General features: G+C 31.6%; 3 protein-coding genes across 4 annotated transcripts; all 3 read left to right on the plus strand.

The window, feature by feature from the left end:
- Positions 1-28,642: 28,642 nt before the first annotated feature.
- Positions 28,643-120,252, plus strand: LOC136776047 (G-protein coupled receptor Mth2-like). Of its 2 annotated transcripts, XM_066731370.1 has the most exons (6): positions 28,643-28,777; positions 29,718-33,421; positions 43,383-43,461; positions 84,620-84,804; positions 113,636-113,801; positions 115,426-120,252. In XM_066731370.1, exons 2-6 carry the CDS (start codon positions 31,852-31,854, stop codon positions 115,784-115,786), a joined length of 2,361 nt encoding a protein of 786 aa, XP_066587467.1. In that variant the 5' UTR covers positions 28,643-28,777; positions 29,718-31,851; the 3' UTR covers positions 115,787-120,252. The 2 variants fall into 2 exon arrangements, with proteins under 2 accessions (XP_066587467.1, XP_066587466.1); XM_066731369.1 differs by lacking the exon at positions 28,643-28,777 and having other exon boundaries at positions 29,333-33,421.
- Positions 90,925-92,337, plus strand: LOC136776051 (uncharacterized). Its single transcript, XM_066731374.1, has 5 exons — positions 90,925-91,081; positions 91,164-91,313; positions 91,456-91,694; positions 91,773-91,941; positions 92,081-92,337. Exons 2-5 carry the CDS (start codon positions 91,262-91,264, stop codon positions 92,227-92,229), a joined length of 609 nt encoding a protein of 202 aa, XP_066587471.1. The 5' UTR covers positions 90,925-91,081; positions 91,164-91,261; the 3' UTR covers positions 92,230-92,337.
- LOC136776450 (uncharacterized) lies at positions 94,929-95,935 on the plus strand. The gene is made up of 2 exons (XM_066731982.1): positions 94,929-95,335; positions 95,455-95,935. The coding sequence occupies exons 1-2, from the start codon at positions 94,929-94,931 to the stop codon at positions 95,933-95,935; spliced, it is 888 nt and encodes a 295-aa protein (XP_066588079.1).
- Positions 120,253-144,179: the final 23,927 nt, after the last annotated feature.

Below are 144,179 nucleotides of genomic sequence, written 5' to 3' on the forward strand. Positions count from 1 at the left end.
ATTGGAGCAGCAAAGCATAATGTTAAATAAATAAGAAATTAAATGTGAAATAAAAATAAAAATGGAATTAAAAGATTAATAAAATATTAACTTTTTAATTCAATTACTAATGATATATTCAATAGTCATATATGAAATTAAACTACATGAAAAAATAAAAATCAGATAAGTAAATATTTTATTTTATGATTTCCATTGCATAAAAAACTAATATATAGAAAATTAATTAAAAGATAGGACGTACTTAAAATTAAAAACTTTCCAATATAATCACGTCGTAAATAATGGATAAAAAATTCTGAAAAAAATTAGAGAATCATTTTTCGATAAAGAGTACAAGATCTGAGAATATAAAAAAATCTGGAATGTGCGTCGGTTTAACCAGTTCCCGAATTGGTGGAATTGCTCATATTTATAATTACAGCTTATAATTTGTACATGACTGAATAGATCATTAAATCTAAAATGAATATCTGTTGTGACGAGGCATTGTACTCATCACAGAAAAATTCGAATATTGTTTGTTACACACTAGTCACGGTAAAGGGGAGGGTGAGGCGCCACCTGCCTGTACTCGCAATAATTGCTCGTATTACGCTAAATCGCGGGTCGATAGCTGATCTATTCGCGCATGCGCCGATCTGATCATCTTGCGTGCTGTGGTCGCCTGAGACATACCAAATTTGGGTCCCGTCTGGTTAAGACGTGTGTGCAATCTTTATTTTGTTTTTCCTAATGTTTTAATTTGTTTCCCGTTGCATATACGGTAAGGGTATTGCCCTGTAGTAAATTTCCTATTTTTATGAATTGGTGAGTGAATACAACTTGGTAGTAAAGAGGAAGTATAGCTAAAATGCAGTGGACAACCTAGTAGTGGACTTCTTGCATGGACGCATGCAGCAGCATCCCTCCATTGTCATTCGCAAGTAGCTTTTGCTCCCAGGTAAACTTGGTTTTCTCTTGAGAAGAAGCCAAGGCTCCTTACTACCTAATCTGTTGTCTTATCTCGAGTTTTATCCGACGTAATACGAGTCAGTTTCTTGTTTATGATTAAATAATTATTGCGTGTATTACTTTTTCGGGAACGGTTTTAGGAGCAATAGGTTAATGTTTAACGGGTCGCGAATCGCGTAGAGATCCTCTATATTCTAGGAATACGTTGTAGGACGGGGTGTAATCCCTCGTCGGAGAATAGCGATCCAGAGCCTTCTCGAAGTTTTCCCGACGCGAGCCCGTTTGAATCTCCTTGTCCTAGCCGCTTCCCCGTTATTTTAAGTAAAATTTACAAAGCGTCTTGGTCCACGCATGAGACGAGTGTCCAGCCGGCCAATCGCGGAGGTATACTCAGAGAATTTCCAGCGAACTGGCGCCCAGAAATAATATCCTCGGAACAACAAAATTAATTAAATTCAGAAAATGCAAAATAGAATTTATGTATAGCATCATTTTTGTTCGCGGAAATAAAGTTGTGATTTTTATATATTCAAAATTGTAACGAGACTTTATTTAATATTTCCTGGCCATAAAACCTCCGTGTGTCTTGTCGTCCGTTTCTGGTCCCTGCCCTCCCCTGGCAAACCAAGGCCGAATAGAGTTTCCTAAATATTCTTTTTAGGTAATCCCTGGAGTGAAAACACTATTCGAGGCCGAGCCGCGAAATGAGACGTTACACTGTTAAGTATTAAGAATACATTATAATAACGGTTTTTGTAATTTTAGTGTCCTTATTTGAAGACTCATTATAATGTATAATGAAACAATTAAATATATGTGACAATTTTGCAGCAGACTATATAAACCAACAATGCCTAAAGGGAAATATAAAGAGTTCTACCTTTAAAAATTTTTAAGTACTGAATAAAGAGTGATAAAAAAGAATTGAATATTGATGCAGAATTTACGAAATGGTCAAATAACGAAGAAAATATAAAAACTACATCTTTATTTAATTTATTCATGACTGTAAATGTGATCTCCATCATTTTCCAGGTATTTATTACTTATACCTATTCAAGTTTCCATTATTTTCTCAGATGATTATATGTATACACTACCGTTCATAAGAATTTGCCCATCATCAATTTTTGACTAAGGTGACCATATTGATGAAGCCAAAATTTGAATTTTTTAATTTCTTTATTGCAAAATTCATATTAAAATCACTAACATTTATGTAAAAATATTTAAACTTGTGATTAGATTTTATTTGTTTAAAAATAAGCATATTTTTGTAGGTGGGCAAATACTTATGAACGGTAGTGTACATGTCAATAAAATTTACTGCAATATTTGGGATCTCAGTAACTTTATCCTTCTGTTTTCTTTTACCCATGTTGACTAAACTATTTAAAATTCCACAAGGCGAATGTATAGTTACAGAAGTATCACATTACTGTTTCCACTGTTTACAAATAAAATTATAACTCCTGTAATTATTTTTTTGCCTCCTATTTATAATTAAAATTAATACTGCTATTCTTTCTAAATTTTTATATATGCTTCATAAAAATGATACTAGAACAAAGTGGTATTGTTATTGAACAATTAAAGAATGAAATATTGAAGCTACAGAAGAGAAAAAAAGAAACAATATTTTTGATGAAGAACAAGACTTGCAGATTTTAGCTTTAATGGAGAAATTTATTAACATTAATGAATTATTAATAAAAGAAAAACTGTTAATTTTAAATAGTTTAGTTAGCATAGGTAAAAAAACCGAAGGCTATAATTACTAAGAATCCAAACAATCCAGTAATTTATTTTGATAGGTATATAATTATGTGAAAAAATAATTGAAAATTGAATAGATATAACTAATAAATACCTGGAAAATGATGGAGAGATCACATTTACAGTCACGAATGAAGAAGATAAAAAAATTAAATAACGAGCTAGTTATTGTATTTTTTTAGTTGTTTCACCTTTTAGTAAATTCTTTGTCAATATACATTTCTTTTTATTTACTATTTATTCATTACTTAACAATTGTTAAAGGTGGAATTATGTATATTTCCTATTAGGCGTTGTTAGTTTATATAGTCTGCAATAAAATTATGATATATGTTTAATTGTTTCGTTACACATCAGTAATAACTCTCCAAACAAAGAGGCTAAAATTGCAAGAGCCGTTGGTATAAAGTATTCTTAAAACTTAACAGATATTATTCATTTTAAATTTAATGATCAATTCAGTCATGTGCAAATTATAAGCTGTAGTTATAAATATACAAGTAAATACAGAATTGAAGGTAGAAACATATAAAATCTGATACGTGTGAGAATATAAATGTTGGACTCACTTATGCATTAAACTGAATAAATTATATTATATGTTTTTCGCATTAACTTGAATAGATTATAACTATTCATTTACACATAGTAATGACATTCCTACTTACTTAATGTGTATTTAGCATATTAATTTTTACATTGACAGGGCTTATGTTACATAATTTCTTCTTAAACTGTCAACCTTTTCCATCTGTGCATCAACTGACGAAGGGATTACTGCAGTTTACTATATAATACACCACACCACACCACTGTGAATAATATAATAAATTCTTAAAGAATGTTTGCTTATACTTGTTTTTTATGCAGTAGAAATCATAATATAAAATATTTACTTATCTGATTATTATTTTTTCATGTAGTTTAATTTCATGTATGACTATCGAATATATCATTTGTAAATAAATTAAAAAATTCATTTTTTTATTTTAATCTACTAATTCCTTTTTTATTTTTAACTTACATTTAATATCTTATTTATTTCACATTATGCTTTGCTGCTCCAATTCTCATTTGCGGTATCTCACAGTTAATTGTACACACACACACATATGCAGCTTTTGCATTATTGGTACATAAAATTTGCTATGTGATCGCATCTTTAACGGGAATCCGTATGCCGACATTAAAGGGAAAAAATTATTTCGCATGCAGCGTTCTCATATGTTGACGGATTGTAAAGTTATTGCATGTTTTCAGAAATGTAAGAGCATTATCTACTAAAGTACGTTGGGAAAACTACCAAAAAATGAAAAAAAATTTTTTTTTTTTAAATAAATATATTAACATTATTGAAACAACAAATAAATCGCAAAATCACCCAACATATTGTACTAGATAATGCTCTTACATTTCTGAAAACTCGAAAGAATTTTACAATCTGTCAACAAATGAGGACGCTGCATGCGAAATAGTTTATGCCCTGTAACATCGGTATACGGATTCCCGTTAATAAAACCCACAAAAAACAAGAGCTTCGCTTGTAAAGAAAGGACGGCAAGTACACAAGTCGTATCTAGCATAATTAATATAGTAATATAAAATATTTTAATTAAAAAAAATAGTGAAATCCAAATGCTAGGCAAGTATAAATTATTGTTACCATGATGAAAGTTAAAATTTGGAAAAAGGAAACTAGTAACACAAAAATTACTTGCCAGTGGCGCGTTGTATGCAATCGTATTAAAGAGCCACATTTTTAACTTATGAGAAGCAACGCTTAAATTGCAAGATAGCGACTTACACATGAATATTTGGGCCCGGCAAGTAATTTTTGCATTACTATTTACTTTTTTCCAAATTTCAATGTTCGCCATGGTAAAAATTTATACTTGCCTAACATTTGGATTTCACTATTTTTTTTTAATTAAAATATTTTGTATTACTATATATTAATCATGCTAGATACGACTTATGTACTTGCTCTCCTTTTTTTACAAGCGAAACTTGTTTTTTGTGGAATCGACATTACATAGCGAATTTCCTCCCACACATAGATGCATCATTTCTTAAATAATTTTGGTGTATAGGTACCTTTTTGAAAACACCAGAAGGACATCTAAGGACTCACGTTAATCGATTTTTCTAATTTTTCTCCTTTAAAATATTTTTCAGTTTTTTATTTTTTTACAAATTAACCAAAATGAGTTGCTAGATCTTCTTCTGGCGTTTTTATAAAGATACCTATACATAAAAATCGGTTAAGATATGATTGAGCTACATGCTGCAAGAATTTCGCTATGTAATGTGGATGTACGAAATCCCCTTAAATACGCCCACTGGTCCTTCTACATATTATTTTGCGTTAAAATGTGCTTTTAAGGTGCTTTTCAACTATTGATGACGTATTCAAATAGTTTTTAAAGTGTAGAGACTTCTCTGCGAGGGTCAGTATGTTTCTAACGACAAACGATGCAGCATGTGATCGGCATTTTATCCTGTTTTAGTGCATATTTGGTAACATTTACTTCATTTTTTGCAACGATTTTGTCAGGTTATATCCCAGTCAATAATCTCACTGGGTTATATTGTCCTATCTCTATTTACTCCCGAAATGTGAACTTTCAATTTTTCAAAAATATTTTACCACATTTATTGTTAAAAATCTATATTTGCCCTAAATAATATAAAAATACTAAAAAAATTGGGTTCTAAAGGGTTAACAGTACCAAAAGACTCTAGGGGTAACGGTATGACATGTGCCATGTTCCAATTCTATGCTCCTATACTACTTCCTATACTATGTTCTGTGTGCTATTGCCTAACACTATTCTCTGATACTATTTCCAAACCCAGAACCAATACTACTTCCTATACTATGAGAAGATAAATAAAAAACTACAAAACAATGTAGCAAATACATTTTACTTTTATAGTTATGTACCGCAACGTTCACAAATTTATTTTAGTGTATTTAATTTTTTTTCCGGTGATGGAACTTGAACCTACTATGGATGGCAGACTCACGTTAGCTATTTGACGTTTAGTCAACTCGGCTACCTAATCACTTGCTTTATATATATTGACTCTGTTTATTTATCTTAATTATACAACATATTTTTAGATTGTTCTTAAACTAGCTCAAATAATAGCCAATGAAGCAAGTCACAGATTAGCAGAGTGAATTAAACGTAAGACAATTGAGCGCGCATGCGCGTAAGATTGCCATCGTTCTTAAGTTCGAGTCTCAGCGCTGAAAAAAAAAAATAAATATAAGCTCTAAAATAAATTTGTGACTATATGACAAATAAATACAAAATATATTGATTATAATGTTTTTTACTTTTTTAATAATCTTCTCGTAGTGTGGGTTCCGGTTATGGCAACAGTATCGGAGAATGGCCTGGAAAATGATATAGTATCTAGTATAGGAAATAGTATAGGAATATAGGATTGGAACGTTGTACATGCCATGTCGTTACTTCCAGAGTCATTTGGTACTCTGTTAAGGAGGCTCCTGCGCCTAATGTCTCGAACTCGGACATATCATATTTTAAAGATTAGAACACGCTGAATCTAACGGTGCCCTTATTTGTACCGCTTATCGGTCAGAAACTCAAGATATTAGAGCTCAAAGTTGGCAATTTTAGCATGGACTCTTATGGCAGACAAAGTTGAATCAATTAATTACGAATGAAATCTTAGTTGTCCAGTAATTTCATTATAGCAGTTTTGTAGAAAAAAATCTTCTCTTTCAAATGACATTAACGAAAATATCAGTTATCGAACTAAAAAAAGAGATATTAGCGAAAGTTTGAATGAATTCGGGGTATTTCCGGCAGCTGTAGGGAAGTCAGCTGAGCGCCATCTTGGGTACGACGTTCGGGGTGAGCGCGCGCAATTTGAAATTCTAATTTCAAACAAAAACTTTCAATAAAGAATTAATCGTCACAATTGTATTTTTATTTTTATTAATTATGTTAAAGGATAAATAAAATACTCTGGAAATTATAGTTTTTTGCTATAGTAATATATATAGATATAGATATATACCATATATCGGCACGCATGCGCGGAAGGCGAATCTGTCCTCGCATAATTTTATTTCGCTGCCGAATCCAAAATAGTATTCGTATTAATATTTATTGAATTGTTAATGATTATATTATTAAAACTTTGCTGCATTTAAATACATTATAAATATATTTAAGATTTTTAAGTATAAATATATGCATAAAAGTTATCATTAAATTTTCGATTCAATTTGACTAGCATGGTAGACGCAGGAGCCTCCTTAAATAGGTTTGGATATAGATTATATTACGATATTATATTTGAAGTTATTAGAGTGTAACTTGTTTGTCACAAAATATTAATCACTCTTCTTATTAATCCGCCAAAAGGCATGTGTTTTTTTACGTAGATAGGCGCATAGGGTGCCACGGGCTCCTTATTTGTTTTTCGTTACTTGTCGTAAAATATGTACGAGTTTAAATTTATTTTTCAATAAATATCATCTATGCTATATTCCCTTTGGTATACAATAGCAGTTGCATTTCTTTAAGTTATTTCTATTAATTAAACGCTAATACTTATAAGTAACTGCATACATTTTTCGCTAAGTTATCGATAGATTTCTATTCTTGGGGTGCTCTGGACATCCTGCGTGCTTATTGATGGGTTAAGGTAAGTAAATATGGAACACGTTTCGTGTTTTATTGATTAGGATATGTTTCTAAAGCTTCAGTAAAATCCCATACAGTATACTTGATTAAAAACCGTTTTAAATGTAAACATCTTTTAGTCATCCAACTGATTAAACGATGGCTAAAAGATGTATTTCCGTTATTTAGTGCAGTATGAGATGTTTCTGTAAAACCGCAACAACACAAGATTTATTTTTTTTATTAACCTCTCTAGCCTGTGTATGACATCTATAGTGGCATGAAATTGTTGTAGCACCAGTGTGCATAATATCTATATACAAACATTAATGAAAAAAATAAAAAACCATTGCTGTCAATGCAAAAGTGTATTTTTATGTTTTTTAGGTCACTGAATGTAAATTTGACATAAGAATATGAAAATTCAAAATGGCATTCAAGATAAAGATAAAAATGTCAGAATGAGTAAAAAGAGCATGTAAAATGTTGAAGTAAGAAAATTTCATCAAGAGACACTGTAGTGTCTCGATGGCAAGTAATGTAAACAGTGACACAAATCTCTTTACGTGAAGATTGATCACCCTAACATCAATAATATCTTTCAATCGATTTTTATATTCAAATTGGCTTAGATTTTTTAAATTTCATTATGCATTACAAGATATTCATCTGTCCGTCGGACTTCCTAATTTTAATGTCAAATTTAGATCTAGCGACTCATAGAACCCCTTATTACAATATCGCAAATAAAATTTTTAATTTTGTTCTTCAACACAAAAATGGAATGTCTATTAATTTTTGTCGACACACATACACAGTCAAGTGGTTAAAATTTACACACTATATGTAGACCGATAAAAATCCAAAAGAATAAACAATTATATAAGTATAACAGCATGCTTAAAATACAGTAAAATTTTACATAAAACTTTGGTTGCATTTTGAACAATACTGTTTTTACCATATTTTAGAAGATATAATTTGTCTTGCAATGTAAATCTATAATGGATATACATACAGGGTGTAACGAAACGACCGCCTTTTCTCGTAACTGGAGGTTCGGGGTGACAAACTGAGTGTACGTGTAAAATTTCGTTCGAATCGTTCAAGAGGTTTAAAAGTTATTTCTATTTAAAAATCACCCTTTTTCAGTCCTTTTCGAACGACTTTAACTGCATAATGGAAAGTGGAGAAAGTGAAAAACAATTGATGAGCACCCAGCTAGAATGTAAAAATTATCGATCGCGTGCGTTAATACTTTTGCTATTTATTTCTTTAATCTGGCTATTAGATTAATTTTAAAAATAACAAAATCCTTTACATTACAATTTCAATTCAATTCAGTACAAGCATCATTGACTGATTTGATGGAAAGAGCGAGTTGACGCAATGTAAAGGAAAGTATCAAAAGCTAAGATATCGCGCGAGCGCAATGATAACTTAATAGACAATGCATGAGGGCATTCTCTTTCTACTAACGAAGCTAAAGGGAATGATTCAAAATCAATACATTGATGAAGGAGAAAACTAAACTCACCCATTAAATATTCTGCAAGTTCCTTTAAATCGAAGTTTTTGAAAAAGCTTCAAACTGGCTCCTCGATGATTTCCAGAAAGCACACTATCACTGATTTTGCATTTAAACACTTGTGAATTTAAACAAATTAGGTATTAACCTACGTTTCTTCAAAACACTGGTGAATTTGACACTTTTGAACTGTTTGAAGTAGGGTGATTAAGAGTGGTCGAAACGAATTATTGATTATTCTATCTCTCTGTGTCTCTCTTTTCAGCCTACTTCAAACAGTTCAAAAAGTGTCAAATTAACCGGTGTTTTGAAGAAACGTAGGTTAACACCTAATTTGCTTAAATTCGCGAGTTCTTAAATGCAAAATCAATGATAGTGTACATTCTGGAAATCATTGAGAAGCCAGTTTGAAGCTTTTTCAAAAACTTCGGTGTAAAGGAACTTGGAGAACGTTAAATGGGTAAGTTTAATTTTTTCTGTCATCAATGAATTGATTTTAAATCATTCTTTTTACCTTCGTTTGTAGAAAGAAAATGCCTTGATGTGTTTCCTATTAAATTATCAGTGCAGTCGCGTGACATCTTAGCTTTTGATACTTTCCTTTTCATTCTATCTTCTCCCTCTTTCCATCAATTCAGTCAATGATACTTGTATTGAATTGATTTGGAATTGTAATGAAAAGGATTTTGCTATTTTTAAAATTAATCTAATAGCCAAATTAATTAAATAAATAGCAAATGTATTATCGCGCGAGATCGATAATTTTTACATTCTAGTGGGGTGTTCGTCAATTGTTTTTTCACTTTCTCCACTTTATTATGCACAGTTAAAGTCGTTCGAAAAGGACAGAAAAAGGGTGAATTTTAAATGGAAATAACTTTTAAACCCCTTGAACGATTCGAACAAAATTTTACACGTGCATTTGGATGGTCACCCCGAACCTCCAGTTACGAGAAAAGGCGGTCGTTTCGTTACACCCTGTATACTCAAATTTTTATCGAGATTTATCCAATAGATCTTGTAACGAAGTTCCCCGTTACGTATACGAGATACCGAATAAAAAGTATAAAAGCTGCCGAACAGTGGATATTATTAATCCCTACGTTACCGATTGGTGAGATAGGCTCACAAGTGGATTATAGCTAACGTCAAGGATAGACCCCGTTGACAGGCAGAGGCCCGGATGAAAAGACCGGCGCTCCAGTAAACGATGTCCAGGTTGCCCTGAGAAGTAAGGCAGGGCCATGCCAAACAACCCAGGCAACCTGAGATAAGGAGAAGCGGCCTCGGGGAGTCCTAAAAAGAATGACCGTGTCCATAAGTCCCTACGAGGAGGGGAGATAGAACATCGAGTCTGGCTTGAACGCTGATTACGCGCTTCAAGCAGGCTGCGCGAATGTCGTGCGCAGACTGCCATAGCAGGAAGTCGGAACGCGACCTTAGGACTGTGCTCATGTGTCCGTGCGTGCTGGTGAGCGCGTGACACGGCACTCAGACAGCCATGGGTCCGTTCGCGCGTACGTGAGGCGTGTGCTATAGGCCAGCCTGCACGTACGTCACGACAGGATACCGGCCAATGCATAGTGGGTTGTGCAGGAGCGTAGTTAGCCCGTTGGAATGTGACCCGGTGCCCTCCGTAATTCCATAGGCTGCGTTATGGCTGGACGGGCCGCGAACATTGCCTCTGTGATGGTCCGCTCCTGGCAAACTCTATGCTTGGCAATGATAGCGCATGTTCCCGCACTCCTCACCACCACCTGAGTGTGGGTGGTGAGGGATAAATGTATGCCCCTCAGCAGATAGGTCTGCGAGGCTCGGACTTCCGCAAGGAACCCTCCCCTCTCTTCACGACCTAGCATACTGAGCGACCCTGGCTACCGCTACCGTCCAAATGCATAGCCGCAGGTCCGTATAAGATGCATAGAAAATGGAGTCGAAAGACTCAAATGATAACGTAGGGTTGTTGGCCACCCAACTGACCAACTGGCGCCCTGATACCGATAAATAAGGACGGGCGAAGGTAATGAGAAAACCCGTAGTGTGAGTGGACCCTCACACTGACGGGAATAACGTTACAATCTTGATTTTTTTCCGAAAGTTATATAAGAATGACTTAAATCAGCGCCCTATTTGAATTTACGTCCATAGGCTTTAACTTCAAAACGGCTTCGAATGTCATTTTAAGATTTTACTAGTATTATTTTAACATGTTTTACTAAATATAATTGAAAATGAAAACAAGAACCGACTAAATTTTTATATACACTTGTATTTCTAATCTGCATTTATACAGGGTTAGTCAATTCGTATTGAGAGGCGGGAGCTCTCTTGAAGCCTTGTAGAGGGGGTTAAGTGTGTAATCGGTCTTGAAAAGAAAGATGAAGGATGACTGATCGGAGAGGGGGGGGGGGGGGCACAATGTTACTGGCTGTGTTCCGTTATTGACTGCAAGTATTGGAAATATATATTTAATATCACTCAAGCTACAGATTTTCGGTACTCACAGTCATTAACGTAACATGGCCACTTACGTCGCTTCTCTGTCAATCCATGTAGTCTCTTTTTGTGAAACGGGAATTCGTAAAATTCATGGCTGATCGCTACTTCTTGCTCACTTCTGGTAGCCTCTCTCTCTAGCAACTAATGAAATTTTGTCAATGCACCTTTTATAAAGAGTGACTATCAGGATTGACAGAGAAGCAACGAGAGTAGCGTTGCGCTCTCTTTCCAATCATTAACGGTTTCTCTTTCTCTCCGCGGCCAATCACGCATTTAATCCCAAAAATATGGGGCTTCAAGAGAACTCCTACGTCTTTATACAAATTAATTAACTAATCTAATGTATATGTATATTCAACACGTTCGTTGCCAGCGCCACCCCGGGCTGTGCCACCTAAATTTTTCTTAGAAATAAATCGGATAACATGTTTGGATTTGTCTGTAATAAAATTGGATATAACACCAGAATTGCTTGTTTATCTGTATTTCATTGAACGCATTAGCGCATCACAAACAGTGAAAAATGAACTCCGATTTCAAACCATTCCCTTTATTCATTTTCTTCTGAACATTTGTTCATACCAAACGTGTAATATTGTGTATTTTGTGTGTGTTAATTGAAAACTTGAATGTCAGTTTACTGAACTTACTGAAAATTTAATATAATATCTGCTTATATTTTCAATTTATTTAATTGAAATAGAAAAATGTATTATTTTATTCGTGGTGACTATATACTTACCTGTATAACGTGGCGTATTTGAACTGGTAAATCTCAACCTAGTTCGCTTGTGTTGCACATTTCTCTCTATTATCAATCAATTCACTCAAATCTGCCACTCTTTAAATGTATACTTTTTACCTGAATCATATTTTATCCAGGTTTCATATTAATCAAACTTTATCAATTTTATAAATAGACTCATATATTTACCATTGCTAATACTCAATTGCTTAATTCCTGAATTTATTTCAACGAATCAAGAGCGAAGCTAATAGTTTTCTATTATATGGTTGGCAGAAAAAAAATATTTGGAGAACATAAAAGAAATTGATGATGATGAAATTAATTTAGGCAACTCGAACGAGTGTCAGTATTTATCGTCGGTATAGGGGCAGACCTGATCACAACGATGTTTAATCAGTTTAAGTGCTATTAATTTAGAAAGTCGGTTTGAACCATCTGTTTTATTTTTTTGCTGTTTCATTTAAAACCTAGTAGATATACGACGATAGGTAAGATAAAACATTGGGTTTAATGCAGCACATAATTAGCATGACTTAAATCTCAAACAAATTGAAGAAGGAATTAATCGAATTTATCGAATTATCAAAACCACAAGTTCCGTTTAAAGAAAACAATATTTCTGTTATAAGATCGATTTATACTCACTTGTGCGTTTTCATGTATATTTTTTACATAAAAATATCGACAGTATGAAATTATATCTGCATATATCGATTCATGAATATTAAAGTTTTAATATCTGCTCTCTATATGACAAGTGGAAACATTAAAATTAGGGCAAGTTTTATACAATATTCGTAGTTACTTGGTTAACATTATACAACAATATTGTTCGAATTATGTAAACGATAACGAAATAAAATTTTTTGATATTTTAAGTTGCACTCTTTCGGTGAAGATCAATCAATATTATAACAAGTGTAATAATGAGACGCCACACTTTTTTGAACTAATTAGAGTTAAAAATTTCTAATAATAACGTATCTCTAAAATCAGATCATATTACTCAAGAAAAATTATTCAATTGGGCCAAGCTTGAATTCAACATTGAACCCATGTTGCAGTTGATATAGGCAATATGCAAGAGATATTACAAATAAATAGAGACAATTAGTTTTACGCTTACTCGTTATGTACTTATACAAACGTACATAAATCTAAATTTATCACACATTTGCAACAACTTTTGTTATTACTACTGACATTGCACATCTTTATGTAACCACTCTCCCATTTTAGGCGAGGAAGAGTACCTGTTTTATATTTGCATACCTACAAATATTATACAGATATGTGTGAGTATGCCTAATAATAATAATCACGCAACTCTTTTAAGGGTTGCTCAATATACTAGCTGATTTAAATGCGCAAAGCCAGAAAACTTCAGCAGGAGAGCTATTTCCGAGAACAAAATCTTATAAAATATTTTAATATTGGTAATATTCTTCGAGTAACATGAAAATATTTTTGGCTAAGAATCTACATAAATTGTTATGCAGCTCGAAAAAATGTTAATATCATAAAAAACATTTTTATAAGAGTTTCTCGAATACATATTATAATAATGATAGAAAAAGTTTAACAGCTATGTTTCACATATTGCCAATATTTGTCAAGTTACATTAAAATCCGTTTAGGAGTAAATTCGTTATGTCAATAGTCTATAACATTATTGCATAACACTTCTTAAAAATGAACAGTATTAAAACTTGTATCTATAGTAAATTTTTATGGATATGGTAATAGGTGCTAAAAAAGGAAAGAGCTCCAATCTTTCTCTTCTCACTGATATAATTATCGAGTTGCGTAACAATATATTAAGGAAATGAACACTGTTATACGGCCCTCGAAAGATATCAACAATGCGTCGAGAATTCTTTAAAGTTATATTTTATCGTTTATTTCCATTTTGTTAAAAAACTATTAACGTTTTTTATCATTATTATAAAATCTAATAAAAACTCTCTTCAATTTTTTTTCTTCATATTAGTAATATTTATCGAGTTGCTTAACAATTTATATAGATCCTGGGCCTACAAATTTTTATATGCAACTCGGAAAATATTGACAATATTAAGAAATTGTAAAAGACTGCTTCTATATAAGAATTGGCCCTTTTAACCATATGGATTTTGACTAGGCACGCTTACGCTTAAATAGGTCACCCTCTGTGTGTGGTCTTTATACAAACTACATTAAATTCGAGTACCAACGACAATATGTACATATACGATGTTATTTAGGAAAGCATACAATAACTAACGATTGAAGCTTGGTTCAAAATTGGCCAGGAAATACATCAAATATTAAATTTGTCAATCTTTAATCGAGGCTAGACCAAAGTTTTATTGCAGGAGTTGGATATTAATTGTGATAGAACAAGCATACACACACACAAATAGGAACATATCAAATTTTAAATTTGAAAAATGATTTGTTTTGCACTCGATCTAACGTTGAGATAATCATAGATGAAAACTTGGAAAAAGAAATTTTGAAGTTTGGGTTAAAAGGTAATAATAAATAACTATTATTTTTTATAAAATAAATTAATTTATCAGGCTTGTGTGTGAAAAGAGAATGCACCAAGAGTCTGTTCGACAAAAGATTTGGTTATCCGAATCATTGGTAACATATGAAAGCTCGATATTATAATTTTACTTATTTTATCATTTTCGGTCGAAGAATTTTCGTCGATATAATTGCTAATGAATCATTACATAAGCTTGCTTAATGTTAAACATTATAGGTAATCACTCGAGTGTCCTTGCTGGATGCATTCGTCTAATTCTATTTATGGAGTTTTTGTACGGCCAGTGATAAAAACGTTAAAGATCACGAAAGCGAAGATATTATATCCCCGTTAATTAATGAGTATGTACGCGTGCGCGACAGCCCATATCCTTTTTCACAAAACAAAAGGCTGCCCCAGACTTCCGCGACGCCGAACCGATAAAGAGCGTGGAGGGTGTAGATAAAATTTTCTTTCTCACAAATCTGCCTCTTTCTCTCTACGGAGAAACCTCGAACCAAAGCAGTGGATCAGTGAAACAGTTGCGTGCGCGACACAAGCGAAAATGTTCTTTCTAACTCTCGTCGTCATTCCGCGAATTATATTGCAGCGCGTCGTTCGATCCGACGCAAATTTCCCTATCGACCACAGAAATCAATCAACAGCCAGTTACGATTTCAATAACCGCCAAATCAACACCCTCGCTGCTGTTTTACCTGCCGAATCTGCTCTCTGGGACAGAAAGGTTGCGGTCGATAAAAATCAGGATTCGCAAGGTTTTTTTGGAAAAACTCCAGCGAAGGAGGAAGATTACAAAGATACAGGAGTAATGGATGAAATGGTTGGAAAGGATCGCGTGGATTTTCGGATAAAATATACAACGGATGAGAGGGATTATGGGGATACGAGTGGAAGAATAAAACTGGCTACAATGTGTACGGATGGATCTCTAAATAAGAATTCTCAAAATAAGCCTACAGCTAGGGATTTAGAAATTAGCATTAGTAAAAGCAATGTCCAATTTAATTCCAACTTAAATCGTGTTGAGAGGAAGACAAGAAAAGATTTATATTTTAATAGGAAACAATATTTTTTCAATAAAAATTCTCGTGAAAAACTACTATATCGAATGAAGAATTTCTTTTTTCGGAATATTTCAAAGAATTCTAATGAAAATCCCAGGAACGATCGGAATTGGTTGGAAATATCTGAAAATTCTACCTTTTCCGGTCAACATATTCCTAATGAAAGTGTTTCGAGAGATTCCTGCTTTAGGAATTCGTCCAATTCGAGCAAAAAATTTATTAACGTAAATTGGTTTGAGAAACGTACGTTTGGAAAGATAGATGTCCCGACTAAAAATAAATCTTGCGTAGTTTCATGTTCGCTTCGCTTTATCAAACGTTTTGCCAAAAATCAGAGGAATATCCAGGATATTTTTCACCCTAGCCAACAATTTTCATCAAACGACCCATTGACCAAAGAAACCATAGAATTTGTATCAAATAACAGTGATGAAACTCCACCTACTCGATCGAACAAGGTTTTCGTTAAACTTTCGTCAGTATCAGATTCCGAAAGATTGGTGAAAAATTCAACGAAAAACGGGAACCAGCGAGTAATCTCGAGAAATTCGGGTCGATCGGAGCAAAATGAAGCTTGTATCCTTGAAAAGGACTCGACAAATTCTCCTGATGGTTCGTACGAGAGCAGTAAGAATGTTCCCGTGGAGATAAAAAATTCGGAAATTACAAAACTTACAATTACTAATGACAAGAAACTTGGGAAACCAGCTCTTTCGTTTTGTTGTCCGAAAAATTTTTATTTAAAGCAGAGAAGCTGTAGCGCGAATGAAAATTCAACCTTGATATTTCCTAAATTGCCAAAAATTTACTCGACGGACCTCGAAGAGACAAATGCAACGATTGACGAGGTTTTTCGATCCATAAGTTGGAATTTTTGCAAGGACGGTCTGAGGGTACCGCTTAATCCCAGAATGTACGAGGACGAGAAATTTCTTGTTTTGCGAAACGGTACCATTTATCTACCTTTCCAACCTTTCAAACTTCTGAACTTTGAGAATTACTGCTTGGCAGCGTTAATGGGCCACGAGGAGTTCCACCTTATGTACTGCGATATTTCGAATATGATAGTAAAGGACCACAACACTCGGATAGCAGGGGCAATTTATTCTTATGGCATGATGACGTCAGTGCCCTTTTTACTGGCCACCCTCTTCGTCTACATATGCATACCCGTATTAAGGAATATTCATGGGAAAACTCTCTCCGCTTACATCGCCAGCTTGAGCATGGCTTATTCATTTCTGATCTCTGTTCAAGTCACGCCGAAACGATTCGTCTCCGATGCACTCTGCGCCACTCTAGGTATTCTCCTCTAATTGTTCTAATTTTCTTTTATCTCGATAGAAGCATGAAAACAAAAAAATTTCGTTTATTTCATTGTGCAAATGTCAACGTTTTACGAATCATATCGATAGTTATTTCGAGCGATAATTTTACGGTTGTATAAAAATACTAAGGTAACATGTAAATAATTTATCTTATCACATTTCTAACAAACGATTAATTAAAACAATATCCTACCATTTTCAGTCCTTATGTTAAGATTTTAGTCCTCTAGCCTTACATGACTATTCAACTTGATGAACTATTTACGAAAAATTGGAAGATTCTAAAAGGACTAGCAGAATCATTTAGGTAAATCTACTGATGATATTGATCTTTTTATCTTTACCGCGCGCTCTATAGTCCTTGACTAGCTGCGCTGATCCAATAGTTCTATTATATTTTTTTAAATTGATAATAGCTTTAAAGAAAAATACATATAGGAAGATGTTTTCTTAAAGGAGAGAGAGATATATTGATCAAATTTTACAAAAATATGGATTAATAATATGAAAACGACGAAAATTTGAATAAGAAATTATTTCGTAATTCTCAATAATATTTTTTAATAAATCGATTGCCTTTCCTAATTTAATTTTACTTTCATTCAGAATGAAGCAAATAATTGAAGTATGTAACTGTGTGTTTTAATTCGAATCAATCCAATTCCTACGATTTGGCAGCTATGATAAGAAAGTGACATATGTTAAACTGAGCCCACCTGATATACCTTGTGTTTCGCTCACATAAAGACAAAAAATTATTTGATAAATCTGGAAGAATAATTTTCACTTTAATAAAAGTTTATATTTTATTTTTAATAAAATTTATTTAGAGGATTTTTAGAACTATTCCTCTTGCAATTAGTTAGTCCATTTAGAATGATATCATTCATGATATTGATTAACAGCGGTTACGAAGTACATTTTATCGTCCTGATAATTTTGTTAATCAAGAGGCACGATAGTGTCTTGACAACAAATACATATACACAGGGTGTATCAGTAGTAATACGTATAGTTGGAATCGCGTATTTTTGAAGATAAATTGAGACGAAAAGTCCTGTAGCATTTTCTCCACAAAAGCATCGTTGTTGAGCTAATTCATTTTCAAACCGATAAATCAGGGCTTTGATTTAACAGAAGCATTACTTTACTTTCATCATCGTTGACGCTTCCCTTTCCAATAACAAATGAAGCTCGTACTTCTCACCGTTCTGTCCGCCATACACGCACATGTAAAACTATGCCGATTATAAATATTACCTTCTGACGTTTCACATGCCTGATCCTGGCAATGTATAAAATCTATTTTCTGAGTATTTTTAACAAGATCCTCAAAAGCGTATATTAATCTGAAAATTTTTGGATAACGATACGGTGTTATTTGTAAATGAATTTTGAAGTCCTTTATATTTTCGGTGACGTGACGTATGAACTGCTGTAAGGTAGTCACAAAATAAGTATTATATTAAAATAGCGATGATAAGAAATTTTATTTTTATCTGCTTTTGACAATCTTACTCTTTTATTACAAAGAACAGTTTGCTGTGTACATCAATAGAGGAACAAAATGACTCGAAAATTGGTTTTCAAGTAAAACCACAGTCTTCTCTGGAAGTTTTGACCTACGTGGAGAGCTTATGAGATCCCTTTAAAAATACCTAAGCCTTCTCTCATTTTAATATAAAAAGACAAGTCGGAAAATAAAGAATAATTTATTGTTAATGCCGTAGGTTATTATTCATAGTCTTTGAACGCTCTTAGGTACGAGAAGATTCCGGATAAGTTAGTAATTACTTATTTTCTCCTCTTCATTTTATTACGATTTGTTTCGTTAATTGGTAAATATTTTAGTGACCATATCACATTCTAGTCACAATAAACTATAGAATCCGGTCTAGAAATTGGCTAGTTTTACTGGTAAGTTCATTTAGGCAGACTATGTAAAAAGTAGTAGGCGAAAACTATGGACAATTAACAGCGTAAAGAACAAGTTATTCTTAATTTTGTGGCTTGTCTTTTCATAAAATGAAAAAAGGCTTATTCATTCTTATAAAAATCGCTCAAGCTCGCCAAGCTCTCCACTTACGTCGATATTTCTATAGAAGACTATGGCCTCACTTGAAAATCTATTTTCCAGTCATTTCGCTTTTTCAATGGTACACAAAAAACTGCTCTATCTAATGAAACAGTAAGATTTTCAGAAACCGAAAAAAATACAATTACTTATAATCGCTTTTTTAATAAAGTATCTATTTTTTTACTGTCTTAGAGCAGTTCGTTTGTCACGTCACCGAAAAGGAAAAACGGTATCATATAATTAATCTACAAATAACTCCGTATCGTTACCCAGAATGTTCAACTTAATAGGCACTTTCGAGAATACTTTTAAAAATAGACAAAACAAAAATTCATACAACGCCTGTGGATCAGGAATTTAGGATGTCAGGAGGTAATATTTATAATTGGTATAGTTTCACATGTGTGCATGTGACAACAATACGGAACGGTGAAGTGCAAACTCTTTTTGTTTATCGAAAGGGAGTGTCAACGTAAGTGAGATTAAAGTAATTTTTCCGTTGAATCGAAGCTCTGAGTTATCGGTTCAAAATAGATTTATCTCAGCAATGATGTTTTTACAGATGTAATGGTACATGAATTTTAAGTTTAGTTTATGCTCAAGAATATGCAGTTAAAAATAAAAACATCATTGCTAATATATACTGTATATTTTTAATTATACTTGAAAATATATACAAAAAACTCTTGCAAATCCATTTTTTATCCAATACATTCATTTTAAGTAAAAAAAGTAGTAAACTTAAGATTAATTTTTTTAGTCTCAGAGATGGGGTTCCCCTTAAATATGTTTTAAAAAGGCTATTTAATGAAATCACACGAACATGAAATATGTTTCAGGCAATCGCGTGTTTCATTTACGCCTCCTATTTCCTGATTTTGTGACATTCTTCTCTTCTTCTCCAGATGTCTATATAGCGTGGGCTAAAGTTGGTCCTACACACACACAAAGAGTTTAACGTAGCTTAGTAGCCGTATACGCAGATATAGCTAATACGAAAAGTAAGCATCACATGTATATATGTATGTTATTGTAGTAATGGAAGACGTAATAATAATTTTGTCTCGAAAGTCGGAGTGTTTTTCGTCGTTGTTCGCTGCATGATAAAACCTTGACTGGCGCAGGTTATTAAACTAAATCGATATAAATGATCTGACGTTTATCGTGTGTATTATTTATATCTAAAGTAGTGAAATTATATATATATATATATATATATTAGGGTGTCCGTTAAAAAGCCATTATTTTTGTTTGTTTGTTAACTATATCTAACTTAGTGTAGAATCAGATAAAAATGAGGTTTGCAAGAGTCTAGCCGATTTAGGTAGTAAAAACTCGTGCAACCGTAGGATTGAAGTTAAAAACGGAATTTCGCATAGAAAAATGATATTTTGTGACTATTTTGCATGTCATTTCTTCATTCTTCAAACATTGCACACGATGATGTAGCTTTAGTTAGTTTAAAGGTCTCTGAATATGGATCCATTCTGAAATTTATTTTTTGACTTATTACAACCTTTATTACTCGTGTTAATATTTCTTAAAATAACGATTTGCAAAAAAAAAATCATTACAGCCGTATCTTAAATAATTTCTCCCTCTTTGCCTCGGTATCCCCGCCCCTCTTCATTCTGACATTTCTGAATATGATAAGATTATATAAATATTTTTTTGAATTTTTTGTAACATGCGTTTCATGGGTTAATGCTGTTAAAAAACATTGATTTATCATGACAAATCCTTTTATTCCTTTATCTTCTAGAGTCTCTATCAGTTTCTCTCTTTTTCTTTCTATTACTTCGAAATGATTAGTTTTAAATTAAAAGTAGAGGGTTTAACCTCTACTTTAAGAATATATTGAATGAATTTTTAATTTCTCAAAATTTAAATATTTTTGTCAATGAACTCTTATGTATATTTAGATAGAATTTTTGGTAATATTAATGTATCTTCTTGTATAATATATTAATATTACCAAAAATTCTATCTAAATATACATAAGAGTTCATTGACAAAAATATTTAAATTTTGAGAAATTAAAAATTCATTCAATATATTCTTAAAGTAGAGGTTAAACCCTCTACTTTTAATTTAAAACTAATCATTTCGAAGTAATAGAAAGAAAAAGAGAGAAACTGATAGAGACTCTAGAAGATAAAGGAATAAAAGGATTTGTCATGATAAATCAATGTTTTTTAAAAGCATTAACCCATGAAACGCATGTTACAAAAAATTCAAAAAAATATTTAGACAATCTTATCATATTCAGAAATTTCAGAACGAAGAGGGGCGGGGATACCGATGCAAAGAGCGAAAAATTATTTAAGATACGGCTGTAATGATTTTTTTTGCAAATCGTTATTTTAAGAAATATTAACACGAGTAATAAAGGTTGTAATAAGTCAAAAAATAAATTTCACTATGGATCCATATTCAGAGACCTTTAAACTAACTAAAGCTACATCATCGTGTGCAATGTTTGAAGAATGAAGAAATGACATGCAAAATAGTCACAAAATATCATTTTTCTATGCGAAATTCCGTTTTTAACTTCAATCCTACGGTGGCACGAGTTTTTACTACCTAAATCGGCTAGACTCTTGCAAACCTCATTTTTATCTGATTCTACACCAAGTTAGATATAGTTAGCAAACAAACAAAAATAATGCCTTTTTATCGGACACCCTAATATATATATAATGGTGTAATTGTGTGTGTATGTGTGCGTGTAAGTTTGTAAATTTCCCACACTAGTACACAAGAAAACAGTAAGGCTGTATATCATGCTGAGATTGTGATTTTACCAATTTTCAATATTTATAAATAATAAGTTCAATTTAAACAACAAAAAGAGAAGGCAGAATTATATAAGTATAATAATTATTTGTACAATACTAGATCACACACAAGTATACTTTTGGTAATTTGAGGGATTTCTTTTAAAAATTAAGTTAAACTAAAATCTTGTTTGTTGATTGCTAGGAATTGTACTGACTGGATGAAATGCCATTGATATTAAGGTAGTTGTTTCGCTGGATTCAGACTGAAATAGCCAGACATTTTAAATTTAAAATACACAAAATCCTACTTTATAATTTAATTAATAATGATGAAATATCAAATAATAGGTGGACCATAATATAGAAGAAAAGTTTGTACTTTTATAATTGCATATAATGCCATTTTATTAACTATCATCTTTTGATTCTTTTTTTTTTATAAAAAATTTTTATTATTCGCTTGATTTTAATTTTTGAGGTGCTATATTAATTATGAAATTAAACTCCGCAACTTCACCGAATTAATTTTTTAATTTATATACAGAAACAATAATATTTTTTCTCATATTATTAAGAACCTTTTTATTAAAAAAAAGAGACTTCCATGCGCGTTAATCATTATTTTAAAAAGCCAACTCGGTGAAGTTGCAGAGTATAATTTCATAATTATATGGCACCTCAAAAATTAAATTTGAGCGAAAAATAAAAATTTTTTATCAAAAAAATCAAGTAAAAAAAATAATTAAAAGATGATAGTTAATAAAATGGCATTATAGACGCAAATATAAAAGTACAAACTTGTCTTCTACATTATGTTCCACCTAGTATTTGATATTTCATCATTATTAATTAAAATATAGAGTAGGATTTTATTAATTTTGAATTTCAAATATGTGTGACTAGTACAATCTGAATCCAACGAGACAACTACCTTATGAAAATTACCAACGCTAGGTCTGAGTTCATCCATAACAAACGTGTAAATTATTATCAGAACAATATTAATTAATAAAAAGTACTAAGGTAATTAAAAATTATATGTTTTTTAGGACATTCATATCTTTAACAAAATGTATCTTTTATCTCTTCACTTCTTAAAACTGTAATCGATACTAACTTTCTAATGGATATATCATACATTTAAAAAATTTGTCATAAGATGATAATTTTTTATTGCTACAATTACAAAAAGTAGATAAATATTTATTAATTGTGTTTTTCAATATAAAAATTTATAAAATAAAAGATATTAACAAAAATGCTGATCTACATTTTTCTAATATACGAGTAAAAAGAAGTTATTATGCTCTCTTGAAAAATTGTCTAAATGTGTGATATAATCTTTTAAAGGATTAGTATTAATTTTCTGTTATCAAATAATAACATAATATTCGTGATTTTATCAAATGCATAGAAGAGTCTGTATATAATGAAAATAAATCTTGTGCAAACTCCCTGCAACCTATTATAATAAGCAGGATTAGCTCTGGGTTTAATTTGTAACAATTATTAAAGATAACAATGTCAACAGTCACATCAGCTGAGGAAATTATGTAGTATAGCTAGCAAGACATTAAAAATTAAAAATTTTAGAATGTAGAAATAGCTTTTAATCTCTTACCAAATTGAAATTTGCCGGTTTCAAAATTAACAAGATATTTGCAATGTTCCTATACCGTACACAATCTTAAAAATATTTAACAATTAAGTTTTTCAGCCAAGCCAATAGATAATAACCAGATGTATTTACGATTGTGTGCTATATGGATTAACTTTAAAACTATTTTTGAGATGATGTTAAAATATCTTGACGAATAATGTGTAATGGACTTAACGGTTGTAAGAAGCCATGTGACATATTATATTTAATACCTCAAAAAAATATTTTAATTATTAAGCCATAAAACTTTGTAGGTAAAATATTTGCTATATATTTTAGTTTCTAGTGAAGCTTACAGTTATTACATTCTGTATTTCAGTGTAACACACTTAAAACCACAATGAAATGCCACAATCTTTTCACAGAAACTACCAGAATGCTAATTTCGTGAGTAAAATTAGACCCTCATAAATGTCAAGAATTGACTAAATATCCATAAATACCATTCAAATTCAGTACCTTGCAGCTCATTCTCCCTTCATAATTTATCAAACAATATTCACATTGTTTATATAAGGCTAAAACTAGCAGCCAAACAAAAGCATAATAGCTAACTATTGAATCGGATTGTATACTTCAAAAAATTGATTTGGTTATATTTCAGCTATAGCTTCAGACTGTTACCTGACTACCTATACTACCCTATAGCTCGAAATTTTGAAGTTAGTACATTTTGGATTACTATAGTAAAAAGGTTAAATTTGAAAGATGGCATTTAGCTAGTTTGGAAAACTATTGTCAAAGTCGTTTAAATACGATTCGAAAGAACAAAATATTACAAATGAATGGTGAAAAATCTAAAGTAGTCGAATGCTAGCTATCAAATTTAACCAATTTACTGTAGGTTGCCGAAATGTATTAACTGAAAAATTTCGCGTTATAGAATAGTATAGGTAGTCAGATCATAGTCTGAAGCTAGCTGAAATGTAACCGAATCAATTTCCCGGAGTGTATACTTTGTAAATCTTAGAAAATATTTAATATCTCTAGGATTATTAAAGATAGAGAGTTGGACTTTTAAAGAAAAGTTTATAAAGCTGTACTCATCCAGAATATTAAAGCTAAAATAAGGATTAATACTCTAAGAATTGTTAAAAAAATGTATAATGTAAATTTGTTGAGATATGTGGAAAAAGGCAAACTCAAAGGAATTTAAGATGAAGTTAGGCATAGATGTTCGAATTAAAGGCCCTTGCAAGAATATGCAAGAAAAAGTGCGGGGCAATGCTTCAGAAATTGTTTAAACAATTAATGCCCGTAAAATTGAAAAATGCATAGAAGCCAAACGAAAAGGAATTTTGAGGTGATATTTGGTATAGATGATCTAATTAAAAGCCTTTATAAGAATATCTGCGCCAAATTTCATCTTAAAATTTCTTTGCGTTTGCTTTCTATGCATTTTTCAACTTTACGGGCCTTAATTGTTTAAACAATTTCTGAAACGTTACCCCGCACTTTTTCTTGAATAATCGTATAAAAGGTTTTAATTGCAACATTTGTGTCAAATTTTATCTTAAATTCCTTTGCTTTTGCCTTTTTGCACATTTCTTAACAGATTTACATTATACATTTTTTTATCAATTCTTAGAGTATTAATCCTTAGTTTTGCTTCAATATTCTGAAGCAATACAACTTTATAAAGGTTTCTTTAAAATTTTAACTCTCTCTCTCTCTCTATCTTTAATAATCGCAAAGATATTAATTATTTTCTAAGATTTAGAGTGTACACAGTCCGATTCAAAAGTTAGCTGTTATGCTTTGGTTTGGCTGCTAGTTGCAGCCTTATATAGTTTATGTATAGCCCAATCCCACAAAAAACAAGTTGCCCCTGCGAAAAATGTCGACAATTACATACAAATCCCATTATATATAGTAGGTTAGTAGTAGATAACATTATTGAATCTTTCATTTATGAAAAAATAAAAATACTATTAACGCAATTTTCTTACAAGTAAAATCTGCGACACGCGTACTAGAATTACAACAATTTCTAATTATAAAAGATAGTGAAATTAATATTGTAGGCAAGTATTATTAATCGTAGCAGAAGATACTAATATATTAATTCCGAATATATCTAAAATCATAATAGTGTAATTTTTACCTTCGATTATATTCATCTCGAAATGATGTTTACAAAGTTGAAATCATTCGAATAAACATGTAGAAATAAATTTGTCAAATAACTTTTAAAGATAATATTATTTAAATTATAATCACAAACACAACAGCTCAGGTTACCTTCCGTTATATTTATCTAGAATAACTGTTTTATTTAAAATATTACTTGAACGTAAAGACAAAATGATGTTTTGGTTTTGAAAATTCATATTTTTATTCTAAAAGAATAATTAAGTTTTTACTCATTAACGAACATGTAAAAAATAAGTCTGTTAACCCTTTAACCCTTAAACACCAAAACTTAAAATTATACAAAGAGCATTAAGAGTATTCTTATATCTACGTTGATTTGGTTATAAAATATTTATGTGATAGGGAATTATAAAATAGACCTTCTTATGACTATTTAAAGAAAAATGAAGAATCACATCCCAGTGATGAAATATCTACGACACTTTGAATTCAGTATGGTTGCCTAGTATGGATACAAATTTAAGTAGGTGTCACACAAACACATATGACATTTTATGAGTAAAAGCATGATAGTGTAAGTATAACCTACGTTCCTACCTCGATTTATCTTCTAATTTTTTTATAATATAAAGTCAGATTAAAGCATGCAGGTAATGTTTTTGGCATAATTTTGTTCGGTATTATAAGAGAACATGAATAACCAGTTAAGATGATTTAATAATTTATAACATAAGTATAATAAATAAACAATATTGAAGAAACGACAGTTGAGAAAAAATCGTTATTGATGACGTTTTTTGAGGTAATCACTTGAATCTTGATATAATTTAGTTTTCAATGTCGCTACTTAAGAATGTGATATAATATTTTTTTAATTTTAAAAATTTAACGTTGGGTGCAGGATCAGTGACTCTACCCGTAAGTAACCAATTTCAACTAGTTCCGATTAACAAAAAAATATATGTATATTTCAAAGGATTAATGACCTTACACAGAATATAACTATTACTAATGGCATATAAAAATGTAAGTTATTATTTAGAATTATTAAATTCTTTAAAAAAATAACCGTAATAATAATAAATGAAACAAATTATTTAGGATATAAGAAATGTATTAATTATTTAAATTCTTGATGTTTATTTATTTCTTACAAAGTTAATAGTAACAAGAAAGGAAAGAGAGAGTATAACAATTATTTCTTAGTTTAAATACCCTATTAGGCGTGAAACACTTTACATGTTTACTGAAAATCTCTAATATTTAAAATAACAACGTATTTGAAAAAAAAAAAACAAATTTGATATCATTATACAGGTTACTTCGTTTAAGACGCCCCAGATCATAGATACAAAAAGACGCGTATCTTTTTAACTATAAGAAATATTAAATTTTATCATATGACCTTTTGAAACAAATAATTAAAGGTTTCAAAAAGATCCTATGCAAAAGTAGAATATTTCTTATAGTTAAGGAGATACGCGTCTTTTTATGCCTATGCTCTAGAGCGTCTTACGTGAAACTATTAATATAATTAATCATTAAAGCCATTTATAACTATAATAATTAAGTTATTTTTTAACACTATATTACATTAAGTAATATATATATATAACTAATGTAATATAATAAAAATAAACATTACTTTGTTAACCTGTTAACCGGGGAATTCCTGTTCAAATTATGCAACTGTACCGGGCGCGTATGGTTTCGCTAGGACATGTCAATACGTCATGCCCGGAGACCGTCATTTCATATTTCTATATTTTTATTTATACATAAAATAAATGAAAAACTATGAAATATATATCGTTTATTAATATTTTATTGTTTACGCCTGACGCATTTATGCGTCTTGCCCGGTTAAAAGGTTGATACATATGTAATAATCATATTTAGAATTTTAGATTATTTTATAACCAAAATATTTAAAAGAAAAATGATTAGTCCGAGATTTATAAATTCCCTGTATTAAATAAATATAATAATACTTTGAATATTCGTGAAATATTTTTTTTCAATGAATCACTAAAATTGCATAAAATATAAAAAATCGGTTATAATATTCATAAATAAGAAAAGATCTATCGTATGAATGTTATTAAGTATTAACGAGTAATCCAATAGAAGCATGAATGTTTGTTTTTTGATCTAATAAAATTCATCAAATATTGAATGTTAATAATGACATTTGTTATCTTAATATGCATTTTTTGCATTTTACGTAAATTTTCCAGTGACATTACAATTTATTGTTGCCAATAAATCTTTCCCATATTCCCTATAATTAGGTGCAAAATAAATAAAGCTATTTATGGACCGAGATTCAATCGAAAAATTTAATTAAAAATTTATCGAACCCATCAATAAGTCGTTTTATCATCTAATCGTGTAGAGTCCTATAGGTTACGATATTTTCATCACTAATAATCCCACTTACCATTAGAAACTCTAAGAAGATAATCCTTGTAGCATAATTGCTTATAGGAAGAGATATCACTACAGGTTTTCATGGAATGTTTGATTCAAAGGTATATGAATTTCTTGAAAGATTCGTGCGTTGTGAACCGTGACCTTTGTTAATGGGTTCTTTTTCGAGACTTTTTAAATTATTATGGAAATATACGTGGAAATCAAACAAGTTCGCGAAGATTTAGAGAGAGAGAGAGAGAGAGAGAGACGTAAATATTTTGTAGACCTTACAGTATAGAAGAGCTAAGGAAGGCTAAAGATAGATAGAGGAATAAAATGAGAGAAACAAGAGGAAAAGTATAAAGAAATATGGAAGAGTGTGTAGTAGGGGGATAGTAAGAGAGATGGAAGAGAAAAAAGAGTGTTATCGCGAACCTGTTTTTATGGATACCCATCTTGGCTGGAAGGAGAATCGTGGCATTCGTTGCGTGTAGCTTGTGCGCGAAAGGTGACGTAGTTGTTTGCCGGCGATTTGCCAACTACACAAATCTGTTTAATGGCTATCAGTAGTTCTTTCCTTTATCTCGGTGTAACCCTCCAGATTTTCCATGTAACGCTTTCAAAGAATCAACAAAAAACATGTTTAACCACCAAACATTTGTAAGCCGACAAAATTTTCACGACATCGTGTTCTGTGTTGTGTGTATATGTGGGAGTTGACAAGGCTGTTATTTACCTGGAATTCATCATAAAAAAGAATATCTATTCATATTTTCAACATTTAATGCTTTCACAACTAAAGAAATTTTGCAAACCACCAAATGTGTGCTCTTACTTCTACAAAATTTTGTGATAAAATCTTATTTGTGTGTAATAGTGGTCAAAACATTAACCGCGGAATTACCAATTGCACTATTTAATATTTTTATTCATAATCATCGCTTTATTCCATAAGTTATCTTGAATTGCAACGTGTTTAATCCTTAAATAATAAAAAACTCATTGAATACCACAAAGTATTCGTAAAACAACTGGTTCTTCAGTAAATCGTGATATGTGTTTACCTGAGACACGATTCAGCCGAAGATTGGATATTACACAACTATCAATTAGTTGTCATATTGGTCAACGATAAATGCCGCTTTTTTGATTTTATAAATATTTACATTATTTATATAATAGTATTAAACATAGAAATTAGTATATTCGCTCAATTTGGTCGTTAAATTCTTACAAAGCGAAAAGCTATTTAAATGTTCCGACATTATCGAAACCGATATTTCCGAAAATGTATTGCTCAGGGAGAACAACACTAGTAATTTTTATCGTTTTCCACTAATAGGCAATATTTCACTTTTTTCTACCAAGCTCAGTAACAAAACTGTCTAAAAATACATATCCGTGGAAGTTGAAAAAATATAATTATTATCTGAAAAGCTAATTCGCCAGATCTTAAAGTACGTTAACGATTGATTGTCTCCACTAATCACTAACATTTATTTATTTTTAATAATCATCAAGAATGTTAACTGCTCTAACGAGTGCAGTTACAAAATTGTTGAAAGATACATTTTGATTCAAACGGGAAACATTGATTAAGGTCTTGAAAGTGGACAACCCAATACTGCTGATACACCACAGTGAGCCAATATTTGTTGTTCCTGTTAATCATCGAGATTTTCAACTTTCCTAGTGAGTCTAGTTAAAAAAACTGTTAAAAATGCACGTGGATCGAGATTTGAAACAGTGATTTTTATCCGAAGAGTGAATTGGCCATTGGTTTATTTTGATATACGTGAACGTTTGTTTGTCTCCACTAATTGTCAAGATGTTAAACATTTTTGTCACGAATGCAGTAAAAAATACTTGGAAAAATTACGTTTGGGCGAATAGTGTAGAAACACTGACTGAGATCTGAAAATATAAATCGCAATTTTTTTGTAGTAACATATACGTTCTAGGCATCGTTTCTTCTCACTAATCATCAGGATCGTCAAGATCGTCAAGATTCTTGAAAGTTTTGTTGGTAATACCAACTGGAATAAGAAATTACAGTGCAGATTTTAGTGATAACGAGACCTCGCTTGGTTTTTCCCTCGGTAAGAGATTTCCCAGTTATCCTTGAAGTCAATCAGTTTGATTCTCATTAATTAAACTAGGGGCTGAATTGTGAAATATTGCAAATCCTGCGAATATATCGAGTGGCTGATTGTGCGATGTTAAAGTAGTGTCAAAACTAAGGATGATTTCAAAGGGCGAGCACAGATATAGTAAACAGTTTCCTTTCAGTGTCTTCTTGTTTCATCGCAAACTTATAATCATTGATATGCACGCTATACGGTAGACTCACTGTGCTACGTCACTCACTTCCAATGAGCAAGAAAAATCTTGGAATTTCCCATCTTCTCAACTGAACTGAAAGATAATTTTATAACAGTGTCATAAACTTTCCTGCCGTTTTATCCTGGTTATAGAAACTCTTGTGAACCAATCATCTTTTTCAATCCTCGTAGGAAGTTTCACATCAAAGCATGATGAGATTGCTGCAAGATTTGTCAAGATTTCATGAATCTCGAGTGAAGTTATCTAAAGAGACTCATCTGGACATTATAATTGGAGTGCAATTACGACGTATCGCATGATTAATGGAAAGCACGATCAGTTGTGCTGTGCTATTCGTATTATATTGAGGATAAGTGGATTATGCCGGTGTGTTTTTGTGTGAAAGAATCGAGAAACTGAAAGAGATAATTAGACCATAGGATATACATATATAATTTACCAATGAAGATAATCCGTGTTCGTGGATAATCGTACAATGAAAAAGTCCTGGGTGATTCATAATTGGAATTACCATTGGCACGATAGTATCTGAATTTACTCAATGCACTGTAATTGCATTCGCTAGGTGTGATTCTGTTGTTTTAATAGCTAAATCGATATTACTGGACGCGATGGTAAACGAAACAGCAGAAAGACACTCCACTGTCGAGACCGGACTATACCAAGTTCGAGCAAATTGTAATCTATTTTGAAAAATCCTGAACGTCATAAATGCCAATCGAATCATGCTTTATTACAACAACACCTATTCTATTTCTAATAAAGAAGAATCAAAGGATTTTATTTCGAACATTTTTTAATCACCCTTCAATTGCGTTTTATTATCGACAAACTTATCTTAAAAAAATATACCTTGGATCGATAAGAGTGAGCGAGACAAAGAAAAAGTTTTTATATTCCTTCCTCGCTTGTTATTACAACAGGTTTTTATAGAAAAACACGCGAGGCTATACATTAATTATAAACGTTTATTGCATCGTCCAACTTCTTGTGATTTTAACATCGATCTTAAATTTATTCTGTAAAAAGAAAGTGCATGATGAACAGTCTTCTCGATATATCTTTCCATTTTACGTAATTCAAAACTTCCCACTGGAGTTGCACACGCATAAAGAATATAAACGATTATTTAACGGGAAACTCTGTTGACTTTCACGAGGGAAATGTGCATTTTGCACTATTATTTCCCACTTTATTCGTCGATCTCTCTTGTGTTCGGTAATATAGGAGGAATTAATACATCAAATTATGCCACGCAACACTCGTGCATATCATTCAATCATATAGTATAACATACCATATAATCTATTTATGTGATTCGTGAGACAGGAAGAAGTTTGAACCGGGGACGGTATATATATATCGTAGTTTCCGGAAAGCGTCACGTGATAATGAGTGCGGTCAGTGCGCCTGTGGCAAAACCAAAATCCTTCTTTGATAATCCAGTCAGTCGTGAAACATTAACGAAAATGTTGATATACTGTAAAGTCTGGTCGATTTTCTACTGCTTCTGCTTCGTTGCAGTTAGTGTCATTGGCTCGAAATTATCTTCGGAAACCAGCGAGGAGAACGGACGGCAACTTTACGTAGATACTCCATTCGAGGCAAACACGAGTAACGGGAAATGGGCCACCCTCCGGAGAGACTTGGACTATACCGGTGTTATTCGTGCGATCAGCTTCAAGGAAATCCACGGAGCGACGACTTTAAATCGAACCAGTTCAAACGAGAATTCTCCGAAAGGAAATTTCGAGAAAGACCTTTCGTCAGAAGCAAATGTTGAAAAGAGAATTTTTAGAAACAAACTTTACCGGTGGCTTTCGGCCCGTAGAACGGATATTAATTTGACGATAGCGAAGGATCCATTTTCGCTTGGTAATTCGACGCAGGATTTGATGGAAGAAAATTTTAAAGCAGAAGCAGCTCCCGAAAGGAAACATTTTAGAAACAGATTGCATAGGTCATTGTACGATTTGTCTTCGGCTTATCGAACGAACATCAATTTAACGATATTGCATGATCCAATTTCCGTTGGAAATTCCACGACAGGAGCAGCAAACCTTGAAAGAAAAATTTTAAGAAATAGATTTTACCAGTTCTCGAACGATTCGTCTTTGACCTTTCGAACGGAGATAAATCCTACGATCGCAGATGAATCAATTATCAATGACAGTTTTAAGACAGAAATAAGTGCTAAAAATGAAGTGTCTGAAGAGAAACAAATTTACAGTTCCTTGAACGATCCGTTTCTAGTTTATCAAACAGAGATCAATTCAACAATCGAGGAGGATAGAATTTCCATTGAAACTTCCGTGCAGGATTCGCTTATTCTCCCACCAAAGGAATCCTGTCTGGCCAAAGGATGCATTCCGTTGTGCTGTCCCCCGAACCATAAAGTCACTCAAGATCGATGTATTCCTTCCAATGAAATCTGGCAGTTTCCACCGGTCCATTCAACAAATTTCACTCTCACCAATTTAACAGTCCACAGCGATTATTTCCAATTTTTTACGTGGAATCCCTGCCAGGGAGAGCAACGTTACGATCTAAATCCTGATGAGTTTCCGGATGATAAATTTTTCTTGTTGGAAAATGGATCTGTTTTTCAAACTAGCTTCAAGTATATGGTGGATTACAGCAGGTATTGTTTTGGTGCTGTTGGCAATAATTCCCGTAAATACCACGTCATCATGTGTTTCGACGACGAGATACCTCCGGGTGTCGTAGTTCCAGAGGATGACAACCTAATCATCAAATTCGACTTCCCAATTGGAATGATAATCTCCGTTCCGTTCCTTCTCGTCACTTTTCTAGTTTACACGCTCATTCCCGATCTCAGGAATATGCATGGAAATACCTTGAGATGTTACATAGGACCCCTTATCGTTGCCTACATCTCATTAGCCGTACTTCAAATAACTCCGCCGGCTCAAATGTCTGACATTGCTTGCCTCTTCATAGGTATTTTCTCTTTTAATTTTTAATACTATCTAGTTTTTATGTAAAAATTGCCCGGTGAATTCGAGCTAAACCGATAAAGATATATAGTGTCAATTGTTTTAAGAATAGAATACACTTGTGCAAATTTGTCTTAATTAGCTCTAAACTACTAGAAGTTACCGAGAATTAAAAAATTTTCATCAAAAGACTTACAATTGATCGAATTATCTGATGACATCTTACTGGTCAGAATTGTTTGGATAATCCAAGAACTAACAAATTCTTTCAAAAGAAGCCATTTTTAACCTTGAATAGTTTTTTATTTCAAAGAGAATGGTTAAGTAAAAAACCCCCCGCCCCCCCCCCCCCCAAAAAAAACACAGTTTCTACATTACTTAATACAATAAATGGATGCTTTGGGAATGATTTTTCAAGGCTACAAATCATTTTCTAAAGTTTAGAGTATTATATATAGCTTATGATTAAGATAACTGCCGCTATATTATTCCCGCGTAGTTCAAATTTTTAAGAGTAATTTTTTCAAAACATAAATTTTGAATAGTGTGCAATCTTGCATATATATAATTTACAAACAATCAAAGGAAAATTTTACACATATTTTCTATAACTCATTGACTTTTGTAAAAACTTAATAGTTTAGTAGGCAATGTAAAATACTATTAATTCTGTACATTCGTTTAGTAATAGTAAGTGTTATATTTTTGCAAAAGTAGATAACTTTGGGTACTTTGTAAGTAAACTTAGGTTCTTGAAAAGCGGGTAAATATGCTTAAGGGGAATCTGTATATCGACATTACAGAGCGAAATCTTGCGCCAAACGAAACGGCCTTATTTCTTAACCGATTTTAACGTTTATACACCTTTTTGAAAACGCCAGAAAATTATCTAGGGATCTTCGTTGGCAGATTTTTCATACAATGAAAAACAAAAAAAAATTATAAAAAAAGTGAAATTTAAAAAATCCGCCAACGAAGATCGCTAGATAATCTTCTGGCGTTTCCAAAAAGGTGAATAAACGTTAAAATCGGTTAAGAAATAAGGCCGTTTCGTTTGGCGCAAGATTTCGCTCTGTAATGTCGATATACAGATTCCACTTAATATATACAAACTCTTCCTATTTAAGATTTTTTATAAATATAGGGACGATAAGGACGTTGCACAATAAATTTAAAGAGGTAACTTTAAACTGCTACTGTGTCGCAATTTTGAAATATATCATTGTAAAGAATGCTCTAATTTTAATTAATTCCTGAATATTTAAGCACGCTTATACGGGCATTCAAATTCATGCTTTCCTTCATCTCGTAGTGTGATATTATTGATTATTTAGATGGAATTCAAGTTTAAACCACCGGTAGTTCAGGTTGCCAAATGAAGACAATGCTTGTGAATCATCGGTGGTTTGTGTCAAGTTAAACAAGTCAACAAATTTATAATTAATTTAAAAAATATATTTGCTTCAACATAACAATATTGTTAAATAGGAATCATTTAGTTGATCCTCCACCCTTAAAAGGGCTACATAGAAAACTATACATATAAGAATTGTTTCATTGACTAATTAACTCTGAATGAATGTATAAGTTTATTATGAGTTGTCCGGACACTTTGTATGTATCCCAAGTAGCCAGTTAACTATAGCCAATCCTATAAATTTGGATACTATAAGTAACTACAAAAAAACCATAGCACAAATTTAACTATAACCATGATCAGGTGCTAGAAAATTTGTTCGCAATTTTTGTAGGGCGTTGGTAAGGGAAACTAGCAAGAGCCCTGTTAGGCTTATGAAGCTCTCACTTGCCAGACACTAAATACCTGAATTAGACAGCCGATGATTAGTTTTTCCTATTAATTTTTACAATTCTTTTAAACAGTTTATAGACATCACAAAAAACAAGCTTCGTTTGTAAAAATAAGATGACAAGTACATAAGTCGTATCTAGCATAATTAATATAGTAATATAAAATATTTTAATTAAAAAAAATAGTGAAATCCAAATGCTAGACAAGTATAAATTATTGTTACCATGATGAAAGTTAAAATTTGGAAACAAAAAAATAGTAACACAAAAATTACTTGCAGGGCCCGCAATATTCATATGTAAGTCGCTATCTTGCAATATAAGCGTTGCTTCTCATAAGTTAAAAATTTGGCTATTTAATACGATTGCATACAACGGGCCACTAGCAAGAAATTTTTGTGTTACTACTTTCCTTTTTCCAAATTTAACCTTCATCATGGTAACAATAATTTATACTTGCCTAGCATTTTGATTTCACTATTTATTTTAATTAAAATATTTTATACTACTATATTAATTATGCTAGATACGACTTATGTACTTATCGTCCTTTTTCTACAAGCGAAGCTTGTTTTTTGTGGGATCTTATAACGTTTTGTAAGAATGTAGAAAATAAAAGTAAATAATTGTTATAATTAATACAAGCTAAAGAAACATTTTCCAATGTCCATATTGTTGCAAAATGTAAAATTTTAATTCAGACATTAACTTAGTAATCTATCAAATAAAATACAAAATAATGCAATGATGAATTTGTATCATAATTACACTTTTGGAGAGTTCCCTCATAATATTCACTGACCATATTTGAATTATATTTCCAAGATTTTATGCCCAAAATAACCTGCAAGTTTTTCTTATAAAATGCTAATTAATACAAATTGAATGCATTTTGAAAAAAAATTAAAATACAAGGCTCTAAATTCACATCATGATGTGAATTTAGTAATCTTTTTATATATTTTGAAGGGAAAATGGACCTTAAGGCTTTAAATGTTCATAACATTGATGAAAATTTAGTTATTTTTTGACATTTTTGCAGGGTCTGGTCTTAAGCATAAAATTTGCATTCTACCAGATTTCATACAGAAATTAGAGTATTTTATTGTCGTTTTAAATTTGGTATACTTCAATACAGAATTTAATAATTGCACAAGCTAGATAAGAAATGAAAGAAGTACACTACGCATTATGTCCATAGAAATTTATAGCCTAATATCTAGTTGATTTTTGCTAGTTATTAAATATTTTAATTAGTATATTTTCTGACATCTGTTGAACTTATTACATATTATTCGTTAAAATTTTTTAAAGTCAACTCAAAGATGCTTTTATTGTTACCTTATATACCATACATAATGCTAAAGCCATTTTTACTACTATTTATCCAACTTGATGGTTATATGTTTTTAAGATGGTGTACAGTATGTGATATTTGCAAATATCCTATTAATTTCGCAACCATTTAATATAATTTTGGTAATAGATGAACAGTTATTTCTACAGTTTATATTTTTTAATCTTAAATATTTTACTAGCTGTACTGTTTAATTTTCTTGGCTTATGCGATATTGCTGACACTATTATGTATAATTATCATCTTTTGAAAATTATCCGTACAGTTAACTGTGCTTATTAATAGACTACAGTTCTTTTGCAGAAGACTTCTTTTCATGAAAATACAGACTCTACTATTTATTTTATAAAATCAGGAATGCTAGATTATTATTTATTAATAACATATTCATACTATTTTTCTGAAAGAACATATACCAAATTTATACAATATTTTAGAGACGATAATAATTTCTTTTTACTTTAATTAGAGAGGCGTAGAGGTAAATATTTGGTTTAAATATTCTTTTATATTATCATTGAATATTAAATAAAACGTTAAGCAAATATTCATCTACTTTTCTCTAATCGTATATAGTAATAAGAAAGTTTTATTGTCTCCAGGAAAATTGTTCAAATGTAGGATATAATTTTTGGACATTTGGTATCCATGTCAATTAAAAAAAAGAAAAATTGAAACTTGCATTTTGTTATTGATTCTAATGCCTCAAAGTATAGCATATATGATTTTCAAATAACTTAACAATTTCTATCTATTAATATAATCCTGATACTGATTGATGCACATTAATATTTAACGTAAACTTTTCATTAGCAAAGTTATGAATATAAATCTCAGGTATACCAGTCAGTTCTATCATCCGCAATGAAAAAGGGGCTATTTTATTTTCATTTAATCTAAAAAAGAAACTTCACAAAGTACCGCAAAGCTTATTGCATTCTATATTGTAAAATAGAATGTTATACTTATCTACTTATTGGTTCCTCTTATTATAATTATTTGGAAGTTTTTGTGGATTTGCTAAATTGACACTTTTAATCACAAACTAGCCTCACTGCGTCAGGTTAATTAGATACACATACAGTTGACAATACGTCACATCAAAATTCGAGCGAGACAATACTAAATACAGCCTCATTATCATTAAAGAGAGCAAAACTGTCTAAGTCAAAAATTTGTTGGCAGCGCAGTAGTAGAAAAATGACGTCAAAGCGACTAACTTCAGGGCGAAGACATTCGCCGAGGATTGAAGGAGAAAAAGAATAGTCGTAATATTTCGGTATATATATAGACAACTGAGTACGAGATCTCCGGATTGCGTGTACCGTTTTGAATGTCCAAGGTCTCATTCGAAAGCTCTTTGAAAACCTTATTCAGATATGCTATGGTTAAATCGTGACAATGCGTAATTCACAGAGATAAGTCGATTTAAAAATTGGGACGGCTAAACTTACTGTGTAAGTTACACGATAGCGCTCGACTATATACATGTGTACTTGCCATCGAGACACTACCGTGTCTCTTGATTTCTTTCCTGCGATTTAAACTCATGAAGAATAGGATTTAGCCTGTAACAGAAATGAAATAACCACAAAGTATATTTCCTTATAAATTCACAATAATTTTCATTTTTTGTTATTAATTTATACTCATCTGATATATTTTGTCTTCTCTGTTATGTATTAAAATCCTTCCTTCTTTTCCGTAATCGTTTTCCGAAAATATTATTTTTGTTTAAGATCCAAAATTAAGGGTTAACCGCGCCATTTGACAGCTAAGGACAGACTCCCTAGAAATCCCTTCGCCCCTCTGATTTCTACTTCCCCACGCCTGACGCAAGATTTCTGCACCCAACTGTATGTTGCTATCTTACTAAACAAGCACTGCTAGTCGTAATTTCAAAATGTGGCTTTTTAACGTTATTGCACACAACGGGCTTCGGCAAGTAACTTTTTGTGTTACAATTTTTTTTTTTTTTTCGAAATTTTATCTTTTGTCACCATAAACATATATACTTGCTTATAAAATGGATTTCACTAATTTTTTTAATTGAAATATTTTTTTTACTATATTATTTATACGCTAGATGATTTATGTACTTGCTGCATATTTTTACAAGCGATGCTTGTTTTTTGTGGGATTTCATATTTTTTGAATTTCTATATGTAATCACAATGCACAGTAATCGCTGGATTAACCATATCGATCATACCGATTTTATTTGACAGTTCTCGTCGAGCTGCATACATGCAGACTTTGTCATTCGTTGTTCGGGCAACCCAGCGCTTTCTAAACGCTAACTAAAATATAAGATACGATTGGTCTTTTTAGGTATTTTGCTGCAACGCTGAGTGACCATGAACACAGTTATTAAGGGGATCCATCGAGGTCGAATTTTTTAACTTTCAATTATTTTTTAAATTTTTAGAAATATTAACATTTTTGCAAGGATTAAACTTATCTGTTGAGATCCATTCTATAATGGTAAGAAGCCCGTTTTCCAAAAATATGAAAAATAAAAAATAAAAAGAATTAAATTTTACTCTGTGTAACACATCACCATATTTATTGAAAAAGTAAGCCTTTACGGCTATGGGCCAGAGTGCAATGAGTAATTTAAGATCAAGAACAAGCTGGTATTGCTAAAATTGTCGAAGATTTTTGGATAAAAAGCCAATTCAGCTGAACGAAAAACACTATCGAATCTGTTTTACCGACTCGAACGTATATCAGTATATTAGATAATGATAGGTTTATTATCTATTTCGCTATTTTAAGAACGTTTGTCATCTCCATACTACTCCCAGCTTAAATAGACTAATAAATCCTGCTTACTAATATTCCTACTGGTAGAAGAGTTATTGTAACATTGCAATTACAGTTTATTTTCGGCTGAAAAGAAACGATTTTGAAAAATCTATCCTTCTACCCTACTCCCTCATAAATCAACGAAAACACTGCATAATTTTTTATAACAGTCTAACATCTAGAAACTAAAAAAATTGAATAAATCTGAAAGAATGTATGAATCTTGGTATGCTTTCTCGCTAGCTGGCATGTATTGGTTCATTCGTTTTGACCAAGGCATAAAACTCGCAATTAAGCACGCTGAGATTAGTACAACCGTATTGTCTTCTTCAAATATCTCAGCTTTTAAAGGCCAAATAATGATAAAATAATTATGCACAGTTTCATTGATTCATGAGGAAGGAAGATAGAGTCATATGTTCTTCATAACCCGAGTCAAAATCTAAGATCTACTATAAACCTAAACGATTCTATCAAAAGGATAATTTAGAATTATACCAGAAGCTATTTTGTATACAAACCAAATTCTACAAAAGTCTGAAAAGTGTCGGAAAGTGAACAACCCGAGTGAAAATCTAAGATCTGCTATAAACCTAAACGATTCTACCAAAAGGATAATTTAGAATTATATTAGAAGCTATTTTGTATACAAACCAAATCCTACAAAAGTCTGAAAAGTGTCGGAAAGTTAACAATTCAGCAGTATTTAGAATTAAATAAGATTCCTAAAATCCTGCACAATCCTTTTTAAGTCTTCCGGTAGACTTGATAGTGGAGAATCTAGGATTTAGATTCTTTATACGCTAGGCTTTTATAAAACTTTAGATTAATTAAATATTAAGCCTATATAACTCTGTATTTTATTATATTTTAAAGTGTACACTGCAAATCTTAAGTGTATTGTTTTCATGCACACATAAAGGCATTCATTTCTTGTAATCATTTCCGATTTACTTCAAGGGGTGTTATTTCTATAATACACTATGAAACGTATAGTTTTACATGTTTTAAAACAAAAAATACTTTCTAACATTAAAGCGAAACCTATACAGTTATATTTACACTATATCAAATTGTACCTCTCTTTTATGCTTTAAATTATTTCAATTTATACGTGTAGATTAATGTACAATGTACATTGCATTGGCATGAAAGGTTTTATAATTTTACAACATATATATATATATATATATATATATATATATATATATATGTATTTATTTGATTTTTATATGTATATATACAGGGTGTAACGAAACGACCGCCTTTTCTCGTAACTGGAGGTTCGGGGTGACAAACTGAGTGCACGTGTAAAATTTTGTTCGAATCGTTCAAGAGGTTTAAAAGTTCTTTCTATTTAAAAATCACCCTTTTTCAGTCCTTTTCGAACGACTTTAACTGCTTAATGGAAAGTGAAGAAAGTGAAAAACAATTGATGGGCACTCAGCTAGAATGTAAAAATTATCGATCGCGTGCGATAATACTTTTGCTATTTATTTCTTTAATCTGGCTATTAGATTAATTTTAAAAATAACAAAATCCTTTACATTACAATTCCAATTCAATTCAGTACAAGCATCATTGACTGATTTGATGGAAAGAACAAGTTGACGCAATGTAAAGGAAAGTATCAAAAGCTAAGATATCGCGCGAGCGCAATGATAACTTAATAGACAATGCATGAGGGCATTCTCTTTCTACTAACGAAGCTAAAGGGAATGATTCAAAATCAATACATTGATGAAGGAGAAAACTAAACTCACCCATTAAATGTTCTGCAAGTTCCTTTAAATCGAAGTTTTTGAAAAAGCTTCAAACTAGCTCCTCGATGATTTCCAGAAAGCACACTATCACTGATTTTGCATTTAAACACTTGTGAATTTAAACAAATTAGGTATTAACCTACGTTTCTTCAAAACACTGGTGAATTTGACACTTTTGAACTGCTTGAAGTAGGGTGATTAAGAGTGGTTGAAACGAATTATTGATTATTCTATCTCTCTGTGTCTCTCTTTTCAGCCTACTTCAAACAGTTCAAAAAGTGTCAAATTAACCGGTGTTTTGAAGAAATGTAGGTTAGCACCTAATTTGCTTAAATTCGCGAGTTCTTAAATGCAAAATCAATGATAGTGTGCATTCTGGAAATCATCGAGAAGCCAGTTTGAAGCTTTTTCAAAAACTTCGGTGTAAAGGAACTTGGAGAACAATAATGGGTAAGTTTAATTTTTTCTATCATCAATGAATTGATTTTAAATCATTCTTTTTACCTTCGTTTGTAGAAAGAAAATGCCTTGATGTGATTCCTATTAAATTATCAGTGCGGTCGCGTGACATCTTAGCTTTTGATACTTTCCTTTTCATTCTATCTTCTCCCTCTTTCCATCAATTCAGTCAATGATACTTGTATTGAATTGATTTGGAATTGTAATGAAAAGGATTTTGCTATTTTTAAAATTAATCTAATAGCCAGATTAATGAAATAAATAGCAAATGTATTATCGCGCGCGATCGATAATTTTTACATTCTAGTGGGGTGTTCGTCAATTGTTTTTTCACTTTCTCCACTTTATTATGCAGTTAAAGTCGTTCGAAAAGGACCGAAAAAGGGTGAGTTTTAAATGGAAATAACTTTTAAACCCCTTGAACGATTCGAACAAAATTTTACACGTGCATTTGGATGGTCACCCCGAACCTTCAGTTACGAGAAAAGGCGGTCGTTTCGTTACACCCTATATAGTCATAACGTACTTTTGAACTGAACTATTTAATTTTTCCTGGTGAAAAAATCTTATCATCCTTGACGGGATACGGACCTTGGACCCTGTGAATACTAATCCAGCATTTAACCCACTCGGCTATTTGCTACTTAATAAAGTATAGGCTTAAAATTGAACTTTTAAGGGTCCCACGCGTAAAAACGGACAGATTTCAGAGTGTCAGAATATAACTATGACAACATGTTTTTTAATTTAAATGTTTATTGCAATTGTTAACGGTGTTACAAATTTCTAGCAATCTATTTTTCTTATATTTTTAAAAAATGTGTTTATCCCTTCGGAAATGTTATTTAATCCTTAAAATAAATCTAAATCAGTAATTGGTTGCTTCATTTATTGCATGTATATATATCACGACATAACATGTAAACTTTTAAGCGTTAAGAGGGCTTTAAAAGAATAGCAATTTGTTTAATCTTAAGAAATGCTGAAAAAGTCTATTGGAAGATTTTATAATGTCTAAAAAGAATCAAATAAGATTTTTAAGGATCGAAGATTTGACTACATTAAAAGTCTTCTAAGACCTTACTAGAGGATTGTTTAGGTTTAGTTAGAATTAAAATAGGATTTTTAAGGATTGAAATGGTATTGTAGAAGTAAAAAGAATTATTTCAGAACTCTTTAGGGTTTTTTAAAACTGAGGGAGACTTAAAATTTTGACTCGGGTGACCATGTCAGATGCTCTTTAAAAGATCTCTATTTAACAATTACTTCAAATTTGAAATTTACATTGTACTATATTATACTAGAGACTAAAAACTTTGGAATAATACAGCAAAAAATATATCATTTTTATTTTAATTGCAAACAGGTTGACCCACGTAGGTACCCATGATGATAGTTTCCAAATCCTAAAGCTTAATCAAGATCTCCTTACCAAGACTAATTTACAATTAAAGTAATCATTACTATTAATCATTTTTAGATAGGAAAGCTTAGTACAGTTAATATACTATCTTATTAAAATTTGTCTCCTATATGTGTTTCACTGCATAAGGAAAACCCGAAGTACATTGAAGTCAAACGAATCTTAACCGCAGACTAGTCACTTTTTGACTAAACAGTTTTATTAATAAACCACATTCCTATTGCTGAACATTCATATTCTTTAAGGAAAAAATATTTAAATTTTACTGCGAATGTAGCTCAACATGATTAATTTCAATTATTTCTGTACACAAACGGATGATTAATCGTTGCTTTCCTTGTTCCAGCTTTCATTATACACTTTTCGTTCCTGTCGAGTTTCTTTTGGCTGAACGTTATGTGCTTTGACATTTGGTGGACTTTTGGGTGAGTTTTGCAGCAATATGTAATATTTTTGTGAACGAATTTTTGATACTATACAAATGTACATAAGAGTTATACAAATAAGCAATGTGTGTTTCCTCTAAGATAATACCAGCTTGATAAATATAGATAGAAAAGGAAATTTTAAGAAAAAATAAATTCTTAGAACATTTTCAGGTTTAGGCAAGTGCTTAAAAGCTGACGCAAAGGATTACAAATTTATTATAATTCGGGGAATTCTATTACACCCTAGTTTTACAAAGTTTTAATAATACAGCAGAGTCATTGGATTGCTCGATCAAAGGAAATCAGCGAACCATCGAATTTGTAATCTTTCATAACTTTTATAATAATGATTAAATTTAAATATTATTTGAGGCTTTATTTTCTTAAAATTTCTTTCTTTATTTAGATCTTTAACTTCGGCATTCTTAAACCAGACAATCCTTATACAAAGCGAGTCATTTTAATGCCTCAACCCTATTAACTATTGGTTTGAGTTCAAAAGGTTATTTAATGATTGCAAGCAGGTTAGATTAAGTTTTTTTAATGAAATACCATATATATTATTACATGTTGTTACAGCTTATCTTAGAAGCTTTTGAAAATGTTATATTGTTTTACGACTTCATCCTATCAATCACTGGATGTTTTAATTCGAAACTATAAGTAGCTGAGCCACTAAGCGCTCATACGTATGCATAACGCTTAGCATACTATTTCAATAAAGTCATATCTAGATACAATTTCAAACTGAAATATCTAGCATACGATTAGATCAAAAGATAACTCAATATAGAATTTTGGAAAGCTCTTGAAATCACTTGTATAAATATGTACTAGTTTGTAAAGTCTTTCAATTAGAAAAAATAAGATAACTTTCGTGTAACGTTCAAATAACCTTCCAAGGTCGAACCAATGACATAATATTTTCGTTCCCTCGAGGCAATAATTCTGTTGTTTTAAACATTTCTTTTATAAAACTAAAAACAAAACAGTTATTAGAACTGGGACATTAAAACGATTCATCGTGTATATAAGTAGGTTGCAACATAGTCATTGCACTTCATTTAAGGTAGGTACATTGAAGTTGTTCCAATAACAATCCTGAAGTGCAATAAAGACGACCTACATTTTCCGAAATTATAGTAATCTAAAAATTAGCGTGTACGCGTCAGATTTTGGCAGCGCCTCAGGAACAGCTGATGTCCAATTTTAGCCGAACTGGACGCGGAGTTGCCTGCGGCCAATAACGTCATGCAATGACGTAACATATCCTCGAGTTGTTGAACGACTCGCCAGGAATTAGCGCACTATTTGTTTTAATATTTGCGTGCTTCCTTGAGCAGAATATACGGAGGATGTGGGAATACTCATGAACCTGTTTTCAGAGAATATTCTATCTCAGAAACTTTTTCCGTAAATAAGTGCTTATTGAATTACTGTGAGATTTTTAATTTAGTTAATGCTTGACATGAAATGATGTCGACAATATATTGTCACAAAGCGAACGATAACCATAGAGAAAATGCACAAAAAGCACTGCCAATAACAAACGATAAATATAGTACAGTATTTAACAATAAAAGCTAATCTATACACTTAACGGGATCCCTCACGCCTGCTTTACCGATACTACAAGTCGATAAACAATTAGTTTACTAAAATTCAAATGCGAAGAAAATTAAACAACCGGGCGTCTTTAAGACAAAGTGCCAGTCCTAACGAATTAAACGAGCTTCAAAACACTCGAATTGGATGCGAAATAATGCTGCATCACAGTCCCGCGTTCTTGAAGTGGAAATAACCAGAAGTGACCTCTCTTTAAAGAAGGCGGGATAATGGTATAGAGTTATTTCTCATCCGATTTGAGTGTTTTTAAGCTCGTTTGATTCGTTAGGACTGGCCCTTTGTCCTAAAGACGCCCGTTTGTTCAATTTGCTTCGCGTTTTAATTTTTTCAAATTAATTGTTTACTGACTTTTTCTATCGGTAAAGCAGGCGTGAGGGATCCCGTTAAGATATTAAGAATATTGTCTATATAATTGCTGTCATCCATAGTTACTGGTATTTTTCAAAAAACAGAGAAAGACTCTTTTCCAATTAAAAAAATGTTGAAAATCGTATTCTGTTTTACGTTTTGTCGCCTATTGTGTGTCGACGTCTCGATATAAACAGAAAAATAATGTTTTCACTCGATAATTCTGCTCTAAAACCAGCAAGTAATCTTTTAGCATTAACGGAGGAGATTCATGTAAAAATGATTTTTTTTTTCATTTTTTTTATTGTCAAAAAAAATTTTTTAATATCTGAAAAGAGTATTTCCATAGATTTAACCCTAAAAACAAATTTAAGAGTCTTCATAAAACTATCGAACCTATTATACTCTCGATACGCGTGTAGGAGTTGAAACAGGTAAACGAGTACGTAGTTTTGTATTATGGTTTCTTTGGCCTAATAAGATTTATACATGATTTGCTGTTTGAATAATATTCGATACATATATGTATATGAGGCAAGCAGATTTAGCATTAATGGGGATGAAATCTATGAAAATGTTAATAAATCGAACGTTTTAAAACCGAAAACTTTAAACGCATTTTTTTAAAACGTTAAATTTTCCGCGCCCTGGAATGTAACTGAAAAAGAATTTAGCCGATTTAATTGAAATTTTACTTAGATATTTGTTACATTATTATCCTTAGCATATACTTCGAGCTTTATTAAAAAAACGAACATAAATATATTTTGCAACCACTTGTTTATAAAAAAAACGACCTTTCCTCTGAAAACAACTTCAATATTTAATTTTTTGGTATTTTTTCTTAGATTTAGGTAACTTGCTCTATGCGGAAACGTATTTTAAATAAAACTTTCAGTTTTTTCGATTTTAGTCAGCTACAAAGACCTATACATTCCACAGCGCAAATAGAACGACCCAAGTTTAAGCGGTTATAGCGCCGTTTCTTTTATTAATAAAAAAGTTATTTCTAGTATCTTTTAACTTTAACGTTAACGTGCAATTTACTGCGAATCAATAAACACTTTCGTTTTCTTGTAAAACCTTTAAAAAACAACGTTTTACTCACACACACACACACATGTGATTCTTTCCCTCTAAATTAAATTGATTTTTCTCCTATACGTGGTTCTTTTTTGTGATAAACCTATTTGGACAATCATTGGTAGTATAATAGTTTTCGGGGTCATTGTTTACATTTCTATGATTGAAATAAAATTTCTAAATTGCTCATATAATATGGTAAACAATTTATTTAATTTAATGTTTTTTTTACTAGTTTGCGTAAGAGCAAGCAGAAGCTTACCAGTTTTGAAAGCAGAACTAAAAACTAACACTAAAAGAAGGTTAGATAAATTGTCCACCATAATTTGAGACAGCTTTATTGGTATATTATCTACTCTGCGTGTTCTACTATAAAATATAAAATAATTCAAATGTTCCAATATTTAATTTATTTCTTTTTAGAAAAACTTTCGTTTCGAAAATTATTAAAAAATGTATTATAATACTATATATGTAGATAGAGCACGTAAAAAAGTAATCAGACCTGTAAGTTATCGCGATGAAACAAAACCGATCTATATCTCGGATAAATAAATTTATGGCATTACCTGCTTATAAAAGTATTAGCATTGACAACGAATACAATTTTACATAACACTTTTATATAACTTAAATACTTGAGTGTCTAAATAGTACATAATGAGCATTCCAAATGTCAAAGTTGATTAAAAATGTGAATACATTTAAATGGAAAGAAGTATAGTAGGACTTAGTATATGTTCCACTGGCCCAGAAAGCGTTAAACTATAGGAATGAACTTCAATATTTTCCACAGCATACACGAGATTCCCATTCATTACAAAGAGAAAATGTCTAAATTTCATACTGTTAACCCTTTGACTACCAGAGCCTCAAAAGAAAAACTGCCAACATTATCTGTACTTCTTATAATTTAAATATGATGCCAATTCTCATTTGTTTTTTCAGATAGAATTTTCTAAGTGGAATTAGCAATTTTACAAGCCGACACATATAAGTGACATCGTGCTCAGAGATAAAGAAATCAGGTCGCCACATATGTGACGCTGGTAGCAAAAGGGTTAATGGGAATTCGTATGTCGACATTACAAGGCGAAATGCAGATTTTCAAATCTCAGCCGTACTTTTGACGTATTTTAGTATTATTAGAAGGGTTTGAAACATTACGTTCTTATCTTTGCATTGCCATTGACCAATTTTTGAAAAGACGGAAAAACAAAAATTATCTCTTTTATTTCCCTTTGTTTTCCAAAAGCAAGAATATTTTCGAAAATTTGGCTGCAAGAATCTTAAAGATCAAAACGTGACGTTCCTGAAACTTTCTTCTATAACATTACTATTCATCCTGAAATACGGCCGCCATTTGAAAACCTGTAATTTCATAAATATGGTAATATCCGAAGAATACCGGTTATAAACAAATGAGTAGTAAGAGATACTCGTCTGCTGGCTACTGAACCAAACTCCCCCACCCCTTCTCCTCACAACATTTTACATTCATAAACACTTCTTAATCTATTGAAGCCGAAGTCGGTCGACTTTAGACTGTTATTGTAGCTGAATTTCAGACATTTAAGGAAGTAGTAACTGGGTCTTAGGTGTGATTCCTTTTGTTTTTGGGTGTGCTGAATTAGAATCCCGGCTCAAAATTCATAAATTTTGAACATCGAATTAAATATGGCCATCTTTTTGCAAAAAAAGATAAATAAATTTGTCATTTTCGAAGTTTACGATTTTTTTGACGCATAAAACGTATAAATATGTGGAGATATGATCAACTATTGATGCACAAATTCCTTGATGATTAACGGTGACTTTTTACGTACATACTTTATTTACCGAAATGGCGGAAAAAAGCAAAATAGTCAATAAGAATGCATTTTTTCTTCATTAAAGTTTTCCTTAAGTGGTTAGACCAATGTAGAAGTTGAAAATGAAACGCGTTTTTTGACATTTTATTTTTTATGGAAGGAAAGAAAATATAAAAAAAACTAAGTACATATGTTATTAGGTATAAATTGAAATATAGTATAAACAATTTTCATTGAAAAATATTGCAAAATAGTGGCACCAGAGCTATTCTTCTGAAGTATTGACTTTTTCCACGGCACGCAGCATAACTTCAACAATTTTCAATATTTTCTTTGGAAATTTTAATCACATCTTTAAAATAACATTTTGAAGAGACATACGTGGGGAAATTTCGATTGGTTAATTCGAACACATTTTATAAACAAGTAATTACCATTTATTTGAGTAAAAAATTGAAAGTTTTCCTTTAACTAAACGCCAATCATGCAAAAATGAATATTATTAAAATTCCCTATGTGCTTCTCTTCGAAATGTTGTTTTCAAGATGTGATTAAAATTTCGAAAGAAAATATTGAAAATTGTTGAAGTTAATGTTGCGTGCCGTGGAAAAAGTCAATACTTCAGAAGAATAACTCTGGTTCCACTATTTTGCAATATTTTTCAATGTAAATTTTTTATACTATATTTCAATTTATACCTAATAACACACATATGAACTTAATCTTTGTTTAATTTTCTTTTCTTCCACAAAAAGTCAAATGTCAAAGAACGCGTTTCATTTTCAACTTCTACAGTGGTCTAATCCCTTAAGAACTAAAGGCTTAAATAGAAATTGTTCAAGAATAAAAATGTCTTAGACTTGATTGAAAAATTCTCCTAAATTTTTAAAGATATTTTTTAGACATTTTTCGAATATTTAAATTGTACTATTTGTAAAAATATCAAAAATTATTTCCAAAGAAACTGAAAAAATTCGAGAGAATCTTTCAATCAATTCTATGATATTTTTATTCGTAGAATTGATTGAAAGATCCTCTCGAGTTTTTTTCAGTATTGTTAAAGATAATTTTTGATATTTTGAAAAATTGCAAAATTAGAATATTCAAAAAATGTCTCCGAAAAATCTTAAAAAAATTAAAAATATTCCCCAGTAAATTCTAAGACATTTTTGTTCCCGAATAATTTTTATTTAAGCCCTTAGTTAGTTCTTATGGAAAAAATTGATGAAGGAAAAATTCAATTTTTTTACTTTCTTGCATTTTACCGGTCATTTTGGCAAATAAAGTATGTACGTAAAAATTCACCGTTAACCTTTAAAAGACGGGTGTGGTACCGAAAGGGACCACTAAGAAAAATAAAATTATTGGTATTCTTTTGGAGCTAGTTAATGCAAAAAATATTTTCCTATGTCTTTACCAAAGATTGATTGTTATTCCAGGACTTTTTTACAATTTTTCTCATTCATAGCACCTCAAAAGCCGAAAAATACAACATTCCTGCTTATAATAGGATAGGTAAGAATTTTGTCATTGAAATGATTTTTTTGTATTTCCAGAGCCCATCCACGATATTTTTACTATTTTTCTCGTGTACAGTGAAAAAATTACAATACTAACACTTAAAAATCATTATCTTTAATTTTATGCTTCGATCTTTCCTTACGGACGGGTCTGGTACCTTTAGGGACAACCTGTTTGGTAGCAGACTTATTCGGACTTGCGTACTCGATATATATAAGCAATTCCACCAATTCAGGAACAGGTTTACCGACGCACATCCCAGATTTTTTTGATATTCTAAGATCTTGTACTCTTTATCGAAAAATAATTCTCTATTTTTTTCAGAATTTCTTATCCATTATTTACGACGTGGTTATATAGGAAAGTTTTTCATTTTAAGTACGTCCTACCTTTAAATTTATTTTCTATACTTTTTTAAATGATTTAATAATTTTTTTTCACACATGGTTTCCATGTAAAAAAATCTCACCTTTCCAGTGGAATAATTGTTCTTCTAGTAACATCACTTTATATCGAAGAAATTAGCGTTTAAAGTATAAAAATCAATTTTTCAGGAAATGCGTATTTTTTCGTAAAGTTGAGAAAATTTCACATGCAACCTGTAACTTTCATAATGGAATTTCTATTAAAACTCGTCGAATCGATAATAATAAAAAAAAAGAAATAATAAATAGTTTACCGCAAGTATTATGGACTATCTCGAATCTTAGGGACGTTTTTTCCAAGTATGACACTAGAGCCTGTGATATATTTATTCGAAATGACTTAATTTTAGTACTGTATGTGCCAGTGTCTTTGCGTAAAAGTCGAGATTACGTAGGAGTACCAACCTAAATTTATTGTTCCCCAACCCTAAAAATACTCTTGTTTTGAAAGTTTAAAGTTTAAAATTTGTTGATTTGAAGTTGATTTAATAATAAAAAATGATATACACAGTAGAAAAAACACATTGGGGGAGCTATTACTGCAATTAAAAAAATTTAATCTGGTACTCCGACGTAATCCCGATTTTTACGCAAAGACACCGGCACTTACAGTAATAAAATGAACTCATTTCGAATAAATATTACAGGCTCTAGTGTCGTACTTGGAAAAAAAGTCCATAAGAATCGAGATAGTCCATAATACTTGCGGTAAATTATTGATTATTTCTCTTTTTTATTATTATTATCGATTCGACGAGTTTTAATAGGAATTGCATTTTGAAAGTTACAGGTTTCATGTGCAATTTTCTCAACTTTACAAAAAAATACTAAAATAAATACGCATTTTCTGAAAAATTGATTGTTATACTTTAAACGCTAATTTCTTCGGTATAAAGTGATGTTACTAGAAGAACAATTGTTCCACTGGAAAGGTGAGATTTTTTTACATGGAAATGATGTGTGAAAAAAATTTATTAAGTTATTTGAAAAAGTATAGAAAATAAATTAAAAGATAGGACGTACTTAAAATCATAAACTTTCCGATATAACCACGTCGTAAATAATGGATAAAAAATTCTGAAGAAAAATAGAGAATCATTTTTCGATAAAGAGTACAAGATCTGAGAATATCAAAAAAATCTGGGATGTGCGTCGGTAAACCAGTTCCCGAATTGGTGGAATTGCTCATATCTTAAATACACGTTTGAAGGAGTTCGATTTGAATGGAAATTTTCCCGTCTGCTAAAATTAAGCATCAGGAAATTTGTGCACCGATGGTTGATCAAATCTCCATATAATTATACGTTTTATGCGTGAAAAAAATCGTAAACTTCGAAAATAACAAAATTATTTTCATTTTTTTTGCAAAAAACCCGCCATATTTAATTTTATGGTCAAAATTTATAGATTTTAAGTCCGGATTCTGATTCAGCACAGCAAAAATTAAATCACATCTTAGACCCAGTTACTATTTCGTTAAACATCTGAAATTCAGCCACAAAAACGTAGTTTAAAATCAGCTGTCTTCGGCCTTAATGGGTCAAAACGTATTCTAAGAATAGCTCATTATGATCATTTTATGCTTCTGTTTATATCACGCCGATTATTAAATAATGAAGAAGTAATACTAGCTCATATTCAAGATGCTAAAACTCTGCTTCGCAAATTTTTTAGTCTCTTGCCTTCATTATATGGCAATGATTCACAAACATTAAATATGCACAATCTCATTCATGTTGCTGATAACGTAGAATATTCTGGTTTGCCCTTGAATGAAATATCTCCCTTTTGGGGTAAAAATTTTATTGGCATTTTTAAGAAATTCGTCAAACCTCTCATCAAACCACTGGTAAAGATTGCAAACAGGTTAAGTGAAATTCAAATTAACGGACGATCATTAATGATAAAAAAAAAAGACGAAATTCAGTACACATTAGAAAAAGGGCTTCAAATTATAATACACAATATAATGAAAAATTAATTACTGTAACTAGTGTAAAGATGAAAGGGTTTACATTTAAACCCGAATACACATACCCAAACAATTTTGCTGTGTTAAAAAATAGAAAGATTTTGAGGATAAATAACATATGCGTAAAGTACGAATGTACTGGAAAGAGCTGCAAATTGGAAGAGATGTATTTTTTTGTGGGGTCAGGAAGAAGAGGCACATGAATCTATGTGGTATTATCCTATTCCATCTGCAGACCTAGGAATTGTATTAATAAGCAATTTTATAATGTGAATTCTATAATAGTATGTGCCAAAATGATAATAAATAAGTGCGTTTTATTAAATGATTGTAATGAGTAACAAATTGCTATCCCTCTACAGTATCAATAAAAATTATTTACTTAATTTTCAATTAAATTTATATTATTATAACCTATTGTCTTTCTATTTTATTTTCCTGTACTAAGATTTATATATATATATCTCAAGTAAAGAATAGATTTTATTAAAGTTACTTTACAGAGAGGGATTAGTTTAAAAAATTAAGGGAATGGATTCATAAAAATATTATAAAAAATTGGTTACCTTATATCTGATGATAAATATAACAATTTTTCATTGTTAATGGTATCAAATACTGAGACTAGATTATCATTCGATCTTCTCACCATCATTGGACCAGTTTAGGCAGCTGATATCGGGACGGTATTGACAACCACACATGGACCAGAATTAGTAACCATGTATCGGCCAAACTTTAATGTCAATGCTTGAACGAGTTTATCATCCAAGCATTTCGCATGATCGGCCTAAACAAATCTATAATATAGGGCCAAGACTTGTTAAACGGCCGCCAGTCATAGACTATAAGCATGACCCCAAGATAAACTCTTATATGGGTACTTATTTAATCATTTTAAATATCATTCCGTATTCTACTACCTAATAACTATTAAAATGCGAACTTGAAAGAAAATAAAAATCATCATAGACTTTCTCTGAATATGATATATATAGATTTTCTAATCAATAATATCCACGAGTTTTTTAATTTTTTGTATTCGCTCTGTGCATTTAACACTATTATAATAAAGTGAGAATGTACAACTGTATACGTATATGAAAAATTTCCAACAAAAATGACAAAATTTGCCGATAGGTAGCGCTGGTAATATTCACATGCACTATTATACACATTCACTTTATAATATTAGTGTTTGAATGCACGCGAGCGAATACTAATCTTAAAATAAATATCTCATTGCAAGCTGTGAAAAACGTTTTCGTCTTTCGGTTTAGTAATTATTAATAAAAGCAAACTTTCACTTCTTAAGAAGGTGCGATAGTATTTTAGTTGCTTCGAGTTTTGTTAACCGTCTACTGTTATTAAAGGGTTCTAATACTTTTCAAAATATCCAGTGATTAATAATTATTCCACAGTCATTTTTAAATAAAGAAATTAACAATAAATTATATATTTAACAGACAGTAGTATCGAAAGATGGAGATTTTATTTTATAGAAAAATTATTATGACGGAGCAACAAGACGTCTTCGTGTACATTCAATCATCTTGCAAGAAAGAAAAAAAGAGAAGGAGAGAGAGAGACCTTTCATAGAACATGCAAGAACAGTAAAAAATTGATGAGTTCGGAGTCGCACTCTAGTACGTATATTATTTTTATTCGTAAACTCATCGGTTAATATGACTGCGTTTTTGTATGCGCCAGTGTATGACCCAGTTATTATTTATTACTAGAATTTATTGAATGATTAATAAAGTATTTTGACGCGTGAATAATAATTCCATTAATTGCGTTTTGTGATTTTATTTACTTCTATGATTTTACGTAAGATATAGTAAGTTCAGAATATACCCTACGTATACTAGTCAGTTTTCTGTAATAATTATTTCTTTTTAGTTTAATTAATTACTGCATTTTCCTTCAATAAGGTTTTCCTAATTTTTTCCATTCGTCTATTGTAGCATGTTTAAAATTTGTATAAATTAAATCTGCTGAATCCAGGTGATGCGTCCGTTCGCTATAACTCAAAGCTATACTACGTCACTTGCATGACATTACAAACGGGAATCTTCTCCGACTCGGTTTAATTGTTGTCAAACTGTAACGCGAAAACGCTCATTTTTAAGTTGCTGTATGCAATTTCGCTGCTAGCGTACCCATTCTTTATCCTATTCGCTGCCAAGCCTAAATTAGATTAATTTATTCCTATCATCATTTATATTTTAAGTGTTATTGTTTACCAAACTTTTATTACTTCTTTGTAACAGCATATATTTTACCATTCATAAACATTTACACGCATAGAATCAAAGATGAGTATACTGATCCTTGGCAGCGAATAGGTTAAGGTCTTAGGCCACTTTGACATCCAAATTATTGAAAAAAGGATAGTAAGATAAATAAACCAACTTAGAAAGACAGTTATATGGTGCTGGAATAGCAGATTAGTGGTAAATATCAATTTTCTTCATTTATCCAAGATATATCCTTGCGTACAACTTTGAATGCATTTGTCTCAAAAAATATAATTTTTAAAAGTATCTAGCAGCATAACTTAAACAATACTGAACCGATCGACCTGAAATTTTCATAATATCTTTAAACCTGTATTATCTAAAGAAGTACGTATGGTTTCTATATGATTCATGAAATTTTTTCTAAGTTATTAAATATATTATATGCAGTTATTAACGAAAAATCTAGATTTTTTGTTTGAATGATCACCATTTTTGCAAATATGAACATTTTCCTATGTTCATGTGTACTTTTGTAGTAAATCTTATGAGATTATAAGAATATGTTTCAATTTGGCACAGAAATTACTGACGATAACTGCTAGCCATGAATTGTTTAAAAAATGGCGCATCGTGCACTGAAAGACTACACTAAAAAATTCAAATTAATTTCAATGAAAGCATCTTGAAACTTGATTTCATTGTATAATAATTTAATATATGCTATTTTAAAAATTATTAAATATCACATTAATTTTGACATTTCAAAGTCGCCTAACATGTTAAACTTCTAGACTGTCTTGGGAACACCCCCAGGAGTATACTTCTTTATGGAAGTACGATTATTATATTACATCGTGTATAGAGAAAACGATTGCTTCAATTCATTCCAGACTGTGTACATAAACAATCACTTATACACCCCCCCCCCCCCACCCTCAACAAATTTCAATTTTTCGCATTTATCTTTTAGATTCTAAATAGAATGCGCCTTCGAAAAGGTCCGATATGAAAAACTCATTTTTTGTAGTTACTGAGATAAATTATTTTTTATTTTTACATTTTGGGATAAATTAAAATAAACAACCTGTAGAGTGTACGATTTAGGAGTACCAAGTTGGAAACCCTAGAAGGAAGGGTTATTTTTAGAAGCAAAGTAGTATAGAATTTCTTAAAATTGTCAATATCTTCGGAGTCACATAATACGTTTAAGCTAAGAATTTTTATAAATTGTTATAACACATGGTAAATAGTTACAATGCGAAGTGTTAAAGAGATTTTTATTTTTATAATAATGTTAAAAGAGTTGATTAACTTTTTTTGCATATTCTTAAAATTGTTCAAAATATACAATGTTTAGGTGTAAATTTGTCAGATCAATATCCTGCAAAACTAATTCCATAACTCGTTAAATATGAACAATCTTAAAAATAATATTGAAAATCTTTATATAGATATGTTAATAGATACTATAAAACTGATTAATTTTACTGGTATTATATTGATATTTACCGAGGTTCATAACAATGTATTTAGCCTGAATACATTGTAACTAAACTTAATAATTATCAATAGCGAGACAAAATTTCATTATACAGTTATTTATTATCTGTTACTTTATTCATGTTAAAAGTTATTTGACACAAAGTTCAATATTGTTCATATTTAATAAGTTATGCAACTATTTTAAAAACTATCAAATTAACAATTTTACACCTAAACCTATTTTAATGTAACTTGAAACAGATTGGCAATATTAAAAAATTGTATAAGATCTTTCTTTTCAGAACTAATCCGTCCATCTAGGCTTTCGGCTTAGCATGGATATAGCGTTTAATACACTGTAGGATATTAATCATCGTTAAGTGTGGCCGGATCGACGAAAATTAAATTTCGCCCAGTCTATTTTCAGGCTTATTTATCACCGACCATTACTTTGGCTAACTTGAAATTTGATAATTGGTAAACACGAGAGGAATTGATTGTGACGTAACACAAATTAATATCTAGATCGTGACTGTATGTATACATTCTCTATACTATTACTGCTTTTCATTTCATTTTCATAATACCTTTTCCTTTTCCCTACTTAAAGACGATATTTATGATGTCAACAATCTGTTGTTGAACGTTTAATAATTTAATAATCGTCTATGCCTTTCCTTTGATCATACTCATTACTTTCTCTACTACTCGATTCAAGAAATAGTTTTGGTAATCTTTATAGAAGAAAGAGTGGACAAATAAAATTAGGATTACTTGAATAAACCATTTACTTCGACGTGACAGCTACGAGACTCTTAATGAAAGAAGGAAAAGGTTTTATGCTTTGGCACTAATTAAATTATAAGCCATAATAATCTACAGCTAATATCAGTTAATACTACGATTACTAAATGAACATACTTTTAACATTTCCACTTTTCCAGTAACTTCGAATATTGAAGCTATAAATATAAGAAAACAATTAATGAAGGAAACGATTAGCTTAATTTGATCTCAATTTTTTCCCACAGATAATTAAAACGATCTCTCGATAAAGGTTTCGTTAAAATATCAGTTTCTTAATTTTCTGTAGGAAAATTTTCTAACTTATAAATATTTCTTATTGATAATCATCACGTATGAAGTTATTCCACAAAAATCAAGATTTGCCCGTAAAAAAGGCGGTAAGTAGGGGAGAGTTGCCAATATCGTACTGGTCACCTAAATCGTACCAGCTCATTTTTTGGTTAACCACTCAATATTACGAAGTGACAGAGGTGAAATTATTAAACGTGCGTGTAGTCGATAATACAGGACACAACCTTTCTTATGTCAGTTGATTTAGCGCTAAGTTATAGAAGCCGGAAATTTTCAAGGAAGTATGATATAAATTTTTACTAATTATTTTGAATCAAATCTCAATTAAATAATATAATTTATTAATCAATTTTGTATTTTCTTTAAAATATATTCAATGTACTGTAATGTAGTAAGTTTAAAATATAATATATACAATCTTTAAAGTTAGATAAATAACATTTTTGTCAGTTCGTTTAATTTTGTAAATCGTACCGGTACAATTTAACACATAAATTAAAATTTCATTTAAGTTTTAATATATTGGAATTTTAAAAATTTTCTTTAAGCATAGAAAAAAGAAAATATGGTCTTTGGACGCAGGAGCAAATGGTGCCTTACAAACATTGCCTCTTGAAGTTGAAGAAATGCTTGTCTAACATCTTCTAGATTTAGAAGCAGTTTACTTTCATAGTTTCTGTTTCACTATAATAAAAATATATTAAAGATCATATTTTCAAAATAAAATGTATTGCTACTAAGGTAAGTATGATTTTGGAAACACAACAGTACGATTTAGGAGGTTAGTATCCAAAATCGTACTTTCATAATGTCTTTTTAAATTATCCACATACCTCTTTTAATATTATTTTATACATAAAATATGTATTTAAAGGTATTTTAGAAAGATTAAAGTATAATAACGTACAATAATTTTAATAAAAATGTGTATTATATATTAGATATAGAAAAAAGTTCTTAGGTGGTACGATTTTGGCACAACTCTCCCCTACATAAATTGTCTACCGTAAATAATATAGTAAAAGAAAATATACCAATTAAAAAAATTAATGAAATCAAAGTTTTAGGAAAGTATTTTTTTACTGTGACAAAAGTTAAAATTTCGAAAATAAAACGTAACACAAAAAAGTTACTTGCCAGGACCGTAATGTTCATACGTAAATCGCTATCTTAGAATGTAAGCATTGCTTCTTGTAATTTCAAAATATGGCTATTTAATACCATTTCATACAACAGGCTCCCGGCAGGTAATTTTTTTGTATTACTATTTTTTTTTTCGAAATTTTAACTTCAGCCATTATAAAAATATATACATGCCTAAAGTTTGAATTTCATTAATTTCTTTAATTGCAATATTTTATTTTACTATATTATTTATGGTAGATGATTTATGTACTTGCCGCCCTTTTTTACAGGCAAAGCTTGTTTTTTGTGGGATTTAATATTTACTTGAAGTTTTTATTTTTGGTTTTGCTAATAACATGTATCTATATTTGAATCTTTCGGGTGTGAAAGAATATCACGAATATCATGGATGAAGAATGAAACAAGTTTTGTTTTAATGCTTCGAATTTACTTAAATCAATTAAAATAGATTTATAAGTCCTATGTATTTTATACGAGAAATCTATGAGCACTCCCACAGTAATAGAAATTAATATTATCCATCTTTCGATACTCATACAACTGAGATAAATAAATATATGTAATTTCGTGAAACTTCGTTATAAGTTTACTAGTATAGATTATATAACGCTACAATAAGACACGATCGATATCCCTTAACTCTTTGCACCATAGTGGGACATATATGTAGCCCATGTGTTTCCGCGCAGTTTTTAAATATTTTAAACATTTTCTGCACGTTAAATATAGATGTTTTGATTTTTGTACAGCCCCTAGTATATGTGGAAATGTAGAAAAGTAATAGGAATCTATAAATTTTCATTTAGATAATTGAAATAAATAAACAAATGTTCAGAAATCTGTGCTGTTTGTGGAAAAATAGTATTTTCTATTAAACTGGTATTAATGTCGGAGTGCCATTATCAATATTTATTTAGAATACCCAAAGATATATTTTAGCATTTTTTCAGATTTTTTGGCAGGCTTGATTATTTATTATGGCGCAATAATCTTTGAAAAATATGATAAATGTAATATTATCTAGTATAGATCCAAAAATGTTTTATTGTTTATAAATAAAATATTGTCCAATATTAATTAAAAATTCGTGCTCCAAAGGTAGAATTTTTAATTTTTCTAAATGCGAAAAACCCAAGGTAGGTATAGTTTCAATTGAATACGATTGATTTAAAATTATGTTATTTACAATATTGGATGAGCTATTTTGAATTTTAGAATTTTTATTTTGAATTCATAATTATCCACCCTCTAAAACCTCCGTATACAGATTGTGAGAAGGATATACCCAGCAGAAAAATTCGTGCTTCGAAAGGTTAATTCAGTATGGTTTTAAATCGACTAAGCTATCAAGTGATAAAACGAAAAATAAAAGAAAAAATCTGGAAACTAAGAATTTTAACAAATGGATCTAATTCCCAGCGAGACTAAATTAAGGAAAGGACAAATCTTTCAATGTTCTATATAATTTGACTATAATATCACCTTGTATAAGATTGCATGTACATGTTCAACTAAGCGATAGTATAGAATAATTAAAACTATGATGGAGTACTAAGAGTTCATCTTGGAAATACTCTGGCTCAGAGTATTCTGTAACTTTAACGAAAATTTTCGGTGTCGCTACGGATCGAAAATGATATATATATGTATATATATATATTAGGGTGGTCTAATTTTTTTTTAGTGGCAACCCTGAAATATCTTTTTTTTTATGAAAAAGAAAACTTTTCCCTCAACGTGACCGAAATCGAAGGTGATTTAGAGGTCGCTCAAAGCATTTTTCACATTTAATTTAAAACAAGATGTTTTAAATCCTGTTTTAAATTCCTTTAGGAAGTATATTGTTATACTTTGATTTTAAACGATTATATTATAGTATATTGGTGATTGGATGAAAAGCTGAGGAGCGGGCTGTCTGGAATAGTTGATCGTCCCGCTCCCACGCGCTTGCTTCATCTCCGTCTTAGTACTAACAAAACAAATTATTAACTAAATTACAAATAAAAATCTTTGGTAAATCGGTATTTATTTTTATTTTTAAAATTCATAGATCTTTCTTCAGAAGGTTTTTAATTATGTAAGCGTTTGAAATCAAGGTACAATAACACTATAATTAAAGAAATCATAAATCATTATTTAAATGTTTTTTTTTAAATTAAATGTGAAAATTGATTTGAGCGACCTCTAAATCACCTCCCATTTCGGTCACGATGGTGGAAGAGTTTTCTTTTTTCATACAGAAAAATATTTCGGGGTGGCCACTAAAAAAAAATTTTTTTAGACCACTCTAATATATATATATATATATATATACATACACATATACACTCTGGGAAATTGAATCGTTCCGAAACGTCAACAGAAATTAAATAGGCCTAAGTTAGCTGGTGGACAATTCTTTTCAATATCGCGCGGCTTACCTGCTATTGTACCGAGCCCCAAGCAATAAACTGAGGGTAATAAACCGACCGAAAATGACGAATCCTTATATACCTGTACTCAAATTGGCAATCAAAAATTCTAATTTTAATATTATTAATTAAACATGTTTTAAATTATTATCAATACATTGCTTTTATTTTTAAGATGAGAATAAGCCCAAACACGAGATTAATCGGACGATTATTTCTGTATTAGATGTATCCTATAGTTCTTATTTTATTAAATTCTAATGATACTTTATTTTATTTTGTATTTCTTTTATTTAGTTAATTAAAATAAATGAAAAATAGCAGAAATAAATCATTAAAAATTATCAGCGTTAATACGATGTCTAAAAAAATAAGAATTTTTCATCCTTTGTAAATTTCCCAGCTTAATATGTTTCAAAGCGATAAGCGAAAAACATCACCTTCTTTATTAATAACTGCTTTCGGCTACTTTCCAACGCTTTAAACGTAAACAAATTTTGATCAGGTGCTAATATGATTGTTGTTGATATTCTTGAATGTAAACACAAATAGAGCAGCTTACCTTATTTACAATACCATTTAACTGTTGTATAATATAGCCATGACATAGATCATACATATGAAATAATATGTATTGATCCGGTTTGCTAAAATTTGATTGTTTACATCTCATGGAGAAACAAGACAATAATATTACCAGCTGTCAGTCGTACGTTAACTTATATAGAATTCAGACATATAATAAAGTGAAATTATATATATATATATATATATATATATATATATATATATATATATACAAAATGAATGATAACGAACTATTGTGGATGAAAAAAGGAATGGTTATTGGTATGTTTTTATGTGGTGTAAACAACAGAGTGATATCAGAACAGACGGAAATGAGTAAAAGGTTAGTGTCAAAATGGATAAATAGATATAAAGAAAATGGATTAGACGGACTGAGAGACAAACGCAAAGACAATTTTCGATTGAGCAAAACAACAGCGGAACAAGACGCAGCGATAGTATCAGCAGTGGATTTACAACCGTTTGAGCCATCAGCTAGAGTTTTAGATACAGTGGATAATTTAAACATTTGTGCAAGAACTGTAAGAAATAAGTTGCACAAAGTTGGAATACACTGTCATCGTCCAGCGAAAAAAATTAAATTAACACCCCAGTACAGAGAAAAAAGAATTTCATTTGCAACTAATTATTTAAGAGTGGCACCAACATTTTGGGACAATGTTGTATGGACTGACGAAAAAGTTTTTGTGTCAACGATGGATGGCAGAATGCACGTGTGGCGTCCAGACGACCAAAGATTTGACAACAAATACACATTACAGAGAGACAAAACCAGCAGAATCTCTATTGCCATTTGGGGCTGAATGACGAAAGATGGAGTAGGAGAATTACATGAAATTGAAACGAAAATGAATTCAGAAGTTTACTGTAACGTTTTGGAAACTGTCATGCTTCCTACATTGAGAGCAGTTTATCCTGAAGAAGATGTTCTAAAAATTAAATTCGTACAAGATAATTCCAGCGTTCATAGTTCGAACATGACAAAAGAATGGTTCGCCGAACATCCGGAAGTAGAGCTAATTGACTGGCCAGCTAAGTCACCTGATTTGAATGTCATTCAAAAAATATTTGGGGCATAATGACAAAGCGGTGGAGGCCTGAGCAAGAAAGATCGACGGCAGCATTAAGAAACCACGTTTTACAAACATGGGACGATTTGAGAAACGATCCATCGATTTGTAAAAACTTGGTCGACTCGCTCTCTCGACGTCTTAATGCTGTCATAAATAGCAATGGATACTCTATTGGCTATTAAGGTAAGTTGTTTCATTTTATAATAAAATTATACAATTTCAAATTTGTAGAGCTTAACCTTTTTCTTCGATTGTGTTCATTTTAATTTAGCGATGTTTCTTGCTTGGACCTTGCCGTATTGTCATCATGGCCTATCTATTTTCAATACTTTCAAACGGGTTGACGCTGCCAGTTCATTGGATCTGCTTTCGGGAGTTTGCGAAATCATTCTTTTGGAGTTCGACCATCTTGCAAGAATTTAAAATTTGGGGCATCATCTTCAGGAAATTCTGCGTTCACTGTGGAAGCATGAGTTTCCTGCCTGTTGCAGTAAACTTTTGAATTTATTTTTATTTCAATTTTATGGACATTCTCTAAATTCCATCTTTTGTTATATTCTGCTGTTTCTGTCTTTCGGTAATATTCGTCGCAATACATATGCATTCTGTTATCCATCATTGAAACAAAATCTTTTTCTGTCAGCGCATACAACATTTTCCCAAAATTATGTTGCGGTCTTAATTATTTAGTTGCAAACGACATTCTTTTTTCTCTGTGTTTTTGATTAGATTAATTTTTTATTAGATGATGGCAGAGTATTTTAGCGATGTGCAACTTATTTCTTACAGATCTTGAACAAAAATTGTAATAATCCACTGTATTTAAAACTCTAGCTGATGAATCAAATAGTTGTATATCCACTGCTGCACAACAATTTTAATATTATAGCTCACTAATTTTAAACTATGACAAGGCCTCTATACAGCCGTTATATATATAATGTATTTATTTTAATTTTTGACCATATTGAACTTATTTATTTATTTATTTATATATTTATTTAATGTAAGTTCAATATACTTTTATTATATGACAAGGTCCCTATACAGCTGATAAAGGAGAGATATATTTTTTTAATCTATGACGAAATTGAACTTATTTATGAATATTTATTTATTTATTGTAAGTTCAATACTTTTAATATATGATAAGGCCCTTATACAGCTGTTATAAAAATAATGTTTTTCTTTTACATTTGCTGGCGATATGGTCAACAAATTTTATTATGTTAATATATATGTATGCTTGAAAAGATTAATTATAATTCTTAATATTTATTTATTTATTAACGAAAAATTAAGTGTGTAATAAAAATATTATTAAAAGATAAATAAATATTTCTTTCATGTAAATATACAATTAAAAGATGTGTAAATACTTTAAATTCCTATCTAAATTGCTCAAAAAAAAGTTTAATTAGAATTTAATAAAATAAGAACTACAGGATACATCTAATACAAAAATAATCGTCCGATTAGTCTCGTGTTTGGGCTTATTCTCATCTTAAAAATAAAAGCAATGCATTGATAAAAATTTAAAAAATTTTTAATTAATAATATTAAAATTAGAATTTTTGATTGCCAATTTGAATACAGGTATATAAGGATTCGTCATTTTCGGTCGGTTTATTACCCCCAGTTTATTGCTTGGGTCTCGGTGCAATAGCAGGTAAGTCGCGCGACGTCGAAAAATCTTGTCCATCAGCTAGCTTAGGCCTATTTAATTTCTGTTGACGTTTCGGAACGATTCAATTTCCCAGAGTGTACGTTTATCATTACACGTACCGATATTTATCGTTAACTTCTCCTAAGGATACTGCAATTTGTCGGTAAGAGTTAAAGAATTGCCCTACCGAGATAAAAAAAAGCTTTATTTAACTCTTGTATTAACCCATTAATACCCATGGCAAACCCATAAGCCAGAACACTTTGGAAGCAATTTAAAGCAAGGCATTAGCCCTAATTATTCAAGGATATGGCAAAATTCACTGTTTTGAAAATCTAACAGCGAAAATGAATTCTACGTCGCAATTTGCAAAAGAAATGTTTGATAATTCCATGATTATGCAACATATTAACTGATAACAGCGTTATAAACAATTAATGTGGTGGGCCAACTGCATGCATATAGACACCCCGATATCTAAGTTTTCTTTATAACCCAAAATTGAACATATTTTCTATTAATTATGCGAACATATGAAATTCATAATTTTTTAACTGATTCTGAGAAATCGGTATCGATATGCATGCAGTTGATCCATTACAATAATTATTTATAACGCTATTATCAGTTAACATACTGCATAATCATGAACTAACACACTTTCCTTTTGTAATTTTTGACTTAGAATCCATTCCCGCCGTCAGATTAAAAAAATGTGAAATTCGCTTAATTTGTTCAACCAATGATTGTTTAAATAAATTACGAAATTCGGAATTTTGCCATATTCTTGTGTAATTAGGGCTAACGTTTTATTTTAAATTGCTTCTGAAGTGCTCGAACTTATAGGTTGGTCATAGGCATTTTTTCAGTTTGAAAACTCGTTATTTTCGTAAAACCTAATATTTTTCATAATTTTCAAAATCTGCATTTAATTAAAAACAAAAGGAATTTTGTATAATTTTTTGTACTACGCATGCTTTCATTATTTTTCTAAAGTAAAATTGTTGTTTTTTTTTAATAAGTTGGTTATTTGTTTAAAAAAATATATTACATATTAACAATTTACGACCGAAAGTGGTCGATATATCGATCAGAGTAAAGGTAGTGACTTTACGGATCATTTTCGTTGTAGATAGTCAAATTTTACAAAAATAAGAGTTGATTTTAATGAACAATTTTCCGTCTTTAAAAGGTTAAAGGTTAAAGAGTGTGTTCACTATTACTATTCACTATACATAAAAATAGTGACTTCTATGAATATTATGTAATTAATTTGATGTGTGTGTGTATGTTTCATTAATTACCGATAGATCCATATATATACATCCCATACAATCCATATTTTTTTTTTTGATAGGAAATTAACTGGAGCGACTGATTCTTACTAAGATCGATTCTATTATATCCGTGTTCGTATGTGATTGTGTTTCTTCCAATATATATAGCGTAACTGTTGTCAATAAATTGAATTCATTCTCTGCGAAGGACATTCGGGCCTTTCTTAGGAGCTAAGATGTTTTCTTAAGAATTGTCTAGATACTGCAAATATTTAACCGTGAAGGAAAACTATATTGTTCGAATTTTCAAGAGAGCAATCGGAGAATTACAAAAAATTTTCTTCTTCGCTTTTATACAACTCGAATAATTAATTAAAAATAACTGATATTTTTTACTAACATCGAACATAACTGTTAACAAACATGTTGTTCGATCTTTGCATGGCAACAAATCGACAAAAAATCTGAAGTTGTTCAATAAAATTTATGCTTAGCAACTTCTAGAAAAATCGATAGAATTTGTGCTTTGTTTAAATTAGAGAGAGTCAATTTTTTTTAGGGTGTTGCTGAGATCGAGCATTCTCATTCTCATTCTCATGGTAACTATACTACAAGTCAGACGTATCGGAGTGAATATTGTAAAGGCCCGAGCCTAGACGGAGTTATCATAAGATACGGAATGAATATTGTAAGGCCCGAGCTAAACGATCAAATCGAAGTGGAGATAAAAATTATAATGTAGCCCGGCTGTTTAACGAATTCATGGGCCCAGCCCTAAATGAAATAGTAGCCATGCTACTAAGAATAATGTTAGGCCCGGCCAAAAGCAAAGAATGAAGGAATAGATAGCCCGGCTATCTAGAGTGTAGTGACATAAAAAGACATTGTAGTTGAATTGTATCGAAGTAGAAGACATTGTAGTTGAACTGTGTAATTTCTGTTTGTCTTTTCAAAATAGAAAGAGTTTTTTATGCCTTCGGGCATTTTCCCTTAATGTGTAGTTGTTTGTTTCCGAACAATCAAGGAATTTATCTATGCGAAGTAATTCCTCAAATCTGAATGAAGGTTTAAACACATGTCCTGTAAATGAATCTTGTGGGCAATTAGATACTACGATGTTTTCTAAAAAATCGCCTACCTGAGGTGTAAAGAGACTGTAGCAGTATCGTAATGCAGGTGCAGTATAGTGTTGAGTTCTATCCGCCGAAAAATGTTGCATGTCGCAAAAAAGAAAAATTGTTATGTAGTTTTCGAATTAAAAACCTTTAAGAATCAGCAATTTTTGGTTCATATTTTAATGTCTAATGCAAAACTACTACTTTGCTGTAACGTCACGTCACTGGCATATCGAAACTTCGATCAGCTTGGGACTCTACAGTTTTTTTTCGGTTTATTGCTGCTATTTTACTATTTTTGTCATGCAATGCAAGAAAACTACATTAGCGATAAACAATTACCCCAGAAAAACTAAACTTAAGTTACTATTAAGAGTTATTACATTTCCAGTAGTACGTCTCCTGAATTTTTAGAATCTGGTTCATAGAGAGTACAAGTGTTATTAACAATATAATAAATTGTAATCACAATTAATATTTTTATTTTTTCAAATAAATGTTTACTGATCATATGGTTATTTATAGTGCACAACAGGACTATTGCCAAACCATATTCTTATGTAATACTTTTTTATATTAGTCAGTTTTTGTGCTCTGATTCATGTAAAAACAAATTAATTAAAGGGGACGTCCAGTGTAACCATATGAAAGTGAGATGATTACGAGGAATATTTAAATTGAAGATTAATATATCAACTGTTTTTAAATTTTAATGATATATTTATATACATTTAAAGATTTTACAGTACATTTTGTATTTGAAAATTATTGGTTTATAACGAATTACGTGTTATCTCCCGCATCCACAGAAAAAAATTTTTCCACTGCTGCAATGACGGTCATTTTCAGGATGCTTAATAATTAATGAAGAGAACTCTCTATTAAAATAGAAAAAAGGTCTGTTCGTTTTAGCAGAAAGTCGATACACTTTTTGCACTTTGTGCAGTTTTTACGGTGACAACTTATACAATGGATGAAGACAGAAATATGAAAAGTGTAGAAAGTGTAAGAAGTACAGCTAATACAAACAAATCTAATATCATTTACGTACCATATGAAACATTGGTTAAACAAATATTTACCTTCAATAAAGTGGCTAAATATTGAAAAAAACAAACAAATTTCGTCTAATACCGTGGCTTTTATAATAGGAGAGTGCCTTGTATCTTGGGGCAGTTTTCTTAAATTGATATAACTTATAGTAAATAGTTTAATAAGACTACTCTATGTATTTATTTTATACATCGACTACCTGCCTTTCAAATTTAATTAACAAAATTTGCATGTTTGTTTAATTAAATGCTATTTTCATTTAAGGGAGGAAATGCATGTAAAAAATCTTTATTTTAGCACTTTTTTTCATTAGTATGATAGGAAAATTTATTTTGAATATGATTATAAAACTCTTAAAATGATTTTAGATTTATTTCTGTATTATTCCTGAGTTAAAAGTGAGAGTTCAAAGCGCATACATTTTTAAGGCATAATCTTTAAGGGCATTTTACTTAAAATACTGTTTTTTTACGCCGTGCACGATAACTCAAAAACTACTAAACCAATTTCGTTGAAACATTGAAGGATATTCCATTAACTAATACTCCTTAACGGGATCCCTCACGCATGCTTTACCGACAGTACAAGTCAATAAACAATTAGTTTAATAAAATTCAAATGCGAAGCAAATTGCAAAAACGGGCTTCTTTATGACAAGGTGCCAATTCTAACGAGTCAATCGAGCTTAAAAAAACTCAAATCGGTTGAAGAATAATGCTGTATCACTGTCCCGCGTTCTTGAAGTGGAAATAACCAAAAGTAACCTCTCTTCAAGAACACGGCACAATGGTACAGCGTTATTTTTCAACTAATTTGAGTGTTTTTAAGTTCGTTTGACTCGTTAGGACTGGCACATTATCCTACAAACGCCCGATTGTTCAATTTGCTTCGCATTTGAATTTTATTAAACTAATTGTTTATTAACTTGAACTGTCGATAAAGTAGGCGTGAGGGATCCCGTTAATAAGCACAGTTAACTCTACGTATAATTTTCAAAAGATTATAATTATATATAATAGTGTCAGCAATATCGCATAAGCCAAGAAAATTAAATAGTACAGCTAGTAAAATATTAAAGATTAAAAAATATAAACTGTAGAAATAGCTGTTCATCTATTACCAAAATTAAATTAAATGGTTGCGAAATTAATAAGATATTTGCACATATCACATACTGTACACCATCTTAAACACATCTAACCATCAAGTTGGATAAAAAGTAATAAAAATGTCTTTTGCATTATGTATGGTGTATAACGTAACAATAAAGCATCTTTGAGTTGACTTTAAAAAAATTTAACGAATAATATGTAATAAGTTCAACAGATTTCAGAAAGTATATTAAATAAAATATTTAATAACTAGCAAAAATCAACTAGATATTAGGCTATAAATTTCTATGGACATAATACGTAGTGTATTTCTTTCATTTTCTTATCTAGCTTGTGCAATTATTAAATTCTGTATTGAAGTATACCAAATTTAAAACGACAATAAAATACTCAGATTTCTGTATGAAATCTGGTAGAATGCCAATTTTATGCGTAAGACCAGACCCTGCAAAAATGTCAAAAAATAACTAAATTTTCATCAATGTTATGAACATTTAAAGCCTTAAAGTCCATTTTCCCTTCAAAATATATAAAAAAATTACTAAATTCACATCATGATGTGAATTTAGAGCCTTGTATTGTAATTTTTTTTCAAAATGCATTCAATTTGTATTAATTAGCATTTTATAAGAAAAACTTACAGGTTATTTTGGGCATAAAATCTTGGAAATATAATTCAAATATGGTCAGTGAATATTATGAGGGAACTCTCGAAAAGTGTAATTATGATACAAATTCATCATTGCATTATTTTGTATTTTATTTGATAGATTACTAAGTTAATGTCTGAATTAAAATTTTACATTTTGCAACAATATGGACATTGGAAAATGTTTCTTTAGCTTGTATTAAATAAAACAATTATTTACTTTTATTTTCTACATTCTTACAAAACATTATAAGATCCCACAAAAAACAAAAGCTTCGCTTGTAAAAAAAGGCGGCAAGTACATCAATCGTCTAGCATGAATAATATAATAAAATAAAATATTCGAATTAAAAAAATGAGTGAAATCCAATGTTAGGCAAGTATATATTTTTACTGTAGCAAAAGTTAAAATTTCTAAAAAATAATAGTAATACAACAAAGTTACTTGCCGGGCCCATAAAGTTCATACCTAAGTGGCTATCTTACAACACAAGCGTTGCTTCTCATAATTTCAAAATGTGGCTATTTAATGCCATTGCATACAACGGGCCTGGCAAGTAACTTTGTTGTATTACTATTATTTTTTAGAAATTTTAACTTTTACTACAGTAAAAATATATACTTGCCTAACATTTCGATTTCAATCATTTTTTTAATTCGAATATTTTATTTTATTTATTACTCATGCTAGACGATTAATGTACTTGCCGCCTTTTTTTACAAGCGAAGCTTGTTTTTTGTGTTTACAATTCACAAAAGTAATTTTTTAGCATAATTCTAACAATTACCTGCAACTATATTGTCACCGAAGCACGTAGGTTTTATGATATTTTCCCCAGTTTCCCAATATTTTTTGACGGTACAGCTAAATCCAAGTTTATGCACGGTAGTTATCATATAAACCTCTTTCTTGTCCATCCATTTCAAAATAAGCCACACATCATTGTGAACAACTTCTACTTGACCTTTGTTCAATTTGGCATTCAATTTCGGTACGCTTTTCCGAATTTTTCAAAGTGTACCACATATTCCTGTATCCTTATCATGTAAGAATTCAGCTAATTGAGGAGATGAATACCGATTATCAATATATATTACATGGCCTTTGTGAAAATACCCCTCAAGGAAATGAGCTACTATATCTCCTGGAATCCCCAAACCAAATTTTTTTAAATCAGTAGTAGAACCTATGTAGACTATGAAATCAATTAGAAATCCAGATTTGCAATCAACAAGTTCAAACTTTGATTCCAAAGCGGTTCCTTTTCAAAGGAAGATATTGCTTGATCATTAGTCGTCCTTTCCACAACACTAAGCTTTCGTCAATGCATAAATTCTTCCCCGGAGATATAGTACGTGAAAATTTGACTCGAAGGTCATCGATTACAGGTTTCACATTTTTCAATTGATGATTTCCCAATTCGTCGTTATTTGCGAAATGCAAAAAGCGCAGGATTTGTAAATACCTATTTCGACACATTACAGTGTTGAAAATTGGAATTGATAATAAAGGATCTGTACTCCAATAGTTTTCCAATTTACTCTTTCGAACATGACCTATATTGATCGTAAGAGCTAAGAAAACTCGCAGCTCATTGACCGTCACTGGTTCCTAAGCCTTCATATTCAAACGATAAGGTTCAGGTTTTGTTCCTGATATAAATTCGTTTGAGATTTGATCATTTCGAAGAGAGAATGGTCAAAAAAGAACTCAATATAATCGAGAGGTAGGTTGCAACATCTGACAGAATCATGAACCTGAAATGAGCCGGTGAAATCCTTTATTGAAGGATAAAAGAATCTATCATATTTGATATCAGAAGAGTATGTACCCGTATCATAATCATCACCATTTATCTCTATTATAGCCTGCTCACATCACCAGAAAAAACTGGCTCTGATTCGTTACTAGACCAAATTATGGTTTCTTTGGTGTTAGCCATTATTTTTAGGAATAAACATATAAAATAAATTAGTACTAAGCTAATAGTAGCCGATAGCTGATATAAAATATTTAGATAAAAGATCTAAACGTAAAGCATAAAGCAAGTAGAGATGATTTTGGAGCATAAGTAGTATTAGCGCAGAAGACTTATTACCAGCGAGAAGAGTTATGCAACAATGCCTATCTGTTAGCCAAATATGAAATTACTTCAGAGGGATACTAACTGAATGTCCCAGGAACCCCACACATGCAAGTAAAAATTTTTCATGACCGTCTTATATAAGAACTTTCCGGCGCTCCAAAGGTTAAACCTCTGATCGCGTTTTTGTTTTCAAAATTGATTAAAAAAAATGGTTTTTTTTTATGGTAAATACCAAAATAAATACCTTGGCTACCTACCTTTTATCGTATTTCAAGTAAATACTGAGGTTTTTATTATAATTTGCAACACCAACTAGATAAATGTCAACAACTAAATCACAAAAATAAAACACATCGCTTCGACAACAAATAGCAGTACGAGTATTTAGCCTTCAAGCGAGATTCTGAGAAACAATATCAATCTACAAAAGCAATAATCGCGGGATAACAACGTCAAAAAACCTAAAAAATGCGAGCACGTTCATATGGCGGGATACGTAAAATTAAACTAGTAGATACTGCACCCGGAAATCACGGGGAGCCCGGTCAGAGGGTTAATAGTACTTCCTAATTTCTTATATTCCTCATCCTCGTGCTAATGAAATTTATTTTCTGCCTAATTTTAAAAGGGTCCTCAACAGCATCCATTTAGTTAAAAAGTCGGGAGAATAATACGGTTTTATTCATAGATTAATTTTTAAGTCGTTTTATCTTTTTGGTGACGCGACATATGAACTGTTCTAAGGTAGTCAATAAATAAGTATTATATTAAAAAAGCTTTTATAAGAAATTATATTTTTTTCTGTTTTTGGAAATCCCACTGTTTGATCAGATACAGCAGTTTTCTGCATCATTGAAAAGGCAAGATGACTCGAAAATAGATTTTCAAGTGAAGCCATAGCCTTCTCTGGAAATTTCGACTTAAGTGGAGAACTTGAAAGCTCCCTTTACTAATAAATAAACCTTTTTTCATTTTATGAAAGGGCAATCCACAAAATTAAGAATAATTTTTTGTGTTAATGCTATAGATTATTATTCATAGTCTTTGCACGCCCTTAGATACGAGAATATTTCAGATAAGTTAGTAAATACTTATGCATTTCTCTTTTCCAGTTTATTACGATTTGCTTGGTGAATGGTAAAATATTTCATTTTGGTGACCATATCACTTTCTAGTCACTATACACTAGAATTTGGTCTAGCAATTGACTAGGTTTACTGACGAGTCCATTTGAGCAGACACTATGCAAAAATATAAAATATATGGACAATCCACGGCATAACAAAAATTATTCTTAATTTTGTGGCTTGCCACATTATAAAATGAAAAAAGGCTTAATTATTTTTAAAGGGATCCCTGAACCATTCCGCTTAGACCAAAATTTCCAAAGGAGACTAAGGCCTTACTTCAAAATCTATTTCCCATTCATTCTGATTTTCTAATGATGCACATAGAAAACTGCTCTATATGATAAAACAGTAATATTTTCAAAAACAGAAAAAAATACGATTTCTTATAAGTCCTTTTTTAATATAATATTTATTTTTAGACTACTTTAGACCAGTTCATATGTTGCGTCACCGAAATGATAAAACGACTTGAAAATTAATCTACGAATAACGCCGTATCGTTACCCATAGTTTTCAACTAAATGGGTGCTGTCGAGGATCCTTTTAAAACTAGGTAGAAAATAAATTTTATTAGCACTAGGATCAGGAATGTAAGAAATTAGAAGGTACTATTAATAATCGGCGTAGTTACGTGGGTGTGTGTATGTGCGTGTACGGCAATAGGGATTTAGTGGAGAGGTACAAACTTCTTTTGTTTTTTGAAGGGGAACTGTTAACGAAAGTGAAAGTAAAGTAACTATTTCGTTGAATCAAAGACCTGATTTATCGGTTTAAAATTGATTTATCTCAGCAATGGTGCTTTTACGGATGTCATACTATAGGACTTTTTGACTTAGTTTAGACTCAAGAATATGTGGTTAAAATTAAAAGCATCATTGCTGATACACCCTGTATTTCTATCAGATCCACAGAATTTATGAGAAAATTCTTAACATTTCGAAATTTCCAAGAACCATCATAGAATAATAAATTTAAGTTAAATAATTAATTAAAATACTGAGATATTTTTTATTGAGATCCGGGGAATTATTCCCAAGGTACAACAACGAAAGTAACAGATAAAGGCATTTAATGCACAAGCGAAACCACTCCCAGAACTCTTGTATGATCGTATGAAACATTGGTTTCATGCGTGCAATATTTTATTTTAACTCTACACGGAATCGTCCGGAAATATTCATACGATATTTATTATGATAAAACATAGCTGAGTACAGCTGTTATATTATCATCAAGACGGAGATGTTTGTAAAATAGGATAATCTTTTTAATATCGTTGAAACGTGTAATTCATCCGAAGAAGTCTGGGTGCTTGAAAAAAACAGTGAGAAAGAAACAGTCTAATTTCCCTAGTGAATATAAAAGAGCACGAAGGTGCTGGTCACTAGGGGGTTGCGGTATCGCCAGTTTCGCAGGCGAAACAAAAGAAATAGCGTGACAAAAGTGCATGACGCATCAAGTCCCAACATTTTCCTTTATCTTCTACAAAAAGGTGGAACTACAGCTGTTGTGGTAAACTAGGGGTAGATGGATAGAGAATGTATTGGGGAGTTTTTTAATGGGAAGAACTAGAAAAAGGTAATTTAATATTATACAAAAACATTACCCCTCCTGAGTACAAAAGAGCACACACACTCACAGATAAGAAAGATAATATAAATAAAGTTCCCTCTAAATAAACAAAGTAGTCCTTTGTTTGCAAAATGAAGGCAACGCCAGACCAAAAAAAATTAAATAATGAACGATGACAAAATTTAATAAAATATAATTAAACAGTAATGTGACCATTAGTGAAGTATCTTTAAAAGTAAATAGTTCAGATATAAAAGGATTTAAGATGATTGTTTATTTTTCAAGAGATAGCGATTTAAATCATTTTTAAAATTAAATAAAAAGTTTAATTTCTTCAATTTCTTTAGTAGTGAGTAACAAGAGTGAGCTCCTGTTACAATTAAGGAACGACTCCCGAAAAGCAAAAGTATGTGGCAGGCAGAGCCATTAAGCGTATATCTACCTTGCAAATTCTAAAAGACGGAAAACAGCACACGAGAGCCAATAACATTAGACCCAGGTGTATGAATCACACCTATAATAAAATTAATTTATTGCAAGAAAAATGTCTGTTTCGAGTCTTTAGCAAAATAGCAGACATCATATAGTACAAAAATATATTCAGATTTCTTCGTGACAATAAAATTTAATCTCACAAACAGGCATGAAATACATACTGTACTTTTATATTCTTTACTTCACACACTTTAGAATAATGGAAGAAACGTAAAACTAATTAGCGTATAACTAACCAACAGATATCAGTGATCATCTCTCTCTCTCTCTCTCTCTCTCTCTTAACGATATAATTATTTAAATATCGAATGTAAAATTTATTCTTTACTTACCTTTTCCTTTTGTCTCAATGTATTTGTAATTCTATATTTGTAAAATTCCACCAGATGCATTACTAAAGTAAAACGATGCATAAAAATGTATGGGTGTAACAGCAACGATGTTTTTAATTTTTATCACATATTCTTGGGGCTAAACTAAGTAGAAAAGTCCTATACTAGAAGGTTCGGAAAAGCATCATTGTTGAGATAAATCAATTTTAAACCGATTAATCAGGGCTTTAATCCAACGGAAAAATTACTTTACTCTTACTTTCGTTGACAGTTCCCCTTCAAAAAACAAAAGAAGTTGGCACTTCTTCGTCGTTCCGTATTATCGTACATGCATACACACACTCACGCAACTACGCCGATTAAAATATTACCTCCTAATGTCTTGCATTCCTGATTCTGGTGCTAATGAAATCTATTTTCTGTCTATTTTTAAAAGGATCCTCGATAGTACTCATTTAATTGAAAAATCTGAAAAATAATACGGCGTTATTCGTAGATTAATATTCAAGTCGTTTTATCTTTTCGACGATGCGACATATGGACTGTTCTAAGGTAGTCAAAAATTAAGTATTATATTATAAAAGCTATTGTAAGAAACTGTATTTTTTTTATATTTTTGAAAATCTCACTATTTTATCAGATAGAGCAGTTTGCTGCATCATTGGAAGATCAAATTGACTTGAAAATAGATTTTCAAGTGAGGCCATAGTCTTCTCTCGAAATTTTGACCTAAGTGAAGAGCTTGAGAGATTCCTTCCAGAATAAATAAGCCTTCTTCCATTCTTCGAAAAGACATGCCAAAAAATTAAGAATGTTTTCTTTATGCCGTAAATTATCCATAGCTTTTGCCTAGTACTTTTTGCATAGTTCCTATATACCTGAATAGATTTTGACCCGTAACATTAGTCAATTGCTAGATCTAATTGTAGTTTATAGTGCCTAGAGGATGGCATGATCATAAATGAAATATTTACTAATTCATCAAAGTAATTGTAATAAAAGGAAGAGGAAAGTACATAAGTATTTATCAACTTATCTGGAACCGTCTTGTACCTATCAGCATGCAAAAGCTACGAATAATAATCTACGGCATTAACAAAAAATTATTCTTAATTTTGTGTCTTGTCCTTCTATAAAATAAAAAAAGGCCTATTTATTCTTAAAGAGATACTTCAGGCTCTCAGTTTAGGCCGAAATTTCAAGCCAAGACTATGGCATTACTTGTATGAAAACCGATTTTCAAGTCATTTAACTTTTTCAATAACGCAGCAATCCCCTCTATGTCATACGACAGTAAAATTCTCAAAGAGCAAACAAAGACTTTCTTTAAATCGCTTTTTTATAATATAATACTTATTTTCTGACTATCTTATTAGATAGAGCATTTCATACGGCGCATTACTGGAAAGATGAAACAGCTTCAAAATTAATGTACAAATAACGCCGTATCATTGTTTATAATTTTCAACTTAGTAGGTGCTTTTAAGGATCTCTTTAAAATAGACAGAAAATAAATTTCATGCAACACTAAGATCAGGAATATAAGATATTAGGAGATAATATTAATAATCGGCGTAGTTGCATGCATGTGTGTGTGTGTGCTCATACGGCAATACGGAACGATGGAGAAGTACGAACTTCTTTTTTTTGAAGGGGAACTGTCAACGTAAGTGAAAGTAAAGTAATTTTTCCGTTGAATTAAAGCCCTGATTTATCGGTTTAACATTAGTTTATCTCATCAATGATGCTTTTCTGGACCTTGTAGTATAGGACTTTTCGATTTAGTTTAGACTCAAGAATATGTAGTTAAATTTAAAAACATCATTGCTGTTACACCTTGTATATGTATGTACATATGTACATGCCATCAGGACACTACCTTGTCTCTTGATAGTGAGATATATTCCCCCAAAAAATATTTAAGTTTAATCAAAAAACGGTAAGTAATTAAGATAATCTTTAGCTACAAAAAGGATTGAAATGGAATTAGATAAATTCGACAAGTAATTGATTTGACCAGTATAACAATTGTTTAAAAATAGAAAAATAAATAGAGTAATTACACTTTATTTAATAAAGATTTATTTCAAATTTTATTTAAAAGAAAAAGAAATCATTAATAAAAGCAATTTTCCGGTCCTGCGGTTTATTTATATAATACATATATTACAATGTCGTCACCATGCCATTAAAATGTTATTTCTTGTAAATTAATATTTCGATATTTTATTCATTCTTATAAAGCATTTGCCTGGCAAGTAATAGTATTCAGTACAGATTTCTGTTTTTTAAAGGGTTAGACCACTGTAGAAGTTGAAAATGAAACGCGTTCTTTGACATTTTATTTTCTATGGAAGGAAGAAAAATAAAATAATACTAAGTACATATGTTATTTGGTATAAATTGAAATATAATATAAAAAATTTTCATTGAAAAATGTTGCAAAATAGTGGCACTAGAGCTATTTTTCTGAAATATTGACTTTTTCCACGGTACGCAGTATAACTTCAACAATTTTCAATATTTTCTTTCGAAATTTTAACCACATCTTTAAAACAACATTTCAAAGAGAAATACATAGGAAAATTTCGATTGGTCAATTCAAACAATTTTTATAAACAAATAATTGTCATATATTTGGGTTAAAAATTGAAACTGTTCCTTTAAATAAACGCCAATGATACAAGAATTAATATTATTAATATTCCCTACGTACTTCTCTTCAAAATGTTGTTTTAAAGATGTGATTTAAGTTTCAAGAGATAATATTGAAAATTGTTGAAGTTATGCTACGTACCGTGGAAACAGTCAATAGTTTAGAAGAATAATTTTAGTGCCACTATTTTGCAACATTTTTCAATGAAAATTTTGTATACTATATTTCAATTTATACCTAATAACATATGTACTTAGTATTTTTTGATTTTCTTTCCTTCCATAAAAAATAAAATGTCAAAGATCGCGTTTCATTTTCAACTTCTACAGTGGTCTAACCCCTTAAATGAAGTTTGAAATTTACCTTTATTGAAGAATATGTAATTACACGTTATTTATGTTTCCATTTCTTAAATATTTGTTATACTGATTAGGTCACAATTATTTGTACTATTTATCTAATTTCGCTTCAAACCTTGTTATTAAGGATTATTTTAATTACTTGATATCTTTTCCTTACACGTAAGTATTTCTTAGGGGGAGCTCAACACTTTTTATAATGATTAAAATATCTTAGAAAATTCTCTTTAACTATAAAATACTGCTAACACACACACACACCCATATATAAAATGCTATAAACACGTATTTACACACCCTGCTATCGGACTGTGTATTTATTGGCTGGCTAAGTGACGTCTAAGTGTATCGGAAGAATGGGGAAAAGGATAGAAGATGCCGTATATAAACTTCCAATATGAAAGGAGGAGAATTTTGGTCGGGTAGAGAAGAAATGCTGAAAGTAACTGATCGAAATTGCATTATGTTGATATCTCAGCACTGAGTGAACCGATTTGGACGTTTGTATTCACATTCGAAAGTTTAGTCTCCAATTATGTAATAAAACTTTCATTACATTTTTAATTAAATAAATCGCATTCAAAATATATTCATCGGAACAAAACATTAGATATAGTATGGCCAAATTTCAAGTAAAAGAAAAAAAGTAGTGTCTCGGCTTTTAAAATTATTACTTACCATCGAGACACTACTGTGTCTCTTGATCTACTCTACTCTAGTCATATAACTTCTAAATATGATATAAACAAAATCCTGCTTTAAAATTAAATAAACTATGCTGAAATATCAAATAATGGTTAAATCAAAATATAGGATAAAATGCTTCACTTTTATATTTATATCAATGACTATTTTATCTCCTGTATTATGTTATTCTTTTCTCTGTGGGCTTAATTTTTTTTAAATAAATTTTTATTTATCGTTCGGCTTTATTTATTGAGGAGCCATTTTAATCTTTAAAGTGTACTGTACCAAACCCAACCCATCTTGATTTTGTAAATTTATTTATAAATACAAATTAGACATTAATTTTTCTAGTTTAATTGTCATGTATTTATTCAGAAAAAAACTAAGTTGATAATTTGGTAGAAAATATTTTAAAGATTAAAAAAACTTCTCTCTCTCTCTTAAAAAATACAAATTTCTTTTAAATCAAATTAAGTGCAGAGAGAAGCTTGACTAAATACAAGAGGTAAGATGGCTTCCGATTGTGAATATAAAAGTGAATATAAAAGTGAAACATTTTATCTTATATTGTGGTTCAACGATTACTCTATGTTTCAGCATAGTTTAATTAATTATGATATAGTATTTTGTTGATATATATCATACCACAAAAAACAGACTTCGCCTGTAAAAAAAAGACGGCAAGTACATAAATCATCCAGCGTAAAGAATATAGTGAAATAATATTTACAATTAAAAAAACTAGTGAAATCCAAATGTTAGGCAAGTATATATTTTTATCATGACAAAAGTTGAAATTTTGAAAATAAATAGTAACACAAAAAAGTTATTTGCCGAGCCCGTAATGTTCATACCTATGTCGCTATCTGACAATACAAGCATTGCTTCTCATAATTTCAGAATGTGGCTATATTATGCCATTGCTTACAACAGGCCCGGCAAGTAATTTTTTTGTCTTACTATTTATTTTCAAAATTTCAACTTTTGTCATGATAAAAATATATACTTGCCTAACATTTGGATTTCACAAATTTTTTTAATTGTAAATATTATTTCACTATATTCTTCACGCTGGATAATTTATGTACTTGCCGCCTTTTTTTTACAGGCGAAGTCTGTTTTTTGTGGGATTTCATAACGTTTTTTAAGAATATAATAGTTAAAATACCTCTAAATCCACCTTTTTCTTAGGTGTTACTCTCACTATCAACTTTGCATTATGGCTCTCTCTCTCTCTCTCTCTCTCTCTCTCTCTCTCTCTCTCTCTCTGCTAAACTTGTGCCATTAATATATTCATTTGATTAATATAAACTGTAAAATATATACCAGTTAATGCAATAGAAACCTCTGTTTTTTAAGTATACTGCTTTTAGTTTCCTAAATTTATACACCGTATGCTCTATTATATATGAAATAATGAAATCATGAATTCTTTCCATATTCACACATCTACATGATTTTATTATAATTTTCATTAACTTTTTGATTTATATTTCTAATATTTTATGTCCAAAATGACCTGCAAGCCCTTCATTCTCAAGGATTTGCTTAGAAATTCATCCCTTTTTCTACCATTTTCTTAACTGGTACTCACAATATCAACTTTGAATTATGGCTTCTTTTCAAACAACGTAGTGACATTCATATTTTCCTCTCATTAATATTAACTAGGGAATACACCAATTAATACTATAGAATCCTCTCCTCTTTTTTAGATGTACAGCTTTCAATTTCCTAATTACATTTACTGTAAGCCTCATCACATGTAGAATATTGCAATCATGAATTCTTTTCATATTTACACATCTACATGATTTTATTATAATTTTCATCAACTGTGGTTTTTAATACCAAAATCGAAAGCCTAAAATCACCTGTAAGCCCTTCGCATTCAAGGATTTTCTTATAAACAAACTCATTTTTCCACCATATTCTTAGCTGTTATTCTCAACATCAACATTGCATTATGGCACTTTTTCGAGCAGAATAGTGCCATTTATATTTTCTTTTGATTAATATAAACTAGAAAATATACCAATTAATGCAATGGAAGCCTCTTGTTTTAGGTATATAGCTTTCAGATTCCCAAATTTATTCACCGTATGTTCTATGACAGAAAATATTAAAATAATAACTTCTTTTCATTGTTTCATTTCTAGATGATGTTATCATTATATTTAATATTTAATTGACATATATTTCAAAGAGTTTATGCCCAAAATCACCTGCAAGTCTTTCACTATCAAGAATTGGTTTCCAAATTTTTTAATTCCTCCACCTTTTCCTTAAATTCAACTTTCAACATTAACTTAGCATTATGGCTCCTTCTATAGCAAACTGGTATCATTACTGAATTCTTCTATTTAATATTGCAGCTAAAGCCTGCACAATGACACAATAAACATGTTATTGTAATTAAATCTGAAATAGAATATCAGTAAGTACCAAAATATATATTACATATTATAAAATTCAATGTTATTCTTATAAAAAATTAAATTTGAATAATTTTTTGGAGATAATAATTTTTTTCTATTCTGATTAGGGAAGTGTAGATAAATATTTGGTTTTAATACTTTTTTATATTATAATTGAATATTAAATAACGATTCGAAAATATTCATCTACTTTTCTTTAATCGTAGTAATAAGAAAGTTTTATTATCTCCTGGAAAATTGTTTTTATATATGATATAACCTATCGGAGAGTTAAATTCCACATCAATTTAAATAAAAAAAGTTAAAAAAGCATTTTGTTAATGATTTCAATATCTGGAAGTATAGCATATGATTTTCAAATACCTTAACATTTTCTTGCAATTTATATGTTCCTAATAATCACCAATGCACATAAATGTTGAAAGTATACTTCTCCTTGGCACAGTGTTGAAAATATGTAAGTATTAATCTTACTTTATCCAGTCAGCTCTATCCTCAATAATGAAAATAGAAATGTTCTATTTTAATTTATCTGAAAAAGAAATTTCACAAAGTACCACAAAGTATACTAACATCCTGTATTGTAAAATATAATGTTATACTTATCTAATATTGGTCGATTCCTTATGTCATTATTATACGAATTTATTTGTCATTTTAAAAATTAAACACATTCACTAACATAACAATGAATAACCTCACTGCATTAAATATACATAACCTTACATTACAATTAACAGTTTACAAGTCGTCGGATTAGTTATATCGATTACATCGATTTTATTTGATAGTTCACAACCATGGTTTTCTCGTTGAGTTTAATTTGTTGGCAGCACTGACAAAACATGACGTCATTTTCCTCTTAGCGGCTAACTTTAGCCCGAGACATACATTTTGACTGGTAGCGGCCAACTTCAGCCCGAAACATACACTCTAGCTGCAAAGGAAGGAGATTAGACGGAGAAGAATCTCAATTTTCATGCAATATATATATAGCTAACAGAGTATGAGATCTCTGGATTGCGTGAACCGATTTTGATGTTCGTGGGCTCAAATGAAAACTTGTTAAAAACCATTTTAAGGAGAGCTTTACTTAAATCATGACAATTGATCATTCATTGAAATAAATTGGTTTAAAAATTGAGATGGCCAAACTTACTGTATAAGTTACGCGGTATTGCTCGGCGGCATAGTCATGTCATTATCTACTTTTATATATACTTGCCGTCGAGACACTACCGTATCTCTTGATTTATAAAATACGTTTGATTTAATATAGGAGATATATATTACCAACCTACCATAATTTAAATTTGTGTACTACTTGCTCTAAACGGAATTGATTATTTATATACAGAGTGTAACAGGGACCCTAGGACAAACTTTAGGAGGAGTTAGGATATGAAAGAATAAACATTTTTTGTTAATATATACCTGGGGTCCCATTGTTTTCGTTGCGAAGATTTGAACCGTCGATTTTCAGGGGGACTGTCCAAATGACCCAAAAGGGGTTGTCGGGTAACGCGCTTTTCCCTGCCGTTGCTCACTGCGGCATTTATTTTACCGAAGTATTGTACGATCTTCTTTCCATCATTTTGGTCTAGTGATCTTTCCTAAATAATGCACTAAACATGAAAATAGCGCATTAAAGACTTTAATGTGAAACTAATTTTTTCTTTCACTGCACTGAATCACTTAACTCGTGAAATGTTTATAATAAATGTTCAATATGTTCGCCGCGACTCGAGACACAACTTACACATAGTTTAATCATGTTAAAAGTTTAATTTCATATTAAAGTCTTTAATGCGCTATTTTCATGTTTAGTGCATTATTTAGTAAATATCACTAGCCCAAAATGAAGAAAGGAAGATCATACGATCCCTCGATAAAATAAATTCCTTGATGGCCTACGACGGGGAAATACGTTACCTGTCCACCCCTATGAGTCAGCTGGACAGTTCCTCTGAAAATCGATGGTTCAAATCTTCGAAACGAAAGCAATAGAATTCCAAGTATATTAACAAAAAATATTTATTTTTTCATCCCCCCTAACTCCTCCTAAAGTTTGTCCCAGGGTCCGTGTTACGCCTTGTATACCATCGTAAAGCAAATGAAAGCCCCTATCATAAATAAAAATTTCTTTTCTGGCACCTCCAAGAAAGTCAGAGACAATCAAGTTTAAATATTTAATATTGATGCCAAGAGTTGTATTCTGCACCAAAAATGTTTACATCTAATTTATATCTCAGGGAATTGTAAAAATCTTTCGAATAAAAGTGATTTTATATGAAAGTATTGATCTCTTTCAGTTCAAAGAATATTCAAGGAAAACTATAAAACTGATATTTTGGCACAACTCTCTATAAGTATGTGTGTGTGCGTGTGAGATAGAAGCTTATAATTCTGTAATACATTATTTTTTATGAGTAAAATAGTTAAATGTTAAGTTAACAAGTGATTCCATGAATGGGGATTTTTCACGCGTTCTTATCTCGCCATATTCTTTTACATACAAATATATACGGGTCTCCATAATATAACTGCATTTATGGCTTAATTCCTTCTTGAATATCAACATTCAGTTGTTTAGTTGTTAGCGACTATACGTTGAGCTAATTTAGTTATAATTGTTAGTTGTTAAATCCAATTTATTTTTACAAAATACTAGTTTTCATTAAGAATTACCACTATGCCACCTGAACACAGAAGAGGAAAATTTTAGCATTCTTAGGTAGAAAAAGGTAGATAATTAATTAATCAACGAAGTTCAATCGTGATTCTACTACTAAAGCGAAGCTTTGACCTCAGCACGTGATCTTTAAATAAATTGTGCTCTAAATGTTTTCCATAAACTTAATTATTTTAAGATGTACCAGATACAAACATATAAATATATGTAGTACTATTTTAATATATACTATATACTATTATATATATAGCACGCATATAAGATAGCATTAATTAATAATAAAGTGTGAAATGCCAAGTATTACAACAATAAACTTGAATCTTTTACAAGCTTGCAAGCCGCGAAGCTAGCAGTACAAAATCAAGGGTGAGTGGGCGGGGAAAATATAATTATAATTTACTAAAACTGGCTGTTCATGTTATGGAACAAGATACAAATTTCTGTTCTTTTTTTGTTCTTTTTAGCCTCTTGGATCATATTTCTTTAAATCTTTGAACCGCCCCTCTTCAGTCTCCCTAGTAGCATTGTTAGATCATTCTTCGCTATCCGTAAAATTAAATTTAGAAATTTTGTCCTCTAACTGTCACCTTTTTTATATCATCTCTCCCAACATCTTAGCTGTAATATTGAACAAAAATAGCCACCTTTCCAAACATGTCAATGGTCAAATTTATATCAGTCGTAATTCTGTTGTTCCGTAAAGGATGATAAATAAATCACAGCATGTAAAATTATTAGAAAGAACGAGAGAGCCAGAGAACGATGCTTGTCAGATCTGAGTTTTTGCATGCTGCGCATGATTTTCTTGAGATCTTAAAAAAAGAATGATAAATAAATAGGAGCGACCTTTGGTAGGCATGCTGTGCACGTCTAGAGGTGATAAATATTTTTTAGAGGAGAAACCACGAGAAAGAATTAAAGGATTGTTGTAATCCAAAGAGATAAAGTTCGATTGTTAAAGATTGTTGGTTCACTGTAGTGTGATATATTGTTTCTCTTTTATTGCAGAGGATTTCGATCTCTTCAGGGTACCATGAAGCAAAGGGAACGAAAGAAATTCACTCTATACTCGATCTATGCTTGGGGATGTGCTACCATTCTTACTGGGATTTGCATCATAATGGATTTCCTTCCCAATGTTCCAGATCACTTTATTCGCCCTCAATTTGGTATACAATCCTGCTGGTTTACTAGTAAGTCTTTATTTTAGATAAAAACATACACTTTTTATTTATCATCATTTTAACAAATAATTATCACGATCTGAGAGTATGGCAAGAACTAATAAATAAATACAAGAAATCACACACCGTTTCCGCAGTATATTATTTTTTGCATAGGGTGAAATTATTGATTATTTTAGTGTGAGATTGATCACTTGGAACATATATTTATTAATATTATATTATTATACAGGATGTTTTGATTAACTGTAGCCAATTCGGAAAGTTTAGATATGGTCTGGAATTCGAAAAAAAAAGTTCCTACAACTTTTCTGCTAGCACCCTTGATTAAAAAGTTATTAATAATTAAAGTTTCTCGATTGCAATAACCATTGCCTTTGGTTAGGAGGAGGACGATTCTATTGGTCGCATTACTAGTCTATAAGCTCGGCAATTCCATACATAATAATACTAACACAAACACACGGGCACATCGACTAGAGCATGTGGTAGGTAGCACTAGTAGCCGAAAGTCAAGCGGGGCTGTCTCGAGTGAGTGCTATAAAAACTATGAAAATATAAACACGCTGGACAAAATTTGTAAACTAAGATTGAAACTTTTGCAATTTTCATTTAATAAGTTTATCATTTCTATCTCTGAATTGTACATATTTTTATGATGAAAATGAGTCCAAACACGACATAATTACGTCGATATTGGAATATAATATACAATTGTAATTAATTAATAATATCGCTAAAAACAATCCTAATTATGTCATGTTTGGACTTATTTTGATCGTAAAAATATGTACAAATAAAAATTATAAATTATAAGCTTATTAATTAACCATTGTGAAAGTTTCAATCTTAACTTAAAAACTTTTGTCAAGCGTGTTTATGTTTTATCCCTTTGCATTCCCCTGTTTTCATACACGGAATAATATGCCCCAAGAGAAAGGGGGCAGCGGAGTGCAAATAGATAATTGCTTCTATAGCACTCACTTGAGACTCAGTCATATGACTTTCAGCTGCTACCATAGGCTCAAGTTAGTGCTTCAATGTATTTGTGTTGGTATTACCATGCATGAAATCTTAGCCCTTATAAGCCAGTAATGCGCGCGACCAATAGAATCTTCCTCCTAATCTAAAGTCAATTGCAATCGCGAAACTTTAATTGCTAATAACTTTCTAATTATAGGTGCTAGCATAAAAGTTGTAGTTTTTTGCTACAGTTCCATCCCCAATATTTAAATTTTTCGAATTGGCTATGGTATACTGCACGCCTTCTATATTTATACTATTGACATATATTCGATATGTAGCATAACACTACATACACTATCTTCTTTGAAATATTTAAACCCTAAAATTTGAATAACTTATTATATTTTTACGTAAGTAATCTCACTTTGAATAACTGTAAAAATTAGTTTTAAATTAAAACTTTTGAGAAAATATCAGAGATTTATAGAATATTGCCACATACAACGCGAGAATGCTATATTGTGTCTGTGTAGTAAACAACATTGATAAAAATGAAATATGCTTGCGGAGGATAGGAGGGGGGGGGGGGGGTGGTGGTTTATTCTGGCAACTTACTGGATTCTATGATTAATATCTTAAGAGTGATCTCCCTTAAACTTTGTGTTACTTGCAGATATATTTCATTCCCTTATTTTTAATAAAAGAATAGAAAGTACGAAGAAGTACAAGCACATTATATACATGCACAACGGATGAATAATCATAACTACATGAAGCTAATGCACAAATAATTCAGTCAGCAGCTTCCTCCTTAGATTACCAATTCTACATCAGATTAATTAAAATTGAGAAAGATAATATTTATAATGCTTTCCTTACAAATAAATGATTCGAACAAATGATTATTATCATAACCAGATAGACTCCATAATTCGTCGAAAAAAATCCATAGAAAAGAGTTTCTATAATGAAATAAACCATTGAGAAAATAGATCCAACTAATCGATTGGCTGAAAGTAACTTGTCATTAAACATTAATGAGTCTATTAACAGCTAGGATTTAGTCTCTACTAGGCGAAATACTTGGGCCTCTCTCTTAATTTTCTTTCACTCTCAAGGATTAAGCCTATATTAAATTAATAGAACTTAAATAGAGGAGACCGGGGCTAAGTCAGCCCTCCTTTTTGTTGACAATTTTCACTATAATATAACTGAGGAGTTAGACCACTCTAGGTTTCTTAAAGGAAAACACGATTATCTTTATTATTATTGCTTTAAAAGTTGCGTAGGTCATAGAAACCACATATTATATTTGTAACATCTGCTGAATTTCCTAAATAACTGTATTTGGAATTTTACTCCATTCATTCGTGGTCAGATCGAACCGCTCTTGTGGTATTTATGGGAAAAAGACAAAGTTATGTACAATTTGTAAGTTTTTAAACATTTAAGCCTGGCCTCCGTGAGAATATTTTTTAAGTTGCAGAACTAACTTGCAATAATTAAAGAAGTAACAATTTTTTTACTCGTTGCCTTGGCAGCTATATGCAAAATAGTAAAAAAAGTATCGGTCTCACTGTACGAGCGAAGGATTAGAAATTATTTATTTGAAGGGGCAAATCAGCAGGGGTTGAAACAAATGTTACTCTCTGCTTGTATAATGATGATCTTGCCATTATATACATATATTTTTCATGTCGTAAGAATGAGAAAGGATTCTAAGCAGCTATAATACTTCCCGAGTAGAAATTTGTTGGGGCACGCCGGATTTTACTTTGGGCCAGATCAGGCTGCAACCTGGCGTGCCGTAAGACGAAAGTCCTGAATTGGGCTCGATCTGGCCCGAATGGTTATCGCCAGATCAGGATTGCCGCAATGGGAACCGATGTGGTCCTGAAGATTTTATCCTATCGCGGGTTTATTATGGAATTCCTGGTTTGGCGCGAGTCTGCATTGGAGTATTACTCCCTATAGTTTGACTTACCAGATTAGCGACTATTCTGGGCCAAAAGTGCGCATATAGCCCTTCATAGTTGAATCTGGCTCTCCTGATTGGCGCCTGGTCTGGGCCGAATCAGAAAGTCAAATCAGGCAAGCCCTGATAGTGCCAAATCTGCGTCTGACCAGTTAATCGGGGCGCAGTCGTGTTAAGATTTTCTATTATGGCCCAAGTCCGCATAGCCCTATCATGGCCAAATCTGGCTCTCCTGACTAGCGCCTGATCTGAGCCGAGTAAAAAAGTCAAATCAGGCTAGCCCTAATAGTACCAAATCTGCGTCTGACCAGTTAATCTGGACGTAGCCGTGTTAAAAAATTTCTGGATTAATTGATCTGGAAAGTTCTAGAAGTTAATCGTATATCTGCCACATATTTTGTTTATTCGTCATTCGTTTTTCCACAGTCATGAGTGATAAACGTATAAACTGCAAACGTTTGGCTTCGCGATTACGTGTTCAATGTTTTCGGGAACGTAAAAAACTAAAACGCGATTTGACGGTAGAATCAACATCTTCCAATAATTCCTTATATTTCGATTCTGGCGAACGTGCAAATGCTCCAAATTTTGTACACCTAAATGAAAATGTTTCGAGCCTGCCAAATTCCAACGAAAGTAACCATTCAATTCGTGAAAGTGATAGTGCAGACTCTCTTTTATATCAGTCTAATCAAGATAACGAAGAATTAAATAAAAATAACGAAGATGATACTGATGTAGATAGAAATGAAGATGAACACACAGATGAAGATGAAGATGAAGACACGAATGAAGATGACATAGAAAAACTACAAAACTGGGCTGCTTCGTCTAATATTCCGCACCAAAAATTAGACAAACTTTTGTGCATTTTAAGAAGAGAAGCATTTCCGCAATGACCAAAAAGCGCTAAAACTTTTTTGGGGATAAACAAAGGGCATTACAAAATAGAGGCTTTTGATGATTGCTCAGAGTTCGTTTATTTTGGAATATCTCATAATTTGAAGAATTTTGTACAAAGCTCCTACCACCAAAATAATAAAATAGAGTTACTATTTAATATTGATGGCATCCCAATATTCAAATCTTCATCAAAACAATTTTGGCCAATTTTATGCTGCATATACCACATAAATCAAGTATAATTACCATTTCCTGTAGCAATTTATGCTGGGCATAGAAAACCAGCTGATGTGGAAAAATATTTGGAGAAATTTATTCAAGAATTAAATACATTGATCACAGAAGGGATAGTAATAAAAAATAAAACTTACAATGTTTTATTAAAAGCATTCATTTGTGACAGACCTGCACGTTCCTTTTTAAAGTGCGTTAAAAACCATGGAAGATTTTATGCATGTGAAAGGTCTAACGTCCAAGGAAATCGAGTTTCAGGTCGAACTGTTTACTTGGATAGTAACTGTTCTATGAGAACTTATAAAACATTTTTTGATCAAATCAATTTACAACATCATACAGGGGTATCTACATTACTTCAAATAAAAAATATAAATATGATTAATCATTTCGTCCTAGATTTTATGCACTTGGCATGTTTAGGCGTTATGAAGAAGCTTTTGGTAGACTATTGTCTTGGCAGCAAATCATTGGCAATAATGAGATACCAAAATAAATCAAAACTCTCAGAAAGACTGCTATACATTCGAGATCAAATACCTTGTGAATTCCAGCGCACCACAAGAGATCTTACAGAAATTCAAAAATGGAAAGCTACAGAGTTTCGTTTCTTTTTACTGTATTGTGGACCTGTAGTTTTAAAAGATTGTCTTGAAGAAAATTATTTAAAAAATTTTCTATTACTTCATGTTGCTTGTAGGATCTTATCATTCAGCTGTGTGGCAACAGAATACAAAAACCAAGCCAAATTGTTGTTAACCAATTTTTTTAAAGACTTGCATAATTTTATATGGCAAAGAAGGTGCGGTTTTAAACATTCACTCGCACTACATTTACCTGAAGATTGTCAGTACTTAAATGCATATTCAAGTAATTTTACTGCTTTCCCATTTGAAAGTGCTTTAGGTAAAACCAAAAAACTATTAAGAAGTGGAAAAAAACCTCTGGCCCAGATTTGTCGTAGGCTAAATGAAGCTTTTTGGACAGGGAACAATAAATTAAAACCCACCTTCAAGTTTCATCAAAAGCATAATAAAAAAACTGTAAAAGTTATTTATAAAGGTTTCACTATAAGCACAAAAGAGCCTAATAACACTGTGTTATTGAAAAATAATGAAAATTTTCAAATAAAATCAATTACTCCATCTAATAATAATCCAAAGAAAAAAGAAATTATAATCAGTCATTATATCTTGAAAAAAGAAGAGACATTAATTAATATATACGTGCAGCGCCGAATTTTTAAACATGTGGAAGGTATTAGGAAATAATAAGAAGATAAAAAATTATTCTTTGGATTTTATTCAGGTGAAAATGGTCAAACTACAGCTTACAAAAAACAACCAAATTAAAACATATGTAATGCCATTATTGCATTGTTGAAAGTAAGCTAATTAGATTCATTTTTTCTGAATAAGACGAAAAATAACATTTTTTATTAAAGCAGAAAACGTCTAAGGAATATTAAAGAGATGATTTAGTGTGTGTGTGTGTGTTTCTTAAAGAGATAGTATGATTGTTTTTTTTCTGTTGGATACAGAATTAAATTATAAACATTTGAAAAATGTATTAGCTTCACTCCGCTTCATCATTTGTTCATGAGTTTCGTGAGAGTGAACATTACGATTTTTTTTACTAATATTTAGTATCGGCAATACAAAATGGAGCATAAATATGCATTAATAGTGTTCTCAGGATATGAAATAAATGAAAAAAAAAGTATAGACATAGTGTCATTATTCTGGATAACGACGGAAAATAAGACTTCTTACTGCAAATTTTCGCAGGAAATCAATAAGAGCAACAGAAAATTATTAAGAGATCTAGTTAAACACTTGAAAAGTCCATTGCCAGAATGGAATAAATATAAAATTGATATCAGAAGCTATGCATGTGTAAGTTATAATCATATTTCTTATTGCAGCAGTGCATTTTCTTTGTTTTTGATAAATTTCTTTTTAATGTATCACTGAACGAAACATTTTTGTAATGTGGTTTATTTTGTAGGCACTTACGAAGCAGCTGAAATAAAACTCCACAAGTTGACTAAAAAGCCTTATGTATTCAGTAGCACAGATTATGAAAATCCAAACCGTGAAAAGCAAAATAAAAATGTTAAATAAAGCAGCAACTATGAAACCAATTTGAAGGATGATGTTGCAAAGATTTTCCAAGAAAGTGTATTCAATCCTGAGGACTCTTATACTGGTAAATTTTATTTATGTCCATATTACTTTTCTTTCATTTGAAGCAAAAATAGCACATAATGTATTTTTCTGCTTAATTATAGTTCCAATAAAACATACATTAAGCTCAAATAATGATAGTTTGAGTGATGACGACCATTATGCATCAAGTTCAGCTTCACTGTCACCACTAATCAAAAAGATGAAAACTTCAAATCAAGATAAACCTAGAGAGGACTATGGTGGAAAAATTGGTATGAAAATTCAAACATATTAGTACCTATAATATTAAATTAAATACCTTGTTCAATACTACAGTATTTTCTATGCTGATTTTTAAATAAAATCAAATTTAGCAAGCTTACCTTATATATAAACATTATCATCATTTTTCAGATGGCCTAGAAAAATTAATAAATAAGCGGTTTGACCAATTAGTAGCTCAAGTGGGAACTGCTGTTAAAGAAATCATCAATTTGCAGCAAACGCTAGCCACAATACAAAATACTACAGTAATTAACAAATTTCAATTATCAAAAACCAAGAATGACGTACCAATTCCTTTTTACACATTGGAAGACTTTTTGGAGTATGATAGTAAAATTAAAGCTGATGAATCTTTTGAAAATGATTGTGTAAGTGGCTCTATTATTGTAAAACTCATTGATTTAAGAATGTATGATGTACAATAATTAAATTTCTATTTGCTTCAGGCGGCCATAATGTGGCCATTAATTGAACCAAGTCAAAAGCTCACAAGAACCTTGACTACCATTCTCTCCAGATTTCTCACAAGAGACGTAGTTATCAATTTTACGGCTATAAAGAAAATGAAAGGCAAATTAATATTCCGGGTTACAAATTTCTGCAAAATCCTATATGGTAACTGTTGATTTCATTTAAAGTAGAATATTGGAAAAATTAGGAACGACTAACTACTTATATTTCTTTGTTCCTACGTTATGTAAACTTTTATGTGTGGGAAACTTGATTATACTTACAGTTATAAATTACTTTTTAGATATCATGCAGAAGGTGTGCAATGGATCTTCAAATATATCTCCAGTACGAGAAAAGAATTTTTATGAAGCATTAGGAGCAGTAATAAGTAACGCAAAAGATTGGGAAGGCCACAGAAAATCGAGAGGAACTACTAAAGAAGCTTCATAGTTTTGCTTGATTTTGTTTATTGCTTTGATATACATTTAGTATTTTCAATAAATTATTTAATTAACTAGCAACACTATCACATAATTTTTGTATAAACTGATTTTATAGACAAAACCTCTAATAAAACAAATTTGAAAAGTTATACCTTTCTAATCTCACATTTTTATCCATTAAAAATAAATGTATTCTGTTAAATTTTGCAGGTCGAATCACAGGTCACTTTCCTTAACTAAACTTTGTGCATATACGGTGAAGCGCTGGCAATGTGTATTTAATATGTAAAATACACCTAAAAGTGGAGAAACTAACTGATGAATAATGCTGATAGTATTCACAAACACTGCCACATAATTTCACATTTTACAGTAACTGCATAATTGGTGCATCTCCTTACAATTACACAAGAAACAAGCTATTGTTCCTTTCAGATTTATTAAGAGAAAGTTTTATACGTCATTTAAAATTTGTCCTTCGCTGTTTTCATCTATAGGGAACGTGCGGCAGACATAAACGTTGTTAAGTACGGTCAGTACGGTCCCTATTATAGTTTATTTCGAAATCAGCTGTCAGAGTATATATTCATATCCGCGACAATTTAATTCTATACTCATAAAATGAAAAAAGTATCGTACATTCAAAAATTCTGGAAATTAATTTTTATAATTAATATTATGATGTTGATACAACAGTATAAATAGTGCTACTGTACCATTATTTCTTCATATATCACATGAACGGTAATTTAGCATCGATTAGCTTTAGTTAAATCTTTAAACGGTCTCTTTTCTAATACAATTTATGGCATAAATATAAGTTGCATTTTGCTATTCTTTACATTAGTTTACGTTTGGAATATTAAGAATTAATAATAAAACAATTCATTAAACCTCATTAGGGTACAACTAAACATTCAAAAATAACACAGTATAACAGTTCTAGGATAGCCGAGTGGATAAAGTTGCTGGTTACTGCGGTGAAATTTGACTGTTCCAGGTTCGAGTCCCCGTCACGTAGAAATATAAATAAATTAATTTCCAGATTTTCTTTGATTAATAATAATATTGATTGATTATTAATGATAATATATTTATTTGCAAGTAATATATATGTGGTGTATCTATGTGAAATAATAATTAAAAAATTTTCCTTTTTTACTTTTTTGAACCCATTTGCCTGGTCAGGGCCAGCCTGGATTTTTCAAATCAGCACCAAATCATTTTGGCCTAACTAAGGCCAGGTTTGCAGCTCAAACTCGCATCAAATCCGTTTTGCCCGACTAGGGCCATTTACGCCGAGGCATTACATGCCCAATCCGGGCCGGATTCGATTTTTTGACTAGGGCCAGATTTGCAGTTCTAACTCGCACCAAATCCGTCTTGCCTGACTGGTCCCATTTCCGCCGAGGCGTTATATCCCCAGTCGGGGCCAGATCCGATTTTCTGACTAGGGCCGAATTAGAAACATGGAATGCCAGACGGAATGCTAGACTCGGCCCTGACTGGAGCCCCAACAAATTTCTACTCGGTGGCAAGCTAATGCACAATGCATCTCGTTTGCGGAAATATCGCTGTCTCAGAGAGCAAAATGGACAAAAATTAACATATAAATGCTCAGTAAGCAAGCAAAGGAGGATAATATCAATTCGGAATGTCAAATGTATATACACTATATATAAATATCGCTAATTAAAGGTTAGATAAAATTTTGTGAGATTTATTAATATTCAAAACTTATTTAAACGTATTTTTCCTGAAACCACGCTTTTAAAACTGGACGGAAATAAATGTGAAATAAATTTTTACCAATCGTTTTGAAATTTGTACCAGGCTTTAACAACTAGAGTATCTACATAAATATATAGGGTTTTTTCTATTTGCGTGATTTTTATGTTATTATCAATGACTTTAAGATTTTTGTCTGAAATTTTTCCAATGATTTTTAAAATTCGCACCAAATTCTTAAAAATCAATATTTTCAAAATGCCCTATATGTAAGGTAGATGTACCACTTACAGACTATGTCCCAGTGTTTGGCTATTGATTGAATTTTAATGTCTATTAAGGATTTATTTACTTAAAGAAGCATTTTTTGATCGAATTTATGTTTATTCAACATTCAGCTGTATGTGTAACAAATTATTTAATTAAAATTTTGCTGCGACTCTTTTCAATAATTGTTACAATTTCCGAACAGGAATACGTAACAAAGTTTAACAGAATTTGTAACTTTTATAACTATGAAAAGATCTACAATCATTAAGAAAATAGTTGTTGTTATATAAAATCAATCAATAAAAACGAATGATTTGTAAAAATATAAGAGTATTTACAAAACTTAACAAAAGTGCATATTTGTCTTTAAAAATTTATTTTCTTTAAAAATTAACAAGGCCATGTACTGTTACGTAACTGTCTTTACCGCCTAAAAACTAAACATTAGTCCAATTATTGGGCATGTCGCCATTTTGAACATGCTCGCCGGGTGTACCAGTATCAAATAATTTGGTTTAATACATTATTTACCTTGAAAAACCTTAGTTTTTGTCTCTTCTAATTTTGCAAGTACTTATGTCAATTATGTATAATTACTGGAGCAATTTTTTATTAAGTTTTTCTATATCCCTTGTTTTTAAAATCCTAATTGCATACATAACTTATAATTTTTAGCTTAACCATTGAAAATCCTACATTACTACTTCCATGGGAAAAATTAAGAGAAATATTAAAAGTAAAACACCATATGTAAAAAAATATAGTCAAAATGATGTTTATTCTGCTTTGGCTGCAATAAAAAGTGGGATCAGTACGTATAAAGCAGCAGCTTCTTTCAATGTGCCAAGAAGCACTCTTTATGCTAAAGAAAAAGAAATAATTCCTGTTGAGTGCTCTAGAGGTCCTAACACTTATTTATCTTTGGAAGAAGAAAAAATTATAGTTGAATGGATATTTTATTGCAGTGAAAGAGAGTTCTCCATAACAAAATCACAACTTCTCGATTGTGTCCAAAAACCAGTAGTAGAATTAAAACGAGAAACTCCTTTTAAGGACAATAGGCCAGGAAGACATTGGTTTGAGGGATTCTTTCGCAGACACCCTGAAATAGCTCTGTCAGCCAGAGTTTATCAGCATGTAGGGCTTCTGCGACAGAAAATGTTTTAAGAAAGTGGTTCCATGAAGTGGAACTTTATTTAGAAAAACTGCAACTATTCAACATTCATCCATCTAGAATATATAATCTTGATGAAAGTGCTTTCTTTCTAATACCAAAAGCTGATAAAATTTTAGCACGTAAAGGTTCAAAATCTGTTTACAAAGTAGTAAATGGAGATGAGAAGGAAAGCTTGACTGTACTATTTACTGTTAATGGAAGTGGTGATATGTTACCTCCAATGATTCTGAATTGGTATGAAAGAATGCCTGCAGCTATAATAAACAATTTACTTTCTAAGTGGATTGCTGGAACTACTGAGAGAGGATGGATGACAGGCAAAAGTTTTTATATGTATGTAAAGACCAAGTTTTATCCATGGCTTGTGAAGAACAATATAGAGTTTCCAGTAATACTTTATGTAGATGGTCATGTTTCACAACTCACTTTACCTTTATCTAAATGTTGCAAGCAAAATAAAATAGAACTAATTGCTCTATATCCCAATGCAACGCATATAATGCAACCTCTTGACGTTGCAGAGTATTTCATTCAATGAAAATGAAATGGAAGAAAGCAATTGATCAGTGGAGAGTTGATAATGCAGGGCAGAGATTAAAAAAAGAATATTTTGCTCCAATTTTAAAGACAGCATTAGATTCGATATTCAATTTACCTGATATAATTATAAACGGTTTTCAAACATGTGGTGTCTCCATTCTGTGCAGACGCAGTAAATTATAATGTATTAAATAAAACACACAATATTGGTGGGAAATGTAATGAACCAGAACAGGAAAATGTACACAGTCCATCAAACAGAAGTCAAGAGGAAGTTAAAATTCATTTAAAATACTTTGAAAACTCATTATACTTGGAAGATTTACGTGAGTTTAAAAATGTACTCTTAAGCGGAGCTTTCGAAGTTAAAAATAAGGAGAACGAAGGCCTATTTAACTATTCGATAGGTTTACGAAAAAATGCTGGAGAAAGTATAAATAGTTATTAATTACGATTAAAATAAATAATTTTTATATCATTAATTAAAGAGATATAATCTAATTATTTTATGGATTTTACCAAAGACTCTTTCACACTCTACTATTTAATTGGTTTTAATCGAAAAGTTTTACTATAGGATATAATACAGATGGCATTCCTGTGACAAATACTACTTTAAATAAAGAGTCAATACAGATATTAGATTCTGTACATTATAACTCATCGACTGATATAAATATGAATACTATTAAATGTACAAGTAGCGAAGACTTAGATATTTTAATAGTATCGGAGAATAATATGCTTGTAGAAACTATTAAAAATTGTACAGAAAAATGTTATTTCATAAAAACTTGCTTGATTGAAGGTTTGTTAATTTCATTTCTTAAACAAATATGCATTATAATTTTAATTCAAATTAATAAATCGCTTTTTTCTAACATTTCAAATTTAAATGAAATACAGTTAAATGTGATTGAAGATGGGACAGCAGAAATGAATGAAGCAGCTAATATTGTGAACTTAGATATGCTGGAACCTAACACGGTGGAAACTAATAGAATACAATCTGATATGTAAATGAAAACATCGAATTAGATGCAGTGTCTGAGTATATAATAACTACAGATACAGATAAAAGTAAGTACAGTTCTTTTCATAGATAGTTTAATAATAATTAAACTTCAGCTAAAATTTATAAATTACATATTATAGATTTGCAAATGGAGTGCGACGATGCCATTGATTCTTCTTTAAAAATAGGAACAAAACCATTGGAAAAATTGAATAATAATATTTTAAATCAAACGATGTTTAAAAGTATTGAAAATATAGACATGCAACCATTGAAACCTGTCACAATTCTTGAATGTGCTGATGAGTGTTTGAATAAAACCGATAAAATTGAAGGTTTCCTTAAAATATGACTTTATAATTGAATCGTATAAATAAATTATTCTAATCTTAATATTTTCATTGTAGAAGTGATGGACGAAGAAAAACAAAATAATATGAAATTTAATTTATCTTCCCCATTTCGAAAGGCGCTATATTGGCCTGATGAAGAGAAGAAACAGAATAAAAAAAAATAAAGAAGAAAGTCTCTACTATTTTAACCTCCGAGGAATGGCAAGAATATCAATCACTAATAGAGGGAAACAAATGAAAATTGAGGAGAGAAAAAGGATTAGAGAAGAAGCAAAAGTTAAGAAGGCTCAGGAACAAGAAATTAAAAAGGTTGCAATGAAAGAAAAGAAAAAAATTAATGAAGAAATAAAGCGTTTACAACAACAAAAAAAGGAAATGAAAGTAGAATATATTAATAAAATATAGTGCAAAAACTGTTCTGTACTTATCAGTTTCATCTTATAATTATTTTTGAATGATTTATTATAAATATATTTATAATTATATTTTACTAAAATGTTTACATTTTTTTACTAATTTGGCGTAAAACCATCTAATTACTTTCTTTTGTACCCAATTAACAATTAAAATTTATTTATTATTTTTTTATTTCTTAATATTTGATTTAAAAATAAATAGTCAGTTATTGGCAATATGATAGACAAAAACTCGGACTTTGCATTTTTTATATAGTCATGTACAGGTACTATGTATCTCCCTACATTTTTCCTTATTGAGAGATAATTAATGCAATTAATAAGGTTTCGTCTATACACATTTGACAGAAAAAAATAGCATCTTTTTGTAATAATGAATATTTATTGCGATAAATTTACTTTCCATTATATAATTTCAATATTCGCCTTTTATTACGCTAATTAGCCAGTTTTTGGTACATCTACCTTATACTGACATTTCTATAGCTGTTTTTATATAAGCTCGAAAAAATTTTCGATTTTTACTTCGGATTGAAAATTGCAGAGGATACGTTTCCATTCATTTAGTTCTATAAAAAACGAGGCACCATGGGAGATAATTTGTATATTCGCCATTTTGTTGTAAATAATTATAAAAAAATACCGTTTCTTAAACTTGGATTGTTACTTTATAATAATACATATAGACAAGTAGAATTAATTTGATTTTTTTGCCAAATAAATTGTAAAATTGTTCTACTGGTTCCTTCTGCTAGACTGGTCTAATACTTCAATAAAAACTATTTATCCTTTCTAAGAAGAAGGACGCTGTTTCTCTCTCTCAAACCAAGTAAAATTTTGTTATATATACTACCTATAATCTGTTTGAAAATTGGGACGGCCGAACTAACTATATAAGAGAAGCAGTGCCTCGACGTCGGTATAAGACATGTCTTCATCTACTTTTATATGTACTTGCCGTCGAAACACTACCATGTCTCTTGGTGTACACTGAGAGAAAAAATTATTCGAAATAAATAAATATCATTTGAATCGAATAAATTAGCTGTTCTAATACTCCTAAGCGAGCGGTTTATTTAATTGTATGAAATTTGCTTCAATCTAACACATAATTTGTTTAAAATATTTCATTAAAGCAAACAATAGTATATTTTGTTACAAGGGACGAAAGTTGACGATTGTGAACGAGTGTGAAGTTGGCAGCACGAGCGAAGCGAGGGCTGCCATCACACGAGTACAATTGTCAAGTAGTCCCGAGTAACAAACGATATTTTTTATCACGAGTGCATTACAGATGTCCAATGTATGAATAAATTATTTAGCAGTAATTAATTGTAACTAAAGAGTTAATGAAACAACAAATGAAAGAGTACGTAAAAGGGTAGATGCAGGGATTGAAGGTAGCGAACTTAAGGAGGACGTGGGGAGGGGGGGGGGGGTTCGGGGGCGCAGCCCCCGATGGGGGTGCAGGGGGCGAAGCCCCCGCCGGGGGAACGGGGGCGTAGCCCCCAAAAATAAAAACAAAAAATTTGCATATGCAAAAAGAACCTATTATGAGTAAAAAATTCGATTATGGTACTAATAAAACAAAAGAAATACGATAAACATCTTGTCCGTGCTGCTGTTTTATCGATTAAACAGTCATTACATTTTCCGTAAGATACCCGAAAAATAATTATGCCACTAGTTGTGCTTTAAAATTTGTATTGTTTGTTTTCTTATTAATAAACCTAACGCTATTAAGAGAAAGAGGGAGAATTTGAGCAATAATTTAAAGTTTCAGTTTATGAAAAAATAGATAAAATTGAAGTTGCAGATAAATGTAAGATTCTGTATATCCCGGATAACCTTTTTCAGAGTTTATTAGTTTCCTCATGAAAATTAAACCGAACCTTTTTATTAAATTTCTTATATGGTCAATAGTAACTATATTCAGCCCGTGTGGGAAGTACTATACTTTTGTCCCTTGGGAGGAAAGTAGCCACTTTCCACCCTAGAGAGGAAAGTATGGGGCCGAAAGTGAAGTTAGCCTCTATTGTGCATGCGCGACTATACTGGCATGAAAAGATTCATTTTCGATCCCAAAAACTAGACTGAAATCAGGCACTTTCCATGCACGAGTGATAAAAAATATATTTCATTCAAAGGGGTCTTTTTTAAAAGAAGGAGAATTCATAATCATTTCGAACAATTATAAGTTTCGTTTAAAAAATATTTACTTGAAACCACATTTGACTTATACAACCACTAAGCGAAATTTTGGTTGAAGTCGATATTTGCTCCGGTCAACTGTATATTTATTCCACTGTAACAAATATCACAATAACTGAAGGAAATATTGATTTAAACCAAATGTACATTTGTGTCATCCACTAAGCAAAATTTTGGTTCAAGTCGATAATTCCTCCGGTCAACTGTATATTTATTCCACTGTAACAAATATCACAATAACTGAAGGAAATATTTATTTAAACCAAGTGTACATTTGTGTCAACCACTAAGCAAAATTTTGGTTCAAGTAGATATTTCTTCCGGTCAACTGTATATTTATTTCACTGTAATAAATATCACATTATCTGAAGTAAATATTTATTTAAACCAAGTACAAACTTGTAACAGCCACTAAACAAAATTTTAGTCGAATACGATATTTATTCTAGTCAATTATATAATTTTTTGATTGGCTTAAATTATATTTTATGTGAAATAAATATTGTCCCACGTAAGTATATATGTGTTAAATAGTAAAATAATAATTATTCGTTTTAAATAATGTAAGTTACTGTGAAAATCATTATATTTCAATGAAATAAATGAATTGCTTTATTCAGATAAGAATACGATTAAAATAATAAAACGTAAGCTCAGTTTTAGTTACCGATTTATTTCTTTTAAACAAATATCATTATTGAAGTGATGAAAAGATTATTTGAATCAAAGAACTCCTTTTCTCAGTGACACATTATTGTTTTTATATTCTGCGACGTTACCAGAATTCCATGGCCCACTGAACTTTTGCCTTTGTAATACACACTAGATTTGAAGGATCGTTAGTTGCATGTTATACATGCATGTGGTTCTTCTATCCCTGTGCACTGGTATTTTACGTTTAATCCTTCAAATGAGTACTGAAAGCAACTTCACAAACGTGCATATTAACTAATTTGAAATAGCAGATTATTTGAATAAAAGTACTTACTTGTGTTGACGTGCTGATACCTGTGAAGAAATGAAGTTTTTAAAAAGGTTGATATTATTGATGTACACATATACACATTTTACACTTACCGTTAAGGCAAATCCATTAAAGTTCTCATTTATAGTTATAAACACAATTTTGCTTATATACAAGGTACATGTCACTGTGCCACTTGCGAGAAACTTGTAAACAAATTACGAGAGGAAATGCCTTCTAGCGGAATTTTCAGTAAATACCAATTTTTAAGAAGCTTATTTGTTTGCTCTGATAAAAGACCTATTTCCTAATGATATATACTTTTTTTGAATCATACATTTGTACATTTAAAATGAATAAATGAAAAGCTCAGAACTAAACGAATCAGTCATTTGAATTAAACATAATAGATTAGGAACCTATAAATATCTAATTGTTTAATAAATAGATATTTAAGAAAATAAACAAGACACTGTTCTCTACAAAAAAGTAACTTATCTGAATAAAATAACAGAATATTTCAGCGAAATACTTGTTTGTTTAACTTAAAAAACTACATAATTCTTTAAAGAAAGGTTTGTTTTATTTTAAAATTGATTTATTTGGTTTACTTATGCTTCAACTGTAGTCAAATATGTGTTGACATTAATTATATTTGGTATTTCTAATAAATATATGCGAACTAACATGGAAATAAATGAGTCATTTCAATCCAAAAATATATATTTGAAACATTTGGAGATTTATTGTTTTAAATTTACAAATTTTGGAATCACTGCAATCATTTGATTCCTGGCATAGAATAATTTGTTTTTAATTAAAAAATTAAATACTTAAATTAAACAATGAATATTTCGATCCAAATATGGTTATGTGCAAATATGGTTCGTGTCCGTTTTTGGGTGGGGGTTGTCCCCCTGGCCCCGACCCTAAGGCCCCGCCCACCACCCCCACCCCCCCCTATTTTCTTTTTCAAAACCCCGCGCGCATTTTTCCCGCCGCCGAGGGTGCAACGCACCTGGATGCGCGCCGCCGACATGGCCCCGACCCCGTCGGCAAGGCAGTGAGTATCTTTATCAGCATGAAAAAGGTAAGTTTTTTGCTCTCTCTATCTCTCTCTCTCCCTCCACTTTAAGAGAACATAATTGCCTGCACGAGTAAATTTCGATGAGCTGTGTGTGTGTGTGTGTGTAAGCGCACATGCATGCATGCATGCATGAATAATGTAATCGATTATACATCAAAATGCATTTGCTGATGCATCGATACACGAACTTCAAAGACTTCTTATAAGGAATAATGTATTCATTTAGTCGTCAGCTTATGAACTTCCATCCGCTAATAAAGTCTAATTGGTTGGACATCGATGCAATTTTATCGTCGGCACGTGTAGAAAAAGAACTATATTTAACTGAATGAGGCCTAACAAAGTCTGCTTTATCAATATCAATAAGTTATATCCCCATTGTGTTGGGGTTTTGAAAATTTTTAAACGTCTCTTCCTATAAAGTCGTGATTATTATATTTTAATGTTAAAGAGCTTAAAAAAAAAGGGGTGTGTATATATAGTGAAGCTTTCTACGAGAGTAATGAAGTTATTGTTCTGTCAACCATCACGACAGTTTGGTCTTCAGCGAAAAAAAGTTTTTATTTAATCATAAAATTTAGTGTCTGAGTGTGTAAAACAAAAAAATGGATAAGCTACAAATAATAAATCAAGACATAAATGCTCCTGTTAAGTATTTACCTATAATTAATATAAAATAATTAAAATTGAAAAAATTGTATAAAGTTTCAAAAATTAAAAAAGTTAACACAACTTATGGATTGAGAATAGTTATAGAAATAGATTCAAAGTGGAGTATGTTTTTAACTGGATCTATTAGTTCTAAAATTATTGATATATCTCACAGATTTTTTTATCTTGAGAATCTGGCGAAAAATTCGAATCTTTATATAAAAATGTATGATGCAGATAAATTTGTTTTTGAAAGAAGAATTGTAGATGAATGTGAAAAAATAAAGAGAAAGGAAAAACGAGTATGGATGAATGTGAAAAAAAAAATCAATCATCAATAAAGGCAAAAAGTAAGTTAACAATTTTCTTTGATTATCAAGAATTTATGTATTGTCTTTTTTTTCTAATTATACAGTATTTTATTATAGAAGGAAACTCTGTAAAGATGACGAAGAAGAGGTAGAAGGAGAAGATTTGCTGAACGAAGAGGAGGAGGAGGAGGAGGAGGAGGTGATTGAATTGAAAGATTCATCGGAATAGTGCATTGATTATTCATTTTATAGAAAAAACCTATACACTTTCTATGTATTAATTGCTAATTCTCGTAGATGTGGGTTGTATAAAAGCTACAGACCAGTCTCATTCGTTTTAAGCTTAAAGCGTAACGTACTATCTGGTTTACAATATACAGATTTTGTTTGAATAAGAAAAGAAAAAGAGACCAGAAAACAAAAAAGAATTTTAATAACAGTATCAGTAAAGTGTTGTTATTGTTGTTGTGTTGAAAAAATTCGAAGAATATTAAAAATGTACGTTGACTTTCAAGGATTCAGATTAGCAGATAAATCATTTATTACTAAGGAGTTTGCTATTTTGGATAAAAATAAAGTGGGGTGTTATGTATTTTCACCTCTTTTTCATTTAATAATTTAAGTGATGAAGAAAGAAAAACAGCTAGATGGTTAACAAACAACCATCATAGTTTTAATTGGTCTAACGGTTACATTGATTATAAATACCATAAAAATATAATAACCAAGTATATCAAAGAAAACAGTGGAGTTGATGTTTATGTGACAGGATCTGAAAAAGTTACATATTTGAAACACATTGTAGGTAATGTAAACGTTTATGATCTAGATGATTATAAGGATTATCGAGTGAAAGATTATGTCAAAGAAAATCTTCCACAATGCATAACTCATTCTGGTATTTGTGCTTTAAGAAATGTATATTTGTTTAAACAAAAACATAATTAAAATTTTGTATTTATATATATGTATGTTATAATTATCATAATAAATACTAAATAACTTAGTGTTAAAATAATAATAATAATTTTTCCTTTACCACGTGTATAGAGGATATTGTTCTTTCTCATTCACATTTTTACTCATAGATATAAATATACAAGATGTAGTAGACTTAACCGAAATCACGAGTTTTTTTACTTTTTTCAATCAATTAACAACCTTCAACTTCCTTATTCATGCTTGTTTAGACAGTAATTTAATAAGATGTAATAGACTTACTTGGAGTCAATGAGTTACTTTATTTAATTTTTTTTCTGGCACGTGTATAGAAGATAATAGTTTGTCAATTAACAATTTTTTTCTTTTTTCCTATCAACACGTGTCTCTACAGTTTTTTTTTTGAAGTCAATGATTTAATCAATTCAAATTTTCATTTTTTTCTGGCACGTGTATAAAAGATACTAGTTTGTTAATTAACATTTTCCTTTTTTTCTTTCAACATGTTTGTATCTCTACAGATTTTTGTAGAGGGGACTCACTGTATAAAACAAGATGTTTGGTAGATTCGATAGTTTTTAGTTTTGCTTCACGCAAACCGTTTACATTTAACAAGTGATAGTACATTTTTCAACGAAAATGCAGTGTGGATACATTATGTTCTTACTTGCTGGATTTATTTCAATTATAATAAACGAAAGTAGTCAATATGATAAATTTATGATAGATTTTTTGATAAAATTTGGATATCTTAGTAAAATTAATAATAGTTCTAATGCAGATGAATTAAATTGGTTGAAATATACCAATGAAGAAATAGAAACTGGTATGACGTTATTTAAGCAATACTATAATTTAGTGCATGAGAGTTCATTTAATGAAATAATTAAATCTATGAAAGAAGACAGATGTGGTGTAAAAGAAAATGTTTTCAATCTTAATCAAGAACAATTGAAATGGAATAAAAAGAAATTATATTGGCATTTTATTTTGGGATTACCAGAACAAATTGCTACTACTGTTGAAGTATTTAAAATATGGAGTAATATGACAGGTTTAGAATTTAATCACACTAATGAAAAGCAATACGCTGATGTAGTTATATCGTTTGAATATGATAATCACTATTATAAATTAGAACCAAACATCAAATGTACTGTTCATTTAACAGATAATGTTTTAGGACATGCTTTTCTTCCTGATAAAGAAAATAGCCCGAGAGAGATTCATATACGAAGACGTATAAACTGGTTTTATGGTTTGGGAGAAATACCAGAAGAAAAACCTAGTCTTTTTTATGTTTTAATGCATGAAGTTGGTCATACATTAGGGCTTTCTCATAATCATGAGGGAAGACTAATGCAACCTACTTATTTATTTTTTAAAAATACTAATGATAACTTATTTAATAATATTGACATATTAGATATACAAAGATTATATAATATTGAAAATAATGATAATGACAATCAATAGGTTAATAGAAATAAAATTTCTACTACTACTATTACTCCTTCTGTCAGCACTACTAAACCAACTACTATTGCTCCTCCTGCTATAACAACTAAACCAACAACTAGAGTAATTAAAAAATCTTACTATCGTCCTAAAAATGAAATACCACAAGAATATGATGATGTATGTGAAACATCGTCTAAAGATTTTGTTTATTTAATTACTGATGGTAAACTATTCATTATGTACGGAAAATGGTTTTGGCACTTTGAAGTTCATAGAAATAAAAAAAAAGATATTATAGAAATGGAAAATTAATTAGAGATTTTTTAACATTTTTACCGAGTTATTTTACTAGAATAACAGCAATACATGAAATAGGTGTTGGTAAAATAGTATTATACTCAGATAATAATATATATATATTCGATGCTCTTACTAGAGAATTAGACTCAGGATATCCAAGAACATATCAACAATTATTAGGTAATTATGTTAATTATGATGGTGTTAAAGCAGCTGTTTTAACAAATTCTGGAAATTAAATACAGTAACTCATTGACTCCAAGTAAGTCTATTACATCTTATTAAATTGCTGTCTAAACAAGCCTGAATAAGGAAGTTGAAGGTTGTTAACTGACAGAAAAAAGTAAAAAAACTCGTGATTTCAGTTAAGTCTACTACATCTTGTATATTTATATCTATGAGTAAAAATGTAAATGAGAAAGAACAATATCCTCTATTCACGTGGTAAAGGAAAAATTATTATTATTATTTTAACACTAAGTTATTTAGTATTTATTATGATAATTATAACACACATATATATAAATACAAAATTTTAATTATGTTTTTGTTTAAACAAATATACATTTCTTAAAGCACAAAACCAGAATGAGTTATACATTGTGGAAGATTTTCTTTGACATAATCTTTCACTCGATAATCCTTATAATCATCTAGATCATAAACGTTTACATTACCTACAATGTGTTTCAAATATGTAACTTTATCAGATCCTTTCACATAAACATCAACTCCACTGTTTTCTTTGATATACTTGGTTATTATATTTTTATGGTATTTGTAATTAATGTAACCGTCAGACCAATTATAAAACCATGATGGTTTTTTGTTAACCATCTAGCTGTTTTTCTTTCTTCATCACTTAAATTATTAAATGGAAAAGGAGGTGAAAATACATAACACCCCACTTTATTTTTATCCAAAATAGCAAACTCCTTAATAATAAATGATTTATCTGCTAATCTGAATCCTTGAAAGTCAACGTACATTTTTAATATTCTTCGAATATTTTCAGCACAACAACAATAACAACACTTTACTGATACTGTTATTAAAATTCTTTTTTGTTTTCTGGTCTCTTTTTCTTTTCTTATTCAAACAAAATCTGTATATTGTAAACCAGATAGTACGTTACGCTGTAAGCTTAAAATTTTAAGCTTAAAGCGTAACGTACTATCTGGTTTACAATATACAGATTTTGTTTGAATAAGAAAAGAAAAAGAGACCAGAAAACAAAAAAGAATTTTAATAACAGTATCAGTAAAGTGTTGTTATTGTTGTTGTGCTGAAAATATTCGAAGAATATTAAAAATGTACGTTGACTTTCAAGGATTCAGATTAGCAGATAAATCATTTATTATTAAGGAGTTTGCTATTTTGGATAAAAATAAAGTGGGGTGTTATGTATTTTCACCTCCTTTTCCATTTAATAATTTAAGTGATGAAGAAAGAAAAACAGCTAGATGGTTAACAAAAAACCATCATGGTTTTAATTGGTCTGACGGTTACATTAATTACAAATACCATAAAAATATAATAACCAAGTATATCAAAGAAAACAGTGGAGTTGATGTTTATGTGAAAGGATCTGATAAAGTTACATATTTGAAACACATTGTAGGTAATGTAAACGTTTATGATCTAGATGATTATAAGGATTATCGAGTGAAAGATTATGTCAAAGAAAATCTTCCACAATGTATAACTCATTCTGGTATTTGTGCTTTAAAAAATGTATATTTGTTTAAACAAAAACATAATTAAAATTTTGTATTTATATATATATGTGTGTTATAATTATCATAATAAATACTAAATAACTTAGTGTTAAAATAATAATAATAATTTTTCCTTTACCACGTGAATAGAGGATATTGTTCTTTCTCATTTACATTTTTACTCATAGATATAAATATACAAGATGTAGTAGACTTAACTGAAATCACGAGTTTTTTTACTTTTTTCTGTCAGTTAACAACCTTCAACTTCCTTATTCAGGCTTGTTTAGACAGCAATTTAATAAGATGTAATAGACTTACTTGGAGTCAATGAGTTACTGTATTTAATTTCCAGAATTTGTTAAAACAGCTGCTTTAACACCATCATAATTAACATAATTACCTAACAATTGTTGATATGTTCTTGGATATCCTGAGTCTAATTCTCTAGTAAGAGCATCAAATATATATATATTATTATCTGAGTATAATACTATTTTACCAACACCTATTTCATGTATTGCTGTTATTCTAGTAAAATTACTCGGTAAAAATGTTAAAAAATCTCTAATTAATTTTCCATTTCTATAATATCTTTTTTTTTTATTTCTATGAACTTCAAAGTGCCAAAACCATTTTCCGGCCATAATGAATAGTGTACCATCAGTAATTAAATAAACAAAATCTTTAGACGATGTTTCACATACATCATCAAATTTTTGTGGTATTTCATTTTTAGGACGATAATAAGATTTTTTAATTACTCTAGTTGTTGGTTTAGTTGTTATAGCAGGAGGAGCAATAGTAGTTGGTTTAGTAGTGCTGACAGAAGGAGTAATAGTAGTAGTAGAAATTTTATTTCTATTAACCTATTGATTGTCATTATCATTATTTTCAATATTATATAATCTTTGTATATCTAATATGTCAATATTATTAAATAAGTTATCTTTAGTATTTTTAAAAAATAAATAAGTTGGTTGCATTAGTCTTCCCTCATGATTATGAGAAAGCCCTAATGTATGACCAACTTCATGCATTAAAACATAAAAAAGACTAGGTTTTTCTTCTGGTATTTCTTCCAAACCATAAAACCAGTTTATACGTCTTCGTATATGAATCTCTCTAGGGCTATTTTCTTTATCAGGAAGAAAAGCATGTCCTAAAACATTATCTGTTAAATGACCAGTACATTTGATGTTTGGTTCTAATTTATAATAGTGATTATCATATTCAAACGATATAACTATATCAGCGTATTGCTTTTCATTAGTGTGATTAAATTCTAAACCTGTCATATTACTCCATATTTTAAATACTTCAACAGTAGTAGCAATTTGTTCTCGTAATCCCAAAATAAAATGCCAATATAATTTCTTTTTATTCCATTTCAATTGTTCTTGATTAAGATTGAAAACATTTTCTTTTACACCACATCTGTCTTCTTTCATAGATTTAATTATTTCATTAAATGAACTCTCATGCACTAAATTATAGTATTGCTTAAATAACGTCATACCAGTTTCTATTTCTTCATTGGTATATTTCAACCAATTTAATTCATCTGCATTAGAACTATTATTAATTTTACTAAGATATCCAAATTTTATCAAAAAATCTATCATAAATTTATCATATTGACTACTTTCGTTTATTATAATTGAAATAAATCCAGCAAGTAAGAACATAATGTATCCGCACTGCATTTTCGTTGAAAAATGTACTATCACTTGTTAAATGTAAACTCTTTGCGTGAAGCAAAACTAAAAACTATCGAATCTACCAAACATCTTGTTTTATACAGTGAGTCCCCTCTACAAAAATCTGTAGAGATACAAACATGTTGAAAGAAAAAAAGGAAAATGTTAATTAACAAACTAGTATCTTTTATACACGTGCCAGAAAAAAATGAAAATTTGAATTGATTAAATCATTGACTTCAAAAAACAAAACAAAAAAACTGTAGAGACACGTGTTGATAGGAAAAAAGAAAAAAATTGTTAATTGACAAACTATTATCTTCTATACACGTGCCAGAAAAAAAATTAAATAAAGTAACTCATTGACTCCAAGTAAGTCTATTACATCTTATTAAATTACTGTCTAAACAAGCATGAATAAGGAAGTTGAAGGTTGTTAACTGATAGAAAAAAGTAAAAAAACTCGTGATTTCAGTTAAGTTTACTACATCTTGTATATTTATATCTATGAGTAAAAATGTAAATGAGAAAGAACAATATCCTCTATACACGTGGTAAAGGAAAAATTATTATTATTATTTTAACACTAAGTCATTTAGTATTTATTATGATAATTATAACATACATAAATATAAATACAAAATTTTAATTATGTTTTTGTTTAAACAAATATACATTTCTTAAAGCACAAATACCAGAATGAGTTATTCATTGTGGAAGATTTTCTTTGACATAATCTTTCACTCGATAATCCTTATAATCATCTAGATCATAAACGTTTACATTACCTACAATGTGTTTCAAATATGTAACTTTTTCAGATCCTTTCACATAAACATCAACTCCACTGTTTTCTTTGATATACTTGGTTATTATATTTTTATGGTTTTTATAATCAATGTAACCGTCAGACCAATTAAAACCATGACGGTTCTTTGTTAACCATCTAGCTGTTTTTCTTTCTTCATCACTTAAATTATTAAATGGAAAAGAGGTGAAAATACATAACACCCCACTTTATTTTTATCCAAAATAGCAAACTCCTGAATAATAAATGATTTATCTGCTAATCTGAATCCTTGAAAGTCAACGTACATTTTTAATATTCTTCGAATTTTTTCAGCACAACAACAATAACAACACTTTACTGATACTGTTATTAAAATTCTTTTTTGTTTTCTGGTCTCTTTTTCTTTTCTTATTCAAACAAAATCTGTATATTGTAAACCAGGTAGTACGTTACGCTTTAAGCTTAAAACGAATGAGACTGGTCTGTAGCTTTTATACAACCCACATATACGAGAATTAGCAATTAATACATAGAAAGTTTATAGGTTTTTTCTATAAAATGAATAATCAATGCACTATTCCGATGAATCTTTCAATTCAATCACCTCCTCCTCCTCCTCCTCCTCCTCCTCTTCGTCCAGCAAATCTTCTCCTTCTACCTCTTCTTCGTCATCTTTACAGAGTTTCCTTCTATAATAAAATACTGTATAATTAGAAAAAAAAGACAATACATAAATTCTTGATAATCAAAGAAAATTGTTAACTTACTTTTTGCCTTTATTGATGATTGATTTTTTTTTTCACATTCATCCATACTCGTTTTTCCTTTCTCTTTTTTTTTCACATTCATCTACAATTCTTCTTTCAAAAACAAATTTATCTGCATCATACATTTTTATATAAAGATTCGAATTTTTCGCCAGATTCTCAAGATAAAATAATCTGTGAGATATATCAATAATTTTAGAACTAATAGATCCAGTTAAAAACATACTCCACTTTGAATCTATTTCTATAACTATTCTCAATCCATAAGTTGTGTTAACTTTTTTAATTTTTGAAACTTTATACAATTTGTTCAATTTTAATTATTTTATATTAATTATAGGTAAATACTTAACAGGAGCATTTATGTCTTGATTTATTATTTGTAGCTTATCCATTTTTTTGTTTTACACACTCAGACACTAAATTTTATGATTAAATAAAAACTTTTTTTCGCTGAAGACCATACTGTCGTGATGGTTGACAGAACAATAACTTCATTACTCTCGTAGAAAGCTTCACTATATATACACACCCCTTTTTTTTGAAGCTCTTTAACATTAAAATATAATAATCACGACTTTATAGGAAGAGACGTTTAAAAATTTTCAAAACCCCAACACAATGGGGATATAACTTATTGATATTGATAAAGCAGACTTTGTTAGGCCTCATTCAGTTAAATATAGTTCTTTTTCTACACGTGCCGACGATAAAATTGCATCGATGTCCAACCAATTAGACTTTATTAGCGGATGGAAGTTCATACGCTGACGACTAAATGAATACATTATTCCTTATAAGAAGTCTTTGAAGTTCGTGTATCGATGCATCAGCAAATGCATTTTGATGTATAATCGATTACATTATTCATGCATGCATGCATGCATGTGCGCTTACACACACACACACACACACAGCTCATCGAAATTTACTCGTGCAGACAATTATGTTCTCTTAAAGTGGAGGGAGAGGGAGAGAGAGAGAGAGCAAAAAACTTACCTTTTTCATGCTGATAAAGATACTCACTGCCTTGCCGACGGGGTCGGGGCCTTGTCGGCGGCGCGCATCCAGGTGCGTTGCACCTTCGGCGGCGGGAAAAATGCGCGCGGGGTTTTGAAAAAGAAAATAGGGGAGGGTGGGGGTGGTGGGCGGGGCCTTAGGGGCGGGGCCAGGGGGACAACCCCCACCCAAAAACGGACACGAACCATATTTGCACATAACCATACTTGGATCGAAATCTTTTTTTTTTGGACATGCCCATATATGGCTCGATCCTTATTTGGAGTACCCCCCTCACCTCTCTTCACCACCCCTCACATACACTTCATCCAGGTCCTGTCTAGCCCTACTACTGTGAGTAACTCATTAGAATATAACGAGTTACATTTCGAGTGTATGCATATTTGTTTGTTTCAAGTTAACAAAAATTTTGAACAATGCAAATATCTTGTTCCCTAAAAAGGATTCATTTATTTAAATGGAATAAGGGGAGGTTTCATCGAACGATATATTGGATAAGACTTATTAATTTTGGTGATTCATTTTAACAAGTAATTGTTAATATAAAACAATTAGATATTCAGATTTCTTTCACTCGCTGTAGCTATTTATTTCTTGATATTAAATGGATTCGACATTTCCATTTAATAAATGATAAATCCAAAAATTGAATGAGTGACTTGTTAGACTATAGCGAGTTTCGTTTGGAACATATAAAGAGTTACGTTTGTTTTAAATTTACAATTTTTTTAAATTAATTAAATTATCTTTTTCTTTTAAAAAAGGGTTTTCGTAAAATTGAAGAATTCAATGTTTACCCCAAACGACAATTTGTTTAATATAATTTACTAAGCGCTGTACGTTTAAATAGTTAGTTTTTTTATTTAAAAGAAAATATGCTTTCCTATATTTTAGTAAAATTGAAATATATATTTTTTAGTATGAAATGAATTAAGTTGAAATTGAATAAATGTGATAAGGAGGTTATATGTTAAATCTGGACATTTTACTTATTTGATCGAATTCTACATGCTTTGAATTAAAAAACTTATTTTTTGTATTCAATAAATACTTGTTTGTTTTTACCATAGAAAATTATTCGCTTTTCTTAAACTTCTTATTTAAACTAAATTAATATGTACTGAATTTAAATAATTATATATCTTAAACAAATAATATTTCATTGTATCAAGAACATATTTTTTAAATGTACAATTTTTAAGTACAAGTAAATCTAGGTTTTATTTAAATGGAAAAATTACTTCATTGAAATATACATTTTTTTGACTATGGAAACATAAATTCTAATAAATCAATGTTTCTGAATGTAACATACAATATTTTTAGTTCAAATTAATTTGGTTTATATTTATTAAATATCTGTTTGAAATGAATATATCTTTCTTCAAATATATATTTGCTATTTTTAAACATTCAGATTATTAAAATTAAATCTATTATATTTACTTCAAGTTTATTTTATTTCATTATAACAACTTGAAATTCAAATAAATCGATTTGTTTAATTTAAACAGTTGTTTTTTCTCAGTATACTAATGAAAACGTTTAAATAATATTATTGATGAGTAATCCGTATTTTACTTGTAAGTGCTGACTTTACCAGAAGACCGCCCTAGCCTCGATCTAGCTCCTATACCATTATTGGAACATTTTATATTAACGAATGACTGATAAATACGTAGCGATGGTTCAAAGTTGTTTTAATATCAATCGACGTTTCCAGACCGAAATATCAACGCAATATTACGCATTTTTTGTAGGGTAGAAATAAAAGAAAATGAAAATTCTTATTTATTGCAGGAATATCGTAGAAGCAGAAAAAGAATGATACAACGCTCTGATCCGTCTAATAATAATAAGATAATAAATGATCCAACGATGTTATGTATTTCTCAAAATATGTTTATCCCTTTGAAGCATTAGATTAGCAATTGCGTGTAGCACTTCAGTAACGTTTCTTTAGCAAATGAATTAACGATGTAATTTTGTTTGCAGCTGACGCAGCTAAAGCCATATATTTTTACGGGCCTATGGGAATAACGGTGATTTGCAACATTTGTTTGTTCATCTCGACGGCAATAAAGATTGGAAAGCACAAGAAGGACACGGCTCATCATCTTAAAAGCTCCGAAAGCAGACGACACGATGACAATAAACAATGGTATTTCCTCTCTTTTCATATTATATATCTCTCTCTCTCTCTCTCTCTTAAAATAATTAGCAAAGGCCGTGAGCTTTCCCCGAGACCTATAGGGGAGGCCGCAATCAATTCTAGCAAAATGAGAGTCTCATTTTTTCCCGAGGTTACTACTCGTGTTAAAATCTCCAAAAATTGTAATTCTTACTGCATATGTTTAGAATGCAAGTCTATTTTAATTAATCCATAGGAAAATGGCCATTATATAGTACCTAGTGCAATTTGTTACATTTAACACCACGTAGGTATCACATAATTGTAACATAACTGTAACTTTCATAGTGCATGGATATAAAAGTAGTCGAATACGATACTTCTGTAAACGAAGGATGTTATCTAAAGGTTAGCATGCATTAAGATATGAAATTTTCTTGTAAATTGTCAAAATAACAGCGATTGACTGTTTTATAAAAATAATTTTATATCTTATGTGACATTTGAATGTTTAATTTGTCAGAACGAAAATTATTACAACATGCAATGAGTTATTGTTGGCGCGAGGCGCGATAGAAGCATTTACCATTTGTTAATTCGCAATTAGCACGTTGCAAACGGCACCAATTTACTAGTATATATATTAGAATTGAAACCACCCGTTCGAAAATACTTCGTAGTGTAATTTCGTTAACATTATTTCATATTTAAAAGTCGCTCGACTTTTAAAAATGTAGTCAAATTAATGACGATTTCAGTCATGTATTGAATTTTAATATTTACACAATAGTAATAGGGAAATTGAAGGTTAAAGAACAAGTGAAATATATATTTAGAAAAGAGCGCAGAAAGTTTATTTGATCATTTTTACAACAGTGTCTCGATTAGCATTGACGACTCTAAACTATTGCGACTACTCTGCGTATGTTTTTCAGTATTGAATTAAGGTACTGAACGATTTTAAATTTTAATAATGGATGAAGCCACAAATTTGAATGTTAAAATTGAGATTCCGATCTTCCTCACGTCGCACGTCGCGCGATAAGTTGAAGCTGTACTCTTCAAGATGAAAAAAAGCACGAAGTATCTGAAAATCTCAATTAGACTCTATATACAAACTTATATTTCTCTTCTCGGTGATAGCGAGAATGCATGGCCATCGCTCTTTCTTTTTAACGATACGGACATTATTTTTAGTCCAAGTTATGACACAAGCAATATGGACGCAATCCCCATACTCTAGTTTATTTTCACAGTTACGAAATCCCTTGAAACAGCAAGGAAGCCTAATTTGGTGGCGGTGAACATATGGACAAGTTTGCTGTAGCCTAGACAAAACGAAATAAATATATCTTTTTCTATTTCAAACTCTTGATTACTTTTGGCGCTAGTTATTTATAGTTTATTCGTTTCTGACGATGGTAAAATTATTTAAAAGTAATCATTAGTTTCACGCATGAGCCATCGTAAGTATATTTACATCTTGAGGTAAAACAGTTCTCATCGGAGTGCTGCAGATACTTGTTTCCTATATTATTGATAAATTTAATTATAAATTCGCGATTAAGGTTATAGTAGGTACTTTCGAGCTTAATAATTATACATAGCCGAATGAAAACTGGGTAAATTCATAAGTTTATCTTTCATTTTGCAGGTTCAATTTGTACCTAAAGTTATTTATCGTGATGGGAATTAATTGGTCTATGGAAATCATATCTTGGCTGTGCAAAGGAGAACCTCCGTACATCTGGTATATCACGGATCTGGCAAACAGTCTTCAAGGCTTGATAATCTTCGTGATTTTCGTGTGGAAAGATAAGATCAAAAGACTGCTACTAAAAAAATTTGGGTGCCACAATAACGGTGTACTATCCAGAAACTCAACAAGGAGCGTCTACAATAGCACGGCATCTCGTACGTGTACCACGTCCATTCCTCTTCAAGAAAAAGTTAATCCTTACGTGCATGAATCTTATAGGAATAAGGCTTCGCCGGATGACAGCGATTGCGCTTAAAAATCAAGTCAATCTACCAAAATCTAAGGAAACTTATAGTCTATCGTCCGACAAAAATAATTTAAGATAATATTATTAGTCGCGTTCGCTTTCACCTAGCAATTACAAAAATTGTGCCTAAAAGTTTATACCAGTCGCTTAAGCTTGTACCTATTACTTATTGGCAAGAGTCTATTATGCCATTAGATTTTTATTCTGTAATTAAAATATGCGCGATTGCGCGCGTGACCGAAACTTTATTCTTAAGCAATTGGTAAAGTGCAAATCGAAAAGCTTGTCGCACGTGAGTATCACTCGGGACGTTTTCAATATTGTTTTAGCTATATAATCATTGATTGAAGTCAGTATATGAATATAATATAAAAGAAACATTATGCACAAATCAAGCAGAATTTATCCATGCAACATCGACTTTTATTTTAAGGCGCATATATACTACGGAATATCGTATAAATTTAAAGGGGGGGGGGGGGTGTATGTGCGTGCGTGTGTATGGAGACCTTGCTTGAATAAATCATCTACCTGTAGCACTTGATATATATGCATATAATAAGAGCGAGACTCCAAAATGAAACTTGCGAGAAATTTTGAAATATTTTTTAATGGTAATTCGTAATCTCATGTCTAGATAGCACAATCATTCAATAAATATTCGTAGGATATGCTGGAATGCTCTTTTGAGAATTTTCGACGAATATTTGCTTTCGAATATACTTCTTTGCATATCCTTTTATTCTCTATAAATATCTTTTTTCTAATTTTCGTAAAAAAACGTTCTTAAGATATCCAGTAACAAATATTTCATGGATACATGTTGTTGGTGGATTCTTAGAATAATCAAGAACAAACTATTTTGGATTATCACAAAAGCAGGCACTTAAAATATTCATTAAGGAATAATCAGCTGCTAAATGTTAAAGTAAACTATTAGAATATTGGAGAAAGATCTTTTTGGAACATTTTCGAAAAATAACATATTATATTTAGATGAACACATGGATACTGGTTATTTCAACTTAATTTCGTCGCCTTTGATTATTTCGAAAACAATTAGGCATTTGAAAGTATGTGTCAAATAAAAGCTTTTTAGATTTCAAGGGGAGAAAAATGAGCCTTATTGGTTGGACCTCTTATTAATGAGGCAAATATTTCAAGCAGACTTATTTTTACAAGAAAACAAAATTATGTAATAAACCTATTTTTATTTAATTCAAATTAAATATTTATATTTGTTAGAAAAAAGTTGCACATTTGGACTAGGGGGTTAAGGCAGCAACTGCTAAGAGAAAAATGACGATCGTCACCGGTTCGAGTCCCATCAAGGATAGAAATACTTAACGCGAGAATGATCTTTTCTGTTATATAATTAATTAATTATGATTAGTGAGTAGCTACTGAGAAAAAAATAATTAATGAAATTAAATTCTGTACGTATTTATTAATTTTTATATAGACTATTCATAGAATACCTACAGAGGTATTTAGAGAATATTTATAGGTATTTGTAGAGTATCCAAAGAATATTCATAGAATATATAAACCTGTATACTTTTGAGTATAACAGAATATTCTATACCATATCGAATATGATTGAGCAAATTCCGCTAAATATTCGTTGAATATTCTTGTGCTATCTGGGTAAGAGTTACAGATGGCAAATAATATTTGGACTGACGAAAAATTATTAGCTTAGTTTCTACGTGACGCGACATAATTCGAGTAAATTTCGTCTATAGAGGCATGGTGCATATCGTCAAAGAATCTCTCAAGGTGCGCTAGCCACAATAAGGCTTCCAATAATGCCCTTTAACCGACCCGGAAGACCTATATACCAACATTATGGAGCGCTTCTATTTCGAGTCTAGATTTTCAGAGAAAACCTTATTTGAAAACTCTTGCCGAATTTGAAATCCGTCTCGGAATAATATTGTTCTTTGACAATTATACGATTCCACTTTGCTTATATAAGGACTCGGTGTAACGAAATGCAATGTATGACTCTGAGTTCCTTTCATTGGGTATCCATTCTTTTGATTAGCTTACGAAAATAGTCTTTTTCTTCTCTAATACTTACAGAAACAATTTGCAATTGGATCATCTTGCGTATTCTATATGACGAGTATGTTTCAATGTATGATACGTGATAAAGCTTGCTATATGAATGAATTAACTGGTAATCTTTACGTACCATTAAATTTTTTTACAATACATCTTAATCGGACTCCTTCGACTTGTGCAGAATTGAAGAGCTTATTTCCAAAACGACTTATTTACCTTCTTCATAATTCAGATTATTCCATTGTTTATAATCATTTCACATTTTCTCCATATGCGATATATACTGTCCAGAAAGATAGGACTGCGTAAAATATCGTCAAAATTCATGGCTGACGTATTCCTTACGTGGAGGTACGAAATACATAAAAAGAGCATAAGCTTGCGGGGTCGCCAGGTAAAGAGTGAGGGTAAAGAAGGCTGGCCGCCATCTTAGTACCTGCAATAATATAACTATATATATATGTATATATGACTATATACATATGTTATATAGTGAATCCAGACAAAATTAATAAAAATGGATGTCAGGCGATAATAAACATAGTAATAGTGTCAGTGAACAATAATGTTGGATTTTGTGACTATGTTTAGTATTATTACTAGCAAGTGGCAAAATATTTCAAAAAACCAATTATTTAACTAATTTTGTTAATGTGAATTTTCAATTGAACTTATTCTACATTGTACAATGCTATTAAAGAACAATATTGAAATTTGTGTGATTATGCTTAATGTATAAGTTAAACGTAAAAATTTCAGTTTTGCAGAAATATAAATTTAAATAATCTATGCGATAAAGAATTTTCAGGTATATTTAACTTATAATAATTATATATCCTTAATAACAAGTATAGTTAAGTTTTTATTCTTCAAATATAATCAAAAATTGTTTGGCTTAGATAATAGAAAAATTATACTATTTCAGTTTTTATTTAAAGATTTATGTACAACATATAAAATTTCATCAAGGTCATATGTTCATTTAACATTATTAAATAAAATTTGATACTTTATAAAGAGAAATACATTATTTGCATAGAAAAATAATTGATATTACCGAAATTTTTATTGTCCATGATGATTATATACAGTGATATATATAGCTAAATTTTTGCAATTACTAAGATGGCAAGCAGCTTCCCTTCTCTCACCCTTCTCCTAGTACCCTCCTTGCCCAAAGTGTGACCTTATGCTATCTTGAAGTATGTACTTCGTGCTTCCATGTATTCCTTATACGAATTTTAGATACCAAAATATCAAATTTTTAAGGGCGCAAAATTTTGAATTTAATACATTTTGGGAATAACCTCTTCAATTTGCAATAATAATAATCTTGGCCATTTCCTTTAACATTTCGAAACAGACTTGCAAATGATAAATTCTCCTTGTGGATCACCCCAGTTTACATTTCTCTAAAACGAAAGGTCAATGTTAATGTAAACGCTTCTTATCGGAACATAACTTCTCTCTATAGTATTAAAACTTACCAGAAGAAGAAATCTCTCAAAAGGTCGAGTAATAAGTTACTTGATATATAAATAATATTGGAAGAGACCCTTAATGTGTACCTGCAAAAGATAAATGAGTCACATTTGTAACAATACCTCTTTTGATTACTTCATTTAATTATTTAAAATAATAGTATATAAGATATATAAAAATGAATGTATAATTAATTATAATGAATGTAGCTATAGTCTCATAAGAGAATATTTATTTATTGCAGAAAACTATAGAAAAACCATAATCTGTCAATTCCTTTAAACGAATAATTATGCATTTATCAAACATTTTTATTTTAATCATTCGTGAAACAAATCTCCACGCAAGAAATTCACAAAAAATATTGTTCTACAAATAGATTGTAGTTACTTGTCTTACAAAGTTAAATTTGTATTGCCCATATTTATGTGCCATGACGTAAATTTATTTATTCAATCAAATTAGAAGAGCCATACTAAAGGACAATCTTAGAGTTTACTCTTCTATCCAGCCTTATATTTGCTGTTTTAACAGTATTGCAATTATGTATTATCATTTTCAATGAGCATACTGGATAACTATTATTTTTTAATATATAACAGTGTAGAAGTTTAAGTCGACAAACAATGAAATTTTCAAAATGTTTGCTAGACATCATTTTGTAAAACTGGATTCATTTGATCAAACATGTCTTTTCCCAAACTTCATTGAAACATGATGGATCCCTTTGAGTACTTCGACACTTCAGTATTCCTTTACTTATTCTTCTACAAAATTCTTACTCTTATTGTGTTGAAGTAAATAATTGTTAAATTTACCAAAAATTCTACGATGTAATATTTAACCAAATTCTGGATAGCATACTATTCTTTGTATATACACCTGTAATAATATGTTTGCAAAGACTAATAAATAATAATTTTATTTAACAAGACAACAGTCTGTTTGGTTATTCGTTCTTTTTCTTTTGTTTTTTAGCGAAACTCGAAATGAAAACCCAATGCTTAAAAATTAAGTATCTTTCTTTTTATTTTTATTACAGATAACGCTATTTTTTATACCGGTTGCATGGAGAAGATAACTTCTAGTAACACTTTAAACAATACGATAAAGTCATCGAACATATCCGCTGAGTAACCAATAGGTTGCCAAAAATTGTAGAATTGTATTTTCTCTTACAAATTTTCCCTGGATAGTCCTCACTACCTACGTTTTTTAGCTCGGCATAAATTCATCGTACTATAAACTCAATATATTATATTTTACAAGCTTACTTCTAGGATAAAAGATGTTGTAGTATATCGCGACCCCGGCAGTATTTGATAACGAAGTCACACTGCTGCAAGAGCAAAATCCACATTTGCAATCGCATGCTATGGTGTTGAACTATTCGCAAAAATGTTAAACTTTTATGGTCGGTAAGAATCTCAAATTTCACATTGGCCAAATATATCCTAAATTTAGTAATACTGTACACCACTGCCAACAGTTCCTTTTCCGTTGTCGTGTATCGATTTTCGACCGACGTCAAACATCGACAGGCCAAGGACACCATATATTTATTTCCGTTAGAATCCGTTTGTCCGAGTATGCCGCTAATTTCGTTATCGCTTGCGTCGGTTTGTAATGTGTATGTCGCGCCCGGTATAAAATGGCTCAACTCTACACAATTAACAAATCCCCTTTTCGATTCTTCAAACGCGCGAGAATGTCCCGGACCCCAGTTCAAAATCGTATCCTTCCGTAATAAATCCCGAAACTGTTCGATCCGCTCAGAATATTTGAGCCCAAACTGGCGGTAATAATCACACATACCCAGGTATTGCTGCGACTGTCTTTTGCTTTTTGGCTCGGCATATTTAAGTATCTCATCCAATTTACTTGGTTCAGGCGTTATTCCATAAGGGGTTATGACATATCCTAAAAAGGGAATAGACTCCGCGCAGAAGACTGATTTGAACAACTGCAACATAAAATTGTGCATAGATAATTTGCAAAATATAACGTCCAAATGCTGGAGATGATCTTCATAATTCCGAGACGATATCAGAAGATCGTCTATATAACATGTAAGAAACTTGTCGCATGCATTTCCTAAAGCTAGGCTGATGGCGCGTATGAAGCCACTCCCCACAGTCTTTAGACCGAACGGTACTCGACAAAATTGGTACAACGTTGACCTATGTACAAACCCGGTATATTTTCGGGATTCCTTGGAAAGGGGTATCTGCCAATATCCATGAGCCAGGTCAACTGACGATAGGTACTTGGTTCCATGAAATGACTGCATGAATTCCATAATTTGAGGAGGGGTTTCATTATCCGATTCTATTATATCGTTCAATGCTCGCGCATCGAGGCTCAAACGTATTGCCCCCCCCTTTTTTTTAACAATATGAATCGGATTACAATAATTACTCTCGGATCTCTCAATTATCCCAGCATTGAGCATTCTTTAACTTCGTCGTTCACAGCTGACTTAAGCGTGAACGGGGTAGGATAGGATCGCTTAACAAACGTTCGATGATCAATTACGCGTAACTTTTGTTCGTATATCGTGGTCCCTTCCCTTTTTTCCGTGAATAATTTCTCATGCTTTCTTAGGATTTTGATCAATTAGTCGGCCTGCACTGGATGAAGCCTCTTTAGCTTACCAGCGATCGCCCGCAACGCGTCGTCAAACGGATGGCCGTCTTCATTATTTCCCGCATTTCTTTCTTCGTAGTCAACACCGGTATATTGACCTGGTACTTTGTTATTGGAGAGATTCCCAACGTTCTCTGTAATTTCGTTAATTTCGATCATTTCTCTCTCCCGAATCTCCTGACCACCGTAGTCATGCACATCGTCCGCGACACTATTTTCGTTACTCAAGGCGTCGCGCACCTCTTCACCTTCTCTTCTTCCGGCTTCATTAGGGAGATTAAACTCCAATACCTGAAGGTATACGATATTACGGGACTTAATGATCGCCACCCGAACCAATGAAACGCGGCCGAAAGAGACCTATCCCGTGGATAGCTCGATCCCCCTTAAGCTGACCTTTCCCTTCCCGTAGTTGATTGTGGCTTCGTTTCAATATAGCTAATCGTTTCCTAAAATAATTTCTTCCGCCAATCCCGGGACGACTAAAAACGCACTCCTACAAGCGATTCCGTCAATGTAGAATTCTAACATAATTTTCCGCCGTATAGGTGTTGTCTTCCTTGCGATCGCTGACATAACCCTGACATTAACAACAGGCAAATCTTCAAACTGAATCTCTAACTTTATTTCCTTATACGCGTTTTCCGCGATACAGGTAACCTGGCTTCCGGTGTCCATCAATGCTACCGCTCTTTTAGGACCCAGTCTAATTTCAATTGACGGGCATTTGTACGCTACTTTCGATTCGTCCATTTCTTTGCTTCTATTCCTTTATACTTCGCTTTCGAGGTCCTCTTTGAAATCATACATAGCATGACACGTTACTGGACCTATTGGTATCGTGTCGCATATTAGTTTAAATCCCCGTTTCTAGGTTGTCGTAGTGTTTCGTCGTAATGTCCCTTATATTGCTCCTTTTGACTGTTATTCGGTGGGGGGTACCGCATGTCTGGTAGGCCGTTTCGATCTCGATCCCCTTGGAAATTCGGACGCTCATTTTTACTAAGGGAATACTGATATCCGCTACTTTGATATCCTTGATTGTTCCCCCTGTTTTCATCTACATATACCCGCTTAACGCGTGCGTATGTTCCATGCTGCTGATTTTTATTTCTGTTATTATTATCTGCGTATCTTTTTTCGACCTCACGATCGCGTGTATACCATTTAGTCTGGCTAACGACTGAATTACCATGTTTGTATTTGAAAAGTCTACGGCTACTAACGACTCTGTAACTCTAGAGGGCATCTGCTGTATTATTGTGTAATTTATTTCGTACACTGATAATGCTGGATCAAAATATCTAGCTTCTCTCAATTACTTATAGAAATAATCATGATATATTCCATGACTGAAATGATATCTATTTGAGAGCCACTTATTTTTTATTTTAACACGTATCGGTATAGAGTAAAATTCGCCCAAAAATGCTTTGCAAAATTCTTGAAAAGATCGGAGCAAATAATAGTTTGCTTCGATCCAAAGCTTAGCCCGCCCATCCAGTAACGTGATTACAATAATAAATTTATGTTCCTCTTTTACATTTTTAAACTTAAAATATCTATCTACGTTCGATAAAAACTCTTTTGGGTTATATTGATTTTCGTCCATAAACCTCGGAGGTTTTACATCTAATTACATATACTGAAGATGATTAATTACCCCATTTGCCACACGCTCCTCCGTTTCACCTTGATTTGTTGCTTTTCCTCGTGCGCCTTTTCCTCTCGTGCCTGCTGCTATGGAGGCCACGGTACAATGCTGCTCCAATTCGCTCCTGAGTTCATCTATTACTCGCCGCTCCTCTCTTAAATATTGTCGCAGCTCCACGCATTCGCCTGGTTTGCTATTCGTTTCTTCCATCTCCATTGGAGTTGCGTTCCTCTTTGGTGCTTGTAGCGATCTGCCCGTTATCATTTTGCTTCAAATTCTCTTTTTTGTGTTTAACGATACTGCTTCTTCTTGTGCCTTTTGGGCGCCAAATGTAGTGGTAGGGTTATGTAAAGACACACCTCCACTAATACAATTTTATTACTTTAAGTTTGTCGAACTAACCTTTGCGGCGGGTCGTCGTACAGAGGATTTTACAGACATGTGTATCTCTTCAGGTGACGATTTAGACTAACTGTTTCATTACATTAACCGTTTGGCTGCTGATGTATTTTTTCGGACATATGCCAAAACTGCGGCACTAATTGCGTGTGTATGGGAAAATATATAAAATACTTTTCATACAATAAACTCACTTGTATTACATTGCAACAACAAAAATTAAAAAATACCATTTGTTTACAGAAACTTCGCATTTGCAAGAAGAGCGCGATAGTGCTCCTCAGCAGTCAAACGGTTAAATCTTTTCTCAAGCTCACATTGCTAACGCGCCATCTGTATGGCCTAGCTGTATTACATTCAGACGGCATGATCCGTTACAAATACAAATCATTAAATTATCATTGTTACAAATGGTTTAGAATATTTACATGACTAAGTTGATCGAAAGGTCGTCAGCTCATGAAATAATCATTTATATTATCCGAATCTTAATTAAAAATTGTTTATGAGGGATTAGCATAACACTGACCACCAGATTTATATTTCGTCCAGTTTTCATTTTCCATAAAATGATTTTGGATTTTATCAATTGTTTATATAGATTAGTTGAGTTCGAAATTAAACTCTTTTCGCTACAACAGAGCATTCCCTAGATTTTCCTATTCACTCCGTCTAGTAATTTTTTATCCAGGAGCGAAATAGAAAGTGAATAGGGAGTATGGAAGAGCTATGATAGCTGTTTGCTATTCTACCTCCACTCCTGAAAGGAAAATAGGGGTAAGTACAGTTTTTGTGGGAGTCAAGCATACACACACAAAATTGACAGTGTAGCTGATGCCGTTTTTGAGGAAAATTTTAAATAATTGTTTATATAAAGTGCACTTAAATAAATTTATAGACCTTGTAATTTACATATAAAGATGATGATATATCAACTACTATGAATTAAACTCATAATTCTACATTCAGGGGAGATATACACCTATTAGGAGCCGGAAAAAAGGTCATTTTTATGAATTTTTTTAAGGAAAACTATTTGAAATATTTTATTGGGGTGTTTTCTATCTGAAAGCATATACATTCAATTATATGTTCAATTTTTTTTACTTAAAAATTTCAAGTAAATCGAATTTAATACAACGAATCTTGTAGCTTCATAAAAAATTCACGCATGCGTTACCAGTTGACCTTTTTTCAAAAATCACCAGAGAAATAAAATCGAAAAAGATTATTAAATTAAATACTATAATCTAGTCTTTGTCATAGCCGATTTTGAAAATATTGATTTATTAGAAGATGGCAGACGTTTAAACATATGTAGTGATTTCCGGACCAAAAATTAGTAATTATTTTCCCTATAAAAGAAAAACTAAGTTACGGAAAAAAATCCTACGTCAAAGACTAGATAATTGTGTATAAAATAACAGCATTCATAATCAGATGCTATAAGAACCTTTGTGTCTTTTACCTTCATATATATCTGACCATAAATTTGCCACACCGCAATTATAAATATTGGAACATGCGTTTTTTAAATTTAATCTGCAAACACTCTTCTAAGTTCCACTTAATGCACAAAATGTATTTTTTAATCGAGGGTCTTTTTAAGTCATTACTTTCGAACCAAAAATTCCTGATTTTTCAGCATTTAAAATGTGGACACTCTGTATATCCCCAATTATAGGCAGCTATTTCAGGAAATTCGTGTAATAATAGCACTGGAAATTTATAATGCTTCTATTAGTAGTTTAGAATTCCTCTAATCATATTTTTCTTCCATCAGGTAAATTGTGAAATCTAAAGAATAATATGAAAAATTGAAACAGTCATTTAACAAAGTTCAGTTAAAATTATGAAGTATTTATCATGATAGAATGAATAGTTGCTATTTGAGAAAAATGTATAGCATGCAATGCTTTACATTAATGTTCCAATTTCTTCTAGTAAGGTATATATTCGATTCTCGAGTCTAGTAGTAGTCATTTCTGAATCAGGTTCTCCACAATAGAGGCCAGGCAATCAGAAATTTATTTCATTATTGTATCTAAGAAAAGTAATAAATATTATAGCACACACACAGATTGTTTCAATAAAATTAATTGGTCTTTCTTTTTATCAAAAGTAACTGAGACATTTCTATAGAATTGTATTTTACAAAATTTACCAAGATATCTCATTCTTTTACCTCAGTGAGATTGCAACCATATTTGTCAGGTAGCTTCTGCAGTTTCCAAAGACTGTTCGAAAGGTAATTTCACATCTTTTCTTCTCAACAAATTTACAAAAAACATATAACATTATATCTAAGCAAAAGGTATATGTTTGATAGAGCTTCTAAAAAAAATTTATTTGCTCAAATAACTATACAAGTAATTTGCGTTAATCCTGCATAAGCTTGTTCCAGATTGAAAAGTTTTAAGTTTATACTCACTACCAAAATTACACGAGAAAAACGATCTCCCCTATATACTAGACCTCTTGAAAACATGCCTTCTTTGTAGGCATTATTTAACACGAAGGCTGCTAAAGCAAAAACTGTTTGGCAGCAATATGCAATCCAGGCACAGTATTAATATCCTAATATTATTCGAGTAGTATAACCTTCTCTCTCTCGTTTATCCAAAGACTGTCCAGTGTGGATAACAAATAATCCTATTGTAGTTCGGCTCTTAAATATTTCAAAATATGTTGCTTAGCAAATTCTTTGAATACCTCCTGATCTTCCATGACATCATAATATTTTAAATGTTTCCTCTCGTAGCTCTTCTGTAAAATGTAAGAAATACCCACAAAGTAATTCATTCATTTTTATTTATTCATTTAAAATACTTATCTGACAGATCCAGAATTTTTCTCTACTGTACATAACCTCTGACTCTATTTACTGACGTTTGACAGTCCAGCGTTGCCAGCTACTCAAATTTAGGAAATTCGGACGATTCGGTCGGTAATCTGCAATACCGGCTTTTAACCAATGTGAAGCTGGCGTTTTTAGAGGTCATTTTATCATTAGGACATTTTATCTTTAGGTCATTTTCCTACCCACCGTTGATAACTTCTTAGTTCGCACCTGATCCGCTATCTAACGCTTGAGATTAGCAAACCGCTAGATGGCAGCTATTGTAACGCTGCGGGAACGCAACGTTACAAGACTGAGAAATCTTAATCCTCGTTTTTGGCAGGTATTTGAAGTATATCTGCTGACTTAGCTAAACCTCCAGGCTCTGTGTAAAACAATATAATAATTGGTTGTAGTTGTTCATTAATAGAAACTTTTACTTGCAACGTAAAAGTATTCTGAAGATTGCAATTTGATAGGTACGTATTTCCTTCAGCAAATCCTCTTTTACTTCTTAATTCAGCTTTATCATTTTTCTTATCAATTCGTCACTTTTTAAATGGAATGGGTAACGATCTTTTATATCTATTTGCTGCATGTAAATCGAGTTTACTTGCCATTTTTTGGCGTTTTTATCAGGAGATATTGATAATTTATTGTTTAAATTGATCAGATACAGTTGATGTCATTTTTTTTTAATAATTGCACAAGCAGTTCGTTGACTAGCAGAAGCTGACAAAGTATACATACGATTTTTAGGTATAAAAGGAGCTATTGTAGCATTCATACTTTCATTAGGATTATATACTTGTAGCTCCTGCAGCAAATTCACGGGTTTTATTAGCTAAAGTATTAAATAAACATTTCAATAAATCGAAGAGTTTTTGATCTTTAAAACCATCAATAATTGTGCTGTGCTCATACGTATCAAAATTTAGGTGAAATTTACACCACTTTCTCCACAATTGTTGTGAATATTAAAACAGTGGTAGGGTATATTTTTAATAGTATCAGCCATGGCTGTAATGCCACCAATATTTTAGGATATACCATAATTAAAACAGTTTTGTAAAAAAGTTATTGCTGTGCTAGTACCCGCTCGGCATAGAACATTGCAATTGTTACTACACCATTGCTTTTGATTAAAAAATGTAACGTTGAGTAATAGCGTTTACTTTAGGTTGTAACAACTTTACAGACGTAATATTCCTTTTGACATATTGCGGATATGTTTTTATTATACCATTTGGACAACGTTAATTAATAACGTTAGGAAACCAGTTTATGTATGGTTTATTATAGCAATATGATTTTAGTATTATTATTTTTTCCAATATTTCGATTAGATGGCGCCAGTTTCGATGCTAGGGTTTTAGTCATATATATATATATATATATATATATATATATATATATATACAGTAAAACATACCGATCACAAATAAGATAAGAGCGTTTTCCTCTAGTAAGCTATCCATTTAGCAGTCTGGAAAAGTTCCTGATGCATATAAAATATGCTGCTGCTCCTTGATGCTCGAGAAAAAAAAGAAGATTAGCGTGTCTGGTCCTCTTGCATTTTGTTAATTGTTAAGGTGCTATGATTGTATTCTCATTCGTCTCAGTCTCTTCCACCATAGTAAAAATATTAATAGAGACATCATTATCTTCCTCAAATTTCGGAATTTGGTTTAGTGTAGTCGGAAACGATATACTTCTAACGTCGAAAACAGTTGTAAAATGAGGATATGAAGATTTTCGTTGTGGATGAGTATTCGGTTTTGCCGGATAGAGTGCAGCCGTTACAGCCCATGCAAAACATGTATTATCATCACTGTGTATGTTTATCACAGCCTGTTTATTTTTAATAGATTCTGGAACCTCGACTGCACAACCTATATGCAGCGGGTTATAATAATTTATATTTATAAATAAATTCAGAATTTTTTCCAACGCCCATCCAGTATCACGCTCTTGAAACTCAGTCAATTCTTTTAGAATTTTGTCTATTATATTTATATTGTACCAATCACTAAAACTATCAGTTTTGTATAAGACTGCATTGCGGGTTGAGATATGTTTAATATCACTAATCTCTTTACAAATAAATTGGCCGTTAAAGATGCAATTTATCTTAACTGCGTTCACGTTATTAAACACTTTTTCTGTGTAGGTCTGTACTAAGTCTTTTGCACCTGTTAGAAAATCACGTGGTTCTATATAATTATAATTTACAGCCATTCCGCTACATATTCGAGATTTAAATGAAGACTCGAGATCTTTCCAAATAAGCTTTCTCGCTCCAATTGATTTCTTATTTTTTGCCGCATGCAGAAGTAGACGTTGGATAGTTGTTATTTCAGCCAGATTTATGTGTACTGTATCAGGAGCTGCAGATCTATTATCATCTCTTAAACTTCGAATGTAATCACGACACTTGCGTACCCACTCATGATAATTATGCTGATTTCCTAAATCAGGATTCTTGAGAGCATTATTCAAACAATAACTCTTATCCTTAGCTGCTCTAAGTAGAAGACACTGTATTTGTGCAATTTCTGCAAAATTTTTCTGCACCGTGCCTATAGGTGCGTTGCGATTGGAGATTCTGAGTTTATGAATATATTCACGACACTCGCGTACCCACTCGCGATATCCTTCTTGCGTTTTCAAAACTCTATTTCGTAGAGACATCTTTTGTTCTTTTCTTCGAGAGGATTAATCAGGAACTGAGGAAAAGTGGGTGGGAAACTGAGCTCTTTAGATAAAGGATCTCTGAAACACTTCAGGGGGTAAGAGAACATTAAGGACAGGTAACGACATGTTAGAAAATAGATGCAAGCGTTTTTCAGTTATACATATATTCCAGATTTTTGCTCATACATATATTTCATGTAATAGACATTTTTTAAGGCACATACGCCTTCATGATTCAAACATGCTGGAAGATGTGAATTATGCAAGCTATCTTCTAAATCAAAATCCCCCCCACATAAAATTATCTACATTAGTTATTTCTAAATTACAAATATCTCTTAACCAATTTGTATTTTCAATTCCTTTCTCAAAAATCTCATCCTCATCATCATAAATATACTTCCTTATAATATCTTTGTATTTATAGTAGGGTGAGTAGCCATCCGCCCAATTTAAGTCGTGTTTATTTAGAAAGAACCAGCTAAAAAGAAACATTATATTAAACAAAAATAATATCTATTTTTTCTTTTTCATATACTTACTCTGTCCGCTTTCGCTCCTTTTCACTTAGCCACGAATATGAATAGGGCGGTGAAAATAAAATATGGAACACTTTTTGTTCTTGTATAACAGCAAATTCTTTGATTATAAATGACTTATCCGTCAAACGGAATCCTTGAAAATCAACGAACGATGGTGCCATTATGCCTACGTTTTTTATACTAAAATAATTTTATTTAAATATGCATGTTTCATGAAAATTTCTCCCTCTCTTCAAGCTAATTGTTCTTCATCCCTCCTACTATCCTCACCATAGGTCAAAACTATCTCCCACTATACGTAGCATAGGTCATAAATATTCTCTTGAGGACCAATGATGTTTCCGTTCTTCCAAGAGTGGCAGGTCAGTCATTTCCCCACCGTAGGACAAAAGTTTTGTCAACCTTTAAATCATCTTAGAATTACCGCCCACTACATGTAGCATAGGGCAGAAAATATTCTCTCTTAGAGCCAATTACGTTTCCGTTCTTCTAAGAGTAGTATAGGCATCTTCCTACCGTAGATTAAAAAAATTGTTGACACCTCCCTAACAGTGCTTAAAAGCTCGAAGAAATCGTAGAACAGGCATCAGTATTGCTTTAACGTGTACTCCGTTGAAAACAGTTCAGTATAACTTTATTCTTCACTTTTACAAGTACACGACTTAAAATGGTTAATCTTCTATATATCACCCATATCATTGATATTGATGGGTTTATGGTGAATAAGAAACTTATTTATAAAGAAATTGCAGTTAAAAATTTAATTTTTGGGAAAACATATTATGCAGCATTTCGCATCCGTGATTCATTTAGAAGTCTGAGTATTTCAGATAGGAAAAGTGTCATTTATGTTTTCAAAAATGTGCATGGAATTAGATATGGCAACACGGGATATGAGAAATTTACCCAGGAGGATGTTCACAAATTTGTTAATAATAGTGTATATGAATGTGAATATCGAATCGTTGCGTATAAAGGCGGGCACATAGAACGGGATTTATTAAATTATCTGGATATCCCAAATGCTAACTTAGAAAATTTCGGTTGTCCGAAATTCGACAATTTAATACGTCACATTCAACCTGATCAGACTCCATGTAAATTACATGAAAAATTGTATACCGATCGTGAAAAGAAGCCGATACATTGTGTGTATCAAGAAGTTAACGTTTTCGCACGATGGGTACAGCAACAAATAAATGTAAGTATCATGAGTTAAGCTTGCAATTTGTAAAATATTAACTGAATTTCTCTGTTTCAGGTGATTGAATAAAATATATATATATATATATATATATATATAAATTTCTCTATCATTTATATATACATTTTATGTATATATGTTTAATTATAAGTTTAATTTAAAAAAAAAATCATTTTATATATTTGTATATGTTTATGGATCGTTTTTTTCTAGGACTATTTCAGGGAACTAAAAGTTAATACCGGGACCTTTGGCACATATGGGGACGGTCCCCTTAATTTTTTATATAAAGAGTAATATTTGAAGACTGGTCCTATTATTTCCAATGTTACGTTAAGTTACATATTGGAACCAAAACTGATGTATATTAGTTGTGTAATACTAAGGCCGGTCCTAATAATTATTTATATACCATGTGTTAATTTGGAACCGCAAAATTAAACTTGCATTCTATATTATTTGCAGCACTTATAACCGAATTATTTAAAAAGAAGGTAGTAAAACTTTCCAAATTTTAATAATATATAAATATTGTTTTCGGAAAAATTATTGCCGAAGTTAAGCCCCAAATACGTTGAAATTACTTAAATCGACTCAGTTATTACTAACTCAACCATATTAGAGAGTCAATGTCATTTAAAACGTTTCAACATTTTAGAATGAGCAGTTAAGACGCAATAATCCTAAACAAGTATCGTAAGAGACTTTAGAGTTAGCTAGTATTCCTTGCTTCAATTATAATAAAATTTAAAAGTATAAGATTATAAAGGCCTTAAAAACAATTTGTACATATTTGGTACATAGATTGTATTATGTCTTGCACAATACATACCATATAGAAATGATACCAAATTCTAGTGACATATACTGTTTTAAAAACTGTTTGAATATGCGTTTCCTTTCAGTTATTAACTATTAAGCTTTTATAATATATTCCAAATACCTTTAATGAATAAACATATCGGTATACACGGAGAAAAAATATATTAAATAATGATAATTATGGGGACCGCCTAAAATTGGTCCCGATATTTAACATTACACTTGATGAATGGTACCTGCAGTCACCGATATATCAGGTATGAATGATAAAATATAACGCTAAGTATGGGAACATTGTTTTTGTCGGTACTCAAAATTACCTATGCTTGCACTAGATTCAACGTACTTATTCCAAACATGACAAAAATTAAATAAATAAAAAAAATATTTTAATGAAAATTTCTTTAATAAAAAGACATAAAGATACTGATTAAAACATCTCAATTTGAAAATTCTTCGCTTTTTTGCTTAATAGTTTAAAGCATCGTTGAATTAAAAGATAACTTAATTATTTTCGCATTGTCTAATTTACTAAGAGTTTTTACTAAGGGTTAAAAAATCTCATTCTGGCAGCGAGCATTATGGCTATTTATATCTTTGCAAATATATAGGTAGCCATAGTGCTCACTGATGGGACGAGACCTTTTAACTTTTCGTAAAAATTCTTGGTAAATTAGACAATTCGAAAATAACTAAGTTATCCTTTAATTTAACGATGCTTCAAACTATTAAAAAGAAGGCGAAGAGTATTCAATTTTGATGTTTTCTTGATGAAGAACTTTTCGTTAAATTCTGTTATGTCTTATTGAAATTTAGTGATGTTTATAATAAGTACGCTGATTTCAATAGAAGCATATATAGGTAATTTTCAGTACCGGGCACTTCATACACTGATAATTATGAGTACCGCCAAAAACAATGTCCCCATACTCAACGTTATACATTTATTACTGGTACCTAAAGTATCGATAATTGCGGGTACACCATTTAACATGTATAATGTTAAATATGGGAACCAATTATACGTGGTTCCTATATTTATCATTATTTAAGGTTTGTGGTACTCAAATATACCGATATGTTTAAGCATTAAGCGGACTAGGTAAGGTGCAAGCAATATCGACTTAACAGTAGTCTATTGAAAATGTAGCAGATTATAGAGGTTTTTGCATTGGATTCGTGTCAAATCATAGACGTAAAACTTCATTTATAGGCACAAATTTGGATTTATAAGATATAGCAAGGTACCTGGTACAGAACACCTCTGTTGGATACAAATAAAAAATTTCATGTAGTCCCTCTACAAATAAATGATATTTCATTACTTATGAATTTAAACGAATTATTTTTTATGTGTTTAAGCGGCTGAAGTAGTAAGCGTTATACACATATGTTCTACTTCAACCACTTAAAAACGTAGACAAGAAATCTTTTGAATTCATAATTAATGAAATATCATTTATTAGTGGAAGGACTACATGACATTTTTTTATTTGTATACAACGGAGGTGCTCTAAACCAGCTACCTCGCTATATTTTATAAATCAAAATTTTTGCCTATACATGAAGTTTTACGTCTATGATTTGACACAAATCCAATGCCAAATCCTCTATAATCTGCTAAATTTTCAATAGACTACTGTTAAGTCGATATTACTTGCATCTTACCCAGTCCGCTTAATGCTTGAACGTATCGGTATATTGGAGTACCACAAACCTTAAATAATGATAAATATCAGGACCACGTAAAATTGGTTCCCATATATAACATTATACACAGTAAATGGTACCCGCAATTACCGATACTTTCGGTACGAGTAATCAATGTATAACGTTGAGTATGGGGACATTGTTTTTGGCGGTACTCATAATTATCAATGTATAAAATGTCCGGTACTGAAAATTACCTATGCTTCCACTCAATTCAGCGTACTTATTACAAACATCACAAAAGTTGAATAAATAATAACAAAATTTAATGAAACTTTCTTCAATAAAAAAAACATGAAAATATTTATTGAATCATCAAAATTGAAAACTCTTCGCTTGTTTTTTAATAGTTTGAAGCATCGTTGAATTAAAAGATAACTTAGTTATTTTTGCATTATCTAATTTAACTTTTAATTCAAAGATGCTTTAAACTATTAAACAAACAAGCGAAGAATTTTTAATTTTGATGGGTCAATAAATATTTTCATGTTTTTTTTTATTGAAGAAATTTTCATTAAATTCTGTTATTATTTATTCAACTTTTGTGACGTTTGTAATAAGTACGCTGAACTGAGTGGAGGCATAAGTAATTTTCAGTACCGTACACTTTAGACATTGATAATTATGAGTACCGCCAAACACAAAGTCCCCATACTCAACGTTATACGTTGTTAATCGTACCTGAAATATCGGTGATTGCGGGTACCATTTACTGTGTACAATGATTAATATGGGAACCAATTTTACAAGGTCCTAATATTTAGCATTATTTAAGGTTTGTGGTGCTCAAATATACCAATACGTTCAAGTATTAAGGGGACTGGGTAAGTTGAGTAAGTAATATCGACTTAAGAGGCGTGCATTGAAAATTTAGTAGATTATAGAAGTTTAGGCACTTGATTCGCGTCAAATCATAAACGTCAAACTTCATTTATAGATGAAAATTTGGATTTATAAGAAATATCGAGGTAGCTAATACAGAGCACCTCCGTTGATTACAAATAAAAGATTTCCATGTAGTCCCTCTACAAATAAATAATATTTCATTAATTATGAAGTTAAAGGAATCTTTATGTGTTTATGTTTTTAAGCGGCTGAAGAAGTAAGCGTTATACATATACGTTCTACTTGAGCCGCTTAAAAACATAGACACAAGAATTCCTTTAACTTCATAGTGAATGAAAGATTATTTATTTGTATAGACACTACATGAAATCCTATTATTTGCATCCAGCGGAGATGCTGTATACCCTTACTACCTTAATATATTTTATAATTCCAAATATTTGCACCAGATAAATTTTATTCCCTTCATATAGGGCTAATCAAATGCTATAGCTTCAATAATCTGCAATATGTTCAATGGCTTATTGTTCAATCGATTTTTCCATGATCTTACACAGTTCGGTCATTGATTGAATGTATCATTATATTTGAGTACCACACACCCTAAATAATGTTACTTATGAGGACCACGTAAAATTGTTTATTGTATATAACATTGTACATGATATATGGTACCCGCAATAACCGATAATTTAAATACCAGTAATAATGCATAACGTTAAATTTAAGAACCCCTTTCTTAGTGATTCTTATAATTATTTTTACTTTATGTTTACGGTCCCAAATATGTCTATATGTACGATGGAGCTTGTAGTATCGAAAACTCATTGCTATAATACCTTCATAAGTGTATAATTTAATTTTTCGAATATACGTTTCGTTTTGAATTTGGTTTGTTTACCATGCGCTGCGTTCATCGTTTATACATTAGAGGGGAGGGGATTGTAGGACAGTGTTGTTTACTATTTTAACTCTAAGGACCCGTACGAGGACTAACAGCATAGCTCTTTTGGCAAGATACATCAGCATCGCTTTTCAAAAATTATGTTCGCATTAGTATTATTCACAGACAGTATATATTACATTTGTAAGAGCTCAGATATTTCTTATGGAAAAAAAGTACAAGTATAAAATACGCCGATGGAAATAGATATGCTGGAGAAGTAATTACCTACTACTAATGGTAAGTACATGTATAGATAAATAACGCTGTTGCTTATTAAAATAAAAATTTCATTATTTAGATTATTAGGTAAATTTATATATGTATATAAGAGATTTGGATGAATTTAATTGATATAGCAATCTATTTAGTTTTGTACTATTTGCAGATAAATTTTCTACATGGTAAGAATATATGAAGCTAAATTGTACTTTGTAAAGTTAATTTTAGAATATAATTTCTTGTATTGAACTTTTTTTCAATAAATATAAGATTAATTAATAATGCTATGTTAAGGTATAGCTGATAGAAAGTATTGTCCTGAATAAAGTCTCTTACAGGTTAATAAATTTTAATTTATTCCTATTAAATTTTTTCACAAATTTCAGAAAAACACGAATGTTTATTGAGATTGAAATGTCATCTAGAAAATCAGAAAAGAAAGAAAAAAAATATGAAAGACGGAAGAAACAGTAAGAATACTGACAATGCTAAAATAAAACCTGCAGTAAACAATTGTAATAGTAGTGAGTAATAATTTGTAATATAAGATTGATTGTTACTATGTGTTGGATTATTTAAACTAACAATACTTATTTATTATTATTTTAGGAAAGCGAACAAGAAAGGTGGAAGAAGACCATGGTGAGCATAGTGCGAAACATAATAAAGCAAAGAAAAATATAAAAATAAAATCGATTGACACTATTAAACATTGTGATGTTATTACTACAAATAAAGGTAAAGCTATAATAAATTTTGCTGCGAAGAGAATGTTATTTATGTTTATGCAAGATTTGATTAAGTTCTCTTTTAAAATGATTTATTGATATAAAAGATTGTTGTGTAAATTTTGTAACGTTGCGTTCTCGCAACGTTACTATAGCTGCCATCTAGCGCTTTGCTAATCTCAAGCGCTAGATAGGCGGGTCGCGTACGAACTAGGGAGTTATCAACCGATAGGTATTGATCTAGGATCGATAACTTGTCGGCTCCCTAGTGCCGCGCGATGGGTGTAGCGGGGCAGCGGCGGGACAGGCGCAGGGCCTTACCTGCTCCCGCGGACTGCCCCGACACACGTAGTTTAGAAGTCAAAGGTGACACATAGTGCCTAGAGGCGCCCCGCCGCCGACAAAAGTGCGACCCCAACGACAGCCGCCACACAGAAACGGAGAAAAGAGGAGAGGTGCAGCGACTGCCAGGGAGCCGCGAACCCATATCGGACGACGGGACACCCCCAGCCCTTCGGGCCAGCCACCAAGGGCGAGAGCGAGAGAAGGAGAGAAAGAGAGAGAGACCGAGAGAGCGAGAGAGAGCGAGAGAAAGAGAGAAGAGAGCCTACCTATCGTAAGCGGACAGTTGGGTGATTATTCGTTGTGTAATAAAGTCCAGTGACGTCCCGGGGTGTGCTAGGGCTTTAGGGCTCGTAGCACCGACCGGTTGTATAGGGAACCGCTGGCCCTGCTCACCTGTCACGGGTAAGCGGGCAACCTAGCGGAGTGGTCATTCCGTCGGACCGGTAACGAGCATCTTATTGTGTACAGGCGCGAATTAGTAAAAGTGTTCGCGATTGCATCGATTAGTTGTGAGTTGACCGTTGACGGGAACGTTCCCGTAATTCGTTTCAAGGCCGCGGACTTAGTATAATCCCCGTGAGGACTAGTGACCTTAGAGTCCTCGACGTAAACAATCCGGGTCGTTGTGGTGTTTGAGTACGCGGGAACGGAGTCAGTGCGAATAACCGTCGGGTGACGCGCACGCGCGGGGATAGGGACCCATCCGCGTAACGTCGCGTCGTGGTTAGCCTACGAATCCGCCGGAGGCGCGCGAGTACCGCGCGACTCGGCGGGACCGCCGCGAACGCCAACTAGTGGCTCGAGCGCGGGGCTAACTACTACACTATTGCTCAATAATCTTGCGTCAGGCGAGGGGCAGTGGGGATAAGAGAGGCAAGGGGTTATCTAGGGAATTCTAGTGGACACCGTCAAATTTTTGATCGGCTATCCCTTTGACGCAAAAGAGCTGTCAAAAGCTAAATTAACCTGTATTTTGAAGAAATACAGAAACATAAATATTTTTAAAAAACAAATAAGAAGAAAGAAAGAAAGGATTTTAATAAATATATAAAGAAAAAATATCAGATGAGTATTAGTTAATAGGAAATGTTAAAGTAATTATAAATTATTAAGAAAATATACTTTGTGGTTTTTTTATTTCTGTTACAGGTTAAATGCTGTTTCTGATGAGTTTAAATTACAGCAAAGAAATATATATAGACCAATGAATAAAAAAGGACTAATTTATGAAGCATTTCTGTGTGGACCAGTTATTTCAATAATTATGGTTTAATTATGTTATAATAGTGATTGTGAAAGCGTTTGGTGTATATACACAAAGAAATTCTATTATAAATTAATAATTATATATAATAATGTGTTGATTCCTATTACTATAAATTAAAGCTAGTTCAATTAAAATACTCGTTCTCTTTCTTCCTTATCCAAATTCTATACATACATAGTAATTAGATATTCTCATAGAATCTATCCTTTAAACTAATTAAATTGCAACTATTTGAAATGTGCAAGTCATAACTATTTGCTTCAATTATTTGTATTATTCAATGCGAGACAAATTGCATAGAGACTCTTCAAATTTCTTATTGATCTGTCACATTCTTTCACATCTTGTGTGACATTTATTTGCCTTGATTGTTCCTTCTTCTTCTAGTTTTCAACATATACCAATATTTCTCTAGATATTTTCAAATACGCTGAAGTATGCTTATTCTGCTGTCTAATTGATTCTATCAATGTGAGGATGATAGGTAAGCTATTGCTCTATTAAATTTGAAGAATCTAGACACTTCACTTAATTTATTGTACTTAAATATAATGTTTGGTACTTCGTCTACATGATATCTTTTCTTTACATTTGACAGGATATTGTCCTCCAATACATTCATGTATACTGCTGAGTTAATCTTGTTTTCAGCTTCAAATAATTTTCCAACTACATATTTGGATATCCATTCCTAATATACAATACTTATTTTGTTACTCCTATTTGTTGTTGAGAATTATCTGTCTTAAATCCTTAATTTATCTAGTCGCCATATATATATTCTATTATTTTCAGATGATTGATATATCTTACTACCAATTCTGTCAACATTATAATAGGAGTAACAAAATAAATATATTCTATATTCAAAATGTATATCCAAACACGTAGTTGAAAAACTATTCGAAGCTGAAAGCAAAATGAACTCATTAGTGTACACATACCTTCTAAAGAACTTTATCTTCCCAAGTACTATGAAAACATATCTCACAAAAGAGATACCAAATTTAAATAACATCATTCAAATGCCTATTTTTCAAATTTAACTAGACAATGGTTTATCAATGATTTCAATATTTATAAAATTAATTAGAGATCAGCAGAATCATCAGATCTGCGTATAATAATTAATGATTGTAAAATTATTTTTATATGTTATAGACTAGAAGAAAATAGTGCAAAGGAGGCATATAAATGTCATAAAAGATAATATGTAGAAGGATGTGACATATTAATAAGAAATTTGCAGAGGCTCTATGCAATTTCTCTTACAATGAATAATAAATATCATTGAAGCAAATAGTTATGACTTGCACATTCCAAATAGTTACAATTTAATTAGTTTAAAGAATAGATTCTACGAGAATATGTAATTACTATGTATGTATAGAATTCAGATAAGGAGGAAAGAAAAAGAATATTTTAATTGAACTAGCTTTAATTTATAGTAATAAGAATCAACACATTATTATATATAATTATTAATTTATAATAAAATTTCTTTGTGTATATACACCAAACGCTTACACATTCACTATTAGAACATTACATCATAATTATTGAAATGACTGGTCCACACAGAAATGGTTCATAAATTAGTCCTTTTTTATTTATTGGTCTATATATATTTCTTTTCTGTAATTTAAGCTCATCAGAAACAGCATTTAACCTGTAACAGAAATAAAAAAACCACAAAGTATATTTTCTTAATAATTAACAATTACTTTAACATTTCCTATTAACTAATACTCATCTGATATTTTTTCTTTATATATTTATTAAAATCCTTTCTTTCTTTCTTCTTATTTGTTTTTTAAAAATATTTATGTTTCTGTATTTCTTCAAAATACAGGTTAATTTAGCTTTTGACAGCTCTTTTGCGTCAAAGGGATAGCCGATCAAAAATTTGACGGTGTCCACTAGAATTCCCTAGATAACCCCTTGCCTCTCTTATCCCCACTGCCCCTCGCCTGACGCAAGATTATTGAGCAATAGTGTACGTCATCGGGGCTTCAGCCGCGTTCGCACGACTTAGGCCGCGCCCACATTTAGGACCCCGCGTAACACCGTTATACCACGTGCGAAGGATCGGGTATTGTATTAAGCACCGATTTTATAATAAAGAGAGTTCAATCGAAATTAGCGAGTTAGTGTATTAGCACCCCACCCCTATATTCGCGTACGAGGGTTAGAACCCCCTCTGTACCAATAAATATTCGGGAATTATTAAATAATTACATCGAAGGCGCCCGGGTCTTATAGGAAGTCGCCTATTGGGACGCGAACGCAAGCGGTGGGGGGGAATCACTCCTCCCTCCCCGCCTACACCATCCCTTGGGATAGACAGTAGCGTCACAATTTGGCGCCCAACGTGGGGCCCACGGAGTGAGGTCTCGTACGCGTGGTAGAGTGCTAATTTTTTTTTTAGATTTGAGAATAGTTTTTGGCGAGAGTAAGATTTTTTTTTTTTTGGGAATTGAGAACAATTTTTTTTGTAGGTCGAGTAGCGGAAAATTTTTTTTCTCGCACCCCTACCGCGGATAGAATTTTTTTTTTGTTTTTTTGCGGAAATAGAGAATTATGTCGGATTCCGACAAATCGAGTGGAATGTCAGTACGCGATCGTGAAATATTAACGGAACGTAACGAATTACGACGGTACGCGAAAAATATGCCGCGTAGTAAATTAATCATGGCGCTGACGGACGCGGAGCTAAATACACGCGATAGCTCGGAAGATCAACTACGCGATCGATTTGTGCGTCATAGGTTACGTGAGAGTTTCGGACCGGAAGCAGCTCAGTGGAATCCGCGGGTGGATGAATTGGAACCATTCCACCCCGCCGTCCCACCTCAGCCGCTTCCAACACCTTCGGCGATAAAAACCAACGAGGACGAATTAGCGACACCGAAAACGAACCCGAAATTAAGTCGGCAATCGGAAGATGCGCTTCGTGAATTGTTTGAGACCCCTCGGGGAGGGGAAACTTCGCGACAGATAAACATGTCAGAAGAGAGTAGCGACTCGAATTTGACATGTATTGATAAAAATCGCAAACTAACGCCGAAACCGAAACGAGGGGTTACGTTTGAATCAGATTCAGACAGGTCGGGCTTCCGAAGGCGTGATCTTGACGAGCGGTCTTCGGAACCACCCAACCGAACCCCAGCGAACCCGGAGTATTCGAGGGAACGAAATGCGCCGGTAGGAGTGGGAAATTCCGCATTAGGAGCGGTTCCGCCCGAACTACTAGCTAGCATCGTGCAATTAGTAATTGCGTATCAGTCGGCAGGAGCGCAAGGGTCTGCACCGGTCGAAAGGGCACCGGAGATGCCTCAACCCCGCGAAATTAGTAGAAATTCGCCGGGAACAAGCCGGGGTGCGACTAGTCGCCGTCGACAACCCTCTGAATACCGATCGCGAAATAGATCATCGAGTTCGGAAAGATCGAGCGAGTCTAGCTCACGATACTCCAGCCGGAGAGGAACACGGGTAATAGATGCTTTCCGGAAATGGGGTATTCGGTTTAAGAATCACGATGCTGACGACGCCGAAGACTTTATAGAGAACTTAGAACATTGCCGCAATGTTTCCGACCTAACGTTTAGCGAGATCAGGGAAACCCTCCCCGTCGTGTTGAGCGGGGAAGCCAAAGCCTGGTTTAAGGTCGAAGGCAGCTCCTGCTCAACATGGCGTGACTTCCGCGAGGCCTTCCTCAGCCAATTCGGGGATGAGGAGGATAACGACGCGAAATGGGAGAAGGCGCGACAACAGACACAAAGGGAGGGCGAATCGATCAAGGCGTATTTGGTGCGTATTCGGTCGATTCTAAAAGAAATTAGGCCGACCCCTTCCGTCTCGGTTCAATTGGACCTGGTTTATCGAAACCTACGTCCCAATTACCGCCGTAGAATGTTTCGCAGGGATTTTGATTCATTCACGGGTTTGCGCGAAATAGGTCGGGAAATAGAGAAGAACGCGGAGATAGACAAGGCGTTTAAACCACCGCCTGGAGCTACGAAAACGCGCGAAGAGGATAAATCTTCGCGTAAAAATCGTGAAGCTCTCTCTGCAGTTTCCGAGAAAAGCGAAAAACAGCCCGAAAAACAGACAAAAAGCGACGCAACCGGCAAGAACGCGAAGAAATCGGACGAGGAGAAGCCGAAAAAGAAAAAGTCGCGTTCAAGGAGAGGAAAACGCGGTAAATCCAAACGACGCTCGTCTGGATCGACCAGCGACTCTAGCTCGGGGTCAGATAGTTCGCGGGAATCTCCTAAGAAATCGTCTGGGAGATCGTCCCGAAGACATTCTGACAAAGGGAGTAGGAAAGGGAGCTCAAGCCATAGCGGACACCGTAGCAATTCGTCGGACGAGCTAGGTGCTATCGCTGCAGCTCCAAGACAAGGTCAGAGAAGACCAACCTCCTCCTCACGAGCGCCGGGAGGACATGTAGCGGGTCAGTCGCGATATCAGGATCGTGGGGGTCAATTCCGCGACGCAGCGATATGCCATCGTTGTGGAGGAAGAGGACACTACGCGAGAGAGTGTCCTTCGCGTGAGCCGACTCAAGCCGCGATTGCGCCTGCACCCTGGTGGGCCCAACAGGCCGCCGGGATGCAGGCGCCGATGCCACCGCAAACGGTGACCACACCCGCGCTGTCTTATAATCAAGCGCAGTGGCCACCAACAACGTCCGCGTCGACAATAGGTCAGAGCCTATTGAATAATGTATACGGGAATGCGAGAAATCCGGGAAACGGACAGTAGGGCTCGCGGAGGAAGCTCGCGCGGGCCCGGCTGATAATCTTCGTAAATCGGGTAGGACAGTACGATTTACTGACCCCGAATCGTGGAGGGACTCATCGGTGAGTAGCACGGATTACGAAGATTACGCGTCGGAAAGCGAACAAAAAGATTTGCGGGACCCTTCGACCTCGGAGTCAGAAGATGAGCCTAATTCGACGCGACCGGACTTTAGCGCTGAAGATTCTAGTGAAGAGAGCGTTTGTAGTTTTACCTCAGAAGTAGGAAGACGACCTTCACTAGAAAGTAACCCTGAAGATTCGATAAATGAAACGGAACCGAGTAGTTTATCCGATCATTTGTGTGCTTTGGACGAATTATTGTCCAAGGAGCGCACCGCGACTCTTGGCCAGGTATGGGGGAAAGGGAACATCACAATCCGAACTCGTCGCTGTGTTCGGAGTGATGTGTTCCCTAATCAACCGAATACCGATGGCCGCTATTATTTGCAGCTAGAATTATTTGGACAAATTTTTCCTGCACTAATAGATACGGGAGCATCGCGATCGTACCTCGGACATCGAACGCTGGAAAGAATCCAAGCGAAGATTGACAGGTCGCAAGATAGAGTAATGCGTACTGCCGATGGTACGGAAACACGAGTAATAGGGGTTATTGCGCTAGAATTAGAGTTAGGAAAAACAAAGAAAGTAATGTATTTCCGCGTGGTACCGGTTTTAGACTACGACTGTGTCCTCGGTATGGATTTTCTCCGATTATTCGGAGTTATAATTGATACTTCGCGCGATTTATGGCAAACGCGCGACCGAGTAAATTTGAGATTCGCGAAAATAAACGCGGCAAGCTCAAATGAGACACACGTATCTTCATGTTTTGCTATCGCTGAAATGACTAGCGAGCAAAACGTGGTACTAGAGAAGTTTCTAAGTGATAACTTCCCCGAGATAGTTGGACCAGTCCCGGCGACTACCCTGGTCAAACATCATATAGATGTCCAGGGTCAGGCTCCAATCCGCCAAGCGGCAAGGAGAGTGTCGCCGGTGATCTATAAAGTAGCGCACGAAGAGGTCGATAAATTATTGGGTGAAGGGATTATCGAACCCTCCACGAGCGCGTGGGCCAGCTGTCCGGTTATAGTACCAAAACCGGGCGGGAAATATCGATTTTGCATAGATTTTCGACGCGTGAATGAGGTAACGCGCAAAGACGCGTACCCGATTCCGCATAT

The sequence above is a fragment of the Prorops nasuta genome, unplaced genomic scaffold, assembly GCF_024137725.1.
Source record: "Prorops nasuta isolate Cenicafe-Biocafe unplaced genomic scaffold, Cenicafe_Pnas_1.2 PNAS00009, whole genome shotgun sequence".
Taxonomy (NCBI): Eukaryota; Metazoa; Arthropoda; class Insecta; order Hymenoptera; family Bethylidae; genus Prorops; species Prorops nasuta.

Coding starts and splice junctions, on each gene's coding strand:
- LOC136776047 (XM_066731370.1), top strand. CDS start 31,852: ATGAGTGCGGTCAGTGCGCCTGTGGCAAAACCAAAATCCTTCTTTGAT. Junction 33,422..43,382: donor CATTGCTTGCCTCTTCATAG/GTATTTTCTCTT, acceptor TCCTTGTTCCAG/CTTTCATTATACACTTTTCG. Junction 43,462..84,619: donor GACATTTGGTGGACTTTTGG/GTGAGTTTTGCA, acceptor CTTTTATTGCAG/AGGATTTCGATCTCTTCAGG.
- LOC136776051 (XM_066731374.1), top strand. CDS start 91,262: ATGAAAACTTCAAATCAAGATAAACCTAGAGAGGACTATGGTGGAAAA. Junction 91,314..91,455: donor GGACTATGGTGGAAAAATTG/GTATGAAAATTC, acceptor ATCATTTTTCAG/ATGGCCTAGAAAAATTAATA. Junction 91,695..91,772: donor AATCTTTTGAAAATGATTGT/GTAAGTGGCTCT, acceptor TATTTGCTTCAG/GCGGCCATAATGTGGCCATT.
- LOC136776450 (XM_066731982.1), top strand. CDS start 94,929: ATGGGAAAAATTAAGAGAAATATTAAAAGTAAAACACCATATGTAAAA. Junction 95,336..95,454: donor AGACACCCTGAAATAGCTCT/GTCAGCCAGAGT, acceptor TCATCCATCTAG/AATATATAATCTTGATGAAA.